Source organism: Ammodytes marinus, assembly GCF_949987685.1.
Source record: "Ammodytes marinus genome assembly, chromosome: 10".
NCBI classification, from domain to species: Eukaryota; Metazoa; Chordata; class Actinopteri; order Uranoscopiformes; family Ammodytidae; genus Ammodytes; species Ammodytes marinus.
Window position 1 is genome coordinate 22,536,939 of NC_137214.1, and position 126,235 is coordinate 22,663,173.

Consider the following 126,235-nt stretch of genomic DNA (forward strand, 5'->3'; position numbering starts at 1 on the left):
GTGATCATTTTGGACTATGTTAATAACAATAATAGGTGATGAAAAATACTGTATACATTATAATAAACATATATACACAACCTAGCAAGCTGGATATATTGTAATAGTTCATATATTAGTTATTATTTGCAGAGAAACAGCACACTCATGTGTCAGCCCCATTACAGCAGGTAATTCTGAAAAGGATCTGTGTTGTATGAAGAGTTAAAGCTATAGTGCGGAATATCTGTTGCCCCTATCAGTAATTCTGAGCAATTACAACAACATTGTTGGTGCATCTACATGATCGGGCATGGATTTTATACCTTCTGCTGTTCAACCAGGTTTTTTCTTAGTAGACTCAACAACTTAATCATTTCCTGGATGCTTCTTGGGGTTCTACAAAGCTCCTGTGCCAGTGTTGTGGAGGGCGACACCAGTTGGCAAATACTGCCATACAGAGACAGTTTTGTGGCGCTGATTGGCTTAATCAACTCGTTCGGCAATGGCTTGAATGTAACCAACATTCATTTATAAGAAAAGGTTATGCACTACAGCTTTAAGACAAGTACTGTATAAAACTGTATAAAATAAAACAAAAGTATAGCTACTTAATTATTTGATTATCCCAGTATGCTTATTTTGCTGCCTTGTCTTTTTTTCAATTACAGGAAAATATAATGGTATAAATGTTGAATGTTAAGTTTCCCCTCAACTATTAAAATGGTACCGGTAAGTACATCTCAGCAATTACTGTGGACTTGCAGGAGAAATAACTATTTAACAGCATGTATCCCCAAAGCATTAGTCTAATATGATTTCCATATTACGTGATGCACAGTGAGTTGGAGATGCATTATAATATGAAAAAGAAATGAGAAATAAAATAAAGTAGAGGAGTAAAAAATGAGAGTTGGGAATGGCACTATTCTCACAGCTCTGGATAACAAGACAATAGGAAACAAGTAAATAAAAGCATGGAGAGACTTTAATATCTATTTTTTTATTAAGTCTGACACACTGAGGTCAGATAGAAAAGTATGAGACTTTTCAAGTTGCTTCCATGACCTGTGCAAACACTAGACGGTATCTGGGCGGGAAGTCCTCTGAAGGAATAAAAAGGAATTGGAAAAGAAAGACATCAAAAGATGCAGAAAAAATGAACAAGTGCATTTAAACCTAGTTTTTGATTCTTTATGCAGTATTTATTGATTCCCAGCTTCATATAAACTGGATGTTGAGGCATAAACATAGTACATTTGAACAAAAATATAACCAATATTTACAATTATTGTATTAAAAATACAAAAACAACTGATACATACTCCACCAATTGTCTTTTTAAAAGACATACAGGTCAAAGTAGTACAAGAAAGAAATGAAGAAAAGAAGGTCATCACCAGCTAAATGTACATTTCTTACTGACGTCACACATCAAACAGGAGTAGCAGTTCTACCTACTACTACACATATCTTTACGCTTGTACATTTTTGTGCAACTTTTTGTTTTTTCGAAATAGGACTCGGCCCTTCTAATATGCACAATTATCTTCAGAGTTGAATGAAAGTGAATGATGCATGTCAACCACTGTATTACAAACAAATTATTAACAATCTATCGGCAGCCATTACAAAAACAATTACCACAACTAAAAGAAACCCAGGAAATCATTAGTGTGTAATCACAGAACACAGTGGAAAACACTGCACTCATTTCATATTTTTCTCAGTCTGTCAGTTTCCAAGACTGATCAATGTGATCAGTGCGACTCAGTGATAGAAGAAGAAAACAAAAGAGTTACTTATCACAATCTGATTGGCAGCCTTGAAAACATTTTTCTTCATGTCAACTTCCTCACCGGAGTCAAAAGAACAAAAAAAAAAAAAAATCTTCAGTCACTTCCATGGATGTCAAGATATGATGGAAAAGTGGATGCAGGCATCAACGCTACACATACAGCCTCCACTGAGCTGATCTGTAACGGCTGACAAGAATTTTCTGATGACGATGAATCAGAGTGCAGGCTCACTCTGTGTGTAGAAAAAAAATCTACTGCAACTGAACCAAGTCATGGCCACATCAAGTCTGATGATGGACACATGAAAAACAAAAACAGAAATGATATGCTTGGTTCAATCTTGTACTGAGTCTTCACATATATATATTTTTTAAAAGGTCTGGGGGGGGAAGTATCTTTAATAAGGCATTTCACTCCACTATTGCTTGATTCAAGACATCTTCATGAATCAAGTGGGATTTTGTGAAGGGAACAACCATGCAAAGAAATGTATGCAATCATGGCATCATCGTAAGGCGCTTTGGACATTCACACAATGTGGCATTTGTTCAGATTTGGGAAAAACAAGCCAAATCTGAATATGTGAAGACTTTTTTTATCTTGAAGGGAAATGTGTGTATTACAAGACTCAGTACAAGATCATTTTTGCAAAAAGATATATAGTCAGGGGAACACTTACAGTTTACACATTGGCAGCTTCTGAAATGTGCTGACATTTACCACCCTGGTCGGTGTGCCATTTCCCAAATGTCAGTGAGTGTTCGTTTTGCTGCTTACAGTTTGTACTTTGATTCTGATATTTCCAGCCAGCATCCACACCTGACACCAGCTGCTTTAATTGGGCAAAACAAAAGGGGGAAGGGACCTCCAGGATTAAAATATGCTCTCCTGCAGCCGCACTTAGTGATTCTGTGATGAACTGTAGAGACCAACATGATAAAAGTCTGTTCATGTTTTTTTGCTCAGTTTTCAAGGGGTGTGGTCAATCACCTCTGTGCTTTTTGATATCCCCCTACAGGCCAGTTACAAAAACAAGTTATGCTCCCGGTGTAACAGCAAGCGATATGGTGAGGAAAACAGACTATGATGTAACGAGGTGAGCTCCTAGGGGAGATGACAGTACGATATGGTTCACTCATACCCTGGTATCCAGGCCAAATGTCTGCTAACATCTAGGATTGTGCTGAAAGTGCTATATTTTGAAAATAATTGTGTTTTCACGTATGTACTGGTACATAGAACGTACTCTGTATGTTTGTGTGTGTGCATGTGTGTAGGTATGTCAGTACAATGTGCATGTGGGGTTCTCCCTTCTGGGCTCACCTCCTACACCAACACTTGATAAGCTTTCACATGTAACAAATGAGTTAATACTGGATTTAGAGTTCAGAACAGTCAACAATAGAGGGGGTAGTTTTCAGTCCAGGCAGAGATCCAACGGGCTGACCTCCAGAGTGCAATCAGTCAAAATGACAAAATAAAAATGTAGTGGGAAGGTGAAAATTATGAGCCGTTTCTCTCCGACCTCATACGATAGTCTCTTTCCTTGTTTTTATTGGTTCTGTCCCCCCCGTTTTTTTTAGAAAGTAGACAATGAGAAAGTGCAGATGAAGGTCAACACATCATGATTCTCTTGTGTTAACAGGTGGGTTTGGGAGTTTTGTCACTGCATGGGGGCTGGTCTGAAGGAACTGCTCCCGTTTCTAATGGCAACATCTATGTGTGTGTGTGTGTGTGTGTGTGTGTGTGTGTGTGTGTGTGTGTGGCCAGGTCGACCCCCCTGGCACCAGTTAGGTTTCCGTAGTCTTTTTCCAGAGTGCCAGGCATTTTGTCATCGCTTTTTTAGCTTCTCTCCATCTCTTCTTCACAGTATTTTTTGCATGCAGGGTCATTCAACCCCCTTATGATGCTTTAAGGCAGGGGAGGGAGACGAGCAGAGGAATCCACCGATCTGGGAGGGGTGAGCCGAGTGGAGGAGGCAGGCACGTACGTTAACTGATGATTGGTCTGTCTATCCGTCAGTCTCTTTAGTCCCGCCCACCCCCAAAACCAGGGGGAACTCTTCAGGTTACTGCAAAAGGACTTCCACTGTTGTCCCTCAGACCGCTGACACCTGTTCATCCTCTGTGAAAACAAACACAGTCAAAAGGTTACAAATAATGTTGGCATGATGAGTATACACTTTTTTTTTAAACGTGAGAATGTATTGAGAATAGTTAACTTCAGTGAAAGCTTACAACTAAAAAGAGCAGCAGTGTTTGTTTAGAGTGAAAAGCTGCCTTCATGTCGGACACTAACCTTGAATTAACTGCTAAACATTTTCCCAGAGCATGCCATGATGACACAAGATTGATTTCCTGTCTTCCATTCATGTCAGTGTGGTATGAAAATCAGCTTGCAGTGACTTGACAGTGACAAGGGGACATTTGCTCAATCTTCTTCTTTTTTTTAAAGGCCCTCTGATCAAGAGGCTGTTAAAGTCCCTGTTTTTTTATATATAAATCTATTATATTATCTTATTCATATAACTTTACCATGTTGTTTGGGTTCATTTGGTGGCATGTTTTGGGTATTTAAAAAAATGTGTTATGAATTAAATGCACCATTGAATGTAATTATACTGAATGTCAAATACACAAGTGAATTTTATATTTCAGATAAAATATTGTTAGGTAAAAAACACCCTAGTGCATGTACATGGCCAAGTAAGGACAAGTGTGACTCCTTGCTCATATGACCAGTGGACAGTGGCAAACTGCATAGAATAGCAGCATATCTGAATTACGTCCAGCAGAAGTTATGGAGTGGGAGTAAAACACAAGTGTGTATGCAACTGCATTTTATGGTAGAAAACAGCCAACATTTTCTTAAAACTTTTACAAAGTTGGTGTTCCCTTTATATGTTTTTTCTTTTTTTAGAAACAAAATGTTCCCTGTGAAAAATTCACCGATTTTCATCCTGTCCTGAAAAGAACATAAATAAATGGCCGCATTGTAGGTAGATGAATATTTTAAAAACTACAATGCTTTGGAAAACTGTTTATAGTTTTTTTTCTCTGTATGTTTGTATCCAATTTCAGTAATTATAAAAGGTATAGTAGAAATCTTCCAACTTGAATTTCGGACTTGATTTAAATGTGAAAAACAACAGTTTATCCAGAGCTACTAAAGACTGGCTAGGTGCGTGCTGGTGCAGGAGGATGGAGGTGAATGTTTTCAGGCATTGAGTGTGATTTGCATGGGTGAGAGGATCCAAACAGCACTGTGCCCGGTGATGGAAGCTATTCAGCACAGTGTGTGAGGCAGCGAGAGACAAGAGCAGAATGTGTGGTGGCGGAGTGCTGGGTGAGTTTCTGGCCTATCCAGTTTATGACTCATGCATGATGACATATTGGTGGGGTTAAAGGTGAGAGTCCCACTCCAAATGAACAATTCCCAGATCATAAATACTTAATATCTGAATTTCAAGTTTTTCTGATTCGGGCAACAGTGACAAGAGAATTGTAGTTTTAGAGTGGGACCGATCCTCCCGGTTGAGTGCTTTCCCTGTTCACATGCAGGTTTCATTGGAGTGGAGGGGAGGAGTGGGGGCAACCTGATAAATGAGTTTTTACCTGCCTTTGGGGGAGAGAGGGGCCCTGCCTGTTAACCCCCCTGTACACACACTCATGGTCTGGGGGTCTTGGGTGTATGCCGTGCCACAGGCTTGGGCTTCCTCAGAGCGACTAGTTTGGAAGACAAGGACTCACCCTCCTCTTCCTCCTCAGCCTCTTGTTGGTCGGCCGGTGAGCGTGTGCGGTGGGGCCCTCCCGCCCTCTGCTGCTGCTGCTTGGCCTGGTGGGAGTCAGGTGACTGGGTGACCATGCGAGAGCGCTGCAGGGCCTGGTTGTAGTCTGGTGGGCGGCGGCCTGTGTGCGTGGTCGTGGAGACAGGAGCACAGGGGGCTGGATGCTGCTGCTGCTGCCCATCAGCCAGGTCAGAGATGGTCAGAGCCGTGTAGCCAGGGGGCGTCGGGGGAGGCTCGCGGTAACGGCTTTCTTTCCGCGCTAAAAAGAGACCGGAAAAGAAATGAAGAGGATGAATACAGATAATTTTTGGGGCATTTTGATGGCATTTGAACCCATGGTCTGCTGCTGTTCAGGTCTGAGCCTCTATGGGCAGACACTCTGAACACTACACCATGAGTGCCGCCCAGAACAAACAACTGAAAAAAAATTATGAATAATAATAAATCTGTTCATTCTTGTTTTGCAGAGACCTAGTTTATTTAGTATTATTTATTTATTTGTTATCTGTATTATGTTACCCAGGGTAGGTGCTTGGATGTTAAGGGGTGTATGCGGCTGTTTTTGAATGTAAGGACATACAGTATATTGATACATGTATGTAGATGTATATTTGTGCAAATATTTACATGTATGTATATCTATAGTAGTAACTGTAAGTTGTACACACTGTTTGTGTCTCACACGATAAAATAAATAAATGGTTAAAAAAGAAAAACACTTCTATATTACTATCCACTTCCACTCGCAATTGTTTTTTTGTCTTTGTGTACAGTTTTTGCTGCAGGTCTTCAGCTTGTCTTTCTCTCTTCCTGTGTAAAACATGTTCTGCCTTAACTGAATGAGTTTCCCCTTTTAGAAATCTTGACCAATCAGCAAAAACGCAACAGAGACTGTGTAGTGTAGTGCAGTGACTCACAGAGGAGGCCTTTCCCCCCGGCGGTGATGGGTGACGGGGAGGGCCGGCCCAGCTGCTTGGCCTCCTCTGAGCCGGTGGAGGTGATGCTGCTGGTCTCTGGGTCTGCGTTGACGTCCTTCCCTCCTCGTCTCTTGATGGTGCCCGTGTCTCCCTCGGAGTCTTCTCCCCAGTACGCCGCTGAGGAAGAGGAGGAGCTGGCAGACGCCCAGCTCCCTCTAGCCTGAGCCGCCCACAGTGCAGCGGGCCCACCTAACAAGGCCTCCGGTCCACCAGGGGGCAGCCCTCCTATAACACCCCCACCGCCTCCGCCACCGCCCACACCGAAGGCCAGAGTCTCCCAGCTGCGGCCCTGCTGCATGGTCTGGATGTTGTCGTGGGAACCGGAGGAGCAGCTGGTCCAGGAGCCGCGGCCGCTGTCTGCAGCGTCCAGGGAAACGCGATCGCCCTGATCCTGGGTCAGCTCCTCCGAACTGGGAGAGGACAGCACCGTAGGGCAACCGCTGTAAATACCCCGACAGTCCTGCATCGATGAATACGACCTGTATATGATATGATGGAAATAAGGGAAGATTTAGGAGTGTCACCCAGACTGATAATAGACATAGTCGATTCTGCCTATGGTCAACACATTTTTTCCTTTTTCTGATCATTGATCCAAATTCTCATTTGCGACATTTGCTCCACTTTGTAACACACCAGACAAAGGTGCTGAAGCTCCCAATTACAGTGTGTCTTCTTGTGTTTACTTTTATAGTCTAACATTCACGCACACTAAGCAGATTGATTAAAAACTCATGAGTTACTTCCTCATTTTTAACAGCATAATAGGCTGATATTTACAGCAAATTAGGCGATTAAGCATGATGATTTATTGGGAGAAACCATCAGACGTTCAGCAGCCCCATATAGGCGAATTAGAATGATCCTTGTTTTCCTAACCCCATTTTGACTATTCGGGGTCAGCCCTAGAGAAATTACCCAAATTTGACGGTGATAAATAAAAATGGACCGTTCATTAGACAGACACCAACACCACCTCAAAGCAAAGTACTTAAATGTGAGGGTTCCTTACCCGAGGCTGTACTGGTCGGGGTCGGTGGTGGCTCTGCGTTCCAGTCTTGCTCCCACCATGTGTGAATCCCCGACTCCTCCAGAGTGACGCAGCCTGCGCTCCTCCTGCGCCATGTCGAAGGAGGAGTTACTGACCAGAGAGGAGCGTGACGAGATCTCACTGTGACCCGAGTCTGAGTAGGCGTCGCCCATCCTGTTGTAACCTGGGAGGACAGAGGAAGAGGAGGGGCAGAAGGTGCACTGGTTAGCAGAACTCAGATTTATATTAAGATTCTTTAGAATTGTTCACGCATTGAGAAAACAAGACCATGGGTTAAATTTAGCAAGAGCATCCACAGATCCATATTAGTTTTTGTTGTTGTTACAAAAAGTAAACCTGACAGATGCAATTAAAATCATTTGTGTAATGACACCACTAAATAAAAAGGACACTAAAGCCCTTGATGACCCCCTCCCCCACACATGCCATAGCAAAGCTCATAACAATGAAAGAACTTAGCGGGACAATTTCTTTGATTTTTTGTATATCTTATCTCAGCCAGGCTTCTTAAATGAGGCAACGCACACTGAATGCAGGGGTAATTGTAGTGTGCCACTTCCAAGAAAGCCAACCCTACTCTTTATGGATGACTAAATTACATTCTTACTGAAACAGCAGTTTAGTTCGGCATTCAGGGATCCGACACAGTGCTGAAGAGTGTGGAAAAGTTGAAATAGTAAGCCTTTGGATAATAAAAGGGACTGGGAATTGCCCAACAAAGTCTGGGAAAGTATAGAGAAATCACTGGTGCGTGCTGCGGTATCATTTTAGTACATATTATGGTAGTTATAGCAGACTGTCATCGTGGTATTTGCTGAAGTTCACCTATAGATTTGAATAGCCTTGTTTGGTCATATTTCTGAGCCATTAACAGCTTAACTGACCTACATAGCCTCCTGTACATAGGTTTGAGTTGTTTAAAGGAAGGAATGTTTAAATGAAAATATTTAAGAGCTTTAACTGGAAAAGATGTGCAGAACAGGAGACGTAAGAAGAGCAGAATGATCAGGATAAGCCACTACTAGATGAAATCAGACCCAATCTTTAATATATATTTAGCTTGTGAATTTATGGTTCTCATGTTTTTTGATTGATGTTAAACTTTTCATTAACAATCTATTTCCAACAGTGTTTGTGGTCCCGATAAAAAAAATGAACTCCAACTTTTACCTCAATCTGCCCGGGAAATGTCAAAAAATAAATCTAGAAGTAGTGTTCTTCTCCCCAAAATAAAAATTCATGAACTTAGTCTTTCAAAAATGTTCTGCTGTCTTTCAGCTGCAACACAGTATAGTAACTCTTTCATTTCTCTATCTGCAAGAGTCTCATAAGCAACTAAAACATTGCATTGTCATATATAGATTTGTAATAAGGTTCAAATAAGTTGAATTCTTATTTTTACAGGAAAACATGTAACCAACAAATTATCAGAAACATAACGCAGGCCATGCTGGCAGCCACCAGGTGGCATTTGTGGCACATTTTTGTGACAAAGGGAAGGAGCCTTTTGGTGTGGTGTGGGAAGAAGGAGGGAGGGAGGATTATTGGCTTACCCTTCTTGGGCGAGCTCTGGGGGGAGGTGGGAGGGGAGGAGAGCTGAGACGAGGCGTTGGACACCGTGTCCTCTGGCTGCCTCCGGTGCCTGTCTGTGGCCTCCTCTGACAGAGACAGGATCTTCTTCAGAGACTGAGGGGAACTAGTGCCTGGGTGGACATTTTGAAAAAAATAAAAAGATGGAGCAGAATTAGCATGAGAGACACAGACATTTCCCCCAAGGGCAAAGGGATGCTAAACTGCATTGTCTGGGATTTGAATTTTTTGGGGTTGAATTTGCTTGTTGTCAGACAGCCTCTAGGTGGCAGCCCTGTCATAAAAAAAGGCAAAGGAAAGGGCTGGCTGTGCTATTGTCTGCAAATAGCTAGATGAAGTAGAGAAAACAAGGCAATGGTGGCATGTAGAGGGTAAAGAGAGAACAATACAAAGGCGTATCTACTCTCGATCCATACTTTAACACTGTTATAGAATATTATCAAAAGAAGTGTGACATATATCTTCTTGTAGGGACAATTGTAACCACTATTTTCAGGGGAACAGTAGCTTTAAATCACAGATGTTTAGCTTAAATATGACCTGACATGTCCCACAAACAATACACCATAAGGACAGCAGTAACTCTGCTTGCTGATAGGGATTGTTGGATATAGACCGCAACAACAACAACTGCTCGTTTTGTTCAATGAATTTAGGAATGTTTACATGGATTGGGCTTTACGAAAACCGATCAACACACACATACAGAATATTGATCTTACCAAATGGCGGCAGATCCTTGACTGGCACTTTCTTTCGGGATGGGTAAAGGGCCACGGCGGGGACCTGGAGTGCCTGGTTTCCTTTGGCCAACTGTCCCCTCTGTTGGCTGGCAGCTCTGGACACCACTGGGGAGGTGTCTGGCCGTTTCCCACCCGCATTCTTAGGCACTGAGTAGGATGAGAAAGAAAGATTTAGATTTCAAGTCTTAAATAAAAAAATCTGTGCATAAACAGACATCCGAGATGTCAGGAATTTAACATTTAGTAAAAAAAAAAAAAAAGACGACAGGTGATGAATATCATAACGGTTAAGAGTGTATTTGGCCACTTGAACTCTGTGTGTCAATGCATTAGCAAGTGGAATTCGCATTAACATTGGGAAACTGGCCTAATGGTTCAGTCATCTGTACTTTCTGCCACTGTGTCCTTTAGCAACAAAAACTATCAAAAACTGCTGAATTGCTTAGCAGGGAGATAAGACAGTAAAGGTTTAACTTGAACATTAAATTCATGTTTCTATTTTCGGTGTATTTTGTGTATTTGTCCCAAACTTACGTGTGTTGATGGAGGGCTCACACTGCATTGAGAGTGTCTGCAGACTCTCCTCGTTGGTCTCCAGGCTGAGGTTGGACAGGTACTGTTTGACCTTGCGGGCCATCTGTGCGTCCTCGTAAAGCTTTTTGGCGTTCAGGAAGGAGCTGCGTCGCACCCGCTTCTTGTGCCCGCCGGTCTGGTTCACGTCCAGCACTGCTGCATTCGCACTACCCTGACTTAAGGAACTGCTCCACACACATAAGCACGCCACACAGAAACATGCAAATAAACACACAGAGGAACACAAACATAGACACAAGACACACAAAACAAAAACAAAGAATAGAGAACAAATGAATTACATGTTACTTTAGTGCGTAAAACTAGCCTACATTTAAGGATAACTAATTGTAAAAGGTAACACTACTGGGCTAACACAGGGAGTGTGGTGTTTAAACTTGGACATGCAGAGAGCCGCTTTAGGTACTTCTCAACTCCTAAGACATTCCAGACATTCCAGGCAGCAGAGAGGGGGTGAGGGATGTTGTCAAACAACAGGGGAGTGGAGAGGGGGAGTTTTACTGGTGTAGCACAGTCATAGTTTACATTCCTGTGGCTTGAGTCAGAACTGGTAGTTGTACTAGTTGTAGTAGTAGAAAAAGCTCTACTTGAACATGGTCACTGTTGAATGGAACGTAAAACAAATGGCTTCAGTGTCAATGAGAAGTTACATTGATACTTATAGCTGGAAAACATTTACTTATATTTGGATGGGTTTAAAAAGTTGCTTCTGAGAACCATTCTCAAAATATAAAAGTCACTTATGTCAATAAAGGAAAGAGGTGACTTTCCCTATCAATTATAACTGTCATATATTGTGATTTTAACTTAACACCAAATACCACCAAGATAGACATCTCATGATTACAAGACAATTCTCACAATCAAGATATAGATCGTTCAATGTGCTTTAATGTGGTAACTATTTAATGTCGGTATGCACAGTGATGTCCAAGGGTTTGACCACAAGAATGTAAAGCATGATACAAAAAAATGAACTTTTATATCCAGAATCTATGGCTGTTTGGAGGTTTGATATTGCAGATAAAACCTCAAAGACAGGGAGAGTTCTGAAACCGCACGCTGCATGCATAGTGTTAGGTAAATCCACATATAAACAAGGTCACATCTACTAATTTAAGGCTGGAATCTGCTTTCATGTTTGATGTTTACAGCATGCAGAATAGTCCAATGTTAGCATATGTGACCCTTGTTCCCCCTCAGTGCCCTTTGGTTCAGGGTCAGGCAGTGTTAGTGTTAGTGGCAGAGGACTCAACTCAAAACCGGTTAATGGAAACAAGCTTTTCAGAAAAGAAGAAAGCAGCACACAAATTGGCAGAAAAAGCACCGTGGCAAAAGGTTGGGAGGGTCACCAAACTTACCCTAAACTTCTCCATTTCTTCTTCCTAGGGGGGTGGGTGCCATGAACAGACAAGCATGGAGGGCAAAGGGTGGACAAGTAGATAGAGAGAGAGAGAGAGAGACAAAGCTTAGGACAGGAAAGACCACTAAGATCACCAAAAGATTTTCACATGAAAAGTCAGGAGAGGAAAATCAAATAGTAACACACCACTAGGAAGTGACATCATTAAGACAAAGACACACTTTCACAGAAGCACTGTGCAACATCTTATGCCAACAATGTGTCTAGGGGAAACAGTTGCCAGGGGAAACAGTTGCCAGAGGGAACAGCTGCTTGAAAGAAAAAAGCGTGATGCAAAAGTATTTTACTGGATCTACAGTGAACCCGCTAACCCCAACAGAGCTCAGGGGAGTCGGTGCAGTGCTGATTGCTCCTATAGAGACAGGGTGTGTGGAGGATACTGCCAATTTGAGATATGGCCTCGTGTTTTTGAAAGGGGGCCCTACCTGGTGCGGAACATGAGGGCCGGGTCCATGTTAACGGAGGCCATGCGACCAACATGGCGGATTTCTTTGGCAATCATCCTCAGCTTCTCAAAGTTCACCAGGCCATCCACTTTAGAGTCGTTGCCTGAGAAATAGGGGAACAAATAAAGACAGGTCAAATACCAACTACTTAGACATTCTACAGATGACAAGACCAATGCCGATCAGGAGAGGGCTACAGCAATCTAAAACTGAGCACTAGTGACCAAGTTAAAAGCTATAGGAAAGAGAGCTAACACTTATTAAACTAGACTCACTGTAAATGTAACTAGCCTACCATAGCAGAGAAGTAGTAACTGCCATCATTCACATACATTGGTGCAATTTTCAATTATTATTTTTTTTTAATCACACATTAAATTATATATACATTTATTAAACCCAATTTTTAAAGTTAAAATAGAAAAGAAAGTAAGCTTTTTAGATTAGTTTCACAGTGCATACACTTGACAGTCCAAAAGCAGGAAAGAGTGCAATATTCATATATTTATAATTGACTTGATCATGAGAAAACCATGCCATACTACTAGCAAATAGGTGTGATCAGTTGTATATGTGAGACGTGTGAATTTCATGCCATTTACCTTCGTGTAGGAAGGTGAGGTCCTTCTTGATGACAGGGAACAGGGGGATGATGGGAGGCTGGAGGTTCTGATTGTTGAGGACATTCCTGTACTTGGCCATGTTTCTTGAGGGGTCGAAGAGGTCCTGTAGGTCACTGAACAGCTTCTCATACTTGCTAGGTAGCTTCTCCCAGGTTCCCCTCAGCCTGGAGACTGGAGCCAGGTTCAGACCACTGTGGGGGGTGGGGCACACATTTAGCATTGGCATGGGGGAAAAAAAATATCCTCTTTTGTTTTATCTGGCTTAGTTTATTGTGGTTTATTTTATTACTTTACCCATACAACAGTTAACATTGATACAAATTGCACTACTGCAGAAGTCCTTAAAGGCCTACTTCATCGGTTGGAATATGAAGGTGTATGATCCTATTTAGTATAAATGTGCAAAAAAAAATTAAATCGGATCATCCTAGCCTGAGAAAAGGCAGAAAGAGTGTTTTATGGTCTCACTGTCTAACCCTACAGTTTCCTTACTGTGACATCACAGTAAGGGTTAGGATTAACAGGACAGCTGGGCCAAGGGAAGACTAAGGGAAGACTGAGGGAAGAAAAACCTCATTCCTTATATTATAATAGTTATTTTATAATGATAGAATGCTGGTTCCGTATGGGGGAAGTATTCCTTTATAGGTGGCGCCACCCCACTTTTTAATATTAAAAGGTGCACTATGTAACTTTGGGCTTGTCAGAGAAGTGAACATTTTCTAATGTATATTCTCATAACTAAATAAACAAACTTTCCTCTCAGGAAAATTGGATCACTGGAATACTGTTTGAAGATTAAAAAGCTTCCTGAAAAGTTCCTGCAGGGCAAGTTTTTTGCAAGTTTACAAACATATTCTAGTCTTACGTTTGGTACCAGGTGCCTCAAAATAATGTAGTTTTGATTTATGATGATAGAACTATTCAATACTAAGAATGACATCATGAGAAAATATGTTTAGTAAACTAACTGCAGGCTCTGCAAAATGTAAACAAATCCCCCTCCACTGAAACTGCATAGTGCACCTTTAACACTACATAAGAAATATGAAACAACAAATGTGTGTAAAAATCCGTTAGTATTCCTCATGTCACCTGATAATGGCGAACATGGAGTTGAAGTTCTTGCACTCGCGGCAGTGCAGGGCGATCTTGATGAAGTGCTTGACGGTCTTCATGCGTTTGAGCTGGTTGGGCTCCCGGGTCACCTCCGAGGCCACCCAGAAGGTCTCTTGGTTGATGACCTCCTCGAAGCGCTTGAGGCTGAACGAGCCCGTCTTGGAGCGCAGCTTGTACAGGTCGTCGATGTACTCGGTGGGCTCGATGGCACAGAAGAGTTCAAAGGCCCGCATGGACAGCTGAGTGGCCACCTCCACCGTGCTGAGCTGTAACAGAGAGATCTGGCCTTCACGCAGCAGGTCCTGAGCGTCATCGTCTGAACATAACGTCTCTGTCTCCATGTTGCTCTTCAGGTAGTATCTGATTGGTAGAGGAGAATGTACGGTTTACAAAAAGAAAAGACTAAAATAAAATAAAATAAAACTTAAATAGCGTACTCTACTTTACAGGTTTCTAAGGAATCCTAATTACATTGCTTAACCTATAGGCAGATGCTAAATAGAAAATAAAAAGTCATTGAGGTGTCATGTAGGTCCCTTCAGTACTGTTATTTAGTCAAGGAAAGGCTGCCGTATTTGTTTAAATTTCTCTGCTTTCCCTGAAATCTCATATAGAATTTTCTCCATATATAAAGTACTGGAGAACTCTATGAGCCAGATGTGAAAACAGGGGGCTATCTCTTTGTTTAAGATTGACCATTTTGATGAAAAGAGACAAAAACAGTTATCCTAGCAGAAAAGGTGTCAGATGGTGGAGGTCTTTTACCTGCCACTCAGTTGAATCCTGTCGGCCAGTTTAGACAGCTGGTCCGGTAGCCGCCTCTGTTTGATGACGCCCTCTGGCGTGACGGACACTTCACACAGCGAAAAGGCCTCGGCCGCAGCAGTCACGGCAAACTCCCTGATAGCCTGGGACACCACCTCCTTAGCCGTTGTGTCCTTCCCGATCATGATGTATCGAGACTGCTGGTCGGCCTTGAAGACTCGTAATACCTGGTCCGACATATCTGAAGGATGGACCAAAAACACAGAATGAGGATAAATGCTTTCTTATCAGTGTTGGTTTTAAGGTGAGGTATGAACAGTTTGAATCTTACTATGCAAGAATCTTTTTTTTTTCTTTTTAGGATCCACGCTACGATCGGAGCGAAGCGTTAATGAATCAGCTAGGATTTTTCTTCTTCTTCGTCTTCTTCTTCTTCTACTACTACTGCTTCTTCTTTTTCTTATTTGTACTCTTTCAGAGCGCATTTGACCCCCTAGGCATGCAGGCAAAGTTGTGAAACTCGGCGAGCAGAACAGGACTGGCGAAAATTGCGCTCTGACATTGGGGCAATATCTAAAAAATGCCCCCCCAGGGTCCCCAAAAAGGTTTTCAAGAATAGCACAGAGCAGGAATGAGATAGGAGCATGAAACCTTTTTGGGAAGGTGTATCGGCACAAGATGCACAATTTTTGGCCACGCCCTACAGGAAGTTGACTTTTGTGTGTATTTCGCGATTTTCACGTTTCATATTTTAAAGAACTTTTCCTAGGGATTTCATGCTATCGTATTCAAACCACTTTAAAAAAGTCCGACCCCTTGCCCATTGTTAAATTGCGAAGATCTTTCATCTTTCTCAAGGAACCAAGGATCTACACGGGTCAAAGTTGACATCAAAAACTAACTTCATGAAACCTTTCATTAATTATTAACGCAGGCTGTGTGACACTTAGTTGCACAACATTTTATATGCAAATGAATCCTCCCATGACACACAAACAACCCTATTGAGGCCATGCTCCAAAACCAATAGGAAATCTGCCATTAAGAAGTGCATGAAATTCAGACTAATTTTTACAGGTGGTGTTCAAAAATTAATAAGTCCTAGCAGGATGATCTTTTTCAAAACAAAATTGTTCAGGTCATAGCGCCACATATTGCAGACAGGAATTATAGCGCCACACACTCCTGAGAGATGATGACGATGATGATGCTCTCTCGCTTGGTGTCTTGGAGTCGTTTAAAGGACTGTGGCCGGCAAAGGCCAGTTCATCGCTGCTTGCAGCTTTAATTTTATTTAAAATCGTACCAGCATTCCCTTAGTGCAAACTCATACCAGCATTTTTGAGATGTTCCCCTAAAAGTCCAATTTCCCATTCACCAATCTCATTAGTTTGATTAGAAAACACAACCCCAATGATCATCATACAACCCAAAATCACCATCAAAACACCCATGTGCCAATAAGAAATATAAAGGTCAGCAGTGCAATGCTATTAGCCTTAATCAGTTAGCACTCACAAGGATGAATGCAGATTAACTGAGTTTATGTTACGTGTTCAAATGACAGTACAGCAGCTTATGGATGTCTGTAAATGACTGATATAGAGGCTGACAGCATTGACCAAGGCATGACTGTACTGGGAGAAGAAGGATCATGGGGAAAGAAGATACTCACTCGGTATGACTGGGACTGGAAGTGTACAAACAACATGTGATTAGGAGTTAATTAAGAGTTCTATCAGTGGCCCTATACTATTTGGATATATAGAAAATGTATCACAATCTATATCAAGATATAACTTGGCATACCAACCTCCCATTCTCACAGTACATTAACACTCACCAGGCTGGTTGTTGAAGTCCAGGATGCGGTGGTGAGACTGCAGGAGGTCCGGGTTGGACGACGACAGGTTTCCACTAACGGGGAGAGGTGGTGGAATCTGTTTGGACTGCTTCATGCCCACAATGATGTCGTCCTGTGAATGGCCCACGCAAACGTCACTATGGAAACAAGAGGGAGGAAGTGGTGAGATAGCAGTTCTGTCAATAAGAGGCAGAGGGCGATATTAGCATTGGGCAGGAGTCCAATGCTGTGGATGTCTCTAGATGTGCAATTCATCGACTATATATTCCCCACAAGAACTATACCCACATTTAACGCCCGATGTTGTGGCGATTTGGTGCTTCATATAGTAACTGAACGGACTACGAGATGAGAGGCATCAAGTTCAATCAGAGCAGCACGTCGGAGAAAAAAAAACGCCATAAAAAAAGAAACCCTTTGGAGTTTTTACAATGTGGGAGACAAACAGCCCAATCAGTCACAATCAGATGAGGGATGTGTGGGAAGAAAATCACTGCTTCCTCTCTGCACTCAGCATATGATAAACCAAAAACCTGAAAGGCTTTTCACATCACGTTTCTTTCATGCCTACAATCACACACCTGCTTGTTTGAATAAGCATAGCATGTACTGCTCACAATCTAAAATGTTTACCTCTCAATGCCATCTCCAATGGTCAACATGAAAAACTAACTTGTGCAGCTTTAACAATGTACGTACATGTATTTTGCTTGGTGCGTCTAAAAGTAACAATCCACATGCTATTAGGCAGAGGTGGGACCAAGTCATTGTTTAGCAAGTCACAAGTAAGTCTCAAGTCTTTGCCCTCAAGTCCCGAGTCAAGTCTCGAGTCAAGACAGGCAAGTCCGAGTCAAGTCTCAAGTCAATGCTGACAAGTCTCAAGTCGAGTCACAAGTCCTGAAGTTTGAGCTTCGAGTCATTTCGAGTCCTTTAACCAAAAAGTAATAATATATTTACCCATCATGTACGCTTTTAAAATCTATATTTATTTATTAAAACAAGTACAATTGAAATTGTGGATTTTTTTTACAGACATTGCACTTCCCAATTGCACTATTTAGGCTACCAGTGATTTTTAACATTTAACTCATATTAAGCACATACACAGACACTCACACATAGGCTACATGTAGAAAAGCCCCCAAGGTTTATAGGTTACAGTGTTGTTATTTCTTATAGTGTGTTAAAATGTGTTTTGTTCAGTGCGACATTATAGCTGTCAGTCAGTGGCCGTGACGTCAGTCGGCCGGAGGGTCTGTTTAGTAGCCTAGGCAAAGTTTCCTTTTCTTCTCTCTCTCGGTCAGATGTGTGAGCAACGTGCATGTTGCCGCAGTAGTCGATCATTCCACATGTGAAACGTGTTTATTTGAGTTTAAATGTGAATCACCCGTGTGTGAGTAAGGACATGCAGTCTCGATCGCTGTTATACGTTATAGTTTATGCATGTTTATGTCCGCGATTCGCCGGTCGCAACAGCTGTTGTAACGTCTCCTCACGAGCGGAGTTTAAACCTCTGTTCTTTTCCCGCGATCTATGCTGCTGTGCTTGTGAATGAAGGAAAATAAAGAGCGGATACCATACTCCTCCGCTCCTAGTCTCATGCTTATAGTCTGACGCCTTTGGCGTCAGACTATAAGCATGTGGTGTTCTGGCCGACACTTCTGAAGTGAAACCAGTGATAAGCAGATCAGCGCAGCACCGGTACAGCCACCAGTTTCCTCCGCTACACTAGGCTACATGATGAAAGATACGGTAGTCTACTTAAAAAATATAGCCTACTTTTTAATCTTTTTTGGGGAAAGTAGCAAGTCTTGTCAAGTCAAAAGGCTCAAGTCCAAGTCAAGTCACGAGTCATTGATGTTAAAGTCCAAGTCAAGTTGCAAGTCTCTTTACATTTTGTCAAGTCAAGTCTCAAGTCATCAAATTCATGACTCGAGTCTGACTCGAGTCCAAGTCATGTGACTCGAGTCCACACCTCTGCTATTAGGTCTTATTACTTGTATGGTTTGGGAGGCAGTATGCTGGTGAGCGTCTTGTCGAAGATCTTCTTGAGCTTGTTGCGTCCTCCCACCGAGTTGGACTTGGCTTTCTTGCTGACCTTCTCCAGGCTCATCACCTGCTCCACGTCCACTGCCAGGTCAGGGATGGAGTAGCGGCTGGCCTTCTTGATGTCTCCGATCTTTGGCAGGTGGGGCGCACCGTTCTTTCTTGTGTCGTGTTCCTCCTCCCCGTCCAAATCGTGGTCGTGATCTGGCCTGGTTAGCAGCTCTTTAAACACTGGACACAAAGAGGATTAAGACACATTTGGTAAGGGATTGAGCCACATTATTTACTTAAAAATGTGTTTACATAAATATGGTTGACTTTACCTAAAAGGTTTGTTTTCACAGTTATGGACAAGTGGGTGTTGTTCTTCAGAATCTCGTTGGCTTTGCTGAGCTGGACATTCTCAAAGTTCTGCCCGTTGACCTCCAAGATCTACAGAGAGAAGAACAAGAAAGCCTTTTTACCAATCTGTCAATACAGAACACAGAATAAATGCAATGTTTGATTCGTTAAGAGGGATTCTCTAAATTAAAATGAAACCAATATAAAACTTAAGCACCTGGTTCAAAGTTATGCATGTGGAGTGAGTGAGCTAGGAAACTCCTTTACAAGTGTTGAACCTTTAACTGACACCTGAACTGCACATTTTATCCAGTGAACAAAAGAGGCAATAAACCTGTATCCTCTGGCACATCATGGCATTTTGCTCCAACACATGGTTTTGTTATTAACGAGGGCGTTGTCACCTTTAAATGGTCTCCTCTTTGTCTTAACAGCTTGACCCCTGTCTATAAGCCGGATATTTGCATTTCAACACAATCTGTTAACCCGCCTTTTGCCTCTTCCTCTCTAATGGAGGAGGAAGTCGCTTTGGATTTGAACGTTAGCCAAACCCTGGTAAACCCCGACTCTTGGGACTAAATGTCTTGTTTACGGGATCAGCACCAATTTGTGAGAAGTCATTTTTACTTCCAACAGCCCGATGACAAAAACAAATGGGACTTGAACCTAAATTCGGAAGTCCTGAGTGAATTGAGATAGTAGCTGAAGCTGTGATTAAAATGGAAGGTGTGAACGGGCGTGAGAGAGTGAATGCTTCCAACAACTAGGATGTCAGCATCTCCACTTCCTGTTGGGGAAACAGCTGCAGGGGATGTTTGGAGTCAAGAGGGCTTAACTCACAAACCCAACGCTCTCAAGATAGTTTGAAGGATTAAGGGACTTTGCTTAAACCCTGAGGACTGCCGAGTGTGAAAATGGTTGAGAAGTCAAGTTGCAGGGGGAGAAAGCCAACAGCTACTGGCTTCAGTTCAATTGAAGATTCCTTTTAATGCGAGTTAAGAGCAACATGTAAAACCAATTTCACAACAAAAATAAACTTCAACATGAAGGAAAAAAAAACAATTAAATTCTCCTCAAAATTGTAGCCTACAAAAAAGCAGAACCTGGCGGCTTTGTACAGCTGCATTTGCAGTCGTCCTTTGTACTAGATGAAGAGGAAATCTGGAAGTGGGTTGACAGCTGAAGTGTTAGTATGTGTACAAATCAAGACAGGGACAATGAGAATGATATGGAGCATTATGGAAGTGTCCTTGAGTGTAGAGCTGCAACGATTAATCGACGAATCGATTACTAATCGATTACTAAAATAATCGCCAACTATTTTGATAATCGATTAATCGTTTTGAGTAATTTTTATAAAAAAATGTCCAAATTCTCTGATTTCAGCTTCTCAAATGTGAATATTTTCTGGTTTCTTTAATCCTATTATGACAGTTAACTGAAATATCTTTGTGTTTTGGACATAACAATACATTTGAGGACGTCAACATGGGCTTTGGAAAATGTATCAACATTTTTCACCATTTTCTGACATTTAACGGACCAAAACACTACTCGATTAATAATCGATTAATCGAGAAAATAATCGACAGATTAATCGATTATCAAAATAATCGTTAGTTGCAGCCCTACTTGAGTGAGACACCAAAACATATCACACAATGACAGCAACAGTGGTCAGGGGTTGAAGATGTCTGACCTGATCTCCACGCTTAAGGCCGACTTCTGCTGCCTTGCTCCCAGACTCCACGGCATCCAGGAAGATGCGGAAACCTTTCTCCTGACCCCCGAGAAGGCTGAAGGCCAGCGGAGAGTCCCTGGAAGGCTTGGTCAGTGTCACCAGCCGTGGCTTGGCTTTAGCAGCACATGCTATATTTAACAGTCTGAGGTGCCCACACATTTTCTGGAACAAATACAACACAGAGGTCAGGAGAGTGATATCAATGGCATACACAAAATATATTTATATTTTTTTCTTTTGCATGTGTGTGTAAAAGTTATACTTACTTCTTTTTCCAGATTGCTTTCAAACTCTTCCAGAAAGTTTGTCATGGCAGTGTCACCCTCAAAGTCATTGAAGTGATTGTTTACCCACAGCAAGACTACCCGTGTAACCTGAAGGCAATCACATGATGGTCAGAGGTCAAGTGAATGTATTACATAGTTTACTTCCTGACCTAATATTTCCAATAGTTAATGGAAAATCTCTGCCGACGTGTGCTTTTACTGCCTACATTGTCTTTTTACATGGTAAGTGCAAGAAGTCTATTATACGGTTTGTGTGTAATGGCAGTTTATAGTGTCCATTTTTCTTTAGGACAGTCATTCTATCTGATTAATATTTTAATTATGTCATCAGTTGATGGCTGCATACAGTGGTCCTACTCTCTGTACCTTGTCCCTGAGACTGGGGTCGTGGAACCACTCCAGGAGCTTCTTGCCCACGACCATGGGGCTGGAGAGGAAGGTCCTGTAGGTCAACAGGAAGTCCTCGATGTAGGTGGGGTCCACCACTGAGTGCTCCTCCACCAGGTGCATGGTGAGACGCTCCGATGTGCCCTGACATTCAAAATGAAGATGATATTGGTTCAAAATAACCTTAGCACAACAGTTCAAAAATCCAAAAGGTAGTTATTTCTGTTGGCTGTTTAGAATCCATCCTTATTGGCTGAATGCTGCTTTGTTCACCTTGATGACGATGTGCCCTTTCCTGGTGCCGGTGCGGTCCAGTTCACGGTGTTCCTTCACCATGACGATCTCCCCTTCTTCCTCCACCTTCTGCATGTTCTTCTCCACCTGGTTGAGGATGCAGCAGTAGTCCTGCTGGGCTATGCACACAAACTGGACAGGACAGGAAAACAAGAGTTAATACACAGGTCTGATACATTTTGAAACATGTAGAATATTTCTGTTATTGTCTGGATCCCTATAATCTTGATCTGTGTGCAAGAAAATCTCTCTCACACAGCAGCTGTTTGGAACTTATAAATGAATAGCAGATTCAAATTTAAATCCCCAACAACTGATCACAGCTAACTAAAAAAATATTCTGCATAAACACTTAACTACTATCCTCTCCAATACATTTAGAAAAAGACGGTCATTTTCCCACTCACTGAAACTGATGAGCTGTACTCCTGATGATCACATGACTAAAACCATGTTGATGTCTTACTTTTACTGTTTAGTTCTTTATTACCATCAGACACATGATGCTCTTATAACATGAACTGGCCTAATATTGTTAAAGAACCTACCTGGCAGTCGTCCACCTTGGTCTTCATGACGCCCTTCATGAATTCCTTCTCCATGGTTGGGGACACTCCAAAGCTGTTCCCCATACACAGGATCTCTGTCCGGCTGTCGGGGTACGTCACCTCCACTGAACCGTTCAGAATCACAGACCACGAGTCCAGCTGGAGCGGAAACATGTCATTTTAGTGGTTAAATGTTGGAAGAAGTTAAGAGAAAAAAAAGAAAACAAACAAATAGCTGGAAACAGGGAAATATTACAACAATAACAACTTTGCAGCCCAGATTAAGTCCAGTCTTGTTAAATTCCCAACAGCTGGTGTCCCTTAATGACTCAGAGTTATTTATCAAAAATAATAACCATATGCGGTACCTACAAGGGGACTGCTGCACTAACAGATGGGTTTTCACTTTCCTCAAAGGAATGCAACATTAGCACAGGTTATTAGAGTTAACTGGACTTTGAAGTTTAAAAGCACTTGAAGTATTGTTACATTTGATTGAAATGATGAAATATATTAATATTTATTCTTTTGAGGAATTAAGTAAAAAGGAGGATGTTATAAGTAATTCCTGGGAAGCTGACATTTTTGTGATTCTCAATCACATCTTATACCCGGCCGTCGGCAACAACACGCTCAATGAACCCTGAATTCTCCATGACAGGACATTAACTGAGGTGACCTGGCCTCACAGGCAAGGTCTGCTTCTTCATCGCTCGGGCGCATCATGACAAAAAACAACCAATTTGTCTTCATTGAAACTCATGACAGTCTTTACCGGGGGGAGAGAGAGAAAGAGAATAAGTGATGCTTGTTTAAGTGTCCTAAGGGATTCTAGAAAGGCTCCGGTGATAAGGGGTTGTCCCGTCCACCATTCAGATTTTATAGAGCAGAAAAAAAACATCTAAATGGAAGAAGAAAGAGTCATTGGTGTGAAGCGGTGAAACCGAGGTCCACTTACCCCGAGGGACAAACACACACACACTTATATGAATGCAATTAAAGGCAGGACAAAGTCAAAAGAGAGGGCTTATATGCGACTAACACACACACCTCCTCTCCATCATTGAGAACGATGGTTCCGGCGCGTTCGACCACAGCGAAGACCATGACTGCGCAGAGTTCCCTCCTCACTGACATGGTCATGTTGGCGAATGCTGGCAGTTGATGCATGAACTCCAGTAATTGCTCTGTGAGAGGGACAGAGGAGAGACAGTGAGAGAAGGTTATGAGAAAGAGCAAACGGAGTCCCGACACACATGGGAGAGAAAGAAAAGACAGGCAGCGAGCGCACTTGGTAAAACCTGCATTGGCCCTTTACTTCCAGCCAAGAAGGCACGGGCTAGCTGGAGGCTGTGCATTAGAATGGATCATCACCAACAGAAAAATCATTATCTGGGACAACATAAAGCCAAATATCAATTCCTATTGAGTTGACACAAACTTTTCAAGGCAAGCCAAGAATATTTGCTGATACTTCAACTGGGGTGACCTCAGTGTGAGTTCATCGCAGACACTGAAACTGAAAATCCCATTTCGTGCTCTGTCAACCGTGATCGGGTTTAAAGGGTCACTTCACCAAAATCAACAAAAAACACAACATTTCCTTATCTCTAGGAGTATCTAACAGTGCAGATAATTAAATGGATTTTTCTTTGTATAGCTTGGAGCACTGGCAATTTCAGCATTTATTTTGGTATTGATGAATCTGCCTTTATTTCCTCAATTGTTCTTTCTTCATAAATTGGAAAATGATAAGGGAAAAGATTACTTTTTTTATTAGACCAACAGCTCAAAAACTCTAAATCAGCCCACTTCCTATTATCATCATCATAAAAGAAGAAAATCCTCCCATTTGAAAAGAAGAACCATTTTTCGATGACTTACATGATGAATCGGTCATTAAAATACCATTGCTATTCATTCTGTCAAAGTGTTATTTGGATGAAATGCCTTAATATTGGGTGTACTTTCTATGGAGGAAAGTAAAATCAAGGGCTTGGTTATACTGCAGCACACTATAGTACAAAAGGCGAGGAAAATACCCCTCTGTCCCCCACACCCACACAACGCAGCATGTCTGGGCGTTATGGCTGACCTGTGCTTGGCACGGCAGCCGCGTCGTGTGAGAAGCTGCGGAAGCACTGAAACTTTAATGCGTTGGGAGAGGTGAGGCGAGAGGATGTGCCGGAGTGACCTAGAAAAGCCTGCCGGCAGAGGGAGGGAGGGGTGAACCACGGGGGGGAACTAGCAGAGGAGAGGAGGGGGGGATGGTTGGCTTTCTCTCACTCTGTACATCATCCATCCCGAGTCCACATCTGTAGCTAAGCTAAGATTGTGTACTTTTTCTTTTTTTTTTCTTTTTATAAATATGCCTATCATTATCATTGGACTCAAGTCATAGCTTAAAGGGATATGGATGCTGCAAATCTAATGTGGCTTTCAGAATTACTCGAAAGGCTACACTGTAAACAAGAACAGGAAAGTTATGATTGGAATAAGGTGCTGATTTAAATAAAAACATTAGGGTGTGGTTCTTATAGAGCTGCCGTGTTATTCTCTCATAGTCCTTGAAAACATCCTTCTCTAAATAAAATAAATGCAGAAAATGGCACCGAGAGATCCACAGAAATGAGCAGGAGATATTAAACGCTGCATGGCAAAATAAATAAAAATTCAATGTATTTAATTGCCAAGTCTCATCTACACTCGAATGTTGGGAAAGAGACTTCAGTCCGAACAGACATGGATGTGATCGGCTTCCACAATGTCTAGTGTAGGCTAATCTTGATGTATTTTCTTTGTTTTTATTTGATCTTAAATGCAATTTCTAATGTCTAATCTTGATGTATTGTATGCCCCTGTAAAGCACTTTGAATGGTCTTGTGTACGAATTGTGCTATATAAATAAACTTGCCTTGCTTAAATTGTTTTAGTGACATTCATAAGCTGTACCGAAATACTCACCCTGTTGCAGTTTGCTTTATAGCCTACAGCACAAACGCAAAAAAAAAAAAAAAAAACCTGCAATTAAAGCCCATGACTTAGTGCACACCTATGTCATCGTCAGTTCTGTCCATGGGATCCTTCTCCAGGCAGTCCCTCACGATGTCCCGGCTCATGAGGGGGTCCGACGCTCGTTCGATGTCCTCCTCATCATCGTCCTCTTCAGAGTCCACCGCCGTCTCCGGCAGGCCACTCAGGTCCATGTCACCGGATTCGTTTTCTGTGGCCTAACGGAGAGTGGAGCAGAGGAGAAGGGAGTCAGTTCTAGTGCGAGACAAGCTTTAAAAATATATATATACGGCGAGGGATTTGCATGTCTCCATCCAACATCAGCGGTTGGAAAACTACAGCCTCAAAAGAGACACTGAGCCACCTACCTGTGTATGCTAATTACAAACAATGCTGAGCAGGTCACGCAGACACACACACAGATACAAACTCAAGCTCCACTGTCATACATTAGACAATAAACTCCTCTGTTAACAGCCAGTGTCAAAATTCAGCACAGTGATGATACAGAGGTGGAGGCTGTGTGGCACATACAAAGCACTGCAACATTTTACAGTACAAACATCAGCTGCGACACTGTTGTTACTGTTAATGCATTTCCAACCCAAAGCAAAAACAAAAAGGAGCCTCTGTAGAGCTGCTGTGAACATTTGACCCATTTCATGAAATAGATAAGTGGTATTCAGTACAGTATAGAGAAAGACAGGCGTCAACACTGCATACCAAACAGTTTGCTATGCATAGTAACAAGCTAATTAACTCGGTACGTTCCTCTCTTCTCCCCCCTCAGCAAACTGTACCGCCTGCCTCGCAGTCAGATCCTGTTCTTTGAAAGCACAAGACCAAATACTGTATGTGTGGAGCTGAGGAAAATGAACAGAGATGAGGAGTGAAAGTGATGCAATTACTTGTGCTGGAGTGATGCTAATGGGATTCCTTTGCTTTCAGGAGAAAATACTTTTATAAATGAGAGGCCATATTGCAACATGAAACCTTCTCACTGAACAAACCTAAACATTTGGATAAAAAGGACCAAGAAGCAGCAGCCGTGCGTGCTACGCCGCCAGACTGCGAAACAAACCCTCTTACCTCAATATGGTGCCCCACCTCGAGCTTCTTAACAGAACGAGAAGAAAAGGTTGCCTTTGCAAACTGTCCGCAAAATCCCACAGCCAGACGCATCTTCACCTGCCAGACTGTCGGCCTGCTTTTAATTTTTCAAAGCTCAGAGTCCGCTTGCCCACAGTCTCTCACAGAAACCCCTATGTCATTTCTCCTCAAATGCCATGTGCAAAAGGCTCATTAATGATTCAGGCCGGTGTCTGAGTGGCCATTTGGGCGTCACCGGCGCACACATCCTGGTGGGCGGGGCCTAGGATCAGGGTGTATGTGTGTGTGTAAAATACAAGTTCTACCGTATCTTTTTTCAAAATTAAATGATTCAATAATAGGAGTAGATGCACTTACAGACAACTAGTATCAGAAGGGCTGTGAAAAATACTGACATTCCAGATTAAAATTTGAGGGGCTTGTTGCATAAATTTGAAGAGCATTCCCTGGGCACTTTTTGTCCTAAAACAACATATAGTTGCATATTCATATATTCATTGCACATTTCTACAGATGGACAGAGGACGCAGCAGACAGGTTCACCACACTTATTGTTATTGGCAGCAACTATCTTAGAGAATGAAATTAAAACAGAGAGAGAGAGAGAGAAGTGAGGATGCATATTCCTTTTGTAGATGCCACAGTGACTTCATTTCATTCTAGCAGGGTGCGAAAACTCTTAACACGCCGCACCGAGATAAAAGCTGAGTATTCACATAGAGGTTGTGTGCTTTTGTATTAGCGCCCAGGCTAATTTTTCATGACATTTATACATCAAATAGTAAATCCATGTGGGCAGTAAGCATTAAGAGTCGGTGGACAATCCAGGTGCTGTTAATATTTTATCAAGGCTATTCTGGGATCAATGCTTTCAAAGACCTTCTGAAGGACCAATTTCATGATTTATTCAGACGTAAAAACAGTGCGCCATGTTGCCGGTGACGTGAGAGGGATGATGGACTCCTGTGAACTTCACAGTGCTTCTCATCAAACATCTGTAGCCCTATCTACTCAGCAACTCTTTATAATAGCATCAGCTAAATGTATAAAATGCTATGTAGACTTAGCATTTACATTTTAAACACTGTCACATTCAAACCAGGCCTCTCCTGATCCGTTTATTCAAAAACACCCCCAGTGCAGAACACAAACATCGCTGGTGATCTGCTACACCACATTAGTTATTCTGAAAGCCACAGGGTGCAACTTTAGCTAATGATAAAAAAGTAGTGTTACATAAAACAGGTTTCAGGGGGGTTCATACTGGGTACTATTGAGAAATTACGTTACATTATTTGAAATGTAATTTGGTGTGCTGAGTCACTGTTTGAGTGGTCTAGGGGAGCACAACAATTGTGCAGACTGAATGATAAATGTAAAAGAAAACTCATTTGTTTAACAACTGCCAGTTTATCTCCATTACAGGGATAGTGCGGCAGTAAACCCGAGCAATCTTAAGGTATATCTGAGAGGTGAATCTAGGCATATATAACTGCAAATATAATATATAGAAAACATAACCTTTTTTTATTTAAACTCAATAGACTCTGGTTGAATTGAAACAGGGCTTCACTTTACTATCACAAAATACGTGATGAAAAGAAAGTCCTCAAATGTGGGTCATTCAAACTACAACATTCTTTTGTTTAGAATAGGACTTATAAAAACAGTATTTTCAGAGGACTGAGGTGGAAAGTACACGGAAAAATAAAGCTTGCACACTCGCCAAAACTACATATAGCACAAGAAAACATAAGAAAATCACCACGGATCAGTGCAGATAAGTTTGATCACAAGTGACAAGAGAGAAAAATAAAGGCATTGATATGGAGAGCAATCAAAGAGTGAAGGCAAAGGTGCCCGAGTAGAAATAGCTCTCAGACAGAGCAGCTGCTGCTTCTGCTGCAAGCAGTTGAAAAGCTGTTAGGAGTAAAATATCCAGCAAAGGAGGATAGAGGGACTGAGGAGGGAAGGAAAGAAGGAACATTGTGTATCAGATACAGAGGAATAAAGAGTCAGAGACGCAGAGTTGCTAGCAGATGGTTCACTGACTGGGGACAGTAGAGCCTGTACAACCTGCCCCAGTCACAGCATGGCCAAAACTACGCACTCACACACAGGCGCACACGCACACACAAGATCTCTCCAATGACACCCTCATACAGGCGTCACACGCAATCATAAATCTATATTCAAACAACATGACATAATGCCCCTGCACACACAAACACAAGCCAAGAAGAGTTTTGTGCGAGCACACGCACAAACAAACATACAACACAAATAGGCACACAGCAGGTGACAGTATTAAGAGCCAATAGGGTGGGCGCTCAGTGTTAAGAGGATTAGTTGCAGGGTTTGGAGCACGTCCACAGTCACAAGATTGTGTGTGTGTGTGTGTGTGTGTGTGTGTGTGTGTGTGTGTGTGTGTGTGTGTGTGTGTGTGTGTGTGTGTGTGTGTGTGTGTGTGTTAGGTCCTTTGAACTGAATCATGTTTTATTTACCTCGGATGAGTAAAGGTTGCTGGAAAAAAAATTACCATCTTCTTTCTTTCTTTCTTCCTTTCTTTAGTCAGTGTTACATATTTAGACCTTCGTCACACACTATTATCCACAAAAAACATTCTGTAAGGTCTACTGCTGCCCTGTCTGATTAGTTTAGCCTATAGATAGCTTAAAGAGCTCCTTATCAACCAGAGTTGTATGTCACAGCTTCCTGGGAGTTCTTTACTTGTGCGTTGAGGTGATGAGACGCAGAGCTGCAGTCAGGACGTGGGCTGGACCACACGCTCACTGCCACCAGCCTGCAATCCCAGAGGCATATTTGTCATTTCACCGAGGACAGTTTTTGCCAACCCGGCTTCAGTTCATCACTAAATGAAAACCATTGTGATTCCAGTCTCTCAGCTAAGCTAACCTAAGAGGCTTCATATTTACCTTACATACATACGACTGGTATCTCTCTTCATGAGCAAGAAGGTGAATGAATGTATTTCTCAAAATGTCAAAGTCTTGTCTTGTCAAATAAAAAAACTGAATAACGAACGATGAGCCAAGCTTGACTGGGAGAATGGTTAATCTTGCACGACCAACTTCCTGTTTAGTTTCCATCTAGTTAAAAAACGATTCCCCCTATTGAACTATCCAGAGGAATCCAAGCTGGGGGCTGTGGGGCAACCTTACCTGGTAAATGTCTGACAGGCTGCTGCTTCCAGAGTCGCTGGTGATACTACATCCTGAGTGGCTGGAGGAGACGTGGGTCACCTGTGGGTGCAAGCCGTCGGCCAGGTGAAGTCTGCTGAAGTCTGCGGGGAGCTGCACATACACACACACACACAACATGCACACATGGTCAATATCAGCCAACCAACTCAGCCGCCACCACTGGGTCACTCATGCTAACACCCGTGCTAACTACCAGACATGTCAAAACACACTTTACACAGCGTGATTGAAAAAATAGTTTGAAGAAAACATCTTCTCCACTTGGATATTATTTCTCTCCCTTTCCTTCAACATTTAATAGTGGATATGCCCATTTTTGCCCTATGTAATGTTAAGCAACAATTTGATAAACTCAACAGGGATTTTGTTTTTGTTGCATGTGATGTGCCTCCTTAAATTTAGATGTAAGACTCAAAAACCCTCACAAATTTAATTTATTCACGAATACCAGGGATTATCTTTATCTTTATCCCAGAGCTGTGATTAACAATGTTAACAGAACAAAAACATATTAATTAGGCCCCATCGCAAGAGCTCCACTTTATACATTATTTCCTATCAAAGCAAGCAAGAGGCAGGAGAAAGGAGATGTTAATTAAGTCATCTGACTTGAATCAATGCAAATGAATTCATCAAGTTCAATAGGAATGAATAAAAAAACTCTCCACATCTTTACCCTCCCTATATGTAACAGTTAAAGGGCACACGCTAAATGAGCTGTCCAAAGTCCAGGCAGTCAGGTCTCATGAGCCTCAGAGTCTTATTGTCTAAGTGACAACGTAACAGTTCAACTGAAAAGTGGAACACTATAGTGAGTGACCTATATTTTTTACATAAGCTCCTGATATCAGCTGGAAGCCATTAACTGCGGCAACTTATTTTCTATGGACTGAGCAAAACAACAAGAAACACTGTATACATCAAGGGAACACCCTAATTAAAGCACACTACACCAGGCGGTAATGGGGGATACCCCTCTGAGTAACTCAAACTGCAAAAAGTACCAGAAAGCCCCCACTGTAATGAGCAACATTGTAAATGAGCCAACACACTTCTCTATGGAGATGACACTAACATGTAAAATTCATCAAAAAGCCTCCCTCTTCTGAGAGGCTGATACATAAAACCAAAACAAGCGTATAAGTTTAAGCGTATAACAGCAATGGCTCCTATGGTTTATTTGAAGAACATTCTGTATTGTATATGTGTAGTATAAGACCTGAGATGATTAGTACATCAACAGGAAATTAATCCGTGAATACTATACTGAAATGATTAAAAGTTTAAGTCCCTTTTCAGGCAAAAATACAAATAAATATTTTCTGGTTTCTTCTTCATAATAGTATTATTTTTCTTTCTCAATTTTTTTTCTTTCTTATAGAATATTTAGTGGTTTCAGATTGACAAAAGAAGGACTATTAAGAACACTTTTGGTCTTATTATGCAGGGCATCATTCACCAATTTTGACGTTTTATAACCAAAACAATTCATTTATTAACTGAGAAAGTAACCGGCACATCAATCGACAATCAAAATAATGGTTAGGTGCAGCCCAATACAGTTTATTATCATACTGTATATGTAATATATAATGGATTTGATTTACATAGCACTTTTCTAGGCTTGTAAGTGCTTGAGCGCTATATATTATATATAGAGTATTTTCAATTAAATGTGCACAATATATGGTGTTCTCTAATAAAACCCGGCAGATCTGACTAAAATGCCATAGGGGTAAATTATGAATTTAACCAAACAGCGTAAACTGGTTCACAGGGTCTATAGAGGTGAATATTTAATGGCTGAATGTTTTATTTACTAATATATATATTTGATACTCAGCAGGGAAACCGCTCTGAGCTGCTTCCAACTCCACGCTTTGCTGTGGCAGAATATTAGATGTGTAAACCTATATGTCAAATGCGGCTGATTTAACTAGGTTGTTTTATGATGACATTTTGAATTTAATTTATGTGCAGGGATTTAAAATGTTTCTTCTGGGCAGTAAAACAAAACTTTTAACCAAGCTTCAATAAGTGCCTGTAAAGCAACGCCAGGCTATGAATTTAACAGGGAAAAAATAACACTTTGCTCCAATAAATCCTAATGTAGGTGTGACATTGGAAAGAGTGTGCCTTTCTCTAGCCATGCTTTTAGCTCTTCTCATCTAAATTGTAAAAGGTAAAACGATCAATGAAGTACAGTAGTCTAGGGGGGAAGGGCAATGTCATCTGCTGCAAAATGCACTTTGGGCTGTAAATATCTACACTGCCTCAGATAGTTCTTGGAAATCAGCCCCAACAGTGCCACCACTACAGTATGACGTCTCACTTGGATGACAAATTGAATAGACTGCATAGAAATACAGTACATATTGGGAGGTTAATTTGCAAGTTACTAGGTTTAAGCAATCGTCTGCTCTTGAACGTACTCTAAAGAGACTCCTATTGTCACAGCTCCTGGAGCACTCATCAGCATTACCTTTTAATTAAAGACTTTTGGAAATAAGAGGGAAAGGGTTTTGCTGTCAGAATTGCCACTGTGGAATATTGGAAACTAGTTTTGACCAAAATACTTCCCAATATTCATAAGCTGCCCTTTGAGACTAAGGCTAAATAACATTGAAGAACTTGAAGGTGATGGTTGGAGACGTTTCAGAGCCGTTTGTGACAGGGAGAATGGGAAAATATGATATATCTATTCACAAAGTGCCTTTATGTGTCAGTGACAAGAGACTGGGGGGGCAGACGGTACAGCTCTGTGGCACTGAGGTGTGATGTGACTTCACTGTTTCAAAGATTGCCTTCACGTTTAATTATCTGGCTGGCTGCACTAACTAAAATGGTTGATCGAAGGGGCCAACTCACTCCCTAACCCCCCCCTCAGGCTACCGTTTCCCCATCGCCTGGTCTGGTCGACTTCACACTGAATGCCTCCAGCTGACTTCCATGTTATTATTAGCGGCTGGACATTTATTATGTTAGCGAGATGAATCTCCCTGTCTGTACATAACTGCACTGATAGGAGCTTTAACACATTTCCTTGTGATAACTTTTAGGACCAAAAGAGATTATGGGGTGCAGTATATCCCTCTGTGACACAAACCTCCATAGTAAAGTAATGTTGGAGCTACAATGCTTATTACTGAATATCTGTCATAAGGGTGTTGAGGTTTTAGATACAACTTCAACTTAGTTGCTATCCCCAAGGGCATTTAGTTTCAGACAAGAAATTGAACACATAGATCACAATAGTATTCTGGCAGCAAAAACCAGCAACTATCTATATGCTCAAAATATAATTGCAATATTAAATATAAAAAACAACTAATATTGAAAGGACAACCGTGACTACGTTGTATATATTTGCAATCATCATCCAGTACTATGATAAGAACTCAGTGGTTGACACTAAGGTTTCAAATGCACTTGCCCATAGGGCAAGTACAGGTAATGTTTTACTTGCCCGAATGTTGTGTTCACTTGCCCAAAAAAAACAAAAAAACTGTTAAACAATGATATGTATAGGCTAATTGAATTATACATTTTAGCGATCTCTTATCTCTTAAATGCAAACACTGCTTACTTGTCTCATCCTGACCACATAAAACCAACAACAATTCATATAAGCCTATATATCATGACATCACACTACACCAAGCGCTTGGTCCTGCTGCAGCATCCTGAAAGGACCTCTTTTTGCCATGCACCTTGCCCAGGGGCTCAGAAAACTGAGTCTAGCTCAGAGTCAAGCTGAATGTTAGCTTCCTCAGAAAAATTTTACTTATTTAAAATGGTCACATTGTGCCAAAAAGTGATTGTGTGCCATAAAATTATTAAAGTCCACCATGTTAAAGCTATTGCCCAGTTATACTGTAAGTAAGGAGGGGGATCATTCATTTCTATTCATATTGATACCATTATAAAGACTCCACAATCCAAATCTTTATTGATACCTTTCTATTATTTTGTTTAAAGAGAACTGGTATTATTGCTTTAATTGCTTATAAGATGAGCAGAGCTCAGGATAGGACTTTAAGCAGGTCATAATTCCATATTTAGGCCTACTATTTAGTTTATATTGCTGGGAAAACAAGTTTTTTACCCAAACTGTAGGCTATTATTCAAGCTTCCCGCAAAAAACTCAAATTTCTTATTTTCTTGATGTTACATTTGAACACATCATGATGTCATTTTATTGACCTTTGCCTAATAATCATTTTACTGAGCCGACCTGAACACATCACATTTGAACCGTTTGCGATTTTTTTTAGCTAACTAGGTCTTATCCTGCAGATTTTAATATGGATTTAAAAACTATCCGATTTTTTAACTGCGGGACTTGCTAGTCTCTCGTTTGTTGATCACCGCTGCATTGAATGAATGATGAGACGGTGCGGAGCTCAGCAGACAAGAGTTTTTTTTTTTTTTGAGACGGAGCGGGTTGAAGGAGTTTCTTCAAGACAGTTGAAGGTAGAACACTTTTACAGTCCATGATGCGGTCCAGTGATGGAATAATACGCTGAAGTAGGCCTAATTAGATGAAGATGACCCGACTCGATATTTAAAATTATATAATGTGACCTAGCCTACTGGACTCCATAGCGGTATCGATAAGCTCAAACGTTATTGATTTCTGGGTTTTGAATATAGCGGAACCAGGTCTGTAGGATAGAGCCGGCTTTCGGAACGTAGACAGCGAAACTGCGCGCACACAGGCTGTGTGTGTGTGTGTGTGTGTGTGAGAGAGAGAGATAGAGAGATCGAGTGCGAAAGAGCGACCGTGATGCTGCTGGCTGCCGCGCGCAGCTGCTCAATTGCTCAATTGCCGATCTATTTTGTGTGAGTTAGCGGCAAAAAAAATGTTTTGCAGACTGTAAAACACATGAATACATAGCCTAGACTACAGACAAACCCTCTAAAATCCACTTGCCCGTCCGGGCAACCAAGAAGCAATCTCAACTTGCCCAAACATTATTTTCAGTTGCCCCGGGCAAGCGGGCAACCGTTAGTGTCAACCACTGGAACTGATCTTGCAACAGCTTATATGCTGCAGTGCATTGTTGCACTGGGTGACATATTCTTATAATATGACATATTTTTGTACACTTTTAAATTGAAACATGTGTGACCTATGTTTTACAGATGTATGTCAACAGTATAAAGGAATGGGGTTGGTACTGATACTGATAAAAAGGACAAAACTATTTAGACTTAGTTTTTCATGGGTTTGTTGACTTTTATATGCATGTCTATGTCAATAACAAATAAAGTATTCTTTAAAAAATATAGCATATTATTTAAAAAAGGAAACAAATGTGCACATTCAATGGAAGGAACCAACAGTGCAATGGTGCACCAACAGTAAATAAATAGAATGTTCTCATTATTGAGAGTACAAGTCTGTGTGCAGTCTGGCAATAGGTCTACACGTCAATAATAATATCAATAATAATACCCCCACTGGTTTCCACAACCAGCTCCATCAAAACCCCCATGAACTAGAAGCCCCTCCCCCGGGAAAGGGAGAGAGATAAAGGGAGGGCGAGAAAGAGGGATAAAGGGAGAGGATAAAAAAAACACCTAATCCTTTCTCTCCACTCATTTAGGTCACCCGTCTGTCGGTCAATATTAAGCAAGGGTCCATTCAGTGTAAAAGCATGCGCTCCATTGACCTCTTCGGCCCAATGGAATGCAAGACTCTGGGTCAAGATGGATGCTGGCACAACAATAATTACAAGAACTCATTATACTTTTCCAATGAGCAGCCGACTACACGGTAATACATTAACAGTGCATTGTTAACCCCCAATCGATCTACTGAGTCTGTACTAGAAGCAGGATATCCTTGAAATCGCCACCAACCATAGAATGGAACTGTGATTATTCTCCTACCTTATAATAGGCCTCTCTGATACTCCTTTTGCTCCAAATGATATGTCCTCTCGCGAACAAATGAAGTGAGCTCTGCAGCACCGCAAGCCCGAATGCTTACAATCAGCTGTCACACAGGAGGATTAAGCATCACTCTAATGCTGGAGCCACAACACACAGTTCTGCCGCCTACATGTGAGCAGATGTGGTGCTGCTTAAATTACACTGTAGACCTAATGACCTAGATTTTTGTGTGGAAGCCCTGGTGGTTGGAAGTGCTGGCTTGGCTCTCAATCTCTTGACAGCATTTATATGCCGGGGGTGAATCTATGCTACTTCACTATGGGCCAGTTTCACAGACATGGATTAGGCCTAGTCCTGGACTAAATGGAATTTTGAATGGGGGATGTCCATTGAAAGTACAATTTAGTCCAGAACTAGGCTTAATCCATGTCTGCGAAACCGGCCCTTTATGTCCAATATTATGGGTGTGGCCAAGCTAAGAAATGCTACCCTCCTTGGTGTACCAATGCAATAAGGAGTCTATTACAACAACCACATGTAGTTTTTACTTTAAGCAGTCAAATTTGAAATTTTTATTCAAGCAAGACACAACAAATCAATATTCCGATCTGAATTCAAGCGGCTAAAAGCGCCTGAAGCATATGTGGTTTTAACTTTGACGTTGTTAATAAAATTGGGAGGTTGCCAATGTTGGATAGCTCAGAAACAGCAGGCACATCCCAGAGTTTCCCCTGACCGCGGCGGCATCATCTCGCTTTCCTGAGCTTCCCGGATCAAGAGATTAAAACCCTTTCGGTGGGGTGTCTGATTAGAATGGGCCTGATATGCACTTTGGGCTTTCCCCATACATAGCTACAGTGCCACCAGTCAGAAGTACCACACAAGCCATGCAGTTAGACAAGTGGGAGATGATTAGCTACAATGAGGAAAGTACAACTATTACAATCATTGATGTTGCAGATGTCAACTATTGTGAAATGCAAGCCCTTCTCCCGGCTAAAGCATAATGATGGCTGTGCAACAAATCAACACATTCTCCAAAAAATATAGTGTTTGTTTTCAAAATTGTATCATTATTTCCAATTGTTAACAAGATGATAAGGGATGTGTGTGATATTTCTGAAATATGTAATATTGGTGGTATTGAAAAGGGAATCAGTGTGTACTTGTCCTCAACCACTATATTATTTATTATCCAAGCCAAGCACAGCTACAACATTTGGGGAATGGTCTTTAGTGCATGGAAAAACATTCTATAAAATGGTCAAAGATAAGAAGAAAGCATTCATGGCCAAGTTATCGCCCACAGATAAAGTCATAAACATCCATAGTAACCTAACAAATCAGCTTCAATTGTGCAGAGAGAATCTTGTTGCAGGAAATTATACATTTAGCAGCCAGTGGTCATGAGCCTACTAAGGTGATGTCATTGCTGTAATAAGACCTGTCGGCTGTTATTGACTCTCTCCCATGGTGGGTTTCCTGCTGGGCTAAATGAATATTTACACAAGCCTCCATCTGTATGCTAAAAACACAAGAAAACAACATTCAAATGAAGGTGCATGGCGGGAAGATAGAGAAATAAGAGACCTTTCCCAGGAAAAAAACAATGAATTTAGTGCCCAAAAAATATATATATGTTATTCCTTTTTACTCTAGCTGCATAATATGCGAATATCATCAAGATGCCTTAAAGAAAGCCCATTGTAAAAGGAGCCAAACTGAATTATTGCACTCATCTTTCTCTTTGTTTATCATACAGTAATTGCCATTTGTGTTACATTTCTGGCTTCTCGGCTTGTTTTGTATGACATGATTAGCAGGGATTTCATTAGGTTTTGGATGTAGATCTTTTCTATCCTGCCAGTAACAATTGTTAAGTTAAGATTATGTGCTAGGCTATTTGATAGGATGTGTGCTGTCTCACATGTACATGGCTACAGTAACTAGCAACACTATGATAACTATTTGAAGGATATTTTTAGTGTGTAGAGTGGCTCCTACTCGCTTGGCCAAATGCTTTTGCTAAATTCCGGGAAAATCTGTCACACCAATGTTTAAATATGTATTTCAGAGACGGTATTGCTCAAACACCACAGCACATCTTAAGGTCTATACATTAATACAATCATACCACAGTTGGTAATACGTGCTAATAGTTCTGATATCAAGGGATATTAGGCTGCATCAAGATACCATTGAACATTCAAAGCCTCTCTGAGGGAAGCTGTGCAAACTGTGAAGAATGCAAACGCAATATGTCATCAACAATGACCAATCTATGACTATTAAAGGAATATTAAGGTGATCTTTTGTTCGGCATCTGTGCTCAGCGATCCAGGAACTGTCTGTCAATGTGATGTACATCCCTTTCCTCTGAATGCCTGTGGTCCCAGTGTGTGAGTGATGCCAGCGGCCCTGACAGCCAATCAATCAGGTTACCGTTCAAGTGCAGATCAGCTCGAGCCTCTTCGAAGGCCCTGCCGCTGGAGCTGCCTGCTGCTTCAGCACCAGGGACAGCGCCACCAGCCGCACTAAATCAACTGGAGGGTCAAACTGGTACTTCAGCTGGTGTTAATCGTGAGGCGATAACACATAAAAACATCAAGTTCGTTCTTGGAAAAGGTCGATTAAATAATTGCTTGCTCAACAGAAACTCATTCTCCCACCCTGCATTCAATGCCATAATGCTACTAGTGCTGTAGCCGCACCTATGAGGTTAAAAGGTGGGGATAACTGAATGTATACGGCAGCTTCATCTCTGCACACTTTACATTACATCACCTCCCCACTCCCCACCTTGATCTATTGCTTATTTTCCTCCAATGCAAATGACACCTGGCATAGTTACATTCACAGGCAGATCTTATTATGGGCCTGCAATCAAACATTGTCACCTCAGTGCGTCGTGAAACATAACGAGCGTCGTTAAACAGACACAGAAACACACCCAGCAGCACCGCTGGATGTGTGCGCCCTTCACCAAAGGAACTATCACCATTATATCTATATAGCCATCCGATAAGTATACTAAGTTTTTGAATTATTATTGGAACCATATTGAACTGGTAGTTGTATATGTTGTCACTTCTAATACATTAGCCTATATTGCGAAAGCCTACTTTTTGCAAGAACGTAACGGGCCTGTACGATCGTTAGAGTCTGCGCGCGCGAGTGACAGCAAGCACATGGCGGCCGTTTCTAGTACAACACACTGACACACATCGGAGGTTCCGACAGAGCAATAATCAGGCCGTTCAGGTTTCTGTCTCGTCCTCGGCCGGCCCCTGCCTTCATTCATCTTCGAGCGGCTCGATAGAAATCCGATGCACATCCATTACACGCTGGCGGTAATCATATCTAGTGGGTCATAAACGAGCAAGAAAAAAAGATGTAGCGAAAAACGCCGCACGTCGATGGGCTATACTTACCGGGGTTTTATCTTGTTGGCTGGGGACTCCATTGCTGTCTGATGATGCTGCTAATGGTTTCATAATGAAACAAAATCTAACATCCCGGAGTGGACCTGCTTCTATGCCACAGCAAAGACCCCCATCTCTCCTCCACAGCCCGCCTGCCCTCTCCCCTCCCTCGGCTGCTGCACCGTCTCTCTCTCTGGAAGGAGGCGGCGGTTGACAGTTTTGGGGAGTATCCGCTGTTCTCTTGGCCTGATTAGACACTTCAAACCAACACCAGCATCTATATACTCCAGCCTCCCCGCTGCTTTACTCACAGAAATATCTTAAAAGCGCGGAGGGAGAGGGATTGCAAGAAGAAATATCCTTTTTATCCAAGCTTTTAACACGAGCCAGCTTCTTGTCCCCGCGCGCTTGACAGTCACATCTCCAGCAGCAGTGGCGCGCACCGGTAATAAAGCAGAAAAGAGGAGAGTGAAAAAAAAAGATGAGAAAAAAATGGCTGACAACACTTTCACTCACGTTTGCTTGCTCCCTCCGCCTTCTCTCCTCTCCTCTCCTCTCTATCTCTCTCCCCTCCCAGTCCCGAAAGCGAAAGATATACGCCGCGCACACTAACGCCTTTATGCACCATTACATTATTTGAGGACCGAGACGCCTGCAGCCTCCAGCGAGATACTGTGCCGTTAAAACCCAGCGGTTTGTTTGTAAAGGGGGGCGGGGGGCAGGGGGGAGTGTGTGTGTGTGTCAGGGGTGGAGGAGGGGAGGGGGCATGGTGGGGGCAGTGTGTGTGAGTGTGTGTGTGTTTGTGTGTGTGTGTGCCAGACAGTGATGCTGTAAGAGCTGTGGCTGTGCCCCTCCAGAGGGCTTACAACACCAGCACAGGGAGGAGAGGGGGGACTGAGGAGGAGGGTGGATGGGGGAAAGTAAAAGTGATGGAGAGATGAATAGGATGACACACAAACAGAAAAATGACAAGACCAGAGGAAGATGAAATATCAAAAAGGTAGATATATAGATAGAGGGATGGGTGATTGAAGGATGGATGGAGGGAGAGAGGAGCACAGTGGGAGTAATGGCATTATCACGCTCACTTCAGCACAAGACAGAGGCTGGAGCCGGTTGGCATAGTAACGGAATGAAGGAGAGCCATTTCCTGGGCGGGGTAGACAGAAAGGGAGACAGCAGCACTTCCTCTTGAGAGGGTCAGAGTGAGTGAGTAAAAGGAGGTGGACACATGGAAAGAGAGAAAGAGAGAGAGAGAGAGAGGTAGGGATTCTGGAAGACATGAGGGGGGGAAAAAATTGTTTGAAACGATGCCGGCAGCTGCATAACACAGAGAACAGTAGCAGCAATGATGTCACTCTGTCACTCTCACTCAGCTGGAATAGCCATGGCAACCGGGTGAGCATGAGCCACCCCCCGCCTGCCCCTACACACCCTCCAGGGCTTGCAGTTGCTGTGGCGACCGAATCAGCGAGACATGCCGAAATGGAGGAGGGAGGGGGAGACGAGTGTGTGTGTGTTTGTGTGTAAGAGACAAAAGTGGCAATAGACTGCCACTTCAGCTTCACTTAGCTGTACCACAATAAGCAGCAGCGTCATCAACGTAAAAAAACATGCACGTCTGTCTGTAAGGGAAGATGTGTGTATTATGTTGCGTCTGTGTGTAAAGGTGGCATTTATTATGTTGTGTGTGTGTGTGTTCAGGTGGCAGGCCATGCCTCCAGAGACTCTGGATATTTGATGCATATTAATGGACTCTTATATGAAGGTCTACAGACGGACAGAGATATAGGCATGTCACTCTGAATGACAAAAAAACATCACAGGGAACAATGGGGGTTTAAAGGTCGACCAAGAAAATAAACACAGAGGCTACGGATCATATCATCGCAAATAATCAAAAATTCAGTTCAAACCCCAAACACAAAGGCCTTAATATCACCAAATAAATGGTTTATTATCATCATAATAAACACTGTATCTATTAAGTGGCACATCAACAAGATGTGTCACACCTCAAAAAGTAGAAATTATGCATATTAGGAAATATGAAAACTAAACCATCATTTTAGCACTGAGACCATCAAATGTAAATCACAAAACTAATCGATGGATTGATTTTGTAAAGATGCTTTTGATTTTCTTGGGGCGGTTGGTTGTACAAAAACAAATAATCTAATGATTTGACTTGGCTTGTGGGAACTACATTTCCTTTTTACAGATGAAACAATAACCTAAAAAATCCACAAATGACAATAATAATAATACGTTGCATATTTACATTATCTACATGTATATGAAAGAATAATGACGCTAAATCTTCATACTTGCTCGGCAGGTCTAAATTGTGCAACACCAAAATACAAAAAAAAAAAGATAAATAAAAATAGTTTCTAATATAACCAATAACATAATTGCTTCATAAATATATTTGTGTGCAGACAGTTGAGGCTAGGGCCTTTTGTTGTGGTGTATAAAGAGCCGGGGATGCTCCGCCTCAGACAATGCCTAGAAAGCAGCGTATACTACGAGCTGGTTTTGCTCCAGTCAAAGTAACGGGAAGGAGAGTGGGAGGAAGGAATGGGGGGAGGGACACTGGAGACCTGGTATGACATCACCTCTCTTCTGCCCCGGAGCCATGATGTAATGTATCACAACAACAAAAATAAGCTCAGGTGCTTTGCTGTGCGGCCCAGTCATTAACGTCTCCAACAAATTGCCGGGAGGGGGACAAGACCGGGGCATCATTACATCACCGCGGCAACGAGGGGTCGCATCTGGGGAATATCAGAGCTTCCAGCCCAACCCCCATCGTTAAAGGCTTTCTAGGAACCAATGAGACAATTAATCTTTCTAATTTTCTCCTGACTAATCACAAGCTAAGCGTAAAGGCAGAGAGGCAGGGAGCATCGATCTCAAAGGATTGTGACAGTGACGTGAAGAACGCCACTTGAGAATAACATGATGCACTCGTGCTCGATTGCAGTGTGTGTGCTAAATGTATGGGGTGGAGGAGGGGCCTCGTCTGCCATTTGTAAACAGTCTGTGAACCCCAGAGAGCCTATTAACTGTTCCCTGCATTTAGATGACTGGCCATGTGATGGTGTTTTGCTTGCTGATGCGTAGCATTGAGCCATACAAACCTCATTACACTGCTGGATGACGCACCCGTGCATGTACAGACCCTTGAAGCACGCACGCACGCACACATACCATCCGCAATTGACCTCATTTAACTCCTGAATCCAACTCTCTGCTACTGTATTTATGTTCATACACAGTAAGAAAGAAAAAAAGGCACCAATTTGTTTCATGCATTTTGCTGATGATTTGAGTCAATATGACTTACAGAGCATTAGACCAGCACAGATGAGATTCTATCGATGAGTTACGATTGTTTATCACCAAACAAAAACACATAGTAGCAGGTTGTTGTACAGTATCTTGCTCAAGGATAATTCATCAAGACGTTTCCTCGACAAAGACTGGCTATTAATGGAACAAATTAAACCTACTCTGGTTATTGATCTGTGTCTCTCTTTGTTCATTGAATTTGTTTGTAAGACAACAGAAGGCCTCATATAGAGAAAACTCAGCGCTCCCGACTGCGAGCTATGTGCATTCATCCTTGACGCCGGTCCCATTATTATGAGAGCTCCTCATAGCATTGTTAGAAAGAAGATCTAATAAAGAGTCTACATTCATAGCTGTTACAGCTCGAAGGATAATTTTAATTTGTCAAGCCGTTGTCACCTGCACGCTGCTGATCTGATAATAATTCAGGAGCCAGGCGCGTTTAGAAGATTACACCTTGTAGGCTCACAGGGGCAAAAAATCTGGTGTGCCCCCGCACCTGCTACAAGGTGCATAGATCACACAAAATGTGATTGAATAGAGAAGCTGTTGGAGAATAAGTGGCAGAGTAAGATCGTTGAATAGTGAGTCAAATGCTGATCAGTAACTAGACGTTTCCGGATCAGGTTATAGACTAACTGTGGAAGGTTATGAACTGGAAGTCTTTAACTTTACAGTGGCCAGTTGTTACAGTGAAGCAAGTTCCACCTTTATTCCAGTTTCTCTCCTAGGCACAAAACCATGTTGCTTATATTTGTGAAGATAACTGGTCAAATGGATAAAATGTGTTAAGAGACAGGGAGGCCAATGTCCAGCCACAAACAGCAGACTCCATAAACCAGAATACAATGCAGTCGCAACACATTTTTTACAGGGCTCCGAGAGTTATCACAGCTACCTCTCAAATATCCACAAACTACTTGGCTATATAGCTAGCTATAAATATACACAACCACGAGGGGGAAAAAAGGCCACGCACGCCAATAACTTAGAGACAATCCTTCTCCAGCAAACAGCCAGTGATCATCTCAAAAACCGCTGTTGTGTGAAAGGGAAAAGTCTTGAGTGGAGAGTGAATAATTCCCCGATGAGACAAGAAGTCGTTATGTCGGGATTTAAAACAGCTTTTATAGGTGTAATATGTTGGAGGGTGTGTCAAGTCAGATATAAATGGATCGCTGGGTGAAGAATAATTGCCCATGTGGAATTCTGTTTAAATTGGCGTCATCTTTTACAGCTTAACAGTTCATCACATTTAAACAACTTCATGTAAGAGGATATTACATATATAGACAGTTTTATTGGCCATATTGTTGCCTGTGAGCTTACCTGAATATCAGTTTTTAACCCGGTGTTACTTGCCCTTTAATACAACAATATTATGGCAAGGTTTAGCATCAAACTTCTATGATCCCAGTCTTACATCATGCTCTTATCAGTGTCTTTCTCAACATTATGATGCATCCACGAGACGTGTGCAGCCAACATGAAGCAATACTGTTCTACATTTTAAATTTTTAGACTCATACAAAACACATTTTAACCCTTAACTCAACCAGACGAACAGAATATTCACTCTTGTTAAAATTTTGAGTGTCTCTATCTTTGTCTCATGCTAGCTAAACATTGAACGGATCAAACAGTTTTGCTTTTCAATTGTTAAGACAGATTTTGATTCAATTTAAGTGACACAGACAACAAAAAACAGCTTACTTTGTTATCCCCGACCGTGCAGGCTCATTACCATCAAAATAAATGTCACCTGTCAGGCTTTTTGAAAAATACTCAACTTTCAAAAAGGTCTTTGAATGTCAAAACTGACATGAAAAGCTTCACGAATGTCAGTAAGCGTGTTCTAGAACACTGGATGAGAAATGTGCCACAGACAGTTTTGTAAATGAGTAGCTTATTTTTCCCTCACAGGCACAATTTCAGCTGTATTATTATTATTGACTATGGCCAGGCCAAAAATATCTGTTCTATTTCCATTAAAGGGTGATTTATGACAATTGGCTATAAATAACTACAAAAACAGATTATGCTTTTGTTGTCTGTGCTGGGAGAACTAACACGTGGATTCTCTATACTATGAAATAACAAAGGACCTGACACTACAACTGCAAATAAAAACGCACATTTATTGCATTTCATACTATAGGAACTACAATCATTTTGTGCTCTTTTCATTTATCAGCATGATGAAATGGGAAAATCAAGTCATCTTCACTGCCTTTCCTTAATTCAAATGTAATCTTTAAAGCTCTGGAGCTGACATAATTTGTCTTAACATGTATTAGTATATTGGACACACAATTTGAACAGGTCAACCAGGGCTTTGGGCTTTCGATATTAATGGCAGTTAATGGACGAAATATTCATTGATCATTCTGACAGATCTATCTATGATCAAATGATCCTTAGTTAGAGCCCTAAGACTCTAGTATTCTGAGACAATCTTCACCCACAGATGACGGCATGCAAGAGGCAAGCAAAGCCAGACGGAAACAAACATTGTACAATGTAGTGTTTTTTCTTGTGCTGCAGTTCCTTCACAATGTCAATTCAAAACTAAGGCTTTTGTATCCGTGCACAGCGGTAGCAGAGCAGGTTGTCACAAAAAACGAAACCATAACGGCTCTAAAAATAGGAGCGTGGTTTTTCTGTGGTTGGGAGTGACGGGTCTGTTCTCTCTTCTCTCTGGTCTGCATGCTCTACACCTTAGGCTCTGATCTTTTCAACCTCGTCTTCGCCATTCCATTTCTCTGCCTGTATAATATGAAATTATAACCCATCTGGGAACAGTGATGCCATGTCTATTTGCTTCAAAATGTGGAGTCAGCGATGAGTGTTGTCAAAATAACTTTTTTAAGCAAAATCAGTGAATATGTCCTCACAATCCGCTACCTGTGCGCGTACTGAATATGCAATGAAATACAATTCCAGTGATTCTCACCCTAGGCTCTGTAAAGTGGCATGTTGCTAGCTACGGTGGGTCCCCTTTGTTTACATACCACTGTAGAGAGCCTAGGCTGTGTATTAACACTGTTTTTTGACAACGAGCGAGCGTTCTACAGAATCACTGACCCCACCTTTAAACCTACATTCTGTGCAGAACTAATACCAAGAATAGCTTTTTTTTGCATGGATAAATGTATTTCAAATGCCGTCATAATCTAAACCTTAGTACATTGAGAGCACAATCAGTAGATAATTTTGAGAGCGAGGTAAGACCCAATAGAACCCCCCCCCCCCACCCACACACACAGCAGGGGTGATAATAATCCAAACAGAGCCTCAAGACAGTCAATAGCATTATCAAGCCCATCGGCACAGAGGCCTGGAGTGTCTGAGATACCATGCACCTCAATCAGCTAAACTGTTGCCATTATCTCACTTTACTGGCACACAGGCTCCACCAGAGCGAAGTTATCACTTTTTATCATCAAACAGGGCGTGATGAGGTCCATTCTTCAGCAAATACGCTTGTTACTCCCATCAAATATAGGATAATATGCAATGAACGAGAAGATAGAGCCTTTGCTGTTGATATTTGAGGTTAAATACAATTGGAGTGCGCTGTCAGCTTCCCCCTTTTCGTCTTCATCAGCCTCAACGCCAACAAATGAAAGGTTTTATTTTAAGGAAATCGACCAGTGTCTACAGATACCACTAATGGGGGACAGATGCCGATAAAAACACCCAGCAGACAAACACAGACGGCTAGAAAACGCAGAAAAGCAGGACACACAAACACACACACTAACTCACATATACTATAAAACACACACAACAGACAACATTGCTAATAGGTACGGTACCTGAGGTTTATTGCATCCCTGGGAGCCAGATTAAAGGAGAGAGTCATGGAAAGAAGCAGAGGAGATGAAAGTTATCAGACATGCCACTTAAGGATGTGAGGAATGGCGAATGAAAGCTGAATGAAAGACATGTTAAAATGCAGAGTTATGGACCACAGTAAGAAACAAATCCATGTTAGACAGAGAAAGAATGTGCAAAGTGACTACCGGTACATTCCAAAACCTTGTTAATTTAAAAAAAATAAAATGTTATGGCTCCTCAAACGTCCTATTCACCCAGTAACAACAGCTTCCATTGTTGCTTGATGATAGCTCAGCTGTTTTCCCTGTAGCATTCATTTCTATGCAAACAAATGCCTCCCTGTATTATTGCAGACAAGTACTCTTTACAGTGTGTAATAAAAGTGTTCATTGTTATCTAAAACCAAGATTCAACAGCAACATCTTTTTCAACAGTTTCTCTTGGCCTTCGGCAGATAAATGACATTTCAAAGTGGTGTCTATTCAACTTTCTCAGTGTTCTCAGCCAAGGACGGGCAGGAAAACACGCAGACACTCACATTATTATTCCGGCTATGCACACACACATATTCACATTCAGCATGCCTGCGGATTACTGACAGACCACCTTACCTCCTCATTACCACTGCAGGACATTTTTGACCTCTAAACAGACAATACGAATCCCAATTATAAGGTGAACTGTGTAGTGGTTTAAGATTCTCTTTATCTTTGCCAAATTAACTGTGAAACCTTTGGTGTAATCCTAGCGGTTAACCCGTCATTTCAAGTCTTTATGCTAAGCTAAACTAGCCAGCTTCAGCCCTTTAGCTTTATATTAAACGGATTTGAAACAATTCCTTTATACATGTGTTTTAAAGGATATCTATTGTCTCTTTTAAATTGCTAATTTAATATAAATACACATTTGTCATGCCCTAATAACAGGAACATAAACACACAGTGACACAGTTACCATGTACAGTACGACCATACAAATTAATTTCAGAAGCCTGTGAGGACTACCAATCTTTGCATTCATATATGTGATATCTTTGCAATTACAGTGTCTCAAAGTAATCTCAAACAGTACGTAGGTACTACATAATGACATACTTATCTGGACTGAATCTTCCATATCCATCTTAAAGCAGTTCAAAGTACTAGTCAGTAGATGAGTGAGTGAGCAATGTCACCGTCAAGGACACTCCAACAGTGTACCTGACGCACTGATGAACCATTTGGCTTGTTGCAGGGATTAAACCTGTGACCTTCTGATTACAGGGCCAGGCCTAGCTAACCGCCCAGGCCACCCGGGTGGAGGAAACCAGTAAGAGCAGTATTGATTGTCTGCCTCCTGCTGCTTGTACGATTATAGAACAGCTGTTTGGGGCCTTGGATGTTCGATGCCCTACTGGCAACATAGTCAACCCCAGAGGAGCAATGTTACTCATAGGCTCAGAGAGTTTGGGGTGTCTGTCTTTGGTGGTGTGCAAGAGGAGGGTCAATGCAAGCAGAGGAAGGGAGGGAGAATAAAAAAAGCCAAAGGGTTAAAAAGACAATAGAAATTTCCACAACTCGTTAAGGATAAAATCAGAAGTGTAGGGTTCAGCAAAGGCTTGAAGGCACTGCAGGCACATCAACATTTCATATCAAACTGAGCGACAGACAGAATCCACACAAAGACATTAAGTGAGTGATAGAGTGAGAGATCAGAGAGAAAATGAGTGTGCGTATGTCCCGCAGGTCAGCAGCACAACTGGCTGTTGATATTAGAGGAAGAGATAGAGCATATGAGATAAAGTGCAAAATGGAGAGCTATTGAGAAATGGAGATTATGAGTGTTTAAGGGAGAATATAGGGTGTGTATGTGTGTGTGTGTCAAAGTGATGATATAATATAACTGGTGTCCAATCTGAACAAGGCAACCAAATCATTAACCCACTGCTCTGAGCACACAGCAGACATGCTGAATCCTAAACACTGTCCTCTTCCACTGCCCTGATTTATCCACCACACATCTATATCAACAGACATGTATCTATCACATGTCTATCTTAAACCTCTGACATTTACATTCCTGGAACTTTGGCAAACTGCTCAAACCACAGCTATGATCCTTGAGTAAAATATGATTTCCCATAACAAACTGCATCAGATCGGTGGTGAGTGGGGGCTGAGGAACAGCTGTGTGTGTGTGTGTGTGTGTGTGTGTGTGTGTGTCTGTGTGTGTGTGTGTGTGTGTGTGTGGGTGTCAGCACTCCCAGTGGGAGTTTCACTACTGGGTTAGCAATGCATTTATTTTTTAGGTACTAAGCTAGCAGCACTATACAGAGCAACTTAGAGTGAGTGTGTTCAGCATGTTGCTCAGGGACAAAGGCTGTTCACACTCTGCCCAATGCAGCCATCAAACATGTGTCCTTGGACTTAGAGAACAATCTCTAGGCAACAATCAAGGCTAGTCTGCTCCTGGGCCCTGGCACAGCATGAGCTATTTCAGGGTTTAATGCAGTGCTGAGGACGGCGACTGGCATTGGTACGTCACATCTCATCATGCTCACAAAAGCAGCGCTTCACCATTAAGTTTTAAATAAAAACATTCAATATCAAATATTAAAACATTATATAACTTGGACAAGGGCCATAATGAGTGCGATATACTAAGTACTTTTACTGTGATTACCTTGAGATTATTTTACTGTGACAATATAATAATATGATGACATCTAAAAAATATTTTATATTTTTTTAGATTGCGGTATCTATAATGACACTAACCCCAGTTTATTCTTTCGACTCGGAAATGCATCACGGTCTGCCAGCATTGTACACAAAACACAACATGAATACTATGTTTGAGATAAGTCTTGAACATGCCGAGACAATTGGTTGATTATTCAATAAGCAGAAATTAAACAACAGTATTGGTAATTAATTAATAATCAAAGTCACTTATCAAGAAAACATCCAACGATCACTGGTTCAAAGTCTTCAAATGCGAGGCTGTATCAGTTTTTTCTCCATAATATTAAATGTTAAATTGAAGAAATTAAAATGAAGGACTGAAATTTGAAGCACTGCAAAGTTATGATGCATTTTGCAACGTCTTTAGACATTTTATTGACCATCAAAAATTGTAATGAGAAAGTACTCGACTATGAAAATAACGGGGCGCCTTTAGCTCAGTTGGTAAGGCGTCCCCCTCCCGGGCCGGGCCCAGCAGCAGAGCCGGGTTCGATTCCCGCCCGCGGTCGTTCTCTGCATGTCACTCCCCTCTCTGCCCCATTTCGCCTCTGTCTCTCTGCACTATCAATAAAAGCATAAAAATGCAAAAAATATCTTAAAAGAAAAAGAAAAAAAGACTATGAAAATAACCCTCTCAGTCCTACACTAAACTGATCTGTCCACAGTGTATCTCACATATAGGAACCCTGAGAGCAGTGGCTCCTGTGATGTTTTCGTGCCCAGCCTCACATCACATGAGCCTCCATAGGAGTGACTAAGCTGAATAAAAACCTTGCCTGCCAGACAGATTTCCTTTTCTTCGATCCCAAGTTTCCCGTCGGTGCATTTCTCACCTCTCCTAGATATGCCTCTGGGTAGGAGGAGGAGGGAGGAAAATCTCAGCGTTGCCTTGCATTCTGAACGTGGGAGATTAGCTTGCTATGTCAGTTTAGCATCCGCCCAGATGCAGCTTCTCTGTCGCTCTGCTCCCCTCCAGCCCTCTATCAGCAGCAGCAGCAGCAGCAGCAGTAGCAGCGGTGTACTGCACTCTTGCTAAGTTAGCTCCCTTCCCTACTGTACTTCTAAGTGCACTCGAGCACAGCCCATTTGGGACAGCCGGTTGCCATGGCAATCCGGCTCCATCCTTCCCACAGGGACAGCAGCAGAGCGGGGAGAGTTGAGTGTGTGACGGGGAGATGTCGGGCCATGAGAAAGTTCAGTGCAGTCGTTTGAAACTAAAACACAGCCGGTCTATATTTAGGAATCAGGGTGGGGCTGGAGGAAGATGGAGATTACCGCATTTATGCACGACTGTTTGAATGTGTTCCAGGAGGAATAGGGTTCACTGACAGAACCCCCCAAGGGAGCGTCAGGAATGAAGGGAATGCAAGTGAAATTGCGCAGAACAGGAAAAGCTGTGTGTAACAACTGCATGCTGGGTATTTTGCATCATTAGTGTGAACACACTCTGCTTCCTATTCCCAGAGTAAGGAAGCACAGAGGGGAGGAAGCCTGATGCAACAAAACAGAAAACTAACTCTTCCCTCTGCTGGACTGGAATCCCTTAACACAGCCTATAAAAAGCTGAAACACTATCTAAATCAGGAAAAGTACTAAATAAGAACTGTATCATATGAAGCACTCATGAAAGCCCACAGAAGTTTCTCCTTTTCTCAAACTCTCTACTTCCTACTCCATTTTCACCATCTTGTGTAACAATAAAAACATCACAATATACCACATTCTCTTTATCTGCTGTACCTTTCTTCATCTAATTTACTACAACAATATGTGTCATTTCCAAACCAAATCAAGGCAAGTGTTGGATTTCAGGCATATGCTTCTAACCCCTTTTCACCATGTGACTCTTTAAAAACACAACTAAAGGAGGACAAGTAATACAGTGGTGGATTGGTGTGGCGTGTTTATGTGAAAAGTATGTGTGCAAAAAGTGTTTTAAAAACAAAACATAAAAAACATTCTGACATAGTAATCTAAAATCTAAAAATTAGAAGCCCAAACATACTTTAAAAGGAGACAGGTATGGCACACAGAAACATTACCCAGGATTCTCAATGAACTACAAAACATTGATGAAAGAGGGGGTAGATCAACAAACTCAAGCCAGCAGAAGCTACAGAGATTACACACACACACGCACAACTTGCAACTTTTAGGAATGGTAAAAAAAACAATTAAAACAGGGGAGCTCAATGCATAGATTGAGAAAACAGACTCCCCAGTGTCTAGCCCAATGCCACATGACTTCAATACACAACAACGTAAAACAGAGGGTCAAGCTGAGGCTACCAAACAGAAATGTTCAGCTCCAATTGGAAGCAGGACCGTAAAACAGGTTTTGAGGAAAGAAAGTACCACACACAAACAAACAGGGCACAACATTGGCAACAGAAGCAACAGACGCAGCAGCACAGCGATTCCACCGCAGCGAGGGGTAAACACATAAACTGTAGCGCGGGCTTGCAACTCACCGTGTGGTATCCCCGGGCTATGGGCGGCTTTCCGGTGGGGTACGGATCCACGGTGTCGATAATTGTCTGCCTCTCCCCTTTCTGGTTGATCTTGCGAAAGCGCCGACGGGACTGTCTGTGCGAGGCTTGCCGCTGAAAGTACTCCTCATTTTCATCCATATAGTCCACCTGGCAAACGGTAGAGAGAGAGAGAGAGAGAGAGAGAGAGAGAGAGAGAGAGAGAGAGAGAGAGAGAGAGAGAGAGTGACTGTCTGAAATAAACATACGCCCATTGCCTCTTCCCCACCCCTCCTTGTTCCCCCCATTCATCTCATTGCGTAAAAATAGAAGTGTGAGTGGGCTGCATGCACGGTGCACACACCTACGTCAAAGGCTGTTCAAAACACTAAATAAGAGCCAGTGAGAGATAGAAACACGTGAGGTATAGTAAGAGTGAGGGTGGGAGAAAGAGAGCATTGTGGAATAGCCAGGTGAAATGGACGTACCTTTCTCAGTCTGTGTTAAATATATTAGCCATGATGACATTGCATGATTAAACGACATAAAGTCTCAATTTTGAATGAACTGGGAGGAGAGTTTATACAAAAAAATATATTTTTTAATAAAACCTTTTCCAAGTGGAAACTGGAACAAGATGCCACTTAAATATTACATTGAATGAAATGAAGTCATTACAGTTTTGGTTAAATACTACCTAAATGGGACCACTGTTGCATGGCGGCTTTGAGTAATGATGGAATGACATGTATAACTTGATTTTTTATATGTTGGAGCTCTTCCTCCTCTCCCGTCACTTGCTACTTTCACTGCAGCTTCACATTTCACGGCGCTCAGCCTTTGGGATTACAACACCAAAATCTCTCTCTGCCGTACCAACTGCTGCCATGACAACGGCAGGGGAGCTGTGTGAGAGGGGGCATAAGTGTGATTGTGTGTCTAATTGCAAATCGCTGTGTGCAATGCATGTGTGTGTGTGTCTGTGTCCAACGCATGAGCGGCTTATTTTTTTCCTTACTTAGACGTTTTATTAGTCTCTTTGCTCGTGTTTGTAACCGCATGTCTGTGTGTGTCTCTCCACGCGCTGCTCAAACTTGTAGCGGCAGAGTTTATCCGTGTGCATCTATTTTCCAGCTGCACAAAACCCTGTAAGTAATTATAGGGGCAGGTTGGCATCCGTTATAGCAAAAGGGGTAAGGCCAGAAAGTGTCTGCAATGAGCGGAGCAGAGGGTGTTATTACTGAGGGGATGTGTGTGTAGCTGATACAGGATCAGTTAACAGATCCCAGTCCACCGCCAACACCTAACCCGCGCATTCATTTAGACATACAGCCATTACATCATGTGAGACAGAGATTTCTGAGATGTGCTGTCACCAGCGCATTAGCACCAACCATTTATTATTATGAATAGACAAGACGGGGGCTATATTTGATATCTTCCTTTACAAAAGATGACAAAAGGTGGATTTGTTGTATGCATGCATGAGATTTTGACGTGGCAGTAACGTATCTAAAATAACATCTAAGCAGTGAAAATAATCCTCAGTCAGCGATGGTGTGACGATGGTGTGACACGTTGGCTTAATTTGCCACAGTGTGCACAGTATTTCTGGCCAAAGTAGTCAATATATTAGCACTGCTTTGGTAACTGCCTCTAAAATAAGTAAGATAATATGAATAATGTTTTGCATGCATATCACTATTTTTCATAAAAATTTCTTCCTCTTTCAATATGAAAGGATTTGGGGAATGGATGGATAGGAATTTGTTATAGGCACCTATTTACCTTTTCCAATTTTAGAGCAATGAAAAAATTAGTGAAGCAAAGTCGATTATGTCTGTAGTATACTTCCCTCCATTTAGTGCAAAATAATCAGCAGAACTGCATGTGCTCTGAACTGCACATATCATGAGGCTTCTCAACAGATAATTGTATTGTGCTGCTACACTGGAATGATTTGTTCTTAGCAAAGTCTTTTTTCTGCTAATATTTGATTTGCCATAAAACTGGGTCGGATTTTCTACCAGTCTTGAACTCAAGCAGCCCCACGCATGCTGGAAGGACTTCAGCAAAGACCATAGTTAAATACAGCTGTGCTTTAAGACTGTGATGAATTAACAATAGGAGGCATTAGGACAGATTGGTATACATCACAGGAACAAGTCTCATGGATGTTAGTCGATATGATAGCTTTAACAGCAGTTTGTTATGCTGTGTAGGTAATGTGGGTTTGGCAATTCACATGGGCATACATAATAATAATGATCATAACTCACAGTATGCAACTTCAGACACAACAGCAGTTAAGCGTGAGTCTCCACTGCACAAGTATCTGAAGAACGCAATGATTTACATTAAAGCAGATTTACATAAACACATGATAGGTGTTTGCGCACAGTTTGTATAAGTTAAAATGTTTTGTTTTTTCAGGTGGGAGAATGTGATGTGTTCTCTGCTGCTGCATATTGTTATGTTCTGCAATATCGCTCTCTAAGATAAGTCTGAAATAATGGCACTCACCACAATCATCTCTGAGGGTTCCAGGACGATGCACTCACATCCACGTCGCAAGCTGCCTGCTGATCGCTTCCCAAAACTGGAAATAAATAAAGAAAATTATTAGAAAAATAAGAATTGTGAAGTCAACCTTTAACCATCCAAAGCAGAGCACCTAATGTAAAAGTTTAGGTTGTATCCATGGGCAGTCAGTTAATGGTATATTTATTTTCAGTGTGGCCTCTAAACCTGGCAGTAGAAAAAGCACTGACATTTCACGAAAATGTCTGTGCAAGTCTATAGGTAATACTTAAATTATGCAATGTGGAATTTCTGTATAAAATGTTGAACAGAGGAGCATTGAATGTACAGTTCCTCCTTTCAGCTGTTGCCACTCCCACCTTAGGGGAAACACCCGCCCCTGGAAAAGTCCACTCTCATGACGTCACAATTCTTACAGTATGTCTTGCTCCTAATGAGGGGGGAACGGGGTGAGAAGCAGAGAGCAACGTGTCTCAACCAAGGGCAGCGGCCATGGAAATTCTGAGCATGAGGAGATCCATCTTGTGGGTTTGATGCTGAAGAACGCAGCCTTTGTCTGGCACCAAACCTCAATGCAGAGACACGAGGACCGCCCTGTTTGTTATTTTTAACATCTTTCAATGCAGAATGTGACCCGTATCTTGTTGGTTTGCCGATTGTTTTGCAAGATAAAACTCAGCTGACTGCAAACAAACACACAATGCTGTTACATTTGTGTGCATGCCTCGTGTTTTGCATCACGGTTTTGATATATTTAGATTCACTATCTGGGATTTGATACCAGCAAGTAAGAATTAAGATTTTTACACTTCAAAGGGTGGCCTGGAACCTCATCAGTCCAGAGCTGAATTATTATATCAAACAACATACAACCTATGGAACATACATTTAAAGCTCTGCAACAATCATAAGAGTCCACTATTTACTGGGCCATTTGAGACACTCAGTCACTGTGTAGCTGATAGAAAGTGAGCAGGATGCAGAAAGATCTTCACAGTGAAGTGAGCATTGAGTAGTGGCTACATTTACTGAGGCTGTGGAGGTGGGAGCTTTTATCAATCACACAGACAGGTGCAGCCCTCTGACACAGCATGGCCTAAATGCTCTGGAGCCCTGGGCCTGTGGCTACATGTTGTGTGGACAGCTTTGTCCAGGCAGAAAATAAATACTCGCCAACTGCAATAGTGGGTGCTTCTCTATCCATACACGTCAGCGAAGAGCAAATAATGATTGTTGAGGTGCCTTTTCATTTCTAAAAGTAAATTTAGCTTGCTTTGCTGTTCTCTTTCTCCTTTCACAGACAAGGTTTTTTGTGTTTTTCCCTCTTTTGTCAGCAGTTCTGTTGTTTCTCTGCCAGTGCTGCCATTTTACTTGACTAATTTGTCAACTTGCTTAGGACCCTTCAACAACAGTTCGACAAGTACCTTCACATGACTCACGGTTATTTACTGGAAGCATAAACTGAAATCAAAGACAACACTGAGTGACTGTCCTGACTACAACAAGGTAAGTGAATGAAGGCGGTGAGAGGGTTAATGCTGATGGTTTCTGTTTGCTTTGCCTGAGCTTCAGTTTAATGCCTTTTAACTAAGCTTGTATCCCCAACATACACAAGCCCAAATTCCACCAGACCCAAGCAGAGTGCCAGTATGTAGAGCTTACTCAGTAGTTTCGCTCAAATTCTCAAAAGAAGACACAACTGTAATTCTTTTGCAACTTATTTCCAGCAAAGATGATTTGTCAGCTGGGCAACAGCTTCAGAGAAACGAACAAGTTCTTTTGATCTGGTTTTACAAATATTTGGAGTCGGTACCCGCTCTGATCCTGTTGAGCCTCCCTTGGCTAGCTCTACCGTGGAAAAGGGGGCAGTGATTCCACCCATTACGCATCACAAAACATGTTAGGCCACCAAATGCAAACACCAAAAAGACTTGTTCAATCATGTTTCTCCATAACATTCCTGACATTAGTAATCCAATCCTCCATTTTGCAGGAGGCAAATGCCACTGGCAATGTGAGATATTAAAGAAGGGATTATGGAAGTGGAGAGTGGGGGGGTGGTAGGGTTTTTCTAACACAAAAGTGTCTTGTTTGGAGATTAAAGCCTCCACTGCAGTATGCCTAATCCTGAGCAAATATACAATATCTGATACGTAGATGGATGTAGATGTAGACACTTTGTATGAGCTGGTTTCAGACAGGCGGCCAGTATTTTTTATCGTTTTAATTCATTCTTGAAGCTCCCTCAGTTGACTGAGTGACATCTGCATCGGTGGCCTCACATTCCCCTCAACAAGCCTGGGCGTCTGGAATGTCATACCACATGCATCACAAGCCTTTAACTCTGCAAGCCCGGCAGCCCACCACCAAAGCCTCGGGTCCGTTCTGCTGTCTGACTTAACCAGTGCAATCCCTAATCTGTACCCCTGGTCTGAGCGAAACGAGGAGGTCTGATGGCGGGGCACTCCCCACGCCGTTAAGCTGTTTAACTGAGTAAGTGGTGAGAGGGCAGACCAGCTTCTTTAACCAACCAGACCCTTAAGAAGGACAAAGTTTAAACTCCCTGGTTATGCAAGACTTAAGACCCAGCACAGAGGTGAGGGGAAGGGGAGGTCAGAGGACGGAGAGGAAGGGAGTGTCAAGAATGATCGGACACGACTGGTAAAGTCAAGGAAAACAACATCCAGCTTGAAAGGTTTATTAAGAACATCCCTTCAGAGCTGTTGCTGACCATCCAACCACCTTTCAACCATGCAAACATAAACAGAATGCCTTGGACCGATGAGTGTGGCCGCACCACACACACACACGTGCCCTGAACCTTTACCCTGCCACTTCTGAAATAGAAGCTGACACTGTTGCAAATTGACTCGTGACTTTTGGCTCCCGAAATACAACTGTACAGACATTGTAATGGTAGAGAAAGTAGAAGAGTGAAGCAGAGAAGGGCTGATACGTTGGTCAATAGCCACTCAGAATGGCATAGCAATCAATCATGCATTCTCCCCACAGCAGGAGCTACATCTTTGTTTTGGTTTCCAAGTTACCAAAAGTCTAGTCTAATTCTGAAGTCAACCCTTTTTTTACTGGCAGTACACATTGCACACTGACAGATCTAAAATAACATCAAAGACGTGTATCACATTCCAGACTTGAAGGTTTTACTGCAACCAGATCCCGGCTCGGAGATGATTCAGAATTTAAAATTACAACCAAAAACACAGGGAGTTTATTTGCAGAGCTTTGGTGAGTCATACACAGGAGTTAAGTGCTGCCGTAATGTGGACACTCACCTCTGACACTCCTAACTGCTCCCAGTGTGACACCCCCACCTGATAAGATAAAGAGTATCCTTCCTTCTTAAATATCACCACCGTTAGTCCACTGCGAGTCCACAGTTAAAGTAAGCATGTTCCAAGTCCCGAGACTTTGGTGTGACTGCGACATACCGCCATGCGCAATGCCCAGCGCTGCTCTGAGATTTGTGTGCGAATGGGAGTGTGCGGCTCTGAAAGTATGTGTGGATCAGCCTCTGCCCAATGGCTCTGCCCCTTTCTTTCTCTCGCTCTCTCTCTCTCTCTTTCTCTCTCTCTGTGTCTTTATCTCCGTATCCCTGTTTCCCCCACTGTCTCTCTCTCACTCACTCTCTCTGTGTAATGTGGTGAGTTGACAGCAGCCAGCATTCCAGAGTACGACTCACTTCCTGCTACAGAGTTACAACTGACTGAGAGGGAGGTGTTTGTGTGGTCATGTGTGTGTGAGTTATTGAGGGGTGGGTAGGTGTGGACAGCTTTTCTCCTCCCATTTCCTTAAAAGGTATATCATAATCAATTGAATAAAATCTAAAGAATTTACTCAATACAATTAAAAACAGTTGGACAGGTCTGAGTCGTGTCACATGAACATTCTAGTTTTCACTAGTATCCACTTCAGCCGCAGATTTCATAACTGCAAACAACACAGCTCAAGACAAGCCTTAGTAAGTTCAGTTTCATGGCGGGTGAAGGATTAGCCTTAAAACCACTCAACTGAAGAAAAACAAACATGATTGGCAACTAGCAAGCAACTCTAGTCAATATTTGACCCTAACAGAAGCATTTAGTTGAACTTCTATACAAGTTGTAGAAACAGACTGTACTTCTTTAATAATGGTGGTCAAAAACAGTGCAGCAGGGACTTGGAAATATTTAATTGTACTCTCTAATATGGTACAAGCTCCAAAAATTCTGGATCCCACACTTCCCTTAATTCAACTTAGTAAAGTATCTGGTTTAAACCTACTTGTCAGCAATACTGTAAAAACCTAGATCTTTCAAACTCCAAGAAACCAAACCAAAGCTAAGTGCCAAGTAACACTGAGGACTGACTTGACCTCAAAAAAAGACTTGCAAAAGACAATAGCCTACCTTTACTTATAAGTGATGATCAATGGTTCCACTTCCTTTTCCAGTGAAATTCATAAACAGTTGCTAGTTTTCATCCGCCGCATTTATCAATAATGGCCTGGCATACACTGAGATTGGCGAGATACGCCTGTTTGATAAATCCCACGCGATACCTGGCGTAGGGAGGTATTTGCACCAGAATCTGCACCAGTTTCCACGCAAAATTGATAAATGAGGGCCAGTGTAAGCCAGGCCATTATTGATAAATGCGGCGGATGAAAACGAGCGTATCACGCCCCTATATTTTCTCAGTTTAGAGGCCTCGCCCAGAGGTTTTACGACATGGATATGCGCAATACGGCACTTCCCTGAAGTAGAAATTGACAGAATAACAGCGAAAGTAGAAAAAAAAAGAGTTTAATTTCGGAGCATTAGCCTACAAGCAGCATCAAAGAACGACAGAAGGCAGCTAGCAGTTAGGAAGGAAATAACTGCTGCGGTCAACAGCGTTGGTGTTGACTCAAAATCGCCACTAAAAAAAGCGTGTTGCTGTTCTGAAATGCAACCAACTGGGGTGCGGGGCTGCGGGCATAATATAGCCTAAGTGGTGGAGGAGAAAAAGACGCACCAACTGTCCGATAATGGTCCCCATAAAATAAATACACGTCTGCAGAGATTTGAATGATTAGAATGTATTGGCCCTTTTAGATAGCACTATTCAAAAGGGTTTTAAAAACTAAAAATAACACATTTAGCGTTTTACTGTATGACAGCATGCGCTTGGCAGGAGTGGTCAGCCCGGCCGTCAGCTGCACAAGCCGACCCGGCAGCGATCAGCTGTGAGAGCGCCCACCGTCCTGCTCCACCAGCAGATAGGAACAACGTGCCGGTTAACGGTGGAAATAAATCGCTCGCTTTAGCATTAATGACACATTAAAAGAGGAACTAACATCTACAAAGTGCGTCAAATAAATAAAATGTTAAGCTGAATGTTGTGCCGTGTATTTTTTTGTATCATAAAGAGCAGTGTATGTCTACTAGCCTACATATTTAATACTTAGGCTAACATTTTGAATGAATGCAGCCCCTGTGCCTCAGTGTCCCCCCAGCTGCTCCAAGACGGAGACAACTGCCCTTACGCAGTCCCATGCAGCCGGTGTGCGCACTATTGAATCAGCTCTCCTACTCAGTTGCACATAAGCTGCTCATTTTTAAGTGATTAATATCTTTATTTCGGTCTTATTTGCACTGCATTTGTATTATCTTCTAATAAGTGTCCAACAAAGTCATCGGCTACCCGGCACAGCCTGCACTGCTAGTCCAAGCCGTTTTCAAATTTGCGTACACGAGCTGAGAGCTGGCGTGGGATTTGAGCGTACCCTACGCTCACGTCCATATTGATAAATGCTGAGATTTGCGTGGAAATGTACGTACACCCATTTTTCTGGTCTACGCAAGATTGATAAATGAGGGCCACTGAGATTGGCGAGATACGCCTGTTTGATAAATACCACGCGACACCTGGCGTAGGGAGGTATTTGCGCCAGAATCTGCACCAGTTTCCACGCAAAATTGATAAATGATGGCCAGTGTGCACATAGCAAACAAAATTGCACAACTGTAAGGTCAGTGTCATTCAAATAAACAGAACTATTTCTTTAGTGCGCATTGGCATCTTTGAGCAAAATACCCCCAAAATGTTTGCCGCGGCGCTGCGCCGCGCCTCCTGTACGGCTAGACAGTGACCACCTTGACTAAGACATTTCCTGGGGGAAACACTGGACCTATAACTTCTTCCATACTGAACGTTTTAATTCTGTGCACATCTTTAGTAAGATTTATTTGCTTGGTTGCATATGATTTCACACTGGGTTAAATACAGCACAGAGCTCCCGCTTCTTTCACCTAATGACTGAGTCATTCCTCTTCCCCTGTATCACATCTCACTATAGCGACCAGCGAGGGGAGGGGAACAGAGAAAGGGAAACACTGATAGAGGCATATCAGGTTATCAACCTTGCTGGCAGCGTGAATAGGAACAGCCATTTCTGGACGGGGTCTGTCTGAAACCCAACACCACAACACCTTTAAAAGCTTCAGGAAGTCCCGCTGGACTCCGCTCAGCTCCTTGTGTCACAACTAATTTCCCTCCAAGCCATTTTGCCCTCACTTTATCTCCAATTGTTTTTTTCCCCTCTGTTGCTTAGACATAAACAAAGCTGAATGACCAAGTGTGAGGGAAGAAAAATACTGTCAACTGAATATAGCCTGGTAGAATTGAAGAATTGTTGAGGCTTCTATGGCAACACTGACACAGCTGATAAAGCGGGAAATGTGATAGTCATGCATCCACCCATGTCATCAGATGGCTTCCAGTTAAGTAAGACAGTACTGACTTGAAAAATGTAATCAGAATGGGTGCTGGGCAAATAGGTCTTGCTGTGTATAGCTGACATCCACCTCAATGGTTGAGGTTCAGCAAAATTTAGGCGACAACAACTACTACTAAGTCATGGAAATATCGCAGTCATGGTGAAAAGTAACCTAGGTTAAATGTTGGTATGATAAAGGATGCAAACGTTGTACTGCCAACTATCTCCCTGACACTCTCTCTGAGGTCTTGTTGTCCACGTTTGCTTCTGAGAGAGGATTTCAACAAAGAAGCAATGCCATGTAATTTTTATGTGTAGGAGGTTGAATATGCTACTGACTGATACATGCACATAGCATATGCAGAAGCCATTGTTGTTTCTGTGCCATGAGTGCACTGTGCTCTTAACACAATGTCCCGAACATACATTCCTCTGCTTTATATTGTGAGTCAAGTCCTTCTGATTGAAAGTGATCAGTGTACAGTTTGAGCATCAAGTGTATAATTTAGTGCAGATGATGTCACTCAAAACAAAGTGAACATATTATAAACAACCCTACACGTTCTCCTGCAGCAAAGTAGATCCCTACACAGGTTTCCTTGCAACATATGCTTAGCAAACATTTTCAGAGCCCTCTCTCTCTCCCACGTGACTGATGTCGGGCTTAAACTTTAATCTTCCAATACCTGCAAATCCCCCTTCGGCATCCCACACACACACTTTCACCTTATCAAAACTGAGAAGGTTATATTTAAGAGGGGAGCAGCTTTGTGGCACATTTCCGATCAGGTATTTGGATTTTAAAATGCCTCCCACGTCCATGTGAAAGTTCTGGAGAATGACCGCTGCCGACCCGCCCACAGTTCCTGCTGGGGACCGCTCTGCTCCGAGGGCTAAAGTGGCGGGCGGCCCGGAGCTCTGAGTGGCCGTAGGTGTGTGTTATGCAAGCTTAATGGATGAAAAGATCATTGTTTTCCGAGACGCCCACACAGATGGTTCATGTAACAGATCCACTTGTGAAATCGCAGCATTTTAACATTTGGGCCTTGGCTTCAGAAGTGGTAATCAGTGCTTTGAGCTGAAGGCTGGAGAGAGAAACGTGAATCTTAAGTGTTCTGAAGGTGTCGTAGATAATTATTATCCATCCACAAACTCACCTTCTTTCATGAATGGTTTAGAACGCATTATAAAGCAGATGTATAAAGCTGTATAAATATAATTCTTAGTTAACACTTACAGTGTTTGTCAATCATTATGAATACCAAGACGTGTTATACTACTACAACTATTATTAAAATGTTACCAATGTCAAGGTCATTCATTTATTGTTTATACACCAGCTTCCACTAATGGGTGGTACCCCGGATGCTTTGTTTCTTCAGAATTGCAGGATATTTATGCTGATGCCATCTCTCGTGGCACCATCCCAGCATCCTTCCCCAAGCAGAGAGAAGCAATTACACTGTGTTTTCGAAACACTGGGATATCAGGTTTGGAGTGGCGGAAATGTAATGTATTTGTGAAAGTTTATTATTTTATTTTTTTCTAACTTTATTTCGAGGTTTCCTTTGTAACTTCAAGCCGCCACACTTTGGTAATATGAATCATCCCCGGTTTACTTTAGATTAGAGCATCCTTAAAAAAGGGATACACATAAATATACAGTACATATATATACTAGGGCTGTCAAATTAACGCGTTAATTTCGATTAATTAATCACAGAAACATTAACGTGATTAAAAAAATTAACGCAGATTAATTGCACTTCTACATTGCCCTTTGACCCGGTGCAAAAGAGGTGAGACGATAGCGGAGCTGCACTTGTAGCTTGCGGAAACGACCCGCACGGGATTAAACAGTAAATAAAGAAGCATAGAGAGGGCTCTATGGATGTGTTATGGGCTGCTACCTTCATGCTGCCTATAAGCATGAAGGTAGGAATACGTCTTATGTTATTCTCCGCAGTGTCTGTGCATTATTGGTTTAGTGGGTGCCTAATTAACAGTGTAGGTTCAAAACAGTAGGCTATCTCTCAATCTTCCTCCGTCTCACTTCTGTTTGCTAGCTGCGATCGTCTCCCGCTAACGGACACCCTCACACTCCTCCTAGCAGATATTCCTGTCTTTTTTCCTCCTTTGTGTGTGTGTGTGTGTGTGTGTGTGTGTGTGTGTGTGTGTGAATTTATTTAATGTAGAAACCTCGCTGAGGGGAGGAGACAGAAGTTACGAGAGACGGACAGAGAGAGAGAGAGAGAGAGAGGGAGAGAGAGAGAGAGAAACGAACGGTAGCCTATACAGTTGTTTATAAACAGGCATAAAAATGTCATATAAGTATGCGATTAATTTAGATTAATTAATCACAGAGCCTGTAATTAATTAGATACATTTTTTAATCGCTTGACAGCCCTAATATATACATATATGTATATATGTATATACATATATGTACATATGTATATATGTATACATATATATATACATATATATATACATATATATATATATACATATACATATATACATATACATATATATATACATATATACATATATATATATACATGTATATATACATATACATATATATATATACATGTATATATACATATACATATATATATATACATATATATATATATACATATATATATACACCGTGTTCCAAATTATTATGCAAATTGGATTGAAGTGTCATAGACTTTACATTTTTTGCTTTTCAATTAAACTCATGTATGATATTGTGTCTCAGGATGCCTTGGATCATTGAAATTAATCTCAGACACCTGCGATAATTAGTTTGCCATGTGAGCCCAATCAAAGGAAAAACTACTTAAAGGCCAGGACACACCAGTCCGACTTGTTTCTACTTGTTCCGACTACGCAAAAAATGGGGTCGGCCGTTTCAGGAAGCTCCAGGCTTCCCGTCGCGGCCAGAGAACACACCAAACTGACTGCTGACTTTCCGTACGCTCTGTTGCATGCGCGGGACGTAATGTCTCCATAACAGCAGGCGGCGCTAATCTGTATTGTGGCCCGAAAAAATACGAAAGCCGGAAATGATGGGACAGCTCTCTAGAGCATAAACATAGATAGAAATACGTATTTATATTTATGGACCATAAGAGCACAATTTTTAGCAGAGAGTGTCGAGCATGGTGTCGAGCAGTCAACAAGGGTTGATGCATGTGAGTACTCTCAAAACGAAACGAACAAACACATTAAAACGATGGCTAGCTGTTGTTAGCTGTTTGTGCTACCCGCCTCACTTCCGGGCTTCACTGATTCGCTAGCCCTCCACCAATCAAATTGCTCCAAATGAAAGACGGTCGCCCGCCGATTGAACATGTTCAATCGGCGCCGACAGGCTCAAAACAAGCCCGACGACCTCTACGTCGGCCGACGTCACGGCACACACCAAACAGATTCGTCTCCCGACCCCCTATCGACTCAACGACGGCGATTTTCGGGCTGGTGTGTCCTGGCCTTAAGAAGGACGTTCCACATTATTAAGAAGACCACATGTTTCAAGCAATATGGGAAAGAAAAAGGATCTCTCTGCTGCCGAAAAGCGTCAAATAGTGCAATACCTTGGATAAGGTATGACAACATTAGATATTTCACAGAAACTTAAGCGTGATCATCGTACTGTGAAGAGATTTGTAGCTGATTCAGAGCACAGACGGGTTGGTGCAGATAAAGGCATAATGAGGAAGGTTTCTGCCAGACAAATTCATCGGATTAGGAGAGCAGCTGCTAAAATGCCGTTACAGAGCAGCAGACAGGTATTTGAAGCCGCTGGTGCCTCTGGAGTCCCGCAAACCTCAAGGTGTAGGATCCTCCAGAGGTTTGCAGTTGTGCATAAACCTATTATTCGACCACCCCTAAACAATGATCACAAGCTGAAACAGTTGCACTGGGCTCAGAAATACATGAAGACTAATTTTCAAACAGTCATGTTTACTGATGAGTGCCGTGCAACCCTGGATGGTCCAGATGGATGGAGTAGTGGATGGTTGGTGAATGGCCACCATGTCCCAACAAGGCTGCGACGTCAGCAAGGAGGTGGCGGAGTCATGTTTTGGGCCGGAATCATGGGGAGAGAGCTGGTAGGCCCCTTTATTGTCCCCGTCGGTGTGAAAATGACCTCGGCAAAGTATGTTTCTGACTGACCACTTTCTTCCGTGGTACAAAAAGAAGGACAGTGCCTTCCGTAGTAAAATCATCTTCATGCATGACAATGCACCATCTCATGCTGCAAAGAATACCTCTGTGTCATTGGCTGCTATGGGCATAAAAGGAGAGAACCTCATGGTGTGGCCCCATCTTCCCCTGACCTCAACCCTATTGAGAACCTTTGGAGCATCCTCAAGCAAAACATCTATGAGGTTGGGAGGCAGTTCACATCAAAACAGCAGCTATGGGAGGCTATTCTGGCATCCTGCAAAGATATTCAAGCAGAAATTCTCCAAAAACACACAAGTTCAATGGATGCAAGATTTGTGAAGGTGATATCAAAGAAGGGGTCCTATGTTAACATGTAACTTGGCCTGTTAAGATGTTTTTGATTGAAATAGCTTTTGATTTCACTAAATATGACCTTCACATCCTGCAAATTCAACAAATGACCATTTTTATTTCTTTACAACCTATAAAAAAAATGTAAACTCTGTTGTGCATAATAATTTGGAACGGTGCATTTTGAGTTTTTTATTTTTGAAAAAAATACCGTTATCATTTGGAGGTTTGTTCAATAAAATTTCAATCATACTTTAACGGTTGATGACTTGAAAATTATACTGACTGTCATTTGCATCGACTATTTAGGAAAATCTGAGAAAAATATAATTTGCATAATAATTTGGAACGCACTGTGTGTGTGTGTGTGTGTGTATATATATTCTATTAAATAAATTATAAAGCATCGGCTTTTTATCTTCCTTTTGGACTATTCTAGATAGGCTTTGAAGGGCGGAACCTGTTCCCATGTTTTTGCCGAGATCAACCTTTGCATCGTCACGCTGACCTGAGATAACGGCTGATCTTACCTGCTTCTGGGCAGGAACATGGACTCCTTGATGAAGACGGAGCCAGACAGGAGGATGTACCAGCAGCTTCCAATGTCGTCAGGACTGGTAGACAGAAAGAGGGATACAATTAGCACACATTAGAACATCACATGATGGAAATGGACAACACAAGAGTAGATTACTAAATAATCAGCTTTAGGTTTTATTTTCTTGAAATAAACTCCCTGTTTATATGTTCGGTTTGTCAATCGCTTGAGCTCAATGCTGACGTACTGGTGCTGCAATTTATTGTATATGACTGCCAAATACAGTTGACTGCTTAAAGGGTTGAATAAATAAAGCAAACAGGAGGAAAGATGAGAGAGAGGCGCTGGAGAGTGTGAAAGCCAGAGAGCACTATGAATGAAGTGAGGAATCATCTCTCATCCACCCACACCCATGGCCCTGCTGAAACACAGACAAGGAAATTGGCCACTGCAGACGATGTAAACTCAGACTGACCCCTGGCTGACAGTTCTGACAACACGGCTGGTAAACAAAGACATACACACACACATACACTCACACACACGTTTCCATCAGACTTATAATGCAGCACTTTTGGCCATTTTATTGAAATTACAGATGAGTAAACTTTTCAGGTGTTGGAGGTGTTTGCATTTAGATAAATTACTCACTAAAAATGACATTCAGGAATTACATTTGGACTGACAGTGTTAATACAGAATGCTGGATATTCATAAAGGATAATATAGTTTATTGTATTTTTTTTTGCTTTCTCAGGGATTTCATGGCTATCATAAGGATTGCGAAGGGATAATCTCACAAGGCCGAGTTACACTGAATCTACTATTCGCGGTACAGGATTATGAAAGAGCATTCATTTGTAGGCTAACCTACCGAGTATGAAAACAAATGATAAGGAGATAATAAATAAAAGCTATTGCTTGCTTTTGTTCATATGAAACCTTCTCGAGGGCTAAAAGGAAAAACATATAATATGCAACATTTGTGCATAATCGTACAATATCACAGAGAAACTCTGCAGCGATTCAACAGCTCCAATGAGAAGTCTAATATTTACCTGGATTTTTGGCAAATATAGGATTCATTGTGATTTTTAAGTTGACAACAAGGAGGAAGTTAAAATCCACAGAAGGAAGTATTCTCATGACACGTACCACTGTAAGCATCTTTCCCTCGAAATGTGACACGTACTATGAAGTTTCAGCAATGGTTGACCAAAGAAATAGGTGTCAGCTGACAAACATTGCTATAATTTTGTTTTAATGAGTCTTAACAACTAAAACTACATACGATAAACTTGGATTGTTTAGAAAGATTTTATGATTGTCTGCCTCAGTTTGGTGGCTTTACTGCATATTTCAGCCCCTACTGTAGACTATTTCCAAACACAACAGACAATTTTATTGTTTAAATTCTGGAATAATTTAGTCAATATATAACTATGGAGGACTAATCACGGAAGCTTTATCTGGTGCATGTCTTATGCATTATTTTAAAGTACAGATAAGGAAAAAAAATGTTATATGCTACATGATAGTGGTATCAGTGGTATCAGTCTTCTCCCCCAATGCTATGCAAAAGTTTCACGAAACTTTGAAGGATTTTCTTTTACAACGTTAGAGGAACACTCGTAACAATATACCTTTAAAACTTCTTTATTATCAGTCTGCATCAGTTATGTGTTAGTTTACTAGTCAGCATTTTGAAAAGCCACCTCGACACAGATATAAAGAAACGTCTGCTCATCAAGCATGAAATCAAATGTCGCACTTGAGGGCGTTAACAAGGCAGGTGGCTTGGGTAATTATAACTTTGATTTTCACCTGGTCTGGGTGAGACTTCTTAATTGTAACCAGAGGGAAAAGCAAAATCAATGACCAGTCAGACATGAGCGAGGTGAGACTGGTATAGGATGAAAGAAAGTTAAAGGAATGGGTGCACCGCCCCCGCACGAAGAGACACATACAGTATATTCACACCCAGCATCACTGTACTTTCTTATTCTAATCACAGAGAACAAAGTCTACTCCCTCCTCCTTCCTCCAACTTTCCTTGCAGATCTAATGAGGCGTTAGACAGCACACCCTACTGACACGGTGCAAAATCTCCCATCCAGGCTTCCTTCCATCCTTTTCATGGTGCTTACTTGAATTCAAAGACGACACCAATGAAACGTTCAATTATTAAAGGCTGGCACGCCTATGCACAGAGCCAGGGTAGCACTTCACATGGCAGAGGAAGGAGGAAGAGAAGAGACAACACGGGAAAAAACACCGGAGACTTTTATGCACCGCGACAGTTTGACTGAACTGGGTCATGGGTATTGGAAGTGATCGTCAAGCGCTAAAACATCATACAGCAAACCCCTCCTCAGCGCGGAATCAGGTCATATATATGCCATGGAGTTTGGTGGGAGGCAGTAATATGACGCGGGGGGAATGGTTATAGCATCCAGACTTTTGTGAAATCTATTTTTACAAAATCAAGATTTTTATTCAGAAATGAAATGAAAATTTTAAAAATGTCACATTGGGCTTTAGATGGGCTCAGACATTCTCTTCCATTTTGTATCAGGATAAAATCAAATGTATGCACAGGGTTTGGACTGACAGGACGGCCGGATAAGAGGAGTTTTAAAAAAAATGTGCATGTCTGAAATACATTCAGTTGGCCGACATAAACAAGCAACTAAAAATGTGACCATTTATTGTTGATGTGTTTTCACCATGAAACTCTCAAGAGACTCCCAACACCACAATGGTGTGATGACATTGTGAAAAAGGCATTTACACCACTTACGCAATTGTCCTATGAAACATGTTTATTTTTCAATAAATCTGTCACAAAGAATTTCAATAGAGGGTGTGGGAGAGGACTGTAAGTTTACTGGTTCAAGTTGCACATTTCTGAAAGTTTGAACACTTAGAAAGATTTCAAAACCATTACATTTTTGAAGACACCGATGTAATGTGATTGGGAATTAATTAACCAGTCATTTAAAAAATAAAAATTGTACAAACAGTATTTTTTTCTTTTGCCATTTACAACAATTTAATATGTCACCATCACCGTTGTCAAATGACTGATGTCTTTGTGTCAACACAGTATACTGTATGTAATGGAATGTATTAGGGGTGTACACGTTTAGTAAATCATAACCGTTTAGGAAAAATCAATAAACGAAAACCGTTTTTTTTTTTTTTTTTTTCGAATTTCAAAGTTTTTAAATATGTTCTGGAGACACGCGTTTATTGATTTTACATCACTTATAAACTAATTGGGGAGGATAAAAGCTAGTCTGCCGAGAATCTGTCTGTCCCTCGGCGAGTGCGTGTGAGTGAGTGTGTGTATCGGCGCACACACACACACGGGGAGTCGCCGTGCTGGGGCTCGACTCACAGCCACGGACGAGTGATGAAAGATAACCTAAAGATTAAAGTTACCCGGTTGACGTGAACTACGCTCGTAAGTAGCCCGAACTTTATAACACCTGTTCAACATGCATTAAACGTGGACATGTAGAAAGCGATAATCAGGAAATGAATGAAGCGCGATTATGACGGCGAACGTGTGTGTGTGTGTGTGTGTGTGTGTGTGTACCATGGACCTATTATAAGAGGTGTGTAAACGAGCGTAGTTCATGTCAATTGTGTGTTTACAGGCGAACGAACGCGTATGTGTGTGTGCGCGCGCGCGCGCGCCTACAAGACGGCGGGGGCATGAGGACAATGACGTCACGGTTAACCGTGTACACGAAAAAAAATTTGTCGTGTACACGGTTAGGCATTTTTGTAAACGTTCACACCCCTAGAATGTATAATATATGTCCACTGGTCATCTGGAGGTGATGAGTGTTTCAGCTCCATATTGGACTGGTTTTCCTGATCTCCACTCCTGTGTTGTTGTTTCTGAAGGCCAGCAGCTTCACACCGCCATGGGGAACAAGAGCTGCATGAGGGGGACGGCTTTCCAACAGCTGCCTGGGAGCGTCGCTACTCCTGGAACTCAGCCACAGGTCAATATACCAAAAGTCTGCAACATATTCCTCTTTAGTATTGCCATGATACGTTATTATTAACAAGGCTTCTTTTCTATATCTAAACACACACAATGGAAAACAGGGAAACACCATCAAGAAAAATCCACAGTTGGTTTGTTTAAACAAGATGGATTGCCACACCTTGTTGCTGCAGTGATGCTTGTAAGAAAAGTGTTTTTGTTATTCTCTACTTGTTGCCATGCAAGCAGAGGAAGTCCACTGTCACAAGGGAAATTCTCCTCCTTCCTCTTTTAATCTTTTTGATCAAAACATATGGCTAAAACAACTACAACCAAATAAATACACAAAGGGAATAAGGCATTAACCTTCATTTGTATGCCATTTATGAGCAGAATATGAGTTAACATGTAATCATGTAATCTGCTTATTTTAACTTCAATGCATTGCAGGAAGTGTATGTGACAATGGTATGGACAGGCTTCCTTTTTAAATTCCTCAAAATCAAAATCAAAACAAACAATACAAAACAGATTGAGTGTATTAAATGTATGTATATTATGTATTAGTCAATTCTCAAAATTGTTGACTTAAGACCTCCTAACAATCCCTCCTTCTGCAACAGAAAGCAGTAAAACACTTCAACAATATCTCATTGCAAATTCAGTTTTCAGTTAGACCAAACAGACCAGTGAAAGTCAAACGTCACGTGTTGCATTGAAAAGAGTTGACATGGAACAACCTGAAGCCAATGACCCCCTTCACCAGCCACTGTCAAATATGCCAGGTCAGCCTCCACCTCAGGAGGGCTTTAGAACTAAAGGCACTTGATGGTAAATCCTGAGAGGTTAAGGCTCTCACAGTGTGGGATGTTTTCATGAGTTATTAAGTGTGACCGTGTGTGTGTGTGTGTGACCGTGTGTGTATGCATGTGACCGTGTGTGTGTGACCATGTGTGTGTGTGTGACCGTGTTTGTGTGTGTGTGTGTGTGTGTGTGTCCGTGTGTGTGTGTGTGTGTGTGTCCGTGTGTGTCCGTGTGTGTGTGTGTGTGTGTGTGTGTGTGTGTGTGTGTGTGTGTGTGTGTGTGTGTGTGTGTGTAAGCATGCATGTACTAGCAATCTAGAGCCACCATGCAGTAAAAATGAGTACTTCTATAACTATTACCCTTATTCTCTCATCATTACAAAAGGACTGCTGATTGTCAGGGGGGTTTAGAGTGGGATTGTGAGTGTACGGGTCATTAACTACGTCATTTGTGGTTTTTATTCCACATTAAGGGGGCTTGTAGAAAAAGATAAAGCAGAAATATCTAGCCAGGATTTTAAGTTCCATATAAAAAGTTATTTTGAGTTATTAAGATGGCTGCCAAACAGTAAAATGTGGCTCCAATTTTTACTAAGCAAGGACAGTAATACAGCTCAGCGAAAATGATGTCTGCTAGGCTGTGTTACAGTTGAGAGAGAGAATCTGCTGAGCTTATATAAGAGTTAAAACACTCACACGTTAACTCTATGGCTGAAACCATTAGTAAATTACCCCTTTGTGGATTGACATTACATCACTTATGCCTCGTTTCCACCGAGTAGAGCGGGTCGGATCGGAGCGGTTCGGTCCGGGTAGTTTGGCTTTTCATTTGCCAAAAGTTGGGTAGGGTACGGTTTAAGCGCACCTAACCGCTCTGAGCCGCTCCCGATCTCAGTACTCCTCCGTAGGGGTACTAGCCGCCTGAGAGCGGGCCGAAACGGCGGAGCCGTCATTTGATTGGTCGAAATAATCATTTCCGCCATGTGTAGTCATCTCGGCAAGAGTGAAGAGAGTCTTGTGTATTGGCGAAAATGTGAGCACAGCAATGTTTATTGTGTGGTGTTTTTCCTCGTCAATAAATTAATCAGTTGGTTACACTGTGTCCCACTAGTCACGTAGCTGCCGCAGCCAGCGCTGTTCTCTCACTGTCTCTATCAGTTGCAACTTGCACCGAGCCGTCTCTGTGTGTTTTCGCCATAGATAGTAGGCTAGTAAATACACGCTCACAACAACACGGGGGGAATAAATAAAGAAACGGCTGGTTTGACCAAGCAAAAACGAGAGATCGCTGGCTTGTGAGCGCGGCACTGTTTATTGTGTGGTGTTTTTCCTCGTCATTAAATGAATCAGTTGGCTACACTGTGTCCCACTGCTACGATGTCACGTAGCTGCCGCATCCAGCGCTGTTCTCTCACTAGCCCCTTTTACACAGCCAGTGAAAGCCGGGAATATGCCGGCCTTTCGGCCCTGCGCCCTGCTGTGTAAATGCGACAGTTGCGGAACGAGGGAAGAAAGGTGCGAGTGATCGTTCCGGGAATTTTACTACCTCGGGGGGTAGTAAGATTCCCGACACGATCAGTTCCGCCTCTCTGTTTAAATGCTCCAGCTTGTTGTTGCGGAACAGGGGGGCGTTTGACGTTCCATAGTCTACGTTCTAAACATGCGACCATGTTAGCAGTTGAAGGTACGTGTGTTTAACATTAACCACGGCGGCCTGATGTCCCGTAAAAATCACCAAATAAAAGGAACGGTGTATAATCTAGCTGATCATAAGGTCCGTTGCTCAATCCAAACCCCCGCGCTTCATTTTGCAGAGTGTATGAGTCTATTTCTGCCCAGGAGAAGTTGTACAATGGAAAGCTAGGCTAGGCTAAGTAAGGGATAAAGTATAGCGAACGGGTCACTTGCTAGAAATAAAGACCGACAAGCTGAAGCAGGAGCCCGACGCGCAGCGGAGGGCTCTTGTTCAGCTTGAAGGTCGACCTAGTAACGGGGGAATAGTCTGCTCGCCCCGCTAGACTGTCTGCTTCAGCTGACTGAAGGCTCCGGCTCAGCTGTTAGCCACAGAGCTACTGTTTTGCTAACACATTCCGCCGCCGCTATTATTATCCTAAGTCTGAGCGTATATCCACACTTTATTTCTGTCTACAGTAACGTGACTTCACACACTGTGTGTATGTGTATGTGTATGTCTGATTAGCAGATCGCTGCCCTCACAAAGAGACTCGCTCACAACCAACCTGTCACACACACACACACAGAGAGGTGAAGCGGTCGGATTGATTTAGTCAGTTTGGTTAACTGTCCCAGTGATGTTGGACTCAGCGCGTAGCGAGATCAACTGGCACATCGTGGGGACAGTAAAATACGGCCCTCTTACTGCAAGCTCCAGCACTTCTGCTCTCAATTCACCGGCCATTGTTGTTGTTGTAAAGCAGCTGACCGGCGCGGCGCTAAATGTTTACGTCACACCTGACGCTGTTTACAAGCACCTCTTTCATTCCGGAGCGCTGTGTAAAAGGAGCTACTGATGCGCCAGCAGGCCGGCGTTGCTTGGTTCTGTGTAAATAACACAGAAGCAAGCAACGCCGGCATATTGGAGTGATGTTGTTCCGTCAATATGCCGCAATCTCTGTGTAAAAGGGGCTACTGTCTCTATCAGTTGCAACTTGCACCGAGCCGTCTCTGTGCTCACAACAACACGGGGGGAATAAATAAAGAAGCGGCTGGTTTGACCAAGCAAAAACGAGAGACCGCTGGCTTGACCACAGTTGTTCCACAGCCCGATAGTTTAACCCACATTCTGGCGGCGGCTATCGCAGTCCAGCCTAAACCCCGCCCCACCAGTAAGGGTAGGGTCTGCGGTGGAAACAACACAGAGATTCTTAAAAGTGAGCTGTCCCGCTCTGAGCCGCTCTGATCCGACCCGCTCTACTCGGTGGAAACGAGGCATTAGCAACAGTCTACAGTAGGAAAACAAGTTTTCCATTAAGTCGGTGGTTCCGCCTTTTCAATTGTATAGATCTGACACATTTATGTCTCATGTGACAGTAAACACAACAGAGCATACTTTAATATATTTCAAGCTTCTAGTGGAGTCAGTAAATATGAGATAAGTTGTTTTAAAATGTCACAATATTTCAGTTTCTCAAGTGTTATGGATGTTTTATCTATTTAAAGTTGTTAAAAGAATGTGTACAGCACTCAATAAACAGTGTATTTGATGTAATGATATAACAACATACATTACACTTGTATTGCTCACCTGTGGTAGTATCCTCCCTCACTCTATGCATAATTAAGTTTATCCCACAATTCATCCCAACACATTAGGTCAGACACTGTATTTGTAATATAACAAGGAATACTCCCTACTAAATGCAAATGCTCATTTAAATGTTCAAAGTTAAAGTTTGTAAATGGCCTCACCCAAACTGAAACCATTCACCATTAGATCTGGCATTGTCAAGTCATTCACCTTTCATTTAAAAAGGTGGCTTTCTTCATTAATGAAAAATAAATCTTAATCAGCACTGTGCAGGCCGCACAACTTTTACAACTTTAATAGCTATACTATTACTATTGAATTCCCCCAGTGACTTTAAGAGCCCTCGTTCCCATGCAGATTACTGCCATTGTTATAAACCCGACAAGGAAATGAAGACAAGCCGTTTAAAGTATTTTCACAAGAGAATGCTGATTAGGATCTTGCAGAAAAGGAAAGTCAATCTGATCTGCTACTGTTTAACACCAGACTCTTATCAGGCAGAGCCCAGACAGGGTTTTATAGGTTCACACACACACACACACACACACACTGTGCACGCAAACATGTGTACACATTTACAGAAATGCATGCAAACAATTGCACAAAGACACATACCATAACTTTGCAAAGCCACTCAAAAAGATAATATCCTGCTGTGTTTTGATACTTTCATTAGCAGAGTTAGACTTAGAGTTTAAGTCTCCTCTACTCTTCCTTAATAGGTTTATTAGGAGCATAACCCGCCTATTCAGATGTATTCATGTTCCACAGCTGTCACAGGTTGGTATGTGGTTGTAACTGTTACTAGACTCCACTCTGCAGTGCAGATCAATATGTCAATAATTGATTAACCAACAGGGATTTAAACAATATCACTACAATCATAAATAACTAAATAAAAGAAATGTTTCAGTTTAGTCACCTTCTGTTCATTAACTCACTATCTCACTCTCAGGTGCATGCAGTCCAGTCTCTCTTGCTCCATCTCCTCATTTTGTCAAGTAGAAGAAACAAAGGTGAGCATCAGGTAATGCTGGTTTGACTCGTGTCGGTCTGAATGGCCTATTAGACTAGGTCCATATTAAGTGTGTGTGTGTCTGTGTGTGTGTGTGTGTGTGTGTGTGTGTGTGTGTGTGTGTGTGTGTGTGTGTGTGTGTGTGTGTGTGTGTGTGTGTGTGTGTGTGTGTGTGTGTGTGTGAGCATGCATTCATGTGTGCGTGTGTTTGTGTGAATCCGTTTGTGCATGCATGCATTTGTGTATGTAATGCCTGATATCAGGAACCTGGAGGAATCTTGCTGAACTGAAGTATATTATGCAACCAGAGCTTAATCTGCATTCCTATTGTTTAATCAGCTCCTACACCAGCAAGTGGGCTTCTAATGAGGTGTTGACTCTCCCCATCGTCCCCCAACACACGCACACATTTAGACCCCCCAAGACACACACACACACACACACAGGATCAGGATGCAGATAAGGGACAATGAGTCCTCTTCAACCCCCCAGAGAGGCTGATAGAGTTAATTAACTGTCCTAATTCTCACCATGGGTGTTTGAAAGACGTCAGCATGTGACAGCAGTCAAACACTGTGTGCTCTCCACTCACTTCAGTTGTGCTAGCCTTTTAAGATGATTCTAAACACACGTTAAAGCTGTCAGGAAGCTACATCAATACTGCTTTCCAATTATATTATCTCTCCACAGCACCCAGCTGAAAGGAGGGAGCATACAAGCATTACTACTAGTGACTAGCTCATGCTTTTAGGAGCTATAATAGCTACAGTTTCGCTTTGTCGATTTCAGTGCACACTAGCTTACTGAATTAAGCTAAGAATTAGACCCCTTCTAGGTGCTTTGTCTCAAGTGGTGCAGTAGAGTGGTTTGGTTTGACACACACACACACACACACACACACACACACACACACACACACACACACACACACACACACACACACACACACACACACACACACACACACACACACACACACACACACACACACACACACACACACACACACACACACACACACACACACACACACACACACACACACACACACACACACACCTTCATAAAGGCATCGTCTGACTGCTTCTGTACTTCTACTGACATCAGTCTTAATTTAGTTCACCCGAGTAGCTTTGTGTGGACCCAGCATGGCTCAGTTCATCAATAACTCTGAGTCAGGGCGTAGGGCAAAAGTGTGTTTTTGATCACACAGAATTGAAATATTGCTGCTACATTGGCTGCCTCTGTTGTGTTTCGCAAACTCATACACTGATTGAAATGAAAGTATTTGAACAAGTATCATCAATATCCATTTTACACACAGGCGTCTTCCACAGCCATGCAGTATTTCCAGGCGTGTTGGTACTTACTAGTATAGCACTTCGTTGGCCTCATGTCTCTCATATCGCACCGTCTCACACATCATCCTGCGGGGACAGAGAAGAGAGGGAGGAGAGTGGGAGTTAGAAAACAATGGAAGGAAATAGTAACTGTTTAGCAACAATGTTACAACAAAAACTAAACAATGACAGCAATAGTTCAAGACCAAGCTCTTATAAGGGTGTCGCTTCAAATGTTCTACTCATGGAAACTGATACATAATGATTTAAGGGTGTCACGTGTGCTAGATGAGGAGAACGTCCACTTCACATTAGCAGCAGAACAAGAGTCTTGTTTCTACATTGTATTATGTTCTATTGAAGCTACTGTTGCACTTCCTCTTCTTCAATTGATTTCTACAGGTGATCATTTCACTTTGTTACAATGAAGGGCTTGAACTTTGAACCACACGAACAAATCTGACATTTATTGCCAGTTTCAAGTTTCAGACAAAGGTTGGTGAACCTGTGGTTAACTGTAGTTATGCTGATTTACAGTATAATATCAGATATACCCGTTTGGTAGCAGTTGTTGTATGGCCTGGATAGGGCATGCCACTACCCTGCAGAACACCCCCCCCCCCCCTCTTAGTATTAAAAACAACAACGACATTCTGAGCAGACTTATCCTTGTATCTGGCTTTTATTTTGGGGCAATCTTAGATAATCGGTTCTCAAGTTTTTAGCATTGATAATTTTTCCTTCTTGTATTTTCTGTGTATGTTTGTAATGTTTAAATGGTACTGTGTAATTATTTTCATGGTCACTTTGATCGTTTGAAGTCTGCACAGATGAAAGGATTGGATTGTGTGTCTCTGATCTCAAATGGTGTGTCATTTATCCAGCACAGATGCTTACAAAAAGAGTGGTTTTAAATCAATGATTAGACATAGTCTGTGCCATAGTTTATTTCCCTAAATTTTAACAAATAATTTGAAAATACTGTCATTATTCAATCGAGAATGTATGAGTCCTCCATTTTTTCAGATTTTGTAATCAAACCCGTTTTTAACTGTACACTATACATTTCTATGCAATGCAGCAAATAGCACTTTAACTTACAGGCCGTAAGCGCCATGTAGTCAATGTTCAAATGTTAACTTGGTTGTTTTTTTTTTGGTTGTACTCTGTGAAGAATGTTTTAATGAAGCAATCCTGCACCGTGTCTAAGCCACATTTCCCCACAGGGACAATAAAGTTTAACCTAACCTAACCTAACATTATAGCGAGACAAATTCATCCATGTCAAGCTTTCCTAAGACACCTCCAGAAAAGATGGGAGAGGCAACTGTAGTAAACAGTAGCTGATCAAAACACAAAGGGCTTCCAAAAGTAGCTGGGGGCGGTCGCCATGTTGCTGCCCCCATTGCTCAACCATTGAAAACAGAAAAACAACACATTCCTCCCGGATGATTTGTGGAGAAAAAAAAATAACTTCAACATAATCCTATAGTTAGCGGGATGTCTGGCTGGCTGGGAGTCTTTTTTTTTATTTTTTTTTTATACTTTGGAAAACCAAAGTCGGCATGACTGGTGGTTTGGAGTGTAGGACCAAGGATCCATGAGGGGGAGGGGGGGGGGGTGTACTGTGGGGTGGGAGGCCTCCGAGGGGTCACACAGTGGAATGTTCCAGCTCGCGGGTCATGTACTGCTACATTGTTCCGTCGCCAGTATAATCCACATGTATGCACACAAGGCATGCTGGGAACAGACTTCTGACATGCAGTGTTTGGAAAGGCCTACGCCACACAGAAAAGACTGGAAGGCTAAACACGGGAACAAGGGAGAGGCAGAACTCGTGTTCTTCTCATCAGTATAGTTTAGTCACATTTGATCAGGTCTTGTATACACAATTGTCTTTTCAGTCTCAATCATAAAAGGCAGTTTCAAAAAGGAGAGAACGGTCCCGTATGGACCACATCAATGTGCCTTTTGCTTTACTGTTTGTGTATTAATGTTACAATCATAGAATAAAGAAAACCAGCAAATAGTCAATCCCTGCCTTCTGTCACACCTCTGTAACACTATTTTCCAATTGTGTGATTTAGAAAGCATTAGTGACTGTCATATCAAGCAACCCCCCCCATTACCACTATCAAGAACGGTGTTTCAGATGCTGTTAGGCTGTGTTTAATCACACAGTTCCCCATTTTCAGCCTAACACATCCATGTGTATATCATGGTGCTCTTTAGGAAAGATTAGAAACAACTCTCAGAGGTCAATGTGATACAAATTCATGGGAGCATTAATTCACTTTTAACCAATAGTCAAGTCTAGTCACTTCAATCACTCTGACGTTTTAACAGACTTCAGCAGGTATTTTTAGAGAGTAAACCAAAGGGTGGTTGTAGGGCAGACTATGCTCAATTACAAAACCAGACGATTGTCTCACCAGCGTTTGGCTGACGGCTCAGTGTTCATTTCCCGCTCCTATCTCTACAGCTGTTATGGAGCAGACACTGGGAGTTGTCGCTGTGTTTTAATTTGCATTTGAAATTCCCTGTGATTGGAATATCAAGCTCTAAGTGGTGTTAATTAAGAAGCAGGGGATGTGTGTGCTGCCGACACTAACCTCAGCTGGTGCTCACGCAGGTTGGACAGGGCCTCCATCCCGTGGAGATAAGAGTAGACGATCTCCAGGTCCTGAGGAACAGAGGGAAAGTGTTGTTAGAGACAAAGTAAAAAATCAATGTGTAATGTCATATTTGCCTCTATTACAGAAACCTTAAACCGCCCTTAACTAACCACCACTGGCATTATCATGTGTATATTGTTGCAATCCCACATACTGGCCACAAAATCTGTTTATGCACTAAGTATGCAATAATATGCATTTCGCAGAGCTGCCATTAAAAGGTCGCGGATTTTGGAGAATGCCTGTCGTCAAAATAACCTTTTGTTAAAATCAGTGAATATCTCCTCACGATATGCTACCCGCCCGTTCTATGTGCGCTGAAAAATAAGCAGTGTTTATACACAATCTAGGCTCTGCAAACTGGTATGTTGCTAGCTACAGTGGGCCCTTTTGATTACATACCAGTTTACAGAGCCGAGGCTGTGCATTAACACCTGTTTTTTTTCAGCACACACAGTACGGCGAGCTGATCGTGAGGAGAAATACTCAAATATGTAAGGCAGAAAGAATTGCAAATTTCTGTTGATACATTTTTAAAAGAGCAATTAATTATAAGAACTGTCGATACATGTTAAGTCTATCAACTATTTGCTTCATCAACTAATCGTTTGAACCCGGCCAATACGATCCCAATGTCATCAAAAACACACTCAAACACAGCCAAGTAAAGATGATGTCGTGGCATTCACGCGTAAAATACTGATAATTCATTCTGCAGTGGACAAACTGGCTTCTCATGCAGCTGAAAAGCGTTTACAAGGACAGTGAGAAGTGCGACTGAGCATTGGATTTGAAGGCAATAAAGCACCTCAGAGAAAAAATAAAGGAAGTACACTGCTACAACTATAAACTCCCAATTCAATTGCTTCATCAAGTGACCCAGTGAGCAACTCTCAGATTGTTTGGCACCAATCCAAGTCTGAGGTGAAACAAAGTGGCCCTCTCCGAGAGCTGGCAGCCAGTACAGCTACTCCACTGTGTATCGGTGAACACTGGGGCACTGACTCTGTGTGTGTGTGTGTGTGTGTGTGTGTGTGTGTGTGTGTGTGTGTGTGTGTGTGTGTGTGTGTGTGGGGCGGTGCTGGTTGCAGCTAGTGGGATGCCTTTGTCGGCGGCAACTGGAGGTAGATGTGGCGATAGCAGAGCTGAGGGACAGCAGAGACTGTGTTAAGAAGACCCGGCCAGACACACACACACACACACACACACACACACACACACACACACACACACACACACACACACACACACACACACACACACACACACACACACACACACACACACACACACACACACACACACACACACACACACACACACACACACACACACACACACACACACACACACACACACAGACAGACAGACAGAGAATGGCCATCCTGTCTTCAGGTTATGTTTCGTACGCGTATTGAACATTTTATGAAATGTTGACTGCAAAAGCTTAATGACACTTTGTTAGTGCTGGTTTTGTGGAGACACTGTCTGTGTCAGTAGAATAGAGCTGCAACCATTAATCGATTATTAAAATAATCGCCAACTATTTCGATAACCGATTAATCGTTCCAAATTCTCTGATTTCAGCTTCTCAAATGTGAATATTTTCTGGTTTCTTTAATCCTAGTATGACAGTAAACTGAAATATCTTTGTGTTTTGGACATAAAAATACATTTGAGGAAGTCAACATGGGCTTTGGAAAATGTATCAATTTTTCAGCATTGTCTGACATTTAAGGGCCAAAACACTAATCGATTAATAATTGATTAATCGAGAAAATAATCGACAGATTAATCGATTATCAAAATAATCGTTAGTTGCAGCCCTACAGTAGAAAAGTTAGTGCCATAATCAAATTATTGCGGAAAAAGCATACAACAGAATTCAACAACAGCAAGAATAAATAAATGAATTTGAGTCTGCTGTGATATTCAATGTAAGACCACATCACATGTAAAACACACAAACCATAGTGTTTGACCTAAAGGTCGGGTGAGTCTAAAGTCTGACAGGACAGGAGTGATGATTATCAGAATGTTGTTTTAATACAAATCATATGCTTCAAACATACACATAAAACTCACCTGCAAAAACAACAGTCAAAATACCAGCTACCAAATAAGAAACACACCCAAAATGCACTGCCTGTTTGCTCTGTATTGAAATTCAATTCAGGTTTCCATTACAAACTACAAAAAAAAAATTACCACATTCACACAATCTCTTTTCACTAACCAGTAACAAACTTAACCATGAACAAATAGATGACATGAGACTCCTGTTACATCAGCCATACACACTGACCAAATCCCTCAAGTTCAAAGTGCCTGTGGTCAGTGACACAGCATGCACAGGGGGCAACAGAGGCAATGTTCAGACACATACTGCCACCTACTGGAACAAATGAAAAGCTGCAGCCTCAATGGAAGTCCTGCTAGTGCCATTTAGAATCCCCTATCAGTTCATAGAAGGTTACAACTGTATGAAAAATAGAATCAAGGTAACTGTGATTAGTCAGAATGTAGTACTCTGTGCAAGAGTAGAGCTGAGATTATTACTCCATTCATCAATTACTTAATAATAGACATTACAATAAATGGCAACTCATTGTATTACAGTACAAAAATAAATTAAAACTGGCTGCAAAATTCTCACACAATTATTTGCTGGAGTAGTTGAACAAAAAAACTAGTTTGAAGATGTCAAGTTAGGCTTTGTTTGTGTTATTGTGGCGTGCTTTATAAAAAACTATTTCTCTGATCATTTAAAGACCAAATGAATTGCCTGATAAATGGACACTTCATCTAGTGAATCTAATTTAGAAGTAGTTTTGGTTGGACTATATTAAACCAGTGACATTATCCCTTCCTCTAAGAAATCTTAAACTACTCCTGTTCCAACTTCAAACACTTCAAACGCATGTTGAACTCGCCCCAGGATTAGTCAATCTCACTCAAGCAGGTCTCAACTACATAAAATAACTTTGTATCAAAGCCACAACATAGATCAAATCACTGGAACATCTAGACGTAATAAAGTGTGTTACCACAGGTCCCCGGTTTCTTTCTTATCATGTACCACCACCAGTCACTCACTCACTAGTAAGCTATATTATGGAAAAAAATAGATAAATAGTAAAAAAAAAAACATTTTCCAAATATTATTTGATCTACAGATACATTTTGACAACAATGCCTTTCTAAAAAGGCACACAGTACCCAATAACACTGACAGAAGGTCACCACTAGGTGGCAGTGTTGTAGGTGTTCTTTTTTCCCCTTCCACAATGACATCACAGTGAACAAAACAGCGCCACTCAAACACAGCCTCACAGGACGAAATATGCAAAACCATCAATTGTGGCTTCAGTCTATATTTCAGATTGACTGTATGGAAAGAATGGAAAGGACCCCATCTTTTCCACTCCCCCGGGCCCAACATTTTCCGACCAATTTTCTCTTTTTCTCTGTCTGCTATGCTTTTAGATGGAGCCAAACACACTCGCCACAAACTAGGCTACTGTAGTGCACAAGGAGGGGATACATGACGGCTTTAGGACATGGACAGAAACATAAAATCACAACTAAACCTTCACAATATCATATCATTGAAGGTGACAGAGTGTATTTGTTCTTCCTGTGATTCATTTAAAAACAATTTCACGTTAAAAAAATGGAAGACATTTCATGGACCTTTGAATTATATGCTTTTGAAGCAGCTTGTTTGATCTAAGCTGTCAGCATCGCTAGGCGATGCCTGCTTGCTTCATGTTCATACATATCTTTGGCTGAAAGCATGACCAACAGCTTCTCCTGGAACAGAAACAGAAAGGAGATCAGGGCATGAGTAGTGGGTTAGCTGAAACCAGGACATATTGATGAAGGCTGTATCCCGCCAAAAATATGCTCATTGTGTGTGCTAAATAAAGACAAAGCATGTTCTTTTTTTCTACAAATTTCTTCTGGCTTTTGGGGGGGACGCTCAAACTCCCAGGCTGCACCGATAACCCCATCTAATCCCTGGTCCTCCATTCTCCAAAGTAATCCTTCCAGGAACACAGGTGGCCCCCGCTGAAGGAAAAACATACCAAGATTATGTTCTTGATAGAAAAAAACCTTGTGGACGACACAAAGCTGTTTTTGCCAAACCAACCATGGCATTCCTCACATTCCTCATACATATACCGTCAATCAAATCCCTTTGTAAACATCCTCAGTTATTTCCTTGATGTTACACACAATGTGTCATCGCTTAACACCTTGGACAGATGGTAGCAGCGCAATGCAGCCAAACAAGTGGAGGCATTTCCTCTCCTGGATACAAATGTAACAATAGGTGGGCCTTTCCCCCTCTAGTTTGGGGACCGAAAACACACAGACGCAGACCGAGAAGTACAACCATTATATTATGCCCCAGAGGGAGAAGGCAGTGTCGGCCGGGTGCCAGCCTGTTGAGTGGCAAAAGCATTCAGTGCAGGGGGGAAAGGGAGGTGAAGGAAGTTGGGATGTTTTTTTCCTGCATTGTGTTCACTGCGACTTACAAGAAAATATTAAGAGCCTAAGGCCATAGCCAAACAAATGTGGTTTCCCATGAAAAGGTAGCCTATCAGTGTCCGAAACAAGAATGCTGTTTGTTTAGCTGCATACTGAGTTTGAAGCAAACAGTGACACAACAATTATTGGGTTTTATACTGTTCTCCAGCTAAAATATATTGCTTTGGGTAACTATAGTCTTTATTATTTTTTGGGATTTAATGGATTGATGTGGTTTGCCTTACGTGAGAAATGCTTATCACAGTTCCCTAATGCCCAAGATTGACACCCTTGTATTACTTAATTTTTCCGTCTAACAGTCAAAAACCCAAAGGTATTGAGTCAACAATCAAGTGAAAAAAAAAGATGTATGCAAGCAGGAGAATGCTAAAAAAAACATTGATTATCAAAAAATGTGAAGATGCTGTAATCTCCGTATTTAATTCCATTAATTGAACTAGCCCCAGGTCACCCTTAAGTACAGGTTTGGTTATAACACCTTTGCATTTCTTATCTCTTAACAGCCTTACCCCAAGGCTTCTGTTTGCCAGATAGAAAGCTTTCCTCTGTTAGGGCCCTTTCACTGTGGCACAAATGGTAAATCCATTTATTAATGTGGCTCCTGGCTGAGTGCAGATAGCAGATGTCTGAATGCATCTATCACCCACTGTAGACAAACATCAAAGGAAAGGGGGATGCAACCTTTCCAAATACAATGGGACAGTGTGTGGGGGGAGATAAACAAAGGAGTTTCAGGTAGGGATGTTGAGGGATGTTTCTCACCGATGGCCCGATACCAGTATTCTAACATCCAGGACTGTAAAGGTACGAACACACTGCACATCGCCGCGCGGCGAGTTTCAATAGAAAGTCAATGTATTTCGAGCGCTGCCGCGCGAACCGGCGGCCGGCGGCCGGCGGAGAGCGGATCACGCGGCGCGGCCAGGGGCGGCGCGGCGCGAATGGGGCGGCGCGGCCGCCGCAGAAGTTGAAAATATTGAACTTTTCGCCGCCGGCCGCCCCGCGATAGCCAATCACCGTCGTTGAGCTCCTCCCGACGTCACTCGGGTGAGTCTGCTGAGCTACAAGACACGTGAAACCTGGCTGGCGGTGCAGTCGGGAAAGGAGGGATAAAGGGAAAAAAGAAGGAAAAGACAGAGAGAGAGAGAGAGAGAGAGAGAGAGAAAGTTCCAACACATCGATAAAATGTATGACAGCAGTTTAATGAGACACCTTTTAGTAAAAGGAGCAAGGAATAGACTCACATTATAGAAGAGAGAAGGAGAGAAAGCCAGGGAAGATGTACTGCAGATGAGTGAATATGCAGAGACAATAAAAACTAAATACGACAACTGACACTTCCAAACATTTCCCTAAACATCTGAAAATCTGTTTGGGTTTTCTCTACATGTTGATATGCCGGCGTGAATGTGTAGCCTATATGCACGGCCATCGATACATATGTGCGTGTGTGTGTGTGTGTGGGCGGGTTGTGTGTGTATGTGTGTGTGGGTGCATGTGTGGGTGTGTTTACGAAGCTTGGGTGGCAGGTGGCGGGGAGAAATGTGTGAGAGGTGCAGTGAGACCAATACAAGGGCTGATGGCAGAGATGATGAAGGCAGAATAGCCTACTTCAGAGACGCTCCCAACAAAAACAAATCAGTGAGGATGACGACGATGATGAGAGAGATGTAAATAGCGGGAAGAAACTGGGCGTGCACATTCAATGAGTCATCGGGCGGCGGGGGGCGGCCGGCGGCGGACACAAATGAGCCAAAATGACCAGGCGGCGCGGAACCTGCGATTCGCGCGGCCAACCGCCGCGCCGCGCTGTGCAGTGTGTTCGCACCTTAAGTCTGAATCAACAATCATTTGTTTTTGGGGCTTTGATCTGACAGTTTCTTTAATGTTCAGGAGGGAATGCACGTGTGTTGTTGCAAAGTCAATTGCTTGTTATTTATCTAGAGATAGAATTACGTTTTAACACTACCATTATCTATGTCTTTATTGTTTCTGTTACCGTCAATAAAATGTCCAAAATTGACATTAAAAATGATAAACACCCATCTTAAATCAGTTTGCCTACTATACACAAAGAGGCTGTATGCTGCTAACTCTCCTGCTTTTCTTATCAAGCCAGTGGGGAGAAGAACAGAAAGGCAGAGATAGTGCGAGAGATAGCATAGCGGCTGCCTGCTGTGAGGCATATTCTGTCAGCACTGCTTGGCAAAATGAAGAGAGCTTGTCTGAATACGTTTTCATAACCGAGTAACATCACACTGTAAAACTGTGGAAGTTTGGCAAATTGTGATCCTTCCTTCCTTCATCTGTGGTGGCATTTGTTGGTTCAAATATGAGTAACTGCTAGAATAGGACCCACATTCTGAAACGCTTTGCCCACTCCATAACCAAATGAGAACAGGACATTGGAAGGTGGAAGAGCTGATAAAGTGTATAACATCAGAGAAATCTTGACTTGACTATCGTGGTCTCTCCGGTTCGCAGCTAGCGCTCAGAAGACTCAATGTACCAGTCGGTTCATTACACCAGTCGCTTGTCTAAGATGCTTACGACCTTGATCCCTGGCAGCCAAAGAGGGGAATGGCCGTTCTAATCACAACACTTTGGGCGGGGGGAGGATTTGTTGTCGTTCTGTTTCGGAAAATAGCTGTGAAAAGCACAAATTAATCCCCCGTCGACTAGGGAGCGAGGACGACCTAGTTTGAAAACAATTGCTCACTTGTCACTGTGGGGGCCAGCTTTTAACTCCATACCCTCAGCCTCTGAACCTCACTGGGGCTGCTCCAAGGTTGGATGGATCAAACATTACGAGGACGCGGTTCTCAAAGAACAGCTCATTAGGGTGATATAACATGATCAAACAAATCCAATCGGAATTTCGCAAAACATGTGTACTTTGTTAGTTTCTTATTTAGTGGTTAGCAGGATATACGGTAACCCTTTACAATAAGGGAACATTAATTCATTGTTAAATGCTTAGTTAATGCTATTGCCAGTTAGTTAAGCGTAGTTAAGCTTATTAAGCATTAACTAACTGCTAATGCTTTATTAACGGTTAGTTTGTGCTTGGTTAAGCATTCACAATATTTAGTTAAATAATGCATAGTTGAGCATCAATTAGCATACCAGTTAGTTAATGCTTATTAAGCATTTACTAAGCCGTTGTTAACAGTAATTAATGTACCCCAGGGTTCGACATAACATATAGCCCGATGGCCCGGGGCCAGTAAAATCATATGCAGGGCAAGTTGATTGGCCAGTCACTGGCCCGCCCGGGCCAGTGACTGGCCAATCACAGTTCAGTATCTTTTTGTAGACTATATCATGGTTCATTGAAATGCGTGTTGAGAGTCGGAATGAAAGCAGTGTTTATTTAAGACTCAATATAATAAACCTAATATAAATTATATTTTTTAATGAAAAAACGATGCGTGGGCGTTTTGACGATGGAGCAACAAGCGGGTGCACTCTCGCTCCGTTGGCAGAGCTGCCTACCGTCCGCCTGCGAGTCGACAAATCAATCGACTTGCTTTGCCCCCTTTCTTTCTTCCCACAGCAGAGGTTGAGGTGCAGAACATTATAACTGCACTTTTCCTTTATCTGCCGCCGTAATGTTACAGTATTTGCATCCAAGCCCCAATGGTAATACAAATGAGAGGCTTTATTTAAACGCTGTGAATGCGTCTCCGGTGATTGTGTCGGTTGTAGACAGAAACGAACGGAGGGACTCAGCTCACTGTACAGTTCCTATAGTCGCGCAGTTTGGCACTGTGTTTTCAGGCTCGAGACATTCAATCAGATCGCGGAAGTCTTTCCCATTGAAATCGCTAACGGGGAGAATATCCCCGGTTATTATTTTAGCCACAAACCACAATTCATCTGCGCGGTGGCTCACTCGCTGGCGAGATCACACGGTGAAACGCTGCTGTGATCGGACGAAGGCATTGTGTGTTTCTAAGGTGATTTAACGTCATAGTCTTAGACGAGCGTTTAACGTATGCTGCATATTTTGCACTGCATTGTTTTTTATCAATAGTTTGAAAAAATGGTCCCACACCGGACTCTAATGTGAAGCTGACACTTCATGGAGAAGTGACACTCCTGCAGCGCGCTCACGACCAGACGTGAACTCGCATATACGGTGAAATCTCCCATTAAAAAAACGGCATAACCCACTGATTTTCTATTCTATTTTTAAAGTCAACTTGAGCGCAAGTGGAAAACCGGTCATTCGGTCGACACATTCACATCCCTAATGCGAAATGAGAAAGTAATAAAAACAGCCTACCACACCACAAAGAATGATCAGACCTTCATCTCTTATTTTTTTTTTTATGTTTGAACATGACTTCTGCAGGTGAACTATTCATTAAACTGCCCAAATTCAAGAATAAAAACAACCATCAAACTACTGGACTTTAAAATACTGGCCCACTCTTTCAACATACTTTCAGTTGTAGGCTTCTAATTCAATATGTTTGCCTGGTTTTATATTATGTATGAGCAATATCAACATTTCATATAATTAACTAAAAGAAAAATAACCAAATCTAAAGGGAATATCTATACTGTTACAGTATATATATTCCCTTTAGATCTGGTTATTTTTCTAATAGGCCTACAGGTATTATAATTATTGACACTAAATTATGAAGAAAAAAAAGTGTGTGCAGGGCCAGTGAAAATATACAAGGGGCCAGTAAAACTCGGATCCACTGGCCCGGCGGGCCAGTAGGAAAAAAAAGTTATGTTGAACCCTGTACCCTTATTGTAAAGTGTGACCGAATAAACTAATACCAGAGAGTTATTCATGTTATAGCAAACTACAACTGTAATTAGTAAATGCATTTATTTATATTATTTCAGGCATCCATTAATTTTTTTTATGCATGTCATGAACCAGAACATTCCCTCTTGAAGTGTTGCCCTATGCCAGGTCTGCCTTTCTTCGCCTAGTGACCCCCTCGCTCAGTGACGCATCGGTATTCCTATCTCTTGTTACCGGGAGACGGCAGAGAGGGCCGTCTTGTGTGTCAGGCCTGGGTGAGGCTTGGCTTGCATTCCTCAGATGACACCGGCTAGATAATGTCTCAGTGTCCACACCAACAGACACACACAAACGCGTGCGAGGCCTTAAGAGGTCATCTCCGCCGTGCCTCCAGCTCCCTACTGCTATGCGCTAAGCTATGGAAGGTACAACATACTACATAGCATAACAAGTTGAGTAGACATCTGGGTCAACAATGAGGACCATGAATCCTGATACCTGCTGGGAGGACTCAACCCGTCTTAAAAGATACTTGGGCTCAAACTAACGACTAGTTTCATCATCACTGTTTTTCTTCATCAATCAATGATTTGTTTGGTCTATAGAATGTCCAAAGTGAATACACTGCCTAAAAGTTTATTTTATTTGAGATATGTCGATAAAAATCCTCCCTTGGACATTTTATAAACAACTGATGCAATTTCTATTATAGTTTTGACTGGTTATTCACACGTGGGCTGAATTTTTTTTCTCCCAATTGTTGGATTCCTTGATTGACAGAAAAATTGCATTAAACTCTCTGGATAATTGATGAACGGCTAGGCTGGTGTTTCATTAATTGAATATCACTCCCAATTACATTAACAACCTCAGAGGATTCCTCCGCTGAGGTTTTATTGCACTTCTCCCCATTAAACAGGGGTTTCTGGGGAGTTCTTTCTTATCAAAATCCAGGGTCTACAGAGAGTGGGTGTCCTGCGCTGTACATGCAGTCCCCTGAAGCAAACTGATATTTGTGATTCAGAGCTATATAAATAAAATAGACTTGCATAGGTCAAATGTTTAATCAAAATATTTAACCATAAGCAACCTACTGTAATTGTTAGGAGCAACCATATTATATCTGACAGCACATCAAAGGAAACTGTCCCTCATGTCTAAACAGGAGTTCATTAGTAAAGACCGCTAAATGTCAATTCCATTAAAAACGGCCACAAAGGCTGCCAATGCTTTCGGGGCATTTGAAAGATTCAATGTTCTGGACTTTAATGTGGCCTTGGATAAAAAGCAAAAGTCTCATGGATGTCTGGCTGTCTACTAAAGAGCATATGTGGTTGCATCGGAGACTGCAAAATAAGTGTTGGGTCATAATGAATTGGACAGAGCTGCTGTATGAGGAGGTAAACGGCTTGTAGCCTTGTAACGAGGTAAGCAGACCACTGGTAGTCAGACGGCCACTGTTGAAGGTTGAAGGGTCATGTTGCCTACGGTGCAGTATCTGCTAATGGCAATATATTGCATTATACTGTCTTCTCAGCATAACCACCGCAGTGTGTCTGTGTCAGTGTGCCAAGTGGGACTGAGAAAGACAGCCCCCCTGAAGCATTCAAAACAGCAGCGATGGCAGTTTAGTCCAAAATGTGCACAGAGTCCATCATGCACCTCCGGGGTCATGCATGGCATTCCACTGGGTGCCACTGTGTGTGATGTCCGTCTCTGTTTGTGTTCATATGTGTGTGTGTGCATGTGTGTGTACTCCCCCTGCCTTTGTTTGTACATTCCCCGTGTTAACAGGGTGACCAGCAGCTGTCCTTGAATCTCTATTGACAGAGAGTGTGGGATCTGCTCGGTATTTTTATCCATTAGCCTGTGTGAGAAAGCAGGTGGAGGCTTTGTGAGCTACAACAAGGTCACACGGTGACAAGAGTCCCTACGCCGCTATCTGTGGCTGTGTTCTGACTAAACGTCGGGGTCGGAGTGCCCGTTTTGCAAAGACACAGCATGTGACAATAGCTTCACTGGCAGAATTCAAGAGATAACGTCTGAAACACTACATTCGTTCCCTTGAGACCAAAACATGGAGGGAAATTCTTCCTTAAGACCTAAATAATAAAAGGATCCATAGTGATCAAACCTGGAACCATGCTGATCCCTGCTATTTAAAAAAATATTTATTAATATTTTTAACCTATGAAGAATGAGAGCATTGACAAAATCTTTAAACAATTGTTAAAAAATCCCTTATGTTTTGCTTTTACTAGGACTACATTTAAAGGATGCACGTGGATGTAGTTGGCACATTATATGCAAAGTTAATTAGCGGTCTTATTCACAATAAGCACTTGGTGTTAACTCAACGGGTTAAGCTAGCAGAGCACATGGCCCATCTCGTTCTTCCTCTCTGCCTTGGATGCTGCATCAAGTGCTGGACAAAACAATGACACTTCCACTGCCACCTGTTTGGATGTGGTTTAAGCAGAACATAGGACTCCTCTTTTGTCTACAGGGAGACAGTTAATATGTCCAACCATCCTCCACGTTCACACCAGCTCGATTGAATCGACAGAGTTGAATTACACATCTGAATGATGGTTGGTGTCTGAAGTGGCCGGTGGAGCAGAACAACTCTGTCACAGGGAAAATTTAAAAGCACTTTGGAGCTGCTGTTTAATTCCCACCATGGTCAGGCAGCTGGTGGACACGGTGACTGGCTGGAATAGGGAATCAAGAAGGAGGCATGTGAATGAGCTTAACAGCACCTACTTGAGCTGCCAGCCAGTTAAAACCCTGCAGGAACTAAAATGCCTCTTCAGCCATGCAAATTAGGTGCCTGCCAGACTGCACAAGTAGCAGCAGATATAGTGAGTTTTATTTGTCAGCTGTGCAAGAAGATGTTCTTTAAAAACTAAAAAGACAGTGGGCTTGTTTCATAGAAAGCCAACCAATTGTGCTTAGCAGTAAAGGGATGCCAAGGGTTAAGTAACCTTTCAGACCCATAGACTGTTGTCAGTGTTGCAGCCAACTTACACAGATGTTCCATCGGAAGTATTTGTGTATAAGACCAGCAACACAAATTTAACTGTGCAGTAAGAACTCTAGCAACCTCTTCGAAAAGAAATATAAAGATTGTGTGAAATAAAGAGTCAGCTATAGAATATCATTGTGGCATGTCAAAACATACCTTACAGTGTTAAGAATGCGTTAAGGAGGAGCGCCTTGGTAGCTGATAGGGTACAGCGCATGCCACCTGATCGCAACTTCATCAGTTCGATTCCAGCTAGTATTTCCAATGTTCATTAAAAGGGCAACAATGCTCAAAACATATCCTTAGAAAAATGCGCCTGGAATAGCTTATTGCTGCAGCTCAGGATGGCTGCATGCTAAACAAACCAGACCCATCCAAACTGTTGCAAATATCAATTATTTCAAATAATGTAAATATTGGGACACTACTGCCTTAAAGAAAGATGGAGAAGCACCATTTCCACAGCATAACAAAATATTTTACCTGTACCTAGGGAAAGAGAGTTGCTTCAAGTGACTCGGTAAGAGAGGAAATAATTTATGAGGAAAAGCAGGAAAGAGCTTGTTCTCGGCAGTAAGGAAGAGCTACATTTTGCAGAGTACAACACATAACATATTAAAGATTCACCTAAAATGTATGACCATGACAAATGCCTGCATGAAGTAACAAAGGGTTATTTCTTGCTTTCAACACAATGTACAGATTCTTAATTTTGGAACATTGCTGTCCTTGTGGGTAAATAAACAAGCCAGTTTGTCCAGTAATTGAAAGTCCATTTTGCAATGTCATTGTAATGTAGTCATAGCATTAGTCAAGTCACACCGTTACAGGTCTTGCAGTGAACTACATAGCACTAAAATGCTTGCTGACTCACACCACATAATACCAGAGTACATGTCATAAAGGACAATAACTCATTAGATAAAAAGTCTTTAAAGCATATGAAGAGTAAAATAAAGTTTACCATCGGCTCACATACAGCTGGTTTCCAACATGTCATTGTTTGGTGTTCGTCTGCTAAATTTTGATACAACTGCCACTCTCACTTTATCAAGCGAAGCAAGTTCGTGACACTCTTGAATCCCGGAATAAATCATTTTGGCCACCATGTGCAGCAGAAACAAGTAATTGAGTTTGTGTGCACTGGATGAATGTGTGTCAAATTTTCACTCTCTTTTAGCTCTGCTTTTGGTCTCCACCAACTCCTAAGAAGGAAATGTGTGGCTTGAACCAAAACAATAAAAAGGCGCGGCCTGGACAGCTCAACAAGTTTTAAAATTGGCTAAAACACTACACTCAGCAATACTCACTGAAGTTATTTGAATAACTAATAAATAATATCATAAGATTCTATCAATAGTTATGATATGCTGGGTAAAAAACCCCTCACCTGTTTTGCCATAAACAATGCAGCCTTAACCACAACAACAAAGGCTCAATGTGCATTCAACGGTGGACTCTGACCGATACTGGACAACAAAGAGATCTCTCAGCTCTGTCATTGAACCTCATCGAAGCAGGTCTGTACCCGGGAACAAAGCCAACTGTCCGGCCAAATGAAAGCCGCTCCATCTCGCTCAAACAAAGGCCTCAAAGAGGTGCAGCGCAATCATCACAAAGTTACGCAACATTATATAAAGAAGAAATGGCTAGGGTGGATAAAATGGGAAGGGGATGTGCTTTAATCTTGCTGGAGCAAATGGATTCTTGGTGGCCTTAATGCGTGGTCCCAGCCTTCTCCCCCCTTTTCTTCTGTCCAATTAACGTGACTCAAATAGAAAGCCAAAGGCAGGAGGAGAGCTACTAATGAAACCCAACCCCCCCCCCCCCCAAAAAAAAAAAAAACCCCAGAGTTCCACAACAGAAGAAAAATAACACTGGTTCCCAACTCTGCCTGGATGCCATACTTTTCTCCGACTGCATCAATTTGGTCTGTTTCAATAGACGGTGTGGAGCTGTTAATCCCACTGAAATATTTATAAAATTCAATAATAAATCTTTTAAATCTCTGCTGCTTTCCCCGATGGTCTTCTATATAAAGTAATCCCAGCGCGACTCTGGCCACTGGTTGCTAGGGAACAATCCAAGAAACGCTTTCACTAAAAGAACTGCTTTCACACAAGCTAGGTTTTTTTTTGGGCCCCAGCGCCACACACAATCCTGGTCGGCAGAGGGACATTGAAGTTGTGTCTGGTAATAAGAAATATCATGTAAAAACATAAGTGCTGTTGTTTAAGACCATGTCTTGGTAATGTTGGCGTGTTTCACCGTGATTTGTTCCCCGATAGCATGGGTCACTCTGGGATTGTTGTATTTTTTTGTAACAGAACACCTCACCCTCCATTTCTTGGGACACAAAGAACAAGTTATTTTACCCAACAATGCCAATATGTCATCAAACGCTCTTTATAAAATACAGCAATACTGAATTAGCATAAAATAAGTACCTGCAATAAGTCAAATTTCAAATGGTACAAAAAATAAATACTGCTAGATTTAAAAGATAAGAAAGAAGACTGCGGCTTAAAACAATCAACCTAAATCTATTAGAGACGTGCCTGATACTAAATATATTACTTAAACTAATTTGACCCACTGTTTTCTCTTTGGCAATCTGCCACACTAAATTCCTAAATGCATTTTAAATGTAACCTTGGCAGTGCCAGGGGGTCTCATGTTTGGAGTGTTTCCAGAGAGCTTCTATTAGTCCATGGACAGCATGTTCCCTATGAGTGAGCCAGCAGCATTGCCTTTGTAAGTCATTTAAAGTCACAATAGCTACGAAGAGATAGAGGTGCTGTGAGAGCCACTTTGGAATAATTTGCAACCGTTCATTTAAGTCTGCTGTGACATTGGTAGTGATACATTAGAAGGTCTGCTGCTCATGATTTGAAAGATGCATTGCTTCTAACTGATCCTAATGTTCTCATGTTTAGCATATGCACCACATTGGTGTGGCCAGCTAGCCTCGTCGTGAATGGAAGTTTCCTGTTTACAGAGTTGTCTTATGATCCCACCCAAGGCCTTTCACTCCACTCAGACTAAAATAGGCCAAAGCTCCAGACAGACCGGGATTTCAGGCTATATCCTGAGGATGTTTTACAAAAGAAACATGGCGGACCATTGTGATCTTTTAGGACTTCAGTCACAAATTAACGTTTTCCCTTTCCTTGGCATCACTTAAGTCACCCAAAGGCACTACAAGTCTATACTGCAGTCCTTTTAAAAAAAGTTAAATCAAATTAGATTGTTGACGCTATTTAATTTAATTTTCTTAAAGGGATAGTTTGGAATTTTGGACATAGGACCTGATTCCCAAGTTAGCCTAAGTGTTCTTTATCATTGGAGACAGTTTTCAACACATTTCATTCAGTCCTTCTAGTTGCAGAGTTTGCTCGTGCTAGGCTAGCGCACAGGATTGGGGTCTAATTAGCCTGCTACTAAAACAGTCTTACCAACTCCACAGTACACCCGAGGCCAATCAATTATAACGCCAGACTATAGATGTAAATGTCTGTGTTGATAGAATAATGTTAGAAATAAAACCAACCTTTTTGAGGGGCTTGCTGTGTCTGAGCAGCAGCGTTATATTCCTGGTAGTAGGCTCCGGTAGCGGTGGACTGATATTACCTAGGTTACAGGCTCTATAATAGTTTGTTTATCTGCCGCTATCATTGCTACAGACACAGAGTACAGTGCACGAAGGAATTGTATTAGCCTATTCAATTAACAAGATATGGCCACGTTTGGAGGACTTAGCGATGCGTCTGCTTTTGAAGACGATTATGAGGAATTTGTTGTATCCAACACTAATCTCCACTAACGTTGTCATCAATCTGTCAGTAGGCTAACATTATGAAAGGGGCCAGCTTTATTAGCTAGTGTAGCCTACCAAAAGTTATTACCTGTTCATCAGTGGCTGTTGGTGCATCTGAAAAGACGGATGGCACCGCTTTCGTTTTCAGTGATTTATTGCTCTTTAGATTGCGGGGGTTTCTCGAAGTCATCCGGTCTGACATTATCGTTACAAATACTCCGTTTGCGAACAGTTTCCACCGGTGTTTTTATGTCCAAACCAGCAGCAACAAGCCACTGGAAATTGGTGGAAATAGGGTTTATTTTTACAATTCCTAAATGCACACTGAACCACCGTGTTGCCTAGTCCTTCGTTTCCACTTCTGTCCCACGCTGCTCTGTTTACTTTCTGTTGTAGTGATTCGGTTACACAACTAGCCGGAGCAAAGTAAAATTCCGCTGCTGCTGAGAAAGTAGTCCCTCAAAATGCGATGATTCATGCAATGCGAGGTTGGTTTTATTTCTAACATTATTCTATCAACACAGACATTTACATCGATAGTCTAGCGTTATAATTGATAAGCCTCGGGTGTACTCAGGGTTCAACATAACTTTTTTTTCCTACTGGCCCGCCGGGCCAGTGGATCCGAGTTTTACTGGCCCCTTGTATATTTTCACTGGCCCTGCACACACTTTTTTTTCTTCATAATTTAGTGTCAATAATTATAATACCTGTATTAGAAAAATAAAGAAAGATAACCAGATCTAAAGGGAATATCTATACTGTAACAGTATAGATATTCCCTTTAGATTTGGTTATTTTTCTTTTAGTTAATTATATGAAATGTTGATATTGCTCATACACATAATATAAAACCAGGCAAACATATTGAATTAGAAGCCTACAACTGAAAGTATGTTGAAAGAGTCGGCCAGTATTTTAATGTCCAGTAGTTTGAAGGTTGTTTTTATTCTTGAATTTGGGCAGTTTAATGAATAGTTCACCTGCAGAAGTCATGTTCAAACATAAAAAAAAATAAGAGATGAAGGTCTGATCATTCTTTGTGGTGTGGTAGGCTGTTTTTATTACTTTCTCTATATGCATTAGGGATGTGAATGTGTCGATCGAATGACCGGTTTTCCACTTGCGCTCAAGTTGACTTTAAAGATAGAATAGAAATCCGAAAATCAGTGGGTTATGCCGTTTTTTTAATGGGAGATTTCACCGTGTATGTGAGTTCGCGTCTGGTCGTGAGCGCGCTGCAGCAGTGTCACTTCTCCATGAAGTGTCAGCTTCACATATAAGAGTCCGGTGTGGGACCATTTTTTCAAACTATTGATAAAAAAACAATGCAGTGCAAAATATGCAGCATAAGTTAAACGCTCGTCTAAGACTATGACGTTAAATCACCTTAGAAACACACAATGCCTTCGTCCGATCACAGCAGCGTTTCACCGTGTGATCTCGCCAGCGAGTGAGCCGCCGCGCAGATGAACTGTGGTTTGTGGCTAAAATAATAACCGGGGATATTCTCCCCGTTAGCGATTTCGATGGGAAAGACTTCCGCGATCTGATTGAATGTCTCGAGCCTGAAAACACAGTGCCAAACTGCGCGACTATAGGAACTGTACAGTGAGCGGAGTCCCTCCGTTCGTTTCTGTCTACAACCGACACAATCACCGCAGACGCATTCACAGCGTTTAAATAATGCCTCTCATTTGTATTACCATTGGGGCTTGGATGCAAATACTGTAACATTACGGCGGCAGATAAAGGAAAAGCGCAGTTATCATTTTCTGCACCTCAACCTCTGCTGTTGGAAGAAAGAAAGGGGGCAGAGTAAGTCGATTGATTTGTCGACTCGCAGGCGGACGGTAGGCAGCTCTGCCAACGGAGCGAGAGTGCAACCGCTTGTTGCTCCGCCTGTCAAAACGCCCACGCATCGGTTGTCCACTGGCCTTTCATTAAAAAATATATTTTTTATTAGGTTTATTATATTGAGTCTTAAATAAACACTGCTTTCATTACGACTCTGAACGCGCATTTCAAGGAACCATGATATAGTCTACAAAAAGATACTGAACTGTGATTGGCCAGTCACTGGCCCGGGCGGGACAGTGACTGGCCAATCAACTTGCCCTGCATATGATTTTACTGGCCCCTGGCCATCGGGCTATACGTTATGTCGAACCCTGGTACTGTGGAGTGGGTAAGACTGTTTTAGTACCAGGCTAATTAGACCCCAATCATGTGCGCTAGCCTAGCACGAGCAAACTCTGCAACTAGAAGGACTGAATGAAATGTGTTGAAAACTGTCTCCAATGATAAAGAACACTGAGGCTAAATTCCAAACTATCCCTTTAAGATCTTACCTTAGGATCTGGTTTAATTCAATGTAGTTTTTTTGGTAGATGTATTGCAATTTGCGCTTACTATTTATTCATACAATGGCTTTGAATTGTTCAGCTAAATAAAACATATAAACCCATATTATTTTCCTAATAAATATATTGTCACAAAGCTGGAAACATGATTGTTTGCCAAGCCAATAAAATGTTGGTGTTTTGTAACATATGGTTTTCACAGGTATGTGACAATATACTTTTTATCAGTAAACTCCAATCTAACAGGAGTTGAGTGTTAGGTCCTTTCTATTCTTTTTTCTATCTAATGTTTGTAATAAATCTTTCTATGCTCATAAAATTTTATAAAATTAAACTTCACATACTGATTTTGTTACTCATGTGGTATTGGGCTATAATACAAGTCTTTGTTTAGGTCTACTTCACATGTGAACAACTGCATTTGAAACATGAATTTAGCTAAAAGGGCTATTCCCAGTGTAACAGCATAATAATTGGTGTGACTTTAATGGTTCCTGACAAGTAGAAGCTATTTGCAACAGGGAGTCATTGTGCTGGGTCCATAACACACTTGCTGCTGGATTCAAAGCACCAGAGCCTATAGGGAAGCATGCATGAATGGCCTGCATATTTCCCCCCAATTATAAATCATACACAGTCTTCATTTAGCCCAATAAAAACACCGCTGCAGGCAGTCGTACCTAAAGTTGTGGGCAGTACAACAAATCCAGGATGCTGTGCGAGTCTTGCATTTAATTAACACTCACAAAACCAGCTTTTCTTTAGCCAGTAAGTTCTTATTGTGAATATTTAGATAAACCCCAGAACATAGCACAACTGGCATAATAATATAATATGGTAATAATCGAAGTAATTATTTTTCAAATGACAAGACCATAGTCTTTCAAAAACAAATACATGAAAAACTAACCCATTTAACACTTTTATCACATTTGAAGTGGAATTTATTTTCTTTTTACTCATGATGGCAACCTGCATTTCTACCTTAGATAGGGAGAATTCATAATCAAATGGGTAGTTATCTAAGCAATAAATAAATAGGCTATACTACACTTCATATCTTAGAATGCCAATTCACCAGAAAGGTTAAGACAAACCAGCAAAGCAACAAAGCATCATTTCCAATTACAATTACAATATGTTCAAGCATTTTGATTAAATCACAATACATGCCACTGTTAAATTCATGTAAATAATGTGAGGAATGTCAATTTATGAACTTGTCAGTTACAATGGACTCATTTCCATTGACACCAAGCCACAAAATTAGTACTTTAGAAAATGTATTTTATTTAGCATCAGCAATTACTGTCTGTCCTTGGGATGAATCGTCATTCATCAGCTTGAATTTTCACTTCACACATAATCAGCAGGGACCAGCAACAATTGTACAACTGCTGACACAGAATCCCATTAACAATGTATGACGCAATTGCAAAAAGGCACTCAAGGACTCTTTCATTTCGACTGATATTGCAAAGCTCATTTGTTACTGTGATTGATTCATGCCCATTGTGGGGCTTAGACCAGTTCAGACAGGTCTTGTTTGAATATGAAGTCTAATGTACAACCCTTTCCTGTGAATATTTGCTAATTAACGAAACAGAGGAGCCAACCACATTACTTAATACAGCTATAAGAAGATTGCAGACGCATTAGCCTCTCAGGGGAACTGCTAATGTAGCATTATGTAAGCCTATTTTTGATACTTGGCCTTTTCTCCACCAAAGCTACATAACACATAAGGGGATCTGCATTCTAATCATGGCAGGAATGATTAATGAAAAGGGTTTGCTCTCAGCAGGAATGGTTTAAGTGAGAAGGAGATGTAAGGGCCATATGGGAAACTCCGTCTGCCAGCGGATGGCTGTTTGAGGTCAACCAAGGCAAGTGTCAATTAGCCCGGCCAAGGTCTGAGGGGCACATACACTGATGCCATTTAATAAATAATGTCCAGCTGGAAATTACATCACGGCATCTAGGGAAAAGTTAATGCTTGAACGGTGCGAGAAAATTATTACCACAATGTCGCTAGAGTGGTATCAATGAGAACTTGGCGGAAAGTGGAATTTTTCGTCACAGCAATAAATAATGCTTCCAAGTTAGATGCTAAGGAAGCTGCACGCACACACACACACACACACACACACACACACACACACACACACACACACACACACACACACACACACACACACACACACACACACACACACACACACACACACACACACACACACACACACACACACACACACACACACACACACACACACACACACACACACACACACACACAGTCTCTGGTTTAGGAGAAAGCATCCTGATAATCTCAGACTGGCACCAAAGTGATCAAGCCCACTAGAAAGAGAACTTAGCCGGTGGTTCAGTTCTGGCGAGCTAAGATAATTATCCGCTTCTTCCCAAAAGCAGGAAGCGGGGAGAAACTGTCAAACATTCCAGTAAGAATCAGATTACTTTTGAAGGCCTTGGGTAATGAACGGACATTTTCCCCTGATGGGCAACGAGGGCAGTTGGAAACGTGACCGGCCACAGGTTAGACAAACCCCGCGGGGACCAATTACAAAGATAAGGTTTCAACAAGACATATATTGTACACCAATCTGCTCCACTACACAGGAAGTGGAACAACAGTATTCCTAATCACTGATTTATAAATGAGGAAAACATTGTTGAGTGGAGGTTTTATCCCTTTCTTTGTCATTGCTTTCCTTTAAGGCGGTGCGGGGTTATTTTCCCTCTTTTAGCTTCTTCTATAGGCTGTGTCCACTGTGCCTATTACGTTCACACTGGCAGAACTCAAGGACTGCTGCAGCAGCAGTTTTCACTTTTGACAACAGCACCCATTAGCATAGACAGCTGTTTTTGCTCATGGCGGCGTCGTAATGAATCACTTCTTTTAGCTCACATGGCAAGTAATTACCTGCCTACCACCAGCACATCTGTTGACGAACCACAGTTTGCATGAAGCCACATTAGGATCACAGGCACATCCAGCGCAGTGTTAAGCCTCAACAGCTCGACACAGACTAGGAGGTCTTTACAAAATAATGTGAAATGAGCCATCAGGTCAAAGATGTTTTGGCACTCACATCACCAGCCCTCCTCTTCCCTGTGGTGTGTATTAGGGGCACTTTACACGACAACACGAAACGGTGCAAACACGGAAAAATTCCCGCGGATGCACTATATCATTTACATGAAAACAGCAAACGCACGCATGAAACCGCAAGTTTTTGAGATCACCTCCCAGGGAGGATTTTTTTGGAAAACACAAAGGTTTTGGTTTCTTGTAAACACCGAAACCATTTTCCCTGGTAACGCTGACGTCACGGCTCCAACCTCACACATGCGTAGTCTATAACATTTGCTGCCAAAATACCCACAAGCGAGTTATAAAGTTAGAAGACAACATGAACGGTGTCTCCACGGCACCATCACTGTGATCAGCGGAGAGTGTCGTGCAGGGCTAAAATATAGGCTAACACTCGCCAATTTAGTCCAAGCGATTACCGCAGTAAGTTATTGAGACCACCCGCCCGCCACTTTGGCTGGGGAAAGATGTGTGCTCTGCCTGTTTTTCTAGCAAAATAAACGTGTGTCACTTCTATATGCCAGGTACACGGCTCTCTCTACATTAAAAAACACTATCAGCGCGCAGCGGTTAAGTTAGGCTACTGTTCAACAAAAGGAGCATTAATTTAAAATCTTTATTTAAAAGGGACAATGTACAGTTAGAACATAAATGTTGCCATTTGATGCACTATACCAGATTATAGCTTTAAGCTAATTTGCATCTGTAGTCCCGTAAGGCTACGGCTTCACAGTAAAAGCATTTCACTGGCTAAACATTAATAGCATTTCACTGGACACACGTGAGTTGACTTTTATTCTGAAGTACGCCTAACAGGAAGGTAGCCACTCACGAAGCCTCTTCACTATGTCTTCTGTTTTCACGAGTGCAATGCGGTGAAACAAGAGGACAGAAAGCTTGTCATTTACAATACTTGTAACCCCAAGCTTACACCAACCGCTTTATGAACGTTAGTGGCATTCATTTTCGGTTACAGTAAGGTGTTATGCATCAAATTGTACCGGAAGAGCTATCTACTAAGCTAAGTGTCACCGCTGACTATTGGCTTGCATGCTTACAACAGCGATTTCGTCCCGTTTCCTCTGAAAACGTGTACGAGTGAAGATGTCAGATAAATTGCGTCTGAACGGGGTTTTTTTTTAAACTAAAAACGGGAAAACTGTCACGTGTAAAGTGCCCCTTAAACACTGAAAGGAGGTGGATTTCTTTGCATAGAGCCAAACAATTTACAGAAAGGATGCAGAAAGGAGACTATTCCAATGCTTCAATCTGATTGGCTTAACGGCTGCTGGGATTTACCAAAATCATGAATAGGTTATTATTGAATTATTGTATTTTTTCCATCAAGAAAAGGCAATTGTATCCAGGTCAGAGGGGAGATGGAAAACTTGAGAATATTTGCAAGTATATTAATATGTTGAGAGTGAGGAATTGGTAGAATAGTATGGATTGATACATGTGCAGCAGAGTAGCCTCCGTATAGTGAGGAAGGCTACCAGTGCCTCCCTGATGAATATTTGAAAGCTTTAACTTAAGTAGGTGAGCATTCCACTAGAGGCATGTGTTTAATGCAACTGGTTGTAAATGCTGCAAGTGGAGTCATAATGCTACTGCACCTGGTGTTTCAACAGTATAGAAGCAGGAGGGAGACACGTATTATAGTGTGCAGGTCTGACTTTAAATTGAATTAACAAAAGGTGTTTACCGACAGCACTGATCAGTCTTGTGTTCCACCAAACGAAGAGTATGACAAAGAAAAAATAATTATTTCAATATGTGGAAAACAAACATTAAAGGCTTCATTCAAAGGGAGCTCCGATCATGATTTCTGCAAGCATGTGTAGACCAATTCATCCCTAAATCTCCTAAATAAAACTACATGATTTATATATCACAGCCCCGACAAAAAAACAAAACAAAAAAAAAACATTTCCCTGATCTTGAACCTGTTCCTGCAGCAGCCACTATCTTTAAATGCCATTGTTACAAACACTGTAAACAAGTATTAGCTGCATGCCAAACCCATATTCGGGGATTTGTAGAGCTCTAATCACACAAATTAATCAGCTCTCCATCTGATCTACTTCATGTCTGAGCAGTTCCACAAGAGCGGGATTATACAGCAGATTAAATACACCAGAGTGAGCACTGTGCTGAGGGGGAAACCACCTAACGAGCAAATTCACACCGAGAGGACAACCATTACAGATTCACAAATGATTTTTGTGAAACATACATCATTGGCTTCATTTGAGTTGTCATACGCATTCACTACAGTCAGTGATGTGGTCTATAATGACATTTTGTGTCAGCCAGTAGGCACATTTAGAGATTGCCTACTGAACTTCCAGTATCAAAACTTGTTTCCATGGCAATATATATTTTCTGTAATGTCGGAGTCACTTTTTCCAAATGCTGGAATTTACAAAATCCCCATTTAAGAATGGGTCTCTATTAATGACAGCCACAGCAAGACACGTAACTCAATAGCAGTCATGTACATATTGCACGTCAGGAATGGTTTATTCTCTATGCTCTGCAAGCAGCCAAGTGGGTCTCGGGCTAAGTTATGTAAAGATTGTGGTCGCTGAGTGGCATGAGGTCCATTGCCTTCTGCTGTGTGAAGGCCAATGGAATTTATGGAGCCTCGACTCCATTGCTGTTTTTCTTTTCTTTAAAAATATCTCAAGGAATGCAAACATAAGGAGCTGAACTGAAACATGGCCTTTGACGTTATAATGTAAGTGTGTGAGATTCAGTTGCAACAAATGTACAGTGTGTGACCATGAGTGCAGGATCCCAGACCATCTGATAAGATGAAATGCTGGGTCAGTGCAACCGCAAGATTGCAGACAAATCTTGAAATCGGTAGGTGAAGTGTTACTGTGTGCACTACATCTGCAGTTTATTACATGCACTCTGTCAAAATACAAAAGGTGTGTTTTTTTTTCCAACATTATAAAAACAGAAAGTTCAGCCAAATAGATCAAAGCAACTACTGTATGCATGACATGGAAAAGTGATGTGAGCCTACAGCATTCAAGATCAGAATAGAATAGTCGCAACAGCAGAGGGAATAATGCAGAATAAGCAACTGTTTAGCCAGCATGGGGTCTCTTGATAAACATTGATATGATTCTGCTGAATTATAGGTTTGCACACTTGGCAAAATGGACACGTTTTACATGCTCCTCCTGAGTAGAAATCCAGCTTGAAAACGGTCAAAACACTTTTATTATTTGGAATTGTATTCTATATTTCTCTTAGAGCATTGCACATATCATAACTCATAACTAAGTTAATTCTACCACTTGATTCAAAAAGTAATTTTTATATTCAATTTTATATTTTTTCAATTAATTAAAATAAATTATTGCTAGTTGTAGACTTGCCGCCCTATAATAGTCCAGCATCATTCAATGATCACAAGGCCAAATCTGCAAGAGAACAGATACAACTCGAAAATCAACTATGCACTTGTGTGCAATGGCGATCATATCGAAAGCAGACAAAGGCAAGGGAAAGCTTACAATTCATTTACTCTCACGGTGAAAACGTGACAGTTTTCCCGTTTTTGGTTCAGACACAATTTATCTGACATCTTCACCCGTGCACATGTTTTCAGAGGAAACGGGACGAAATCGATGTAGTAAGCATGCCAGGCCAGCATTGGCCGGTACAAGGTAGTAGTAAATAGCATTTCCTGTACAATTTGATGCATAAAACCTTACTGAAACCGAAAATGAATGCCACTAACGTTTATAAAGCGGTTGGTGTAAGCTTGGGGTTACAAGTATTGTAAATGACAAGCTTTCTGTCCTCTTATTTCACCGCATTGAACTCGTGAAAACAGAAGACATGCTTATAGTGAAGGGGCTTTGTGAGCGGCTACTTTTCCTGTTAGGCGTACTTCAAAATAAAAGTCAACTCACGTTTGTCCGGTGAAATGCTGTTAATGTTTAGCCAGTGAAATGCTTTTACTGTGAAGTCGTAGCCTTAATGCTCCTTTTGTTGAACAGTAACTTAACCGCTGCGCGCTGAACTATAGATAGTGTTTTTTAATGTAGAGAGAGCCGTGTACACAAGTTTATTTTGCTAGAAAAAGCGGCAGAGCAAAATCTTTCCCCAGACAAAGTGGCGGGTGCATGGTATCAATAACTTACTAATAGACCACATACTAAATTGGCGAGTGTTATAGGCCTATTTAAGCCCTGCACGTTAATTGTCTTCTAACTATAGTATCCTGATTGGTAGACATTGAGTTGGAGTTGTTTCAGATGAACTGTTCCTGAGGTGTGTAACCCTATATCTATACTTTAGGTATATAATTGATATAACAACCTACCTCAGCGTTCATCAGTAAAAAGTAAATAAAAACAGATTTAAAAAAATCAGTGCAAACATAGGAAGAGACAAGCATTGGACAACATTGAAGAGCTTTTGCTTGATTTTGTGCTCAACTAGAGTTAAACCATGCTTCATGGGATGAAAGCCACAATTTAACTTCTAACTACAATATCAGTGGTGAATTTGAACACAAACTAGACTGGATTGGTCTTGATTATTAGATTTTAGGAGGTAATGGGCGCATGACGCTACAAAAACATCCTGGTGTATTCCAGAAAGGAACAGTTTCTGGAAAGCATGTGTTTTCTGGCTTGTCAGTAATGATAGAGATTTTACAATTACCAAGTCCAAAAGAACCATAAATGCTATACCTGCGAAAAAGAGGTTATAAGTATGATTTATGATTCAACCTTTTCACTGGTCCCTGTACATTCATAACATTGAAGAATCAATACTTTTAATACATTAATCAATGCCTTGTATGGGTCCACTGACCAGCAGGCAGTGGTGTGCTTTATTGCAATCACAATACCATGAAAGAAACGCTAATGTGGAGTTAAAAGCATGATTTAAACAAGCCAATCAGAAGCTGCGTTGTTCTTCCTGCAATTATCCCCTGCATTTAAAAAAACTGTGGGGAATACGTCACCATGACCGGCGCTGGCCGCCGTGTGTGTAACCACTCCTGCCTACACTCAGCCACCGCTTTTAACAGAAGAATAACATGTGACATCACTTCACTTCCAATGGATGGGAGTTTTGGAGGTTTAGAAAAAACCCTGTGTTGCTTGGGAAAATATAACAGTATGACAAGTCCAGTAGAAACACTTCCTACAGTGGTACATCCTTCTAAATATATGTTCACATGGTTGTGACAGCCTGACAAAAATAGGAAGGCAGTCTCGGAACAACACCCAGCTTGATTAATATAAAAACAACTTGGGGGGAGGGAGGGGTCAAGGGGTTTTCGGTGTGGAGTCATTCTTCCAGTTTGAGTTCAAAAAGCATCCTGACGCTTTTCCTCTTCCTGCTGCTTACACACTGGGCAGGATGCTGAGAGACACAGGTCCGCTCTCTGCTCATCACTCATTTTACAACCACTTTCAACTACTTCCTCTACAGCATTATAATCAAGTTCTCCTCAATGTGTTAGGGCTAAGGTAACATTTGGCAAATGACAGTATTTGCAATAGTATACAGATTTTTTCTTGACCTGATTCATTACATGTCATATCATACATCATTTTACTGTATTAGTATTTTTTTATGTTATTTAATATTATACAATCCCATGTCTCATGTGCATATCATTTCATTCATGTGTAAATCGGGCATCCACATCTTTAGAATCATATGCTCTGTGCCATATTCTATGATTTCTCTGCTGTAGTGTGTAATGTCCAGTTTCCGCATCATTCGCAAGAAAATACTGTTTTTCCCTTTATGATTTAAAAAAAAGGGTTCTAACCATAACATTTATTGTTTACCCTTTTATTTATGTACTTAGCATTTTTTTTATCATGGCATGGTTGTTCTACAGACAAAAGATTGTTTGTTATTCTAGCTGGGCAATTAAACTCCTCACCATGTATCAGAGTTTGCGTAATAAGCCACAAAATCTGGATTTATTTTGCTCACGCAATAACGAGCCACTGAGGTCAAGGAGGATATCAACTAAATGCCCGGAATGCATTGGTTTTCTCCGTAGTCACTTCTAGTACAGTCTGCAATGACCTCCTTTGCTCCCCCAGAATATGTGGAAATAATGTAAAGTAGACAGTTTGTCCCTGTGGCTATGTAGAGGCGGTGAAGCAGGGTCACAATAGAGGAGGACTGTTGTTTGTGACCTTTAGCTTTGCCACCTGGCTATAGGACAAGTGAGACGTCCATCCTGTCCGGCTACTTTGCTGGAGACAAATGGATCTGCTAGCATGGATGTATTCATTTGTACACCACAAGAGAGCACAGTGTGTTCACATTTCTGTTCTCTTATTAAAAGGCAAAACACATTTATTTGAAAATTATTTATATTTTGAACATGAACATGCACTTCTAAATCTAAAAACACACATATCCCCAATCATGATTCCAACTTCAAAACTATGAGCACCACTGGAGAGCTGAGCAAAGCAAAGATATGACATACTGTGACTTGTCCATGTGCTTACATGTATGATTTCAATCTAGTACTTGATTATAAAAGCGACCACTCAGTTCAATGCAGTTTGGACAGCTAAAGATAACTTAACAACAACCCGACGAACACACGTATGCCATTGATACCACCTAAACAAAAGCCTGGACATGATGCTTCCAAGGGGAAGAAAATTATACTCATTTTAGATGCTGATTAATGATAACTAAAGGATCCCAATCAAACCCTGCATGTCAATCAACTCAACTCAAACAACACAATACATTGCTATCCAGAAGGACATTGCATGTTTCACGGAATACTGTACTCCCAATACATTATTAATGTCGACATGAAAACAAAATTAGAGATCAAATAGCCATGTCATGTTATCTTAATTCATATCACAACTGACAAAAACCCTCCTCCTGCATGCCTGCCTTCCTGACTGTGGGCCTGCCTCCATTATAATGTGTGTGCACGGATCGAAATGAAGAACACATTCCAGTTACAGGAAACTGACACAGCCACACTGTGATCACCACCTGTCAAGTGGTCAGTTATTTAGCCTGCCATGTGACAATGGAGCAAGGCAGAGGGTGAAATCCCCACTGGTCAGTCTTTAGCGGTAGAGAGACAGATCCTTCTAACTGTTGGCTAAAATCCTGACAGAGACAGAGAGACCCTGCCAACCCCATTAGGATACACTGTGTCATCCACCGCAGTCGCCGGACACTTGAATAATAGCACACCGCAAATAAAGGTGCTGCTATGGAAAAGTACTGAAAAGAAGACCAACAGAAACACTGTATCCATCCAATTCTTAGCTATTAGTATAACTATGCATCTTGCTTTTCTACATAACCAGACTTTCTTGCTGGTTTTATTCATGTAAAAGAAAGTGTTGAAAAAAAGTGTCTAAATCACACTTTTACCTCTGATTTAATCGTTTTCAAACATAGCCATCTAGTTTCCCTCTCCATTCATTCGTCATCACTTCAAAGGCCTCCCAAATGAAATGTTTGCATACTGACACAGCATGGGCTCATACCATTTGGCTCCTGAGTGTTGAAGGACAGCACAGCAGACATACTGGGCATTTTTAATACTCGATGGACATATTCTGTCCGAGTCTGTGTGTCTTTTAATCGGACTATTTTGCAGCTCAGAAATTCCAAAGTGCGTATTTTTTCCTCGCATATTCCTTGCCAGGGCCGGAGACTATATCAGAAACAGCATTCAGATGACGTATCATGACAAAGACACGTTGATGTAAATGATTTCAGGCAGATAAGCAGGATGAGGCAGGTTATGGGTGTTATGGACTGCCAAAATAAAGTCATTTAATAGTTAATCCAGAAAAAAAACATTTTCCGATTAGTAAATAAAGAAAAGTATTATAATTTTTAGGCATAATTAAAACTACTAATGCTAAGTTTGTCTAAGATGAACATTTCTGCAACTGATGCCAACCAACATATGTATGCAATGGTCTTTGATTCCATAACCATATGGCATCTGTCCAACAAAGTATAGCCTGCATTAAGCTGCAAAGACCACATGGGTCTATAATACAGTTAACAAGCCGTCAATGACACCATAATTGTTTCCTCAATGTCAGATAGGCGGGCAGACGGCTGTGCCACAGACTGCAGCCCACTGGTTTAAGTGGTGGCCTATTGATTGTCCATTGTGTGCGAAGCCTTTTGCTGAAGCAGCATCCATTTGCAGTAGAGGATGCGCTCAAATGAAATGATAGAACCATCTTTACAGCCAAACTGGATTTGTAAAGCATAACTGCTGTGTAATGTCTGAAGATATTAAAAGCACTGTGTGTGCGTGTGTGTGTGTGTGTGTGTGTGTGTGTGTGTGTGTGTGTGTGTGTGTGTGTGTGTGTGTGTGTGTGTGTGTGTGTGTGTGTGTGTGTGTGTGTGTGTGTGTGTGTGTGTGTGTGTGTGCAGCTTCCTTAGCATCTAACTTGGAAGCATTATTTATTGCTGTGACGAAAAATTCCACTTTCCGCCAAGTTCTCATTGATACCACTCTAGCGACATTGTGGTTATAATTTTTTTATAATTTGTGTGTGTGTGTGTGTGTGTGTGTGTGTGTGTGGCCACGTCCTGCAGGATCTGAATGTTGAAGAAAAAAAAACATATAGCATGGCACTGCAAACTTCTAAGAGAAACCTATGGTAGCCTATTTATGATGCAGTGGTTATATTAGGCTACACATAGCAGAAAACGAATTTAAAAAAATATATATCTATTTTTCTTATTCTATGTAACTGCAGCACTGTTTATTTCTTGCACAGGAATCCTCTAATAAAAATGTGCACAAATAAATGAATTACAAAACATTATAAGGCCTACGCCACTGGTAATTTGCAAAGAAGAAAATAACACCAATAGACCTAACTCAGGAGCAATGATCTTTAAATTGTATCTCCAAAAACCCCAAAAAAAGGGGGGGGGCTGTTTTGGATATTAGCCTATATCCTACAGGCTATCGGCTAGGTTAGGATTAGCCATAGCCTGTGCCTCATAACAACCCTTCTACCTCTAACCTATTCTTCGACGTCTAGTTTCGCCTTAGCAACAAACAATGTTGGCAAAATGCACCAGTAGCCTATCAAATGTAATAGAAGAAAAGCAAAAGGCAGAAACGGAGGCTATCTGTTGGTCAGATTCCCACCAAGGCTGCAGCCCCTGTTATGTTAAGTAGCCTTGATTATCTCTGCTGATAGAGAGGCTTAGCGGGATGTAGCCACACGTAACACTGTTCTGGGACAAGCCGAATGGCAACAGTTGTACACAGAAACACTGCTACTCTGTAGCACTTCAGGACGTTACACTGTAGGGAATATTGCAATGCTATAGCCTATTGTAAGCAACTGAGTTGAAAACAGAGCGGAAATCACCACTTTTGAATACAAATTCCATTGGTAGTTATAAGTAGGGCCTATTATAAATCATTACTACTGACCTGTTGCGTCCTCTCAGCCGGATTCATCATCACAGCCTGCCGAAAGCTGTTATCCACGTAAGACGCCATTGTTTTGGAGTACGCCGTGTCTGGAGGATATTGAAGTTCTTATCCTAATAAAAATAGTATCAATATCCAGCGCCACAGAGGGCTTCAATATAAAAAAAAAGTAGTCCCCCTGCTGTCTTGCTTTATTCTTGTCGCCTGTGCTCTGACGCTAACGGATAGGCTGGGAGTGCCCGGAGCCAGGCCACGACTGGAGCCAGACAGCCGAGCAGTCACCTCGGGGTGTCTGTCTGTCGTTCCGCCGCCGAGACGAGACCGGCTGCCACCACCGGTTATCACCAAGCGAAAACTTGTTATAAAAGCGCGACTCAAAGTGTCTCTTGGAGTTGTTTTCTTAACGAAAAAAACGCCCATTTACTGAAGCTCCGTCAAAAGCCATTCCTTGTCTCTCTTCGGCTCTCTGCTAGCGACGGAAACAAAATTCCATGTAGGAGCCACCAAACAAATAAAGTGAGCAAGCGGCTAACTGTTATCCCGTCAACAATAACCTGGCGTCCATTGTGAGAGCTAGGCCCGAGTACGCTCACTGAGAAAAATTCATTGTAGGCCTATTACTATTAACATTTTTCAGTGGGTCGAAAAGTGGAGATGGGTCCGCCGCCGCTGTGCTGTGTTGTATGCCACCATGGTGACTGACACAGTAGCGTAAAACGTCAGCCATGTTAACAGTTACACTTCCTTGAAAGGTTTTCAAAATAAACCTCCCAATAAGAGACGATTGAGGTAACAGTAGGCTATAGGCTACCTAGATTCTAGAAGGAGCCTGAAATAGCCTAAATGAAATAGTCATGTTGCTGTTTTCTTACTATCTCTTACTATTTCAGTAGCCTACCCCCCACGTGGCAATACCAGGGTGCAAAACATCACACCAAATGGGTCTCTTTTGACTACGGAATTAATTCAGTCAACCACTTGAGGAAAACAACAAATGATTAAACCCATAGGCCTGCAGGCTTATAAATGAATAACACCTAATACAAATCGGCATTGGCCGATATAGGCTCAGGCCTATTTGCTAAACTAGCCTACTTGACATGCAATAATTAAATAAATAATATTAATAATAATGCAGCATATTCACATTTTACAGCATGTCAAAACATAGGTAGGCTAATTTAATATCTGTTTTGGAGTTAATTCAGTGACTGTAGAGCTGAAATATTATTTGTTTGCTTGATTTGTTATTGTTATTGCAATGTAGCCTACAGTTAATTGCATACGCTAATTTAATTTGGATTTTTTTGATGTTAGTACGAGGAATTTTGTAATCTTATCTCGAAGGCAAAACCATTGCATTTCCTGTCTGACTGCTGTTATGTCTATTTAACTTGATGGAGATTTAAGGACAAGGGGCGGCTCATGGGCGAGTCCATTTAACAAAGAAGTGGGGGGCGATTGGGGAAGGGGGAGATCAATGTGGTGCTGTGGGGCCATCTAGGGTCACAATAAGGTAATACATGTTGGGCTAGACGCAAACATGCAGGATGTCATTACCGGTTTCAAGAGCCAAGTACTGCTAGATAGCTTGATCCATAATTATACATTATATAGTATTAATGAGGGTAATGTATTTTGAAACTGAGGCAACTTACCTAACTAATTTAATTTTGTCAAATAAAACTAGAGTAAAAAGTCAAAAATTGGCATCTTAAATGTAGTGAAGCGTATTGGTAGTACAGAATGGAATTACTCAAGTATGTGCCTAAAATTCTACGTAAGTATTTTACTAAATATATTTCATCCTCAAACATGTTATCAGGATGGAATGAAATAAATATACAAAATATAAATGTTCAGTAGCATTATAAAAGATTATGGAGAACATGGGTGCGTAAGTCTGGAATTTTCTTAAATCTTCATCTCTACATTACTTAATGAAAATGCTCTTAATGACAATATTCTTATTGTGAGTTTGTTAGATATGTTATCAGTAGTTTATAGAATACAACCAAAATGTTCATTCTACTCAAACATTAACCTATAAATTGTAAAACAAGAGACACTGAACATTTGGAGTGGTCTCTTAATTTTTTCCAGAGCTGTATATATATATATATATATATATATATATATATATATGTGAAGTTGTTACTGTTATTGTATTTGTATTTGCAATGGAGTTTATTAAATTGAATTGTTAACTGTGCCATAAAAAAATAGATACCCATGACTACGATGATTAATATTTAATAAAAAAATAATATGTTTTTGGCATGTCTGTCTTCATTTTAACTTATTGAGACATGAAGTGATTTGTAAATATGTAGTTTAAAATGACGTGTAGTGGCCATGCTTCATTAGCTGAGGCACCACCTGTTTTTACAATGCAACTAGGACACAACCACTGATGCCTTGACAACCAGCGGTTGCATGACAACCGACAATGACCCCATGGACAGAGCAGGCTGCTGGGCTCAAGTTATCACCCAAGGGTGACTATTATAGAGGTGTGTTGAGCCTGCAACTAATCTAAACATAAAAGTGGAAGAAATGATTCAAGAAAATGAAGCAGCTGCAGGAGGGCCACAGCATGGGCAGAGGATGATCTTTACAGGTATGAGAAGCAAAAAGACATGTGACCTTCAATTGTGTCTGAGTGCAATTCTAGGGAGTAAAATGTATTTGTCATTTGTCAAAGTTTGGAATTTGAATGGATGTCTCTGTTGCTGTATCTACATTATTGTGAGGGGTATCACTATACCAAAACACACATCGGTGGGAAACTATGTATTGTCAGACTGCTAAAACCCAGTTTCCTGTGAGATAATGCTTAAGACCCCAAAGCTTTGTTCAACAATTATATGACATCCAAGCATACGCTCTGTGTACACGCAAACATAACTGTAATTAGATATATTGTGGAACTATAAACAGGTCTAAAAGTAAGTTGACATATTACATGTGTCTGTGTGAATTTGTGTAATTGTGCAGTATGGTATTTTGTATGCATCTGGGCATGTCAGTGTCCGTGCAGATGTGTGCTTACACTGCAATCATGTATAAAATGGAAAACGTAAAGCGTTACTTTTGTGTAGATAGATAGATAGATAGATAGATAGATAGATAGATAGATAGATAGATAGATAGATAGATAGATAGATAGATAGATAGATAGATAGATAGATAGATAGATAGATAGATAGATAGATAGATAGATAGATAGATAGATAGATAGATAGATAGATAGATAGATAGATAGATAGATAGATAGATCATATTTTATTCATCCCTGATGGGAACTTGTATTGTTTCAGAAGCAAAAAGATGTTAGTCAAAAATCAAATGTTCATTTAAAATGTAAAAGGTGCATAGTCTGTTTCTTCTGATTGAAGGAGTCCCCTCTCCCAACAAAGAGGGCAGTCATTGTAGATTGTGTCTCGGTTTTGTGCTTTGTTTTCTAAGGATTAATTATGTATGTTTCCTTTAGGTTATTATAACTGAGAGAATGCATGTTCTGTTTATTTATTTCTCTTTATTAATATCTGTGTGTGTTCTGACTCTATGTTGTGGGTAAAGGATTCATGTTGGGTTGGATACTTATATATATATTTATCTTCTTTTCTCACTGATTCTCACAAGGCCCAGACGGAATTGGAGACTACAGGCCCAGATCTAATTATTTCCCCCGGTACATTGGTGTTGGCGCCTCATCACCGGAGGCCACAGGTGACCTCAGTTACTTGTGCCGAGCTGCACCCAATGCCCCTCCTCCTGGGCCCAGGCAGAGCTATGTGGGGGAGGTTGGCTGGGGCTGGCAGTACAACCAGCTGCTGAACAGTGGGACACTGCACAGCAACATGCAGATAAAGGTTTGAGCAAAATCCGCTGAGCACATCTAATGCTAATGAGTATGTAGCCACACCATCATTCAGTTAATGTGACCTTGAGGATGGTTTGGATATGGAAGCAATATGCAGAAATGGCAGTTGTGTTTGAATAAAGAGTATCACTCATCTGTATGTGGATTCGATTTATTGATTTTTGTTAATTCTATATGTATTTTTAACAGCACCATTTTGTTGTGGTTAGTAATTGTGTTGGGTTTTAGTTTTTATATTGGTTAGATTATAAGTGATGGCATAAGACATCTATTGATTTTACATGCTGTGGATTTAAAATAAATGAATATTTTCAAGTTTTCTTCTCAGGTCTAAATGAAAGAAAGCAGCACTTCAGGGATAATATAAAGTGATCTCTGTCCTCCTGTTTTTAACAGAAAACCGAGTTAAGGACAGCGTTGGAGGACCGTGTGACTCAAAGGTTCCAGGACCGACAGTAAGACAGTGTTTTTAAACCCTCACGTTGGACACGTCGAGCGCCCTTTGTTTCGGAACCTCAGAATCATGTTACATGTGTGCTGTATCGAATGGATAAGTGAGAACATCTCAGGTTTGCAGAGTGTTGAGTGACAGCATTGAAGTTACATGCTTCCCCATTTATAATGCAACACTTCCACTTTTGCAGGAGCACACACACCGCCTCAAGCTATGAGAAATCAAACAGACAGATTTGGACCCAAACAAACACTCTGGAAAGTGTCTGTTCCAAAGTATCAACTGCATTACTCACGCTTCTACTGCAGTTCCTCAACAAGGCAATACAATATGAGATCCACATTGCCCTCATATATAGCTACAACACCATTTAGTTAAAGGTGCAGTGTGTAAAGGGATTTTTTTAGAACAGACTTGGTAGAATTGGAATATAATAGTATATTCATGTTTTAATTATTGTGTAATTGCTTGAAAATAAAAATGGCTGTTTCCTTGTAATGAGCGTTTTTGTTTTAATCTACATAAGAGCGGGCGTGCCTCCATGTTTCTACTGTAGCACAGAACGCCGAACGGACAGACTTAACGGCCTTATGCGTTCTTAAATATAGTGGGGGTCCATCCAAAATGCACTGGTTGGAAGACGATGAATAAGTACTTTATAATAAATAACCAAATACGTCCTAACGTCATCACTTGATATTGTAGAAAGAGGTAAAGAAGTGGTGGATGATGTCATCTTTACTAGCTTCTTGTCCTTGAAAGCCACCGTAGCTTCTGTAAATTCTCTAAACGTGAGGGGTAGACATAAAAGTGTTGCAATCTACAACTGTCACCACTGGATGGCGCCAAAATACATGTTATGCACCTTAAATGTCACCTATTATTTCATTTTCATTTCATTTCATTTAACTTTTATTTATCCTCGACTTTTATTTATCCTCGAGAGACCAATTGAGGGGTGACCCTCATTTTCAATGACGTCGAGTTCAAACAAATTCAAAGGAAAAACAACAATACATTAACAATATTCAACGCAAATACATCAAATACACAACAACAGGTGAAGAGAAAAACAATTGAAACATTTACACAGTGGTGAAATTAAGTGGTAGCAATTAAAATTAAATGGGTGAGAGTACGATATAGCCTAATTAAAACAGTTACAGGTAGAGTTTGGCAGATTTAAAATAGTTTGTTTAAATTGGTTAAAGGATATGAAGTTATTTAGTTTAATTTGTTGCTGTAAGTTGTTCCAGGAGTCAGGGGCACTGAAGCTAAAAGCTGTCTTTCCTAGCTCAGACCGGGCTTGTGGGACATAAAGCATAAGCATGTCAGTGGAGCGGGTCTGATAAAGCCCATCTGAGATTTGCAGCAATTCAGTTAAATAACGAGGAAGCTTCCCGGTCAAGGCTTTGTAAATTAAAATATGCCAATGTGCGTCACGTCTCTCTTTAAGGGAGGACCACCCAACCTTTTCATATAAAAGACAATGGTGTGTGTCATAAGCATCTCCTGTGATGAACCTTAAAGCAGAGTGAAAAACAGAGTCCAGGGGCCTGTTTCAGGTAGCTGGTTTTGAGGCAACCCGGAGTTTGTTCGCTCTGAGTTGGTGGAAACTCTGGGTTTTCCGTTTCAGGTAGCAGGTTCAATGCAACCGAGAGTCAGTTACTGCGGCAACATACGCCGTGGGTCTAACCTGCTGGATAGGTGGTTAGACCTACCCTGAGTTTGTTTTCACTTTACGCTGCAGCTCCGACTGAAGAAGGAGTGTCACTGTCACACGCGTCCCTGTACAGTTTGAAGCAAAATCACTCCACAGAAATCTCCATCGGGATGTTTTTATCATTTCCTGATGATTTTACGTTTGACCGATCATTTATCTGATCAGTAGCCTTGTTCTCAGCCCTCGGTACGTTCATATAGGCGGCCACCTTACACATCGTGACATGCTCTACATTCAGATTAATAAACATATTTGTATTGTATGCTTTTTAACGTCTGTGCCACTGAACAGATTTATGTCAGGTGGATTCATGTAACGCTGCGGCTGCACGCGATTGTTACTGTTCACTTGTGCGATCCTAAAGTCACAGACGAGCCCTTTTATATTCATATTATAGCCTAATATGAATATAAAAATTATATAAATAATTATATAATAATTTAAACTGTGATCACTTGAGGAAAATGGATCTGATAATAAATCAATCAGGCTCTTCAATGGAAACTGTCACCTTATGTGTCAGACGTTAATGTCTTTCACTCCCCATTTAAAAGAAGCGACAGTCTGTTTACTGCACAGTGGGCTATTAGGCTACAGCTTCCCAAATACAGCGAATATAAAACACTGTCAGAAATGCTGTGCCGCGCCAGCTTTATTACTTTACTGCTGATATGCGTAACTTTTTAAAATAGACTATGGCTTCTCATACGGAAGCGAAATGATTGCTCTGTTTTTTTCTGAATTGCCGAGGAGATTAGATCAGAGTTATGTGACAATATACCCGTTAATTATTCTCCATAGGCTACCATAAACTCATTCGTTAATATTTCTAACTCCAGTGGGAGGAGCGGAGAAGTTTTTTTTTCTTTTTTTGAGAAGTGGAGAAGTGGGAGGATCACGCATTTGTTTCTTCTGTTTCCATGTGAATCATGTTATCAGCGATCCATTGACGATGGCTTTTATGCACACGCTCCACCCAGAGTGAACGCGCTCAGAGTTGATTAACCCAACGCTGATCCACTGTTCTGTAACCGAAAACCCAGAGTTGCTTATCAACCCTGCGCTCTGAGTTAACCAACTCAGAGCGTATGATTAAACCCAGAGTATGTAAAACCAGCTACCTGAAACAGGCCCCAGGAGTTTAAGACATGAATGTGATGCATGCCGGTAAACCACATCACCGTAATCAAGGACAGACATGAAAACTGCTTCAATAATCCTTTTCCTACTAAATAAAGGGAAGGTGGTTTTGTTCCTATAAAAATAGCCAATTTTTTGTCGTAGTCGACGAACAAGATTTTTTATATGAAAATTAAAAGTGAGTTTATCATCTAACCAGATGCCGAGATATTTGTACTCTGTGACTCTTTCAATTAAAAATCCATTCTTTGTAAAAATATTAAAATCATTCAAATTTGTAGTTCTTGCTCTGGAGAAACACATATATTTGGTTTTGTCTGTATTTAGAACCAGCCTGAGGTCCACTAGACAGTCCTGCAGGGTGTTAAAAGAGCTTTGTAGGTTCTGAATAGATTGGTGCACCGAATCGGAAATGCAATACAGTACTGTGTCGTCAGCGTATAGATGGGCATGACAGTTTTTTAGCGATGAAACAATGTTATTTATATAAATTGTGAAAAGAACTGGACCTAAAATTGAGCCTTGTGGGACACCATTTGTAACAGTTAAAAACTCAGATTGGTATCTTCCGAGTTTAACTGACTGCTGTCTATCAGAGAGATAATCCCTAAACCAGCTACATGCAGAATGATCAAAGCCAATGTCATGCAGCCTCCGTAAAAGCAAATGGTGGTCAACAGTATCAAAGGCCTTTGAAAGATCAATAAAAAGTGCTGCACAGTGCTTTTTCTTGTCTAATGCTGTAACAATGTTGTTTACAACCAAAGTCACAGCAGAGACAGTACTGTGGCCTGCCCTAAAACCAGATTGGAATGGGCTCAAAATGGAAGCACTAGTTAGAAATGTTTTTAACTGATTATTAATAAGTGATTCTAGAATTTTTGCCAGGCATGGGAGTTTGGAAATTGGCCTGTAGTTATTAAGATTATTTTTGTCACCACCTTTATGTAAAGGAATTACGTGAGCTTTTTTCCAAATTTTAGGAACTATTCCAGAGGAGATGGAAAGATTAAAAATATGGGTTATTTGTTTTGATATTATATGTGTCGAAAGCTTGATTGAAAACGGGTCCAAATTGTCCTCTCCCATGTACTTCTTGGGGTTGATGGCGAGGAGCGCATCTACAACAACACTTGTGGGAAGAAGATCAAGGCTGAAAATAGGAGTTTGAGAGACAGGCGGTACGTTACTACTGGTTGTAGAAGGTGTACAACCTCCATTTTGAAAGAGTTGACCAGCAGCTACAAAATGTTTATTAAAAGCTAAGCCAATCTCTTTTTGATCATTGAGAGTGTGACAATTTAATTTGATCTGAGTGGGAACTGTGCTAGAATTGTTTTTATTATAGTTCACAGCTTTCCAAAATAGTGCAGGGTTAGAGTAGCAGTCGGAGATTAATTCAAGGTAATATTCGGATTTGGCTTTCCTGACCATGGCTGTGCACTTATTCCTAAATGGTCTATCCTAATCTAATCCTAAATTTAAAATGCACTTTTTGATGGTTACCATTTTGAACCTGAAAATAAGCGTAACATGTGACCTTTAAGCACAATATGCGACCTTTGAAGCAATACAAAGTAAATGGGACGTGGTGGCTTTCTTTGTGTTTTCATTGTGACTCTCCCTTTAGATCCATTAAACATGATTGAGTCTCGAGCTGATCCTGACAAAATGAGTTTGGCTTTGCTGAAAAGGCCACTGCACAGGGAAAAAACCCTTTAGAATGTCAGTAATAACATGGCCTTCGAGGATGGCACCATGATGAAAGGCCAATCCTGAGAGTGCCCCGCTGGTAGTTAGAGTTTAGAGATGGCGACTACAGATCAAGTGAATGGAAAGATGTGAGTAATGCAGGTGCTTTCAATCTCCGGCAGAATTAGAAAAAATACTGAGTTCACGAGAGGATTTTGTCAGCAAAACACCACCCATCAAAGACGTTTTTTAAATGGCCACTCAACCAAACCATTTTATCATTCAGCTTTTTCACTGGGACATTCAAATCCTCAGATCTTTAATCAGAAATATCACACATGTAGCCTCAAAGAAACTACACATGGATGTTGCCTCTTAATTTCATTAAATGTCTGTGACATGTGCCCTTGATGGTACTTAAAGGTGCAGTGTGTAATATGACATCATCAAAAAAGTTCTAGAAAATTCTAGAAAGTTCTAGAATGCAACGTTCCCTGGGTAACCCCACCATCTTTGGAATAATAACAGAAGCTACAGTGGCCTTCAAGGACAAGAACAATTCTAAATTCTAAACAATGCACCTGATGACATTCCAACCATGACGCTTCCAACATGGCGGCGCCGATGCTTTGGTCCAAGGTATGGATAAATATGGACATATATGAGACCCTTTCTAAGGGAAAAAATAATACATTCTAAAAAAAAGTCAGCTATTATGCACTAAATTAAACGTAATTATGGATATTATCATTAGTTTCTACAAAGTCTGCTAGGAAATAAAACCCAAAATTCTACACACTGCAGGTTTAAGCTATAGCCCTTTTTACATCCCTCAAGTAGAGGCTGATGAATATTGCAGCCTCATGTTGCTGGATGGTGAGGTTATGGATTTTTATATTTTTTGTAGGGAGAGCGCACATTAATCTATGTCATTGTCTCAGTGACATACAGGTGTTCCTGAAAAAACCTGTGTGTCAAAAGCAAGGAAACTAATTGGTAACACACAGAAAAAAGCAGCAAGGCACAGAACAGACACAAAAGCATGAAAAAGCTTAGTAGGACATAGACACCTCGGGCTATATCTGGGCCAGCTTTTAAGATTTTAGTAAGGAACTGTCTAAATACAATAGAAGGATGTTCCAAGGTTGGGAAAGTTCTAACAAAGGAACTGCAATGTTTCAGGAAATTGTCGTTTCGGTTATTAAATGGACACAAAAGGGTTGAAATGGTTTGGTATTAGGCCTGCAATCCCTCTGAGTTTCATAACTGAACACTTCTATACTCATTCAGTCTGCAGTCTGCACACAATAGCTCATACTGTAATACTAGGTGCATCACAACTTAACATGTGGGTACAGTGAAAACCTTGGACTCAAACACAAGAGAATAGAAGTTCTTACAGGGGCGAAAACTAGACTTCCATTAGGAGATGTCCCTAAGGTATAAAATGCTTAAAGCATAGTATACAGTGGATAACTTTAATAAGCCCAATACAATGTGAGGATGTACTAACAAGGCTCAGAGAGAGAGAGAGAGAGAGAGAGAGAGAGAGAGAGAGAGAGAGAGAGAGAGAGAGAGAGAGAGAGAGAGAGAGAGAGAGAGAGAGATGTTCTGATAGGTATATGCAGCACCACAAGCTGCTGTTATAGGGCAGACAAAAAGCTACTGCAGGCAAACACCGGACAGATGTTACGAAGATAACAGAATAGTCAGAATAATGATTTTCTTAAAGCTGGTAGTCTGGGAAGTAGCAGCGGTCCACTTCTGTATTGATACAGATTCATCAGCGGGGACACAAATAATACTGCAAACAACTCAATTCCCAGGCTTTCAAGCCTCCCGGCCAGTCTAGTACAGTAAAATAAGTATCTGAAAAAAATTACTAATGAGTTTCCCGAAATTAAAAGGTGGAGTCAACAACGATTCTGGAGAATGCATGTTGTCAAAATCACTTGTTGTCAATATCAGAGAATATCTCCTCACGATCTGTATACTGTGTGTGCATTGGAAAAAAAGTCTGGTGTTAATACACAGCCTAGGGTCTGTACACTGGTACGTAAACAAAGAGTCTAGGCTGAGTATTTACCTGGATTTTCTTCAGCCCACACAGTCTGGACAGGTAGAGGATTGTGAGGAGATATTCACTGATTTTGAGAAAAAGCGATTTTGATGACAAGCGTTCTCCACAAACGCTGACTCCGCCTTTAATAAAGCTAGAACCGTCTCTCAGCAGCCACTGATGGCTGACTATTTTGTTTCCTCACAGAAAGAGCATGACAGATGACTCCCACCAAGTCAACACCAAGTTTGACAGAGACAGTCAGAGCTAACAGCAGATGGCATCCTACGAATCACAGCAGCTGGAGAACATGTTTGATTAAACATGTTTTAATCCCTGTAACGTGTTGACTGTTGAACATTTTCATCTGTTCCTACCTTCCAGCAAGAAAGATTGAGGAGAATTTCACACAGTTTTTTTATTTGTATCAAGCATAATCTAAGATTGTTTTTATCTTGCACAACATATCTGTGAAAGTTCATGGTGGGGGGGTGGGTGCCCTTAGCTCAGTTGGTAGGGCGTCCCCCCCTGGGCCGCAGCAGCAGACCCGGGTTTGATTCCCACCCGCGGTCTTTCTCTGCATGTCACTCCCCTCTCTGCCCCATTTCACCTCTGTCTCTTCCAAACTATCAATAGAGCATGAAAAATGCCAACATATATATATATATATACATATATATATATATATATATATATATATACAGGCCAAAAGTTTGGACACACCTTTTCATTCAATGCGTTTTCTTTATTTTCACGACTATTTACGTTGTAGATTCTCACTGAAGGCATCAAAACTTTGAAGGGACATATGGAATTATGTACTTAACAAAAAAGTGTGAAATGACTCTTAAATAGGTCTTATATTTTAGATTCCTCAAAGTAGGCACCCTTTGCTTTTTTGACAGCGCTACAAACCCTTGGTGCTCTCTCAATGAACTTCATTAGGGAGTCACCTGAAATGGTTTAGCAAAGAATTCCACATGTGTTCATTCAAAGTTTGATGCCTTCAGTGAGAATCTAGATTGTAACTAGTCATAAAAATAAAGGAAACGCATTGAGCGTGTCCAAACTTTTGGACACTTTTGGACAATATATAAAAGTATATAAAAATAAAAGTTCATGGTGGGTTCATGACTCAATTTACAGTTTATCAAATATAATCATTGTAATTCACATCGGGATTCTAGATTGCATCCGAAAATATAATCCTTGACAACACGGCTTGAATTGTCTTTTTGTCAAAGTGTTTACAACCTGCTTGAAGCAATCCAATATGTCAGTTATGGCACTGATTCTCTCCAAAACGAACCAAGTTGGTATAGCCTAGTTTGTCAGGTCCCACTCCATTACTACATGGTCACAGATACAAACGTTTGATTCCTATCTGAGTAACACCTGGAGATCCATCCCTAAGGCTAAAGCAATCATGTCCTATTGTCTGTTGCAGATAACTGCACTTATTGTGTATCACAAGAAGAACAACCAATTTCCATTTAATGAGCCACTCAGAAATCCATTTCTAGAGGTCAGCCGCAATTTTCTGGCAATCTTTAGCACAGGCTGCCTATAATCTGACACCCACCTAGGGTTGCAAAATTCCGGGAATTTTCAAAGTTGGAAACTTTCCATGGGAATTAACGGGAATTTTGGGAATTAACGGGAATAAACGGGAATTTACAAAATGTAACCTTCCTCCTGTGTTAACTTTCTGTTACCATCCATGGTGTTAGCGGGTCAGTTTCGACCCGTGTCTGAAATCCGCTGTAAAAAACACTAAAAACAATTATCTATCATCCAGTTTGTTTCTCATCTCTTGGTTACCTTGTTAGGCTTCCTTATCCATGAAAATATTGTCTTTAATATTTTTGGTGTAGGAGGCTGGGCCTTTTTTTTTGTCAGTATGCGCCTCAATTTCAATAAAAAAAATGGTAAAATGAACCTCAAGAGAATCAAATAAATAAATATTTGGTTGTTGTGTTACCTGATTATTACTGAGGGGTATGAGAACACATTTCTTAACTAAATTAGTTTTATTTATTTTTTCATATTAATATTATTGACCTTTTTAACATCTATGGTGTTACTGGTCAATTACAACCCATATATATTTATTTCAGAAAACAGCAAAAAAACTTTTATTTCAGCATTATACAAACACACAATGAAAACCAGAACAAGTCACAACACAAAATATAGATTTGTAAGGTCAAATAAACAACAACCAATCAACAAATCAAACCAATCGAAATCAATTACTAGTTCCAAAACTAGTACAAAAAACAGAGTAAAAGTCTCTGTGTGAATATGTTTGGTTGTGTGTTCAGATGTGTGGCAAAGAGCAACACTTTCAGTGATCTTTGCAGAAATATTTCTTGCAGGTAAAGCTCAATACGTTTATCTTTCTGTCCTTAGTGCTTCGGCAGACCTGACACCTCTTATTTTTAGAATCAGGTGGCCATTTTCACCAAAAACATGATCCAGAACTTTGCTCTCTGTATATCTCCTCATTTTTGAATACTGCAAATAGGATATGTGCACTCTGCAAGTCACTAACTCTATACTGAATTGACCTCACATGTCTGAATATGCCTGTCTGTTTGTTTCGGTTTTATGCAGGTATAATGGCAAAAAAAGTCAAAATGTGAACCGCCCCAGAGCTCACATGATTGGGAGAGGAGCTGACTGTCTTGGTGTTGGCTGACAGTGCACTTATGATTTCAGTTTTGGCTCTAGTAATTGTTTTTTACATCTTATTCTATAACCGGGTCGAAAACGACCCTAACACCACCAGTGTTATAATTTCCACCAGAGCATTTTATAATTAAGTGAATTTTTTATTTTTTATTTTATTTTGTTGAAATAGAGGTTCCTGACAGTCAAGAAATCTTGATGCAATAAACAAAATGTAAGTGGTTCTTTTATGCATTTGAAATCCAAAACGGGTCGGTGGCGACCCCAACACGAGAGGAAGGTTAAAGCAACCCAAATGCACTTAATTCTCCTAACTATGTTATTTCAGTCCAGGCAAACGTTCTAGACTGTAAAAAGCAGATTTTTCAACTAAGTTTCAATATGTTTATTAATTTCAAATCAGATTTTTTTTAAAGTTTATTGAGACACCCAACTTGATATCATATATTGTTTTTTACTAGACCAGGTTTACAGAGGCTTAAACTGTGATTTTAAATATAGCTGGGGAAAATATATTTTAGCATAATCTTGACTAAAACAACCAGATTTTATGCAAGTACACTTGGCAAATTGCACATAGCACACATCCTACTGCAGGGGTACTGAGGCCATGCCCCCTACATGCTTTGTGCATTCCTCCATCACATGGGGGGCATTTTACTTTATTTATTGAATGGGTGGGGTCAGACAGATGAGTAATATTTAACTCAACATTCATCTTTTTGTTGTTCAGTGAAATTATTGATTGTTCATACAATTTTTAAGATTTATTTCTTACAAATAAATCTGTTCAAATGCAATGTTTTTTAATTGTATTATTTTGCATGGATGTCTGCCTATGACCAAACATAGTGTTTAAATGTTTAGATTTATGTTTGGATATGAAAACAAAATCATTTAAATTACCAACATTTAGTTAATTCCTATAATTTCCAATTTTGAATATTCCCAAAATTCCCGAGCGAAAGTTCCCGTGGAAAGTTGTCGGAAACTTTCCGGTAATTTACCGGAAACTTTCCACCCCTTTGCAACCCTACACCCACCTAAAGGCAATTTTTGTTTTTGAGCTTTGTTGGGACAGAATCCTGTATGTATTCACAAGACAGTCTGAGTCACATACAGTCAAAGTGACAGGGCACAGTTAAATAACTCTATAAACCAGCATTGTATCCCTTTTTAATGCTGTTAGTTCAGGGATCTTTGAATTCCAAGTTAAGAACAGCTTAATCAGTATTTCTCAGTGCAATATAATGGTTCCCAACCGTTATGGCATGTGGCCCTTAAAACAAAGCAATGTCAACTTTGGGTCCATTATCCAAAGTCCTTAGTGTACCAAGGAGTTGTCTTTTGCTCCTGTTTAATCTGAGGACAGAATATTTCTGAGTATTAAAAGCAAAGATTAGAAGAACATCTTAAATAAGACATTCAGTTTTGTGCAACATTACTGTAATATTCTCATCTGTTTCCTCACAACCAACCCCTTGGAATACTGAATGTTTACCCTCCAGCTACAGAAATGAAGTACTGAGAATTTCCACACAACATTTGTGTGACATGGTTAAGGTTAAAGGTAACCACAACAACATCCTTATTGCATAACAACTGGCATATTTTTATTTCTATTATACTTTGAAATCAAGTATTGAATTTACTGGACTAGCCAAAAAAACTATGTTTCCTATGTGTTCATTTAATACATTTTTTTTTTTTTTTTTCAATTGATTTCCAGAAAGTGTATGGGTGCTGGGATTAAATGTAAGGGTGCTAAAATCAAAAAAATAAGTTATTTGAAATGTTATTTTATTTTATTTTCCTGAAGTAGTTCATACAAGCACCTAACATCAACAGAAAAACCAAATGGCTACTAAATAAACTCTATTTGTTTTGTTTAAGAAACATTAAATGTGACAACACCGTCAGATGTCAACTCTGTCAGATTTCCTGTCTAACGGTGGTGACAGGCCAATGACAGAGTTGAATTCAATGTGAAGGCATCATATTTGGGTGGTTTTCAAGTTATTATAAATATATTAAATATAGAAATAGGGTTTAGTTTTTCTAATACTGTATTTTGGAAACTCACAATCTTCTTTTGTCATGGATGATTCTTAAAAATCTAGGCCTACATACAAATAATAAGAAATATCGGCATTGACCTTGCAAAGAGAAATGTTTCTATTTGTAGGTCTACTTAAACTCCTGGACTCTGTTTTTCACTCTGCTTTAAGGTTCATCACAGGAGATGCTTATGACACACACCATTGTGTTTTATATAGAAAGGTTGGGTGTTAAGACATGATGCACATTGGCACGTTTTATTTATAAAGCCCTGACCGGAAAGCTACACCATTTTTTGACTACAATGCTGCAAATTTCAGATGGGCTTTATCTGACCCTGTCCACTGACATGCTCATGTTATAGGGGAGAATGGGGGAATATGAGGCATCGGGTAATGTGAGCCACCCCCTGTACCGAGGCAACGGAAAACATTTGTGGTCATGTGAGATATATGTTTTCAAGCCCCTCTCATTTCCCCATGGCCCTGAAAGAGAGGACCTCATGGTGCTGTGGTAAGC

The 126,235-nt window shown here is 41.3% G+C and overlaps 1 protein-coding gene across 1 annotated transcript; it reads right to left on the bottom strand.

Annotated features, from left to right (window-relative positions):
• Positions 1–1,171: 1,171 nt before the first annotated feature.
• On the bottom strand, positions 1,172–110,688 carry rapgef2b (Rap guanine nucleotide exchange factor 2b). The gene is given in 31 exon segments (XM_080035422.1): positions 1,172–3,902; positions 5,528–5,743; positions 5,745–5,824; positions 6,483–7,021; positions 7,555–7,756; positions 9,147–9,296; positions 9,906–10,073; positions 10,461–10,684; positions 11,882–11,905; positions 12,369–12,492; positions 12,992–13,203; positions 14,108–14,491; positions 14,897–15,137; positions 16,740–16,897; positions 18,758–19,037; positions 19,130–19,238; positions 20,848–21,051; positions 21,156–21,263; positions 21,543–21,707; positions 21,837–21,989; positions 22,406–22,564; positions 23,456–23,592; positions 25,458–25,635; positions 29,710–29,841; positions 46,244–46,261; positions 51,460–51,627; positions 53,980–54,055; positions 65,800–65,883; positions 76,264–76,320; positions 78,846–78,916; positions 110,014–110,688. Coding segments are annotated over 31 exon segments (5,103 nt in total). The 5' UTR covers positions 110,083–110,688; the 3' UTR covers positions 1,172–3,689.
• Between the last annotated feature and the right edge of the window lie 15,547 nt (positions 110,689–126,235).